This window comes from Acipenser ruthenus, chromosome 15, assembly GCF_902713425.1.
Source record: "Acipenser ruthenus chromosome 15, fAciRut3.2 maternal haplotype, whole genome shotgun sequence".
In the NCBI taxonomy this organism is placed as follows: Eukaryota; Metazoa; Chordata; class Actinopteri; order Acipenseriformes; family Acipenseridae; genus Acipenser; species Acipenser ruthenus.
This window is the reverse complement of record NC_081203.1, coordinates 11074076-11218254: the sequence shown is the minus strand read 5'-3', so window position 1 is coordinate 11218254 and position 144179 is coordinate 11074076. Positions and strand designations below refer to the sequence as shown.

General features: G+C 41.6%; 1 protein-coding gene across 4 annotated transcripts; it reads left to right on the top strand.

Annotated features, from left to right (window-relative positions):
- The first annotated feature begins 85024 nt into the window (after positions 1 to 85024).
- On the top strand, positions 85025 to 141094 carry LOC117421834 (adenylate kinase isoenzyme 1-like). Of its 4 annotated transcripts, XM_058987175.1 has the most exons (15): positions 85025 to 85403; positions 98467 to 98653; positions 99783 to 99947; positions 101016 to 101188; positions 102252 to 102365; positions 106012 to 106203; positions 106738 to 106828; positions 110101 to 110174; positions 129839 to 129878; positions 132813 to 132848; positions 133267 to 133430; positions 136200 to 136316; positions 137343 to 137534; positions 140416 to 140528; positions 140975 to 141094. In XM_058987175.1, the coding sequence occupies exons 1-14, from the start codon at positions 85344 to 85346 to the stop codon at positions 140482 to 140484; spliced, it is 1674 nt and encodes a 557-aa protein (XP_058843158.1). In that variant the 5' UTR covers positions 85025 to 85343; the 3' UTR covers positions 140485 to 140528; positions 140975 to 141094. The 4 variants fall into 4 exon arrangements, with proteins under 4 accessions (XP_058843158.1, XP_058843156.1, XP_058843160.1 ...); XM_058987173.1 differs by having other exon boundaries at positions 85026 to 85403; positions 140416 to 141094; XM_058987177.1 differs by lacking the exons at positions 85025 to 85403; positions 98467 to 98653; positions 99783 to 99947; ... (3 more) ...; positions 106738 to 106828; positions 110101 to 110174 and adding an exon at positions 121877 to 122028 and having other exon boundaries at positions 140416 to 141094.
- The last annotated feature ends 3085 nt before the right edge of the window (positions 141095 to 144179 follow it).

Below are 144179 nucleotides of genomic sequence, written 5' to 3'. Positions count from 1 at the left end.
ACACACACACACATAAGAACATAAGAAAGTTTACAAACAAGAGGCGGCCAGTCAGCCCATCTTGCTCGTTTGGTTGTTAGTAGCTTATTGATCCCAGAATCTCATCAAGCAGCTTCTTGAAGGATCCCAGGGTGTCAGCTTCAACAACATTACTGGGGAGTTGGTTCCAGGCCCTCACAATTCTCTGTGTAAAAAAGTGCCTCCTATTTTCTGTTCTAAATACCCCTTTATCTAATCTCCATTTGTGACCCCTGGTCCTTGTTTCTTTTTTCAGGTCAAAAAAGTCCCCTGGGTCGACATTGTCTATACCTTTTAGGATTTTGAATGTTTGAATCAGATCGCTGCGTAGTCTTCTTTGTTCAAGACTGAATAGATTCAATTCTTTTAGCCTGTCTGCAAACGACATGCCTTTTAAACCCGGGATAATTCTGGTTGCTCTTCTTTGCACTCTTTCTAGAGCAGCAATATCCTTTTTGTAACGAGGTGACCAGAACTGAACACAATATTCTAATTGAGGTCTTACTAATGCATTGTAAAGTTTTAACATTACTTCCCTTGATTTAAATTCAACACTTCTCACAACATATCCGAGCATCTTGTTGGCCAAGCTACAGTAGCCCTTTATGTGTAAAAAAACTAATGAAACTTTCAGTAGGACATTTTTTTTCAAATATGAAATCTTTGATATATGTTATTTTTTTCTGATTTTTTTGTGATGTCTATTGGGGAAAATACAAAAACAAATCAGTTTAAATACAATACAATAATTCCCCAAATTTTACATTTTCACACACACCCCTCCTCCCCACCCAAACCAACCCCCACAAAGGACCTCCCTAACCAATATCAGTCAGATACAACTGAAGAAAGATTAATCAAGGATCTAAAGGAGTCTGCAGCCGATCTCCAGGCCTGCACAGCCCTCTCCCCAGCGCCATGGACCCGAGCAATAGAAAGTTCCATGTAAACTATATCAAGAAAGGCAAGAGTCTATTGACGGTAGGGGAGGGAATGCAGAGCTTGCCAACGAAGAGCTATCATTTATTTAGCTGCTGTGAGACCAGCCAACCAGATCTATTATTATTATTATTATTATTATTATTATTATTATTATTATTATTATTATTATTAATGTACATAGATTGAGTTGGGCCATGGTTGTCCAAAATTACAAGTCGTACACAAGTTGCTCTTATTATTAAACAGTATCCAAGGTAACAGTATCCTTGGCTCACCACGCATCAGCGACCCCTAGTGGGTGCTTTGAGCCCCGTGCACTAGGATGGTAATCCTTGATCGCACACCAATGTGCTGATATCAATCAGGTGCACCAGGCATTCCATTGATTGTATATTGTGTAATTTTTATGTATATAACTTATTCTAGTTTTTTAGCAAACACAAACATTCTCTTTCTATTCTATGGTTTCGTATTTAAATATTTATTTTATCTGTAATTCAGAAAGCTTTACTGTTTTTGCTATATTGTATGGGGTGGTCATTTTGAATCTATGTAATCATATATTGGAAGGTTCAGAAGAACAAACACATAAAAAATCAGCTTTTGGTAAATAATGTTGCTGTGCGATTGTGAATTATTATTTTTGTTATATTCTTAGCCTTCAAGTCTTTCTAATACTACTTTTAAATGTATTTACCTTGTGACCGAAGATGAACTTTTCAAAGGTTTCAAAGGTCAGTTAGGTCTTACCCTTAGGGATGCTCAGATGTCATCTTTGCTCCAGCACACTGTGTTTCTGTACAGGGTTAGAGCACCCCTTCTTAAACAGTGATTGCTATTTTCAAGGGAAATGTGCTGGAGGATCATGTTAATCACCATTATTTGTATCATTCACTCTGCAATGCTGTTTATCAGCTTTAGTATTTTCTAAAGCTTTGGGAAACACAGTGAAAACATTTCCAGCTAATTTGTTATTAAGTTTTTTTTTTAATATAATTTCTGATCTCAAAGGTAATTATTCAAAAATGGATTCCATCTCTTTAAGAATGGTGAATAGTTTGTCTTACATAATTCAGGTTGGCCATTTAAAATGTTACCAGCCTCTTTTATAGTTCAAGACGCAGATTACACATCATGGGCTAAGTGTAAAAAGGTTGATACAATGGGCAGACTGCACGGTGGGTTTTTGGTGCTGTTCAACAAGCGTTCTTTACAAGTCCTCAATGCAAAAGCCCACAGGTGTCAGTTCCTAGGTCCTTCTCCCTGTGGTCCTCTGATCACAGCACGGATAAGTGGTTCCTCCTTGATCTGTGGCAATAAAGCATGCGCATAGAACACAACAATACAGCACACCATTCCTTGGTGGCAGTCTTTCTCCCCAGTCTCCTCTGGTCTAACTGAGTGTTCTAAGACAGCACGTTCCCTTTAGTACTCAAAGCTCCTCCCCTGAAATCAGCTGAACACCAATCCCCACAGAGCAGGTGTTTTTAATGTTGCCTAGATGGAGTGACAGAGCCTGGAGCACTCCTGCTGTCTTCCCTTACCAAGATGGCGTCCGCTAAAGGGTCATAGAATCTGTCCTGCAGATCTTGATAAGGGGAAGCCTTCAACTAGCTTCAGCGCCTCCTAGTGTCGGGTCGAATTTCAGTCAGGATACCTTTCGACCTGTCACAGGGATAACATCATAATGCTGTTATTTGATTTTTAATTTACCTGTGATGTATAAACATGTCTTGTTTCATAAGAAGTGAAGGAATATTAAACAGCAATGTGGAGGTTCAATAAACACCAGTTTGCTTTATTAGCATATATTATGCAAGGTCAAATTGAGGTACGTGATCCACACGTGACCCTTTTCATATTCACGTTAACTTTTAAGTTCCTATTGTATTACTGCGAGTTTTCAAATGCTGTGACGTCCCCACAAGAACTATATTTTATAAGTACAAAAAAGAATATACAATTTGTTGAAGATAAGGAAAAAAAAAACAAGATGTACTGGTTGAAGAAACAGAATAAAAAATGAATATTCATTTTATTTAGTTTCTGCCACAAAAGCATTAAGCATAGCAATGTCTGCTGCCAAAACAACCTCATTATTTGTTGCTAGGAGAGAACAGCAGCTTGCACATACAGTAATATAACCCTGATACATGTATAGACCTATATGTGCACATGTGCAAATAAATAAATCATATTGGCTATTTTTAATTATTTTTAATTGTGTACCACAATGTAAAAAAACAGCCACAAATAATCAGAATAAAAAAAAAAACCTCCGACCCGGAAGTAGCATAGATAACAGTCATGAACAACGGAACTTCCCTGGAGCTCCACCAGCATGGAGCCAGCGTACATCATCACTTACAAAGAAGAGATGAACAGATGAAAGCATATACATCTTCATAACCCAGTGAAACAAATTACCTTTATAAACCATTCATTTTAAATAAAGAGCTGCTGTACACCAAAGTATTATTTTCATTAACTGGGCATGCACAATGGCAGAGACCATACGAAACTGTAAACCTCATTTATACATCTTCATAACGTCCGATAGCAGGACATGGTACAGTTTTGATAAGCAAATTATACAAAGGCTCCCATATACAGCACAGCACAGCCTGCCACTGAATGAGTGTTCTGTTAAAATGAGACTCAGAGCAGAAGCCTAATAAACAATGGCAGGTTTAACACTGCTAAGCTATCAGGATAGTGCATTGCCAGTCAATTACTTACTAGTAAAGGCTGCTAGTGAAAATAAGCTTCATCCCTCTGGTTACGTTCGATGTATTAGTCTGTCATGTAAACTCAACACAGGATGTTGGATTATGAAGGGAAAAAAGCCTTGTTGAGCAGTGTCATCCTGTTGGCCCTAACCCTACTGACACTGTTATGAGAGATATTTCAACCCATGTAGCTGTTACCTTTACCTCTGACAGATGGTCTCTTGCGGTGGTCACACACAGACAGACAAGACAGATAGACAGATGGATCCCTGTACATGTGTTGCAAGTATGCACCAAGACCCAAGTATTACTGATAAATAAGTACAAACATCTGCAACAGTATATAACAAGGCTTTCCACAAGAGCAGCAACATACTAACTTTAACACATGACTAGAGAGTAATATCTTAAAATCATTCTATTTTCAGCATGTTTAGTTCCATTTGACAACTGTCTTGGGTACTGAATCTTAAGCTATATCATGGACCAATTTAGAAATTTCTGGAAGGCAAACGTGGAAATACCATGAAACAGATAAAGTCTCCATTGCCCTCTAGTGGACATCTGAAGAAACAGCATGTTTATTAAAATGTAAAAGAAAAACTGCCAGTCACCTTCTGAACTCAGTTATGAATGATTCTATTAGACTTCAAGATTAATGTCATATAAAGTCAGATGAGTTTATTCCCCAAGTTCCATTCAATTCAAAGCCCATACAATATTTTTTAAAAAAATGTAAATGGACAGGAGCCAGGAGACCAAACACGAACAATAAACAAATAAACAAATAAATAAATAAATAAATAAATAAATAAATAAATAAATAAATCACATGACAGAGCAATATTATGAACTATCCACACAGCACGATTTACCATAGCTCTTTCCAAAAAGTTTTTTTTTTTCTTTTAAATTATTACTATTACTGCATTAGCAACAACGGGGTGTCTGAGCAACATTACTTGAAACGAATACAGTGAGCAGGCCCTCTACAGAGATTGCAATAAACAGATTCCCACAAACACCAAATTACTGTAAAGCAATGAATGTACATATACATATACAATATATGATTTACTTTAACTGAGGAACAATAACACAGGATGCAGTCAAAGTGAAAAATGTGTAGGATGAACCTGAGCTGTTAATTTCGAGTGTTATGGACATACTTGAGGCCGGTGAATTAATTTATAAATAGCAATTATACAAAAACATAATACATATATGCTGTACAGGTGAGCTAGTGCAGTCTTAGCTGTAGGGATGTCTTCAGTAAATACACCTGCTGCTTCCGGGTTAACATTAGCTTGACCCCACAGTAGTTTATGTGGCACCAGCTAGCTGGAGGGAATTCAACTGTGAAGGGTTTTCATATGATTATTTCAGAGTCGCTCTGTAAATTCCAGAACTGTTTCTAGCTGATCCATGGGGGCACAATTAAATGTGCGTGTTTCACAGTGAATATGACGTGTGTGTACTGTATATGTTAAGTGATAAGGAAGAAGAAGAGAGTCTGTACTGCCTGGGATTATATTGTGGGTCGTGCTGCTCCGAATGTATTTGGCCATTGTATAATAATCCGTATGCATCCAACATTTGCATAATGTCGCACCGCCAATGTCCAAAATCATTGTTCTGGAGCATCTCTTCTGAAACTTGACCTCCGTGTGTCAAAACAATCTGATGATGAAATATTGTCAATTAACAGTTTCAATTCTAATTTTCCTCAGCAGCACAGTGTGACTGTACACAGGGAACGTCCGAAATAATACAAGACAATATTTCAACATCAGATTGTTCAGAAAGACCTCATTCTGAAAGGAAATACATCATTTCCGAATCTCATTTGCTAGTTTATTTGATTCGTGTCCATTCTGCAAGTATATTGAAATAACACAGTGCTGCTATAATTGTGGGCAGGTCCCTTCATTAGCTGGAAATGAGAACAACTCTGTCTTGGCTTTTCTTTTCCCTGCAACCACTTACACAGCACAGACGTTTAACAACATGCAAATACAACATGTGAAGTAAACATGTACAGTGTGAAAGATTACTACACAAAACAAAAGCAGGTACAAGTTCCTTCCTTATGGAAAATTAGACAGACCATGTTTGTCACACAACTCTTCATTGGGCATGCGCCGGTACGTTTCACAGCACATGTGAGGGTATGTGTGGAAGTCATGTTTTTTGGCTCAGAAGAGATGCTTGAAAGTGATTTTGGACATAGCAGTGTAGCATTATGCAGATGTTTGGGCGCATATGGATTATTATACAACAGTTTTATGTTTTTTTTTTCATGTAGTGCTGATGGACCCTTTAAGGGTGAGCATTGCATGTGTATTGAGCACTTCCATTGCGCTCTCCAAGCTCATTGAGTGCACTAGTTGTATTATTTTACCTTGTCACATTGGCATAACACAAGTGTGTGCTGCTGACCCTGGATTTGCTGGTTAATGAACAACTATGTACAGTATCTTCATGAACGATGGTTACTGTCTACCCCTATTGTTAACGTGTAATTACTGGAAGTGTTTACACTGAATAATGCATGCACAATTTGTAAAAAGAAAAACAAAACATTAAATACCTTGTAATCAGGTATTAATGATTAACATTAGCATGGTTAATTAGTAGGTTACAGGTATTCTAAGTATTAATTATGCATTAATAAGGTTTAAGATGCAACCCAATGATAAAGTGTGAATCTTTATCCTTAAGGCCTGCATACACTGGGCTACAGCTTGTGTGGGCATTGTAAAAACAGGGGGTAAACAGGGGGTAAAAAGTGCATAGATATGGCAAAAAGGAGCAGAAGTATATTTTCATTTAAAGACATCGGCGCTTGGTAAATAAATCAATTAAAATGTACCCTTGATATATTATCAATTATTGTGTGGTGTCGTAGTTCAGTCAAATGATGTGAATTGTAGATTTGAATCCTGAAACATGCATATGGCACTGTGATACACATTGTTTCCTACTTCCTATGCAATAGGACTCTAAATGAATGAGAAGATATTAAGGGTTATTTTTATTGATGTATTCAATCTCCTTAATAGAAACTGTTGAAGTGTGCACACATGACCCTACTGACACATTCTACTGTCTAGATTTGGATTGTAATATTGCTGTCAGTCGCTGAAAAAGCTCAATTATTAATCTCTTCAATTCCTTTTGGGATTACAGAATCATATTGTGGAGATTTAAACTGTACGTAAATGCAGTTTTATTATTTGATAAATGTTTTCTCTCCAGTCTGTTTTCTACTAAATTAGATTTTGTTAATTTGCTCTACAATAACATTTACACAGAAATTGATATTGTTTGTCTCATGATGCATGTCTATGCGCATTTTAAAATATGCTTTTATTAACTATCTATGCAGGAACTGCTACTGTATAAGAACTGATGAAATTATAAAGCACAAGTATAGGAATTAAGATCAGCCAATCAGGATTTGAAGGTTTCCTATGGTAGATGCAGTATAATTCTAATAATTCTAATGTGGACAATACAATCTTGAAACACACTTTAAAAGATCACATGTATTTAAATAAGCCTAAGTGAACCAAAACCAAAAACGCATTTTAATGTTATTGTGGATAAAGAACATCTGTTTGTTTTTTAATAGCATTTGTATTCTCCTCTGCAGTCATTACCTTTTAAATATTTACATTGTATGTCTCAGCGGTAATGAACACTGAGCCGGATATTAGTGCTTAGATAGTTTTATCATATTTTGTTATGCTTTTATACCATTAGTGGATTTTTATATCTGCTTCCAGGAGCCAAGACTCCACTGTGGGTTTGTGATTCCAAATTTGTGAAAATTGTATTTTAATTTTATATTTTGCTATTTAAACTTTTTTCTGTTTGGGACCAGTTGTGACTAACACACTGTGACAGAGAGCGAATGAATCCTAGTCAACAATCTCCCTCCCGATCTGTGAGGGTGCTGTATAACAGGAACAGTGTGCCCCAGACTGGATGGTTTGACAGTTCATTCCAGGGTCAGTTGGAAGTCGGTCATCCAGGAAGGGGGCGGAGCCACAATACCAGAAGTCTTAATGCTGTAGGCGATGTATCAGTCACGGATTGGAGGATACGTGACTGGACTCGCCACCGAAGGGGGCGTGACTGAGGATATTTCAGGGGATGTGGCCGAGCAATCTGTTCCTTTGTTTTGGGTATGGAAAGACCTGTAAAGGACGAGTGAAACTGAAAGTAACCATGAGCGTGTTGTTTTGTTTTGTTAATCACTGTTTATTTGTATTTAATAGACGGCTAACAACCGGGAGCTGTTGCTGTTCCAGCCAGCATTAAAACCCGGATTCCAAATACTGCACTATTCCAAATACTGCACTGTGTATTCACCACCAGCACTGGAGCACCGCGAGAAAGGACGCAGAGCCGTGCCTGTATTCTTGTATTATTATTTCAGGACTGAAACCCTGTTTTGCTTAGCTGTGCAACTACACATTGCTGTGTAGTTGCTAGCATTATTATTTAACGGTGCCAAACCGTAGAAACAATTAAAGAAACTTTTGGACCGTGAACACTGTTTGTTGTCATTGTTTGAGCACTGCATCACCTCTACACCTGCGCACTGCAGACCACCTTGCCACACATGTCCAGTACGAAAGGGCCCTCAAGATCAGGAGGGTAGAAGGTGTGACATTATTGTCTGTGAAATACATGAAAAATAGACCCCGCTGATAAGAGGGGCACCAGACCTATGGTGAAGCAAATAAAGTGCTAGGTCGCTGATAATTCATTGACATGTGACCAAAATATGCTGCATCTTGTTTCAGACAACTGTAAAAGACAGACAGCTTCGGCTGCTACCTGCCTGTAATATATAATACATAATTTTCTTAGAGGGGTTCCTGTTAATGAAATGATTCCTTAAATCTTACCGCTGTGCACTTCCTTCCATTCGATATATGTAAGGGTTACATGTGCAGTTTTGCAAAAAGCATAGTAAAGTGTAATAAAGCATTGTGAAAGCATGACATGTAGGTAAGCATTGTAAAGCCTAGAGATGTATGGTAAAGCATATAAATAAAATGTAACAAACCATGATGAACTATTGTAAATGCATAGTATAACCATGGGAAAGGCATGGGGAGACTGCAAAAGTACCCTAAAAATTTACTGGTTTTCTAAAGAGTCATAGCATTTTTATTTATTTTTTATGTGGTACTGTACTACACTAGATTGAGACTAGAAGCGCTGGAATTTCAAACTACCTAGAAGCGCCAATCCAGTCATTTTAACAGGTAGCTTTTTAAACAGCTGTAATATGATAATGAAAGACAAATGATCGTATCAAACACAAAAGTGTTATTTATGAACATCAAATCAAACATTTGCATAGCAGAGACACCATATTTAAATGGAAAACATATATTGTTTTTTTCAAAAGGAGCAGTACAAAACAAGAAAAACAAATAAAACATAAATAAAATAAACATTTCACTAGTAACTATTTTGTAAAAGGTCTCAGTGCATACGAAATTGTATAAACAATTTGTTTGTTTTGAAAAAATAACATCAAAGGGTCTTTTTTTTTTAAATAGTATATAATGCACTACTTCAAAACATAAATAACTATAATACAATAAACTATTTACATAGCATATTTATTTAGCCTACATACCTGGCAGCTTTCTAAATGTACAGTCCACACACAATACCCTGAGCATTCCACAACCTGTGTAGACATCCAAAGTTTTGTTGTCATTGCATTTTGCAACCTGGTTTCCTCTTGCGTGTGGGTGCAGCGGCTGCAGCACTGCCAGAAGGGGAATCTGTCTCTGCCCTTTTCTGATCCATATGTGCTTGCCGAAGCTCCATGGCTAACTGCAAGATGAAGTCCCTCCTGTTGCAGTTTTCCCTGGTACATTCCTTGTACAAAACATATGCATTGATGGCTGCCAGGTCCAAAATGTTATAAAATACATTCACAGATTCAAGATCCGTCTTTGACTGAATACTGTCGTGCCATCTGGTCCAGCACATCCACACCGAACTTTGTGGTATTGTAGTATTCCACTGTCTCAGGCTTTTTTAGCCTCCAGTTCCGAGCACCACTCTTCTGTGCATAGAGCTGAGAATAATCCCTGTTTTGTTCTTTTTGCACTTGTAAACACTGATGGTGGCACAGTCGCTGTGCTTGAACAGTGTAGTCAAGTGCAAGGGTGCTCGCAAGCCTGGAGCTGAAGGGGGTAGTTCGTGTCTCGCCTTATTTACAGTTCCTACCAAGGTGTTTTGCAGTGATGTGAAATAAAATTGTCCGTGGTCACATTCCTCCCTTTGTCGAGGTACGGCTCTGTCAGCCTCAGCACCACACTGTCTCCCAGTCTCTGGCCAGCAGGACGAGTGTCATCCCTGCCCAGATAGGGGAAACCATAGACGAGATATTTTGAAACAACTTCCGCTGCCAGCTAGAACTTGATGCCAAACTTGTCAGGTTTGTTAGCCATATACTGGGTGAATGGACAGCGTGATTTTGTAGGAAACAGCTGCTCATCTACTGTGATGTTTTGGCCTGGCTTGTAACAGGCAATACTGTTTGTAATGAAACCGTTCCAAATGTCCGATGCCAGGGCACATTTATCAGTCAGAAGGCATGTGAGTCTTGATGCTCTGACATCAAAACGAATATATCGCATTATTTCTCTGAACCGATTGTGTGCCATTGTCTGAAGAAAAAAAGAAATTCTCCACTGCTTGGACCACAAGCTCTCCATATGAACAGTTTTGCCCTTGTATGCGCCACAAACATACAACATTGCAATAAATGCTTGCAACTCCCCCACAGATAATGTCCATGAATCATTATTTTGTATGCGGTGTGCCTGCATTACTGTACATTGTACTATGTGCAGTAGCATTTGCATGTTGCTCAGCAACATAAAATCACTCAGTACAGTGTCAATGTTGCATCTGGTGTGCGGTGCTGGACCTGGTGTTTCAGTCACTATGTTTTCAGAAGTGTGTCTTCCCACACCCTCCCCCCTGAATTTTATACGTTCCAAGACAGTATCGTCTTTTTCAGTCTCTTGCAAACCACTGCTTGGTGTCGATGCAGCAGGAGATGTTGTCCCTGGTGATGGTGGTGCTGAAGCTGGCACGGCAGCAGGGGTTGCAGCAGACTGAACTTGCCCAGCTGGCAAGGCAGGTGATTCACCTGTTCTGCAGCTCAAATGTTGTCGTTGTCCATCCATCAACAGTCCACAGCACCTTTGACCTTGTTCCATTGTCCAATTTCTGTGTTCTTGTGCCTTTTAGTCTTGTTCCCCTTTCTTAACAAAAGTATTCTTACTGCAACACATCCTTTAAGTCCTGATTTAAAGAGTGACCTTCGTACTGTTGATTTGATGGACATCGACACCTGTGCCTTCTGCCAATTCTGTTGTCAATTTAACGCTTGTCTTCTTTCTATTCCTTAAGGATATTATCTTCAAGTATTGCTCATCCTTGTTAGACAGCTTTTTGGGTCTTCCAGTCCTGGGTTTGTCAGTTACAGATGATGTTTCTCTGTACTTGTTGATTATGCTTCGGATACCACACCTTGAAAATCGAGTGATGCAAGCTTTTTCACTCAATGTTTTTCCTTTTTTACGCAAGACAAGGTTGTTATGATAGTAGAAAACACCAGTGGAGGCTTTGAGTAAATTGTTGATGCTCATAATGCATCAGAGTAGAAAAATGCAACATGTCTAAGACTTTAGCAGTAGTGTATATGAGGAAAAACCCAGCCTTTGTGGGAGGAAACCTCTGGTCCTGGCGAAGAGATAGCCCCCACTCCAGACATGCTAGCTATACTTGTTGAGCAGAAATACTATCAACGAGAAAAGAGTGAATATAAGAATCCACTGCTGAGGTAGGACTGGTTGATTTTAACTTTGGCTGCTGATGTTGCTGCACCTATATGGAATGAATTGGAGAATAGGATTGGGGAAGAAGAACAGCTTTAGAATGAGCTGAGACAGAAGATTGCAAATGTATGAATTTAGTTGTAAACCAGTTCGCTGAATGGAGGAATGAGTGGAGGAAAAGGTTGAGCTGAGGGAGCCAGATATCTGAATTGCACGATCTGTTATGAGAAAGAGCATCAGCAGTGTAATTAGCGATACCTGGAAGGTGTGGGGCTTCAAAATAAAATTATTAATAACTGAAATCCAAACTAGCTGGTGAAGAAGTTGCATAATTATAGGGGAAGAGGAGAGGCCGTTATTAATATGAACAGCAGATTGATTATCACAAAAGATTAAGATAGAGTTTTCTGCCAAAATAAGCCCCAAAGATAGGCTGCGACAACAATAGGAAATACTTCAATACTTGTTTTATTTCTGGGGCCAGACATTTGAGAACCATTGATTAAGAAAATACCACCAAACCGATAGAAGAAGCATCCATATGGAGTGAGAGGTCATGGGGGCAGCATTGAAGTTATCGTAACACAGAGAAAGGCCATTCCAGTGCTGTAGGGGAGAGATCTGAAAGGACTGAATGAAAGAGCGAATGCATTCCAATTTATCGAGAGACAGTCTGGCTTCAAATCGAATAGTATCCAAAGTTGTTCCTAGGAACTCAAGAGTGTGAACTGGACCGATGGTTTTCCCCTGTGAGAGGAGGAGCCGACTGCTGAGAAGAGAGACATGAGTTCTAAGAGTGCTTCAGCTGGAGAGGCTGATGGAGGAGATATAAGGAGAAAGTAAATGTCATTCAGATGAAAGAGGGCAGGTGGAACCTGAATGAGCATCACCACAACTACCCTGTGTCCAGAAATTCTGAGAAATTAACGTCTTTACCTTCAATAATATTGCATCTCAGTTGAGGAGAGAGTGAGTGCAATTAACTACTGAAACAGCAGAGGATCCTGAACTAGAGGCGGTCGCTAAAGTCAAGATTGTCTGCTTGAGAGCAGGTGTGGGCGTGGCTGAAGCAGCGGGAGAGGCGAGCGCTGCAGCAGGTGCTCTACTGATGAGGATGTAATGGCTGCCTATAGTAATAGAGGTGGATAGAGGATGAATGAGTTGATTGATATCGTTAAAAATCTGATAACGCAAATGGGAGGAAGGATCCGATGAAATTGAAAGCTATGGGGTTGTAGATGCTGAATCGGAGGCGAGTGACTCTTGCAATGTAACGGGGGCAGCGCGTGATTAGTTTTGATCTCTGCTGAGTCTTTTGAGGAGGACAGACAGACTCGTCTGATATGGAATTGCAATATGAAACAAATAAAGCAGCCCGATCGCACCCTTCTTCAATGGGCAATCCTTTTTGAAAAGGTTTTCATGAGTTTGTCGATGGGAAAATCCTCGTAAAAAGTCCTCATGTTTAATGTATTTAGCGCGGCGAAGAGAAATGGCAGCGGGCACAGCTGGATAAGATCGAAGCAGCAGCATTGTCAGATGGAAGAGAGTAGGATGGGTGGATTTCTTTTACATTTTTTTTTGCTGGATTATTTGTTGAATGAAGACAGCCAGTAGGTGAGAGAATTTCTTCACTGGGGTAAGATGAAAATGAAAGCTGCCTCGGGTGAGTTTTATATGGATTGAAAACAAAGGTTTTGTTTTAAGATTGGGTCTGCAAGTCTGTGTGGCAACCACAAACTGAAAAGCAAGACGAGAATTTGGAAGCTGGCTACAGTTTAAATAGGGTGACTGACAGGTCATTAAAGGTTGACTGACAGATATTTTAGCGGGATGACTCATGGGAGGAGTCCTGGCTCCGGCCCCTCCTGAAAAACACCAAGGTCCTACTACGACTATGACTACGAATAATAATAATAATAATAATAATAATAATAATAATAATAATAATAATATAGTGTACCTATTTTCATCTGTCAAATGCTGGAGGGTATGATTTTCTTTTTTAAAATACTTTTTTTTATATATATATATATATATATAAATGAACGCTATTATTTGCAAATGGCATTAACAATATTATCTGTATATTTTTTATTTTAGGTTTAAGGTGAATATGTTAGTAAATACATAACATTAATTTAAATGGGAGTATATACTGGTAACTTTATACTGATTTATACAGATAGAAATGAGTACTCCTGCATGGTCCTTGCTTTTTATAGCTCCTCAAGGTGTAGCTAATCAGAAAGAAAACACTTGTGTGTTACATAACATTTAGTATATGTTTGTTAGTGGCCAAATAAGGTCATTGTTAACTATAAAATGAAAAAAAGCATTTCAGTGATTTCAGAGAGCAAATCGCAATGCACGTCTCTATTCACTTTCTGCCCTGTGTATACTGAGGTCACACACGTTAGTTCAGGGGCTATGTGCGCGCATACAGGCTCACAGCAGGCTTAGAGCGCTGCCCAAGTGTAAACGGGGGGCTCAAATGATAAGAATCTTTGATTCCAATCGACTGTAATCCAGTTCAGGTCAGAGCTGTAAGTATAAATATAAGAGGAGTGGGTGTTTATCCGCCAATGGGACATTAAGCTTGCGGAGGAGTGAGTAGCTTGTTAGTTACATAGGCAAGACTGGGAAAAGAAGAAAAATGTGAACATTGGAAAAGTTAATACAAGAGGGAAATAAAATAAAAGGATGAGAAGATAGGGAGAATCATAGATAGTGTGAGGTCTGAAGTGGGGAAATACTCTGACATTAAGAGCAGGATTTGATTAAAATATAGTCTTTACAGATACTTTTGGGAATGGTGCAGTGAATCACATTTTCTATTAAATTCAAACTTTGTAGGTTTTTTTTACTGATTTGAATCTAGACATTAGCAGAACTGAAGATTTATTCAACTAATAATCTCCTCAAATGAAATGCAATTGTTGCTTCTTTCTCCTGAATTATCGTTCCAATGGTCATATTGAGTTCTTCTGCTCTCCTGCGTGCATTTGGAGATTTGTGATTTGAAACTTTATTATCTAATTATGTTTCGCTCATCCCATGGAAAAGGTCACTGTGAAAGCATGCAGTTGAGGCATCCTAATCTAAAATAGTAAAATATATTCATTACAGAAGTGTGTTATCTCAAATCCAGACACTGAGAGGGTAAAGCTGTTGCAGGAGCTGCATTCATAATGTTCAAACTAACATGTAAAAAAGTAACCAAAAAGAACAACCTAAAGCTGTGGCTAAACAATGATAGGTGACAATCAATGTAGGCCTTTGTGGCAAAGTGGTAACGACGTGCAGGTGAATGCAATGCAGAATAATCACACAGACAACGTTGGTACAGGTGCAAGGGTGCTTATTTAATTTAATAAATGTCCAGAGCCTTAAGGCAAACCTGCAAATAATAATAGTGCTGGAAGTGATACAGCGGCGTGTATCACTTCTATTTGTAATCCACGGGTTTGACCCGTAACCCCAAAAGTCCTGTTCAGACACCCACACAAAACACAAACACAAAGACAGTGCGTGATTCAGGTGCTAATGGTGCAAACAAAAGACAGTTCCTGTAGTGGAAAAAGGTGAGTGGTGAAGTCCGGGTTTCTCGCTGGCCTGCGGCTGCAGCTCCGGATCGTGCTCAGTAATCTTTAGTGAAACAACACACAAGACACACAGTGTTAAGACACAGACACGAAACACTCACGGTTTATTTTCACAAGACGGGCTCCTTCTCGGTTATTTAATTTAACCATATGCAAAGGAACAGATCACTCAAGCCATGCCCCCTATTTATCCCCTCGCCCATGACCCAGAGGTTAACGAGCGCATCCGCTCCTCCAGTCCTCGGATGCCACGCCGCTTACCGTCTGGGTCACTGAGCTCGGGTGCCATAGCTCCGCCCCTTTCCGAACTGACCGACTTCCATCTACCCTACAGAATAAATTGTCGTGCCATTTCATTAAGGGTACTCTGTTCCTCGTGCACCGTGCCCTCACAGGTCGAGAGGGAGATCTAACACTAAGACTCATTCGATCTCTGTCACATATCCCACCGCTCAGAGTGGAGCTGAAGGAACACTCGGCTAAACCTACCTTTCCCATTACTCCCCCTTCCCGGGAAAAATAATCCGCATTTTGGTGGTCTTTCCCCGCACGGTGTACCATATGGTACATGAAGGGCTGCAATGCCAGATACCACGAGTTATCCGGGCATTGCTGTCCTTCATTGTGCTTAACCACTTGAGTGGTGCGTGGTCAGTGACAAGATCAAATGAGTGTCCCAGCAGGTAGTATCTTAAAGAGTGAGTAGCCCATTTAATGGCCAAACACTCTTTTTCGACGACGGAGTAGTTGCGCTCCCGAGGGAGCATTTTTTTACTTATGTACAGAACAGGGTGTTCTACTCCGCCTACCATTTGAGACAGGACTGCACCCAAACCGACATCCGAAGCATCGGTATGGAGGATGAATCTCTTAGTGAAGTCTGGAGTGATGAGAGCAGGGGCCTGGCAAAGTCTCTGCTTAACAGTATTAAATGCCCCCTGACATTCTTCTGACCATTTAATTGAATTTGGTGCGCTCTTTTTGGTGAGGTCAACTAAGGGATTAACCACTGTGGCATACTCGGGGATAAAGCGGCGGTAATAACCGGCTAACCCCAGTAGCGACCTCACTTGAGCCTTGGTTTTGGGGATTGCCGCGTCTACCAAGGCCTGGACCTTGGAGACAATGGGTTTCACCCTGCCATTCCCCATTACAAATCCCAAATATTGTGTTTCTTTTTTGGCAAACGCACATTTTCGCAAGTTAGCTGTCAGCCGTGCTGCCCTTAGAGACTGAAGGACGGCTGTGATCCTAGCCAAATGCTCTCGCCAGGTGGAGCTGTAAATGACCATATTGGGGATTCACGATGTGGGTGTAAAACCTGGTCCATCAGTCTCTGAAAGGCAGCAGGCGCACCATGTAACCCAAACGGCATGGTTGTAAAATGAAACAGCCCCTCTGGTGTTGAAAATGCGGTTTTCTCTCTAGAACTACGAGTTAACGGGATCTGCCAATATCCCTTCGTCAGATCCAGAGTGGAGATAAACCTTGCCGTCCCCAGTCTATCTAGAAGTTCGTCGACCCGAGGCATGGGATACGCATCAAACTTGGCAATAGCGTTTACCTTGCGGAAATCAACGCAGAAGCGGTTGGTGCCGTCCTTTTTGGCCACTATCACAATTGGACTGCACCACTCGCTCCTGGAAGGCTCAATCACCCCAAGTTCGAGCATGTCCCATACCTTTTTGCGAACGCCACTCCGTCGACTTTCCGGGATCCGGTAAGGTCTCTCTCGCACTGTGACACCTGGGGGAGAGATAATGTCATATTCAGCAAGGTTAGTTCTACCGGGCGTGTTAGAAAAAACATCGCTAAATTCCTCAATTAACCTGCGTAGTTCACGTTGCTGATCAGGAAGTAACTGTTCCCCCATCGAAATGTTCTTTGTGCCAGAGGGTTCTAGCTCGGGCCCTAAATCATCCTCTATATTGCCTGGGGCTATGAATAAAACCTCTCTTGCCTGCCAGGGCTTTAATAAATTTATGTGATAAATTTCTTTTTTATTACGGCGATCGGGCTGTCTAATTTCGTAATTCACCTTTCCTATAGCCCGAATCACCTCATATGGCCCTTGCCATTTAGCACATAGTTTGGATTCCGATGAGGGAAGTAGCAGCATTACCTTGTCTCCAGGCCGAAAAGTTCGGATTAATGCATTTTGATTGTAATGCTGCTGTTGTCGATGCTGAACCGATCTGAGATTGTCTTGGGCCAAACGACCGACCAAATCTAGGCGATCTCTAAGTAGGAGCACATGCTGCACTACATTTTTGGATGAGCCTTTGTGCTCCTCCCACCCCTCTCTCAACAGATCGAGAATGCCGCGAGGCTGTCGGCCGTACAAGAGCTCGAAGGGGGAGAACCCTGTCGAACTCTGCGGCACCTCTCTCACTGCAAAAAGGAGGTAGGGAAGAAGCGATGCCCAATGTTTTTGCTCTTGATTCACAAATCGTCTCAGCATCGCCTTTAGAGTCTGATTGAAACGTTCCACCAATCCGTCCGTCTGTGGATGATAAACCGACGTTCTGATGGGACGTATTTTTAGTAATTTATATACCTGCTGTAGCGTATTTGACAAGAAATTAGTTCCATGATCAGTCAATATCTCGTTGGGGATCCCTACTCTTGCCATAATCTGCACTAGTTCTTTGGCTATCACAGCAGCACTAGTGGACCTCAATGGAACTGCCTCCGGGTATCGCGTTGCGTAATCTACCACCACTAAGATATGCGTATACCCGGAGTCAGAAGGTAGCAAAGGGCCGACTATGTCCATTGCAATGCGCTCGAAAGGAGTGGAAATAATCGGCAGTGGGACCAAAGGGGCGGGGCGCACTCGACCCGGCGCTACTCGCTGGCAGTCTGGGCATGTGGCTACATATTTCGACACTTCCTTATAAAGACCTGGCCAAAAGAATCGAGCCAATATCCGTTCCCTTGTCTTGTCAACTCCGAGGTGCCCCGCAAAAGGGATATCATGCGCCAGCCTCATGACCTCCAGTCGACAAGACGGGGGAACCAATAATTGTGTTACAGGATGTCCTGTGCCTGCGGCCAGGTTTACCCTATATAGTAATTGCCCCTTGATAATGAAGTGTGGAAATACTAGTGCCCCAGCGCCTTCAACATCCTTACCTTCAATGGACCGGACCTGTCCCCAAATGTGCACCAGTGATGGGTCATTTTTCTGCTCCCACACTAGGTTCACATTTGAGTGCCACATGTCCGGTATATTGAGCGGGGCGGGAGTAACATCTGCCCTTGATGGCCCAGTAACCTCGCCCTCTCGGTCACACTGCGTTCCGACCCCCTTTGACTGACGTTTTTCACCGTTATAACAGGCTCCCACCAGCCCCCAGCCTTGTCTCATTAACGCTCCCTCCCATTTCCGCAGCCTTCTCTCTTTGTTTGTTTTTTTCGGCCGGAACAGAGGAGAGAACATTTCCGCTTGAAAGGGAAAAACATTACCAATCATTTCCCCTTCTACTTTTTCTGCCACATTTGCGTGTATGGCCGGGACTGCCCTTAATTTCAACAAATCTTTATAGTTGGGCCAGTCCCGACCCAGAATAACGGGATGTGGTAGCCTTTCCGCTACCCCAACTACCAGGTAACGTTTAATCGGACCGACCGATAAATATGCCTTTACTGTGGGGTATGTTGCCGTGTCTCCATGGATACAGGAGATCGCCACCTGACCTTGTGGCTGCCACACCATACCGCCTAAGAGAGATGCTCTAATTAAGGTCTGACCACACCCTGTGTCCACTAATGCATGGGTTTTCACATTTCCAAAAATCACCTTAACAATACAAGGCCCCTCCCGACCATTTTTCCCTCGCTTACCCGCTTCAGATGCCAGATTACAGACGACCACGTCACACTCCATCGCAGATGGGCATGACCTAGCCTGATGTCCCGGCTGGCGGCACCTAAAACAGGTAGGGGGAAAGGAGGGCACAGTATTAAATGGTCTGTCCCGCTGCTGGTATGGCAACGGGGCAGGGGCAGCACCTCTACCCCAGCTGGGGGCCAACCTTGGTCTCCATGAAGAGGAGGCAAGGTCGCCCATTGGGGTCGGTGCTCTCGGAGGTCGTTGAACCGGTCCCGGTGGTGGGGCTGGTGGAGCAGAGAGAGGAGGTGGGGCTCGGCTGCTCCGTTGAGGTGGCAGGGTGAGTAGCCCAGTCTGGGCGGATACCAGGGAGTCCTCGAAGTCCTCGGCGAGTTTGACTGCCTGTTCCAGGGTGTCGGGGTTGTGGCGCCGTATCCATCCTTGGGTCTCGGCGCCGACCACATGACAAAACTGCTCAATAACGATGGCCTCCCCCATCTGGGCAGTTGTTTTTAGCGCCGGGGTGAGCCAGTGTATCATGTGGTCACAGAGCTTCTGTGCGACCACCCTGGGGCGTACGTTCGGGGACCTCCTGTACTCCCTGAACCTCACTCGGTGCGTTTCCTCCGTAATGTTAAGACGGCGGAGAATAGCCAGTTTTACCAGGTCATATTGAGCGGCTTCGTCATCCCCCATCGCCTGGTAGGCTGCCTGCGCTTCCCCAATCAGGCAGGGTCCCAGCTGGCTTGCCCAGAACTGTCGGGGCCATGACACGGTGGTAGCCAACCGCTCAAATGCCACCAGGTATGCTTCTGGATCATCTTCCGCCGTCATTTTGTGCGTCCTCGCTTTGGGCGCTACGAAGCTGCGTTCCGCTGATGCTGTGGGAGGTATTGCCAGCCCGACCCTCTCGATCAGCGCGGTGTACCTCTCCTCTCTCCGTCTTTCCTCCACCTCCCGTCTGCTGTCCAGCTGCTCCAGCAGCGCCGACAGTGTTGCGTAATCCATATCCGACTCCTGACAACCACGTGTGGCAAAGTGGTAACGACGTGCAGGTGAATGCAATGCAGAATAATCACACAGACAACGTTGGTACAGGTGCAAGAGTGTTTATTTAATTTAATAAATGTCCAGAGCCTTAAGGCAAACCTGCAAATAATAATATGTGCTGGAAGTGATACAGCGGCGTGTATCACTTCTATTTGTAATCCACGGGTTTGACCCGTAACCCCAAAAGTCCCGTTCAAACACCCACACAAAACACAAACACAAAGACAGTGCGTGATTCAAGTGCTAATGGTGCAAACAAAAGACAGTTCCTGTAGTGGAAAAAGGTGAGTGGTGAAGTCCGGGTTTCTCGCTGGCCTGCGGCTGCAGCTCCGGAACGTGCTCAGTAATCTTTAGTGAAACAACACACAAGACACACAGTGTTAAGACACAGACACGAAACACTCATGGTTTATTTTCACAAGACGGGCTCCTTCTCGGTTATTTAATTTAACCATATGCAAAGGAACAGATCACTCAAGCCATGCCCCCTATTTATACCCTCGCCCATGACCCAGAGGTTAACGAGCGCATCCGCTCCTCCAGTCCTCAGATGCCACGCCGCTTACCGTCTGGGTCACTGAGCTCGGGTGCCATAGCTCCGCCCCTTTCCGAACTGACCGACTTCCATCTACCCTACGGAATAAATTGTCGTGCCATTTCATTAAGGGTACTCTGTTCCTCGTGCACCGTGCCCTCACAGGTCGAGAGGGAGATCTAACACTAAGACTCATTCGATCTCTGTCACTGCCTTAAATCAAAACACAATGATGTAATACTTGTACATCTCCTTACACACAGCATTCCACAGATAATGCATACTACTGACGGAAAATACCCCAGTCTTCTATTCAAAACACTATTAACACATGATGTAATACTTCAACATCTCCGTACACACAGCATTCCACAGATAATGCATACTACTGACGGAAAATATCCCAGTCTTCTATTCAAAACACTATTAACACGTCAGCCCCAGTTACGATTCCAGGCTGGCAAACCTGGTCTTTTCATCTTGCACTGACGCAGAGTTACCTAATGAGCGTAACATGCCAAAAAACACATATGAGGGCAGACAGCTGGGGTGTAAATTAAATATATTATCAGGGAAATATTGGGAGTACAGTGCTGAGTAAATTTATTACACCACCCCATTGCTTCTGTTGTTTTGATTTGTTGTGCATTTGAAATCAAACCATCGTAACTGAAAATCTTGGAAAATTGTCAAAATAGGCATTGTCTAATTTAATTGATAACTTTAATAGTACACACGTGCAATTAATTAAAAATAGTAAAAAAATAAAAATAAAAAAGGAACATATTGCCAGAAATGGTTATTTAAGATGCCTATTCTCACACCTAGAGGTTTTCATGCAGGTCGGCATATAAAGGATAGAAATGACCAATCCTGGGGGGTTCTAATATATGTGCAGCTACTGGTGGTGAATTACTATTTAAATAGGAAAACATGCTACATACCAGCTACCATCTGCTCTGTCATTGATCAGATTGCAGACTGCATATGCAACTGGCTGCAGATTGCAGACTGCATATGGAACTGGCTGCAGATTGCATACAGTGTATATGAATTGGCCCCCAGATTGCAGACTGCATATGCAACTGGCTCCAGGCTGTCCCAGTCAGACATTGGAAAGAGACTGGTTTCCTGATAGTGATGGGAATGTGTGTTTCATACTGCTGCCCCTGAGGGAATGTGAATGAGCTTCACAGTACAAAAGGGAAATAACACTGTTGTTTGAGATTGATTCAGAAATAAAGAGTCTCAAAAGAACAACATATAATGTAATCCTAAAGCTCTTTATCGGGAGGTTTTTGGTCTGCTTTCTTGATTTAATTTGCCACCTGTTTAACATTAGATAACAAAACAACAAAACCCTACTGATCACTCAGTGTCAGTATAAATGAGGCTTGTGATTTTAGGATTTTACCAGATACAGGTTCAAATTTGTTTTTTTTTAATATATCACCAGTAAATGCTGTAACAATATTACTAGACAGGCAGTTGCTTCAGTAATGACAGAAATTAAAAGTAAAGATTATCTTCTAAACCAAAGAACGTGATTTGTTATATTTTAATATGCTTTTGATTTTAATATTTTATTTGAATTTCATACATCATACAATGTAGTTTGGGTGTTCTCAAGGAGAGCAGAAGATCACTGGTGACTGTGTCTGTATAAATCTATGGAAATGAGTTCAATTTACAAACTACAAGGAATCCTGGGGGTCAGCGACAGGACAGGAAGCACACCGAGGCAAACTCTCACTAACAGTGTGATAGTGGATACAAAATCCATTTCAAACCCATCAGCTTCAGAAGAGAAGAAACTACACAGACCTTTAGTTCTAAAAGGGTATCCCGTTCTTTAATTTGTCTTCTTCTTTATCATTCATTACAGCAGAGAAAACCCAAGGGGGGAAATGAAGTGAATTTGACTCTTAAAATGCATCTCCACTGATCACTTGACAGAAGAACAGGGTTTCTCAAAGCTAAGGGTGAAGCTTTGATTCCTACATAACTGTACAGAGATAACCCTGGGTTAACTGGATGAAATAGTTTCATGTCATAAACAAGTCTACTCTCGTTATACAGTCTGGTTAGTACGTTGAATTCTGAAATCATTTTCCACACATTTGTCATGATGTTGCACAATAAGACAGTATGAAGGTATGCTAAGCATAGATAGTGTAATACTGTACCGAATTGGCAAGCATCATACACATTACACCACAGTACATTAGGTACCAGAAAGCAGCAGTTTAATTTAGGTGCTTCTTAATATATTAAAGTAAAAATTATTTTTAAAAAGCATGCAAAGAACGAGCTATCCTTACATCTGTCATTAAAAATGAAAATCTTTAGTTACTAGTGCTAATAAGAGGTAGAGCAATAAACTAACTCTCCTTTAATTACAGACCTGAGCCTGGGGTTTCTATGGCTTGTCTGCAGTTCAACTTTGACAGATTAAACTACGTTTTTAAAACCAGGAATAGGAGTTTGTATTTCCCATCCTTGTAGTAACGAGAAGCAGGATTGTCACTCCTGCCAAGTTAGTGCTTTTCTATACAGGACCTTGAAAACTAGGGTATCAGCACAACGATCCCAACTGTTTAAATGCCATTCTACTTGTGTCTGTACCAATCTAGACAAGCCAACAACACAAAGCATCTGTTGTACTATCTGTTGAGAGAGAAATAAGCAGTCCAGAAGGGGAAGTCCCCTTCTTGTTGTTCCTGTTGTTGTTGAAGAACATCCAGTTATAGAAAATCTATTGATCCTGCAGTGTATAGCAATGTGAAAGAGAAATGGCCATTCCTTTAGAGTTGTGCACTGCACACTTCCGTTTTGAATTGAAACAGATATTTTATTCATGTTCTGTTCTTCAAGCTGAAACACTGAGCAGGGGGCAAGCTCCCTGTTCACGCATGTGTTTTTGCTTGAAGTCAAATCAATTGGATCCTGCTCCAATACCTGAACAAAGACTGTCCATTTCATTGCAACTAAAAAGTAATCAACATCTTTCCACCCAGACTTGGTGGCCTGCCAGCCTTTCTTTTACACAGTGTGTTTGAAAGACTTGCATTAACTGATTTCTGTTTCTTTTAAAACAATACAAGTTCACAATCCCATGCCTTGTCAATCAGTTTTTAGAACTTTATAGAAAATCTATGTGTATAGTTTATTATTTCAGGCACCACTTCATTTGTTCATGTCAAGGTTAATACTTCTCATGCTATGCCAAGACGACTGCTTTTCCATGCAAAGGTTGATATTGATTTTTGTCTGCTTGTTTTTGCTGTAAACCAATGCTGATTTCAATAATAAAACACATCACTGAATCATTACTCAAATATTTTTTTCTCGTTGTCAGATAAAAGTTCCTTTTTGATCTTCACCTTTTCATGATGTTTGCAATCATTCTGATTGGTTCTTTTTACAATTACTTAAATGTGTGTTAATCTGGTTTTACCTGATTTCAGTTGCCTGTCGTATAAGGCTAGATCAGCCAAATATCTTCACTGTATTTTTTTTTAAACCTTCAGTGAAGAATGAGTACTTGTAACAAACAGAAAATGACAATAAAAACAAAATGTTAGATTGACACATTTTGATCCTTTATTGCACTGAGCCCAATGCTCTTTTCTCTCTTATGGGGGTAGATGTACAGTTGACCCTGTCTTCTGTTCATATCAGAATCTTTTTAAATGATTTTGGGTGGGCTGGAAGACAAAGGCTTCCATACACAGACGTCACTCTCAGTCACGAGGGAGATGTTGTAACCGGCAGTGTCGCTGAGGTGAGAGGAGGCTCTTTTAAGTAGTGGTGTAGACTGCCAGTTCATGCCCAGCCTCTGTCCTGTGACATTAGTGCTGTGACTCGGGTCTCACAGATTGGCTGCAGCCCATCACTGTGGTTAAAAGGAGGAAGCGTGTGACGGGCAGTGGTGTGTGATATTCTACCGGTAAGGAGTCTGTATAGATTTCAAATAAAATATAGGTCCAAACCTACAAAAATGACTATTAGTAAATGAACACATTTCAGAAAGCATCTTTCTTGTAATATAATTTGTTATGTACATATTTATAAGTGAAAATGACCACCAGGGGTGTATTTTCATCACACTTCAGAAATTGTATCTTATAAACCAGATCTAAGCTGAAACAGCAAAATATAATTATAAAAACAGGCATAATGGGATATTAAACAGGTAAGAATTAGAATATTCTGGAAATATAGCTGGTATAAATATCCCTTTAATGTTCCACAGTAATGTATGAAAGAGTAAAGCTGTCACCGAAGACTGATGATCCTGTGCTGCAGGATGAATAATCCAAACAGCTCTGACGTATTATCTTTACTCCAGCACAGCTGCATTACTCAAAGTCATGAGGATATTTCCACCGCTATGGATCATGGTCATTATACTGAAGCCGTATCTATTGATCTCTCAAAGGTTAACTCAGTGGACCATAATCATCTTCCCAGGATGCTCGTGGGTCTGGGCATATACAATATTGAACAGCACTGTTTTGTGTTTTTTTGCTAATCTATTTATCATTTCTTGGGTTATTGTATGAAAATACTTGCTCAGTTCCTTTGCTGTTAACTATAGTGGTATCTCAGAGGTTTTCAGCTCTTTTCCAAGTCAATTTACAACTGTCTGGTTAAAGCTAGAATTGTGTATAATTCTAATGTTATTAACACTAATGGGTTCAGTTTCAATTCAGTTTTACACAGAGCACTGCTGCACTTTATCGTGTTCATCGTCTAGCTGTAACGTTCTGTTAATGAAATCGTGAGTAAGTCTTGCATCTGGCTCCTTATCTATTATTATGCATGTCCTTGACATTCTAACTAAATAATGAAATCAGCTTTATTTTTCATCTTCCTTCTTTTCCACTTCCATTAGCTACAAAGGTCACAAACATGCTGTTTTGAAAGAAACTTGTGTTACAGCAATCATGTGCTGCAATGTGTGTTACTACATTAGGTTAAAGAACATTCTCAGTTTCCATGCCTTATTCTCAGAAAATCTGCCTTGCACTTCCTGGTTCATTTCACCTCAGCAAAGTCAATCAATAGGGGAAGCAGCTGATTGGTTAATGAAAGGAAAGAAACCGTTGAAGGGGTGGAGACAAAGGAAGTGTAACACTATCTGAAAGCATGGTTTGCAAACAGAGATGTCTTACTGTAAATGGTACAGCACCATATATTATAATTAAGCACAAAAAAACTATGTTTTACTTGACAGTAAGAGCTGACAATTCTAAAAAAGAAGGGGAATTGTCAGGTAAGGCCGCCACTGCACCCTTACCTGACCCACGTTCTGACAAGGCTTTCCAGCACACACTGCTTCACTGGTACAGTAGGTGGGTTCACTTCACACAACATATGTATTCACCACTGGACAGGTCAGGTCAGGTCAGGTCTAAAACCATAACAACCATGGTTGTTTTCATGTTGTCATAGAATTATATGTGAATTGGAAAAGCTAATTAGAACCAGTTACAGTATGTATTATAGTCATTCAAAGTACGTGTGGCAAAGTGGGTGGTAAGGGGAACAGGTGTAGCAGTGATGCGGTGCAGGAGTGACGGGCAGACAACGGTAATCCAGAAAAACAAGCTTTTATTTTCAGTCCTGGTCTAGTGACCACAAATAATAATAAGCCCCGGCAATACATAACGATGTGTAAAGCTCGGGGCTGAAGAACACAGGTTGCAGTCCTGACAAAGGAAACAAAAACACGGTCACCCGTCTCGGGTGCGTGCAGTCGTGATGGTGGTGCGTGAATATACTTTATTCCGTGACAGTTCGTGAAGTGGTGATCCGGCTTGTGCTGGCACAGACAGTTAGTTTACAGAGATGAACAAACACAAACCCACACACACACAACTCTTTGCAGAGTAATACAGTAATTACGTCCTTCTCGGTCCTTGGCTTAACCCAAACGAAGGAAAAGAACAGCGTTACCCTGGCCCCTATATGTAATCCCGCATGATATCTAGGTAAGCGGTTGCAGCTGCCTTATTACTTGCAGCTGCCCCTCGTTTACCTGTCAAATCAATACGGTCTTACAACAGAGTCTCGCTTCCTTCCAGGCTGACCCGCTTCCCGGCCCCGGAAACGAACTGTCAGGCCAGCCCTTCCAGATACTTCTCCTCCCGTTCTTTAGCGCCCTCACAGGTCGGGAGGAAGATTTATCACCAGAACTCATTGTATTTCTGTCACATATCCCACCGCTCAGAGTGGAGCCGAAGGAACACTCGGCTAAATCTACCTTTCCCATTACTCCCCCCTCCCGGGAAAAATAATCCGCATTTTGGTGGTCTTTCCCCGCACGGTGTACCATGTGGTACATGAAGGGCTGCAATGCCAGATACCACCGAGTTATCCGGGCATTGCTGTCCTTCATTGTGCTTAACCACTTGAGTGGGGCGTGGTCTGTGACCAGATCAAATGAGTGTCCCAGCAGGTAGTATCGTAAAGAGTGAGTAGCCCATTTAATGGCTAAACACTCTTTTTCGACTACGGAGTAGTTACGTTCCCGAGGTAACATTTTTTTGCTTATGTACAATATCGGGTGTTCTACTCCAGCTACTTTTTGGGACAAGACTGCACCCAAACCTACATCCGAGGCGTCGGTGTGGAGGATGAATCTCTTGGTGAAATCTGGGGTAATAAGGGTGGGGGCCTGGCAAAGTTTACGCTTAATCATATCAAACGCCCCCTGACACTCAGCTGACCATTTAATCAAATTTGGAGCACTCTTTTTGGTGAGGTCGACTAACGGGTTAACCACTGTGGCGTACTCGGGGATGAAGCGGCGGTAATAACCGGCTAAGCCCAGTAGTGACCTCACCTGAGTCTTGGTTTTGGGGATCGCTGCATCAACCAAAGCCTGGATTTTGGTGACCACAGGTCTCACCCTTCCATTTCCCATTAAAAATCCCAAATATTGAGTCTCTGTCTTGGCAAACGCACATTTCCTTAAGTTAGCTGTCAGCCGGGCTGCCCTTAGAGACTGAAGAACGGCTGCAACCCTAGCCAAATGCTCTCGCCAGGTGGAGCTGTAAATCACCACGTCATCAATATACGCTGCTGCATATTCATGATGTGGGCGTAAAACCTGGTCCATCAGTCTCTGAAAGGCAGCGGGCGCACCATGTAGCCCAAATGGCATGGTTTTAAAGTGGAACAGCCCCTCTGGTGTTGAAAATGCGGTTTTCTCTCTGGAGCTGCGGGTTAAAGGGATTTGCCAGTATCCCTTCGTCAGGTCCAGAGTGGAAATAAACCTCGCTTTTCCCAGTCTGTCTAAAAGTTCGTCGACCCGAGGCATGGGATACGCACCGAACTTAGCAATAGCATTTACCTTTCTGAAATCTACGCAGAAGCGGTTGGTGCCGTCCTTCTTAGCCACTATTACAATAGGACTGCACCACTCGCTCCTGGAAGGTTCAATCACTCCAAGCTCGAGCATATCCCATACCTCTTTGCGAACGCCACTTCGTCGACTTTCCGGGATCCGGTACGGTCTCTCTCGCACTGTGACACCTGGAGGAGAGATAATGTCATATTCAACTAAGTTTGTCCTGCCGGGCACATCAGAAAAAACATCGCTGAACTCCTCAATAAGCTTACGCAGCTCTCTTTGCTGATCCGGAACTAATTGTTCCCCCATTGAAATCGCTCTTGTGCTCGGGGTCTCTGGACAGGGACCTAAATCATCCTCCATATTGCCTGGGGCTATAAATAAGACCTCCCTTGCCTGCCAGGGCTTCAACAAATTAACATGGTAAATTTCACGTTCATTCCGGCGATCGGGCTGTCTAATTTCATAATTTACTTTCCCTATAGCCCGAATCACCTCATACGGCCCCTGCCATTTAGCACACAGTTTTGACTCTGATGAGGGAAGTAGCAGCATTACCTTGTCCCCTGGTCGAAAGGTTCGAATCCGTGCATTTTTGTTGTAATGCTGCTCTTGTCGGTGCTGAGCCGATCTGAGGTTGTCTCGGGCCAAACGACCGACCAAATCCAGGCGATCTCTGAGTAGGAGCACATACTTCACTACATTTTTAGACGAGCCTTTGTGCTCCTCCCACCCCTCTCTCAGCAGGTCGAGAATGCCGCGAGGCTGCCGGCCGTACAGGAGCTCAAAGGGGGAGAACCCCGTTGAACTCTGCGGCACTTCTCTCACTGCAAAAAGGAGGTAGGGGAGAAGTGATGCCCAATGTTTTTGCTCTTGTGTTACAAATCGCCTCAGCATCGACTTTAAGGTCTGATTAAAACGTTCCACCAGACCGTCCGATTGTGGATGATAAACGGACGTCCTGATGGGACGTATTTTTAATATTTTGTACACCTGCTGTAACGTATTGGACAAAAAATTAGTTGCTGGCAGTCTGGGCATGTGGCTACATATTTCGACACATCAGTATGAAGACCTACCCAATAGAATCGAGCCAATATCCGTTCCCTCGTCTTCTCGGCTCCGAGGTGCCCCGCAAAAGGGATATCATGCGCCAGCCTCATGACCTCCAGCCGACAAGACGGGGGAACCAATAATTGTGTTACAGGCTGTCCTGTGCCCGCGGCTAGGTTTACCCTATACAGTAATTGCCCCTTGATACTGAAGTGTGGATATACTAGCGCCCCAGCGCCTTCAACATCCTTACCTTCAATGGACCGGACCTGTCCCCAAGCGTGCACCAGTGACGGGTCGTTATGTTGGCCCCACACTAGGTCCGCGCTTGAGTACCACGGGTCCGGTACATTGAGAGGGGCTGGAATAACCTCTGCTCTAGTCGGTCCAGTAACCTCGCTCTCTAGGTCACACTGCGTTCCCACTCCCTTCGACTGGCGTTTATTACCATTGCAGCACTCTCCCACCAGACCCCAGCCTTGTCTCAACAACGCTCCCTCCCATTTTGCGGTCCGTCTCTCCTTATTCGTTTTTCTAGGACGGAAAAGAGGGGAAAACATTTCAGTGTGAAAAGGAAACACATCACCAATCCGTTCCTTTTTTTTTTTCTGCCACGTTTACGTGTGTGGCTGAGACTGCCATTTTTTTCATCAATTCTTTGAATTTTGGCCAGTCTCGACCCAGAATAACTGGGTGTGGCAACCTTTCCGCCACCCCGACTACAAGGTGACGTTTTATCGGTCCTACCGATAAATATACTTTTAAGGTGGGGTATGCCGCCGTGTCTCCATGGATACAGGAGATGGCCACCTGACCTTGTGGCCGCCACGACACACCGCCCAGGAGAGCTGTCCTAATCAAGGTCTGCTCACACCCTGTGTCCACTAATGCGTGGGTTTTCACATTCCCTAACACAACATTAATCAGACAAGGCCCCTCCCGACCATTTTCCCCACGCTTACCAGTTTCAGGTGCCCAATTGCACGCGGCCACGTCACACTCCATGGCAGCGGGGCATGACCTGGCCAGATGTCCCGGCTGGTGGCACCTAAAACAGATAGGAGGGACAGAGGGGGCATAGGTTACAAATCTGTCCCGCTGCTGGTATGGCAACGGGGCAGGGGCAGCACCTCTACCCCAGCTGGGGGCCAACCTTGGTCTCCATGGGGGGGAGGCAAGGGGGCCCAATGGGGTCGGTGCTCTGGGAGGTCGGGGTCCCTGGAACGAGGGGGGTGGTGGTGATGGTGTTGGAGGAGAGGGAGAGAGAGCTCGGCTGCTCCGAAGGGCAGGGGCTGACAGGATCCCGATCCGGGCAGAGGTCAGGGAGTCTTCAAAATCTTCAGCCAATTTGACCGCCTCCTCCAGGGTGTCGGGGTTGTGGCGCCGTATCCACGCCTGGGTCTCGGCGCCGACCACATGGCAGAACTGCTCTACCACAATGGCTTCCCCCATCTGCTGGGCGGTCTTCTTCCCGGGGGTCAGCCAATGCACCATGTGGTCGCACAACCTCTCCGCAACCACCCTGGGGCGTGTCTCCGGGGCTCTCCGGTACTCCCTAAACCGCGCCCGGTGGGTCTCGGTAGTGATGTTTAGCCGGCGGAGGATAGCCTGCTTGACCAGGTCGTACTCGGTGGCGTGCTGGTCATTCATTGCTTGGTAGGCTGCCTGAGCCTCCCCAATCAGGCAGGGTCCCAACTGGCTGGCCCAGAACTCCCGCGGCCAAGCCGCCGCGGTAGCCAGCCGCTCGAACGCCACCAAATACGCCTCCGGGTCATCCTCCGCCGACATTTTCATTGCCCGTGCCTTCGGGGGCGACATCCGCGGTGTTGTGGTAGGGGTCGTCGCTGCAGCCACGGCCAGCCCTACCCGTTCAATGAGCGCTGTGTAGCGCTCCTCCCTCCTTCTCTCCTCTGCGTCGCGTCTGCTCTCCAGTGCCTGCAGCAGCTCCGCCAGCGCGTTGCGGTCCATGATCCGTGTTCTGACACCACGTGTGGCAAAGTGGGTGGTAAGGGGAACAGGTGTAGCAGTGATGCAGTGCAGGAGTGACGGGCAGACAACGGTAATCCAGAAAAACAAGCTTTTATTTTCAGTCCTGGTCTAGTGACCACAAATAATAATAAGCCCCGGCAATACACAACGATGTGTAAAGCTCGGGGCTGAAGAACACAGGTTGCAGTCCTGACAAAGGAAACAAAAACACGGTCACTCGTCTCGGGTGCGTGCAGTCGTGATGGTGGTGCGTGAATATACTTTATTCCGTGACAGTTCGTGAAGTGGTGATCCGGCTTGTGCTGGCCCAAGGCGACAGCTCCGGATGTGCGTTTAGCTGTCTAGTGATTTCAAAGACACAGACAGTTAGTTTACAGAGACGAACAAACACAAACCCACACACACACAACTCTTTGCAGAGTAATACAGTAATTACGTCCTTCTCGGTCCTTGGCTTAACCCAAACGAAGGAAAAGAACAGCGTTACCCTGGCCCCTATATGTAATCCCGCATGATATCTAGGTAAGCGGTTGCAGCTGCCTTATTACTTGCAGCTGCCCCTCGTTTACCTGTCAAATCAATACGGTCTTACAACAGAGTCTCGCTTCCTTCCAGGCTGACCCGCTTCCCGGCCCCGGAAACGAACTGTCAGGCCAGCCCTTCCAGATACTTCTCCTCCCGTTCTTTAGCGCCCTCACAGGTCGGGAGGAAGATTTATCACCAGAACTCATTGTATTTCTGTCACAGTACTCCATTCATCAGGCCATTAACACTTTCCTCATCTATAAGGTCGTTTTTCTTTCGCCATTTTAAGTTTGTCTTTGTTTCTTCTCCAGACACATACTGTGTTTTCAGAATTGCGATTAACATGTATTTCGGCAAATTCAACAACGTGTAATTTCAAACCTGTTGAGTAGCATTTTTGTTTTTTATCTGACTGTCCTACTTTATCCAGTCACAAAATCACTTGCATTATTATAGCACTGCAGTTACAATGAACGGATGACTTGAAGTTTACTACTCGTCTTTCTAACCAATAGCTGTCTACAGATTCCAGGGGCGGGTTCAGTCTGAATGTTGACAAATCAGTGGCTCGGGAGGGTGGGAATAAGAAAATTAATAGAGACTGACAGCTGTTGTGTTAACAGTAAGTGAAGCAGTATAGCTGTGATGTTTTCGAGAGGAGGTCAGTCAAGAGTCTGAAAGCTTGCGTTTAACATTCAAAATGACAAAGGGTATTGAGAGTAAGAAATTAAAACTTCATTAGAACAGTGGTTTTGTGTTTCTTCCTAGCAACATGACCTGAATGCCGTAGATCCTGAAAAATTAAATCAGGTTGTTGACAGTAAAGTTTGTGTGCGCCATAACCGTGGCTGTAGTAATCCCATTGTGGCACTGGTACAGTAATTTAATATTAGACACACAGGCTCATATGTCACACTGGTGTAGTAGTCGCTCCCCTCTTTTAATGCCTAGAAAATCGACTTATACAACATTTTTTACGGTACATGAAACTTGGACAAAAAAATTCTCCATCATACAGACACGGAGCATATGAAATGCCGTTAGCGCACATTTAATATAAATAATAATAATAACACAGACAGAGCGGATCATTCAGAACAAGAATGCTTCGCAACCTGCTTTCTGTAATCTTGTGGATAATAAAAGAGTCAATCCATGACAAATCAGAGCACCCCGAACACGACACTGTCTCAGATTTTAATGAGACTTGTTACCTATGGTGTTTTTAATTTCAAACTGCAGCTTGCTTGGACCCCGGGTTCATTGTTTCAGGTTCTGAGCAGATCCACTGACATTCATATTGCTATAGAAATATCTTGTTGAGAAAAATGAACAGTATATCCCGAACATGTGTGAAAATGTACATATTTACTACTCTGGATAGTTCTAAATTCTGTTGTTCCAGTATTGTGATTTGTATCAGTTTCCCTATTGCTCTGTCTAACTGGATGATATCTTGCTTATAGGAGTGACAAAACCACTGCATGTTTAAACCTAAATTAAACAACTGCATTTGGAGAATTACTTTCCTTAGAGTAAGCTTCACATCTGCATTGCGATGCAGCATAACGTCTGTCACTCTGCAGTTGGATTTGAATAAATGCAAGAAAAATGGGATTGAATGCAACATAAAAAAACAAAAGTGGCATTTTTTCCAGGTGTTTCCTCCATTCTTCAACTCCTGTTTTTTTGAAAGGATAAAGAAATCATGTTAATATTACAAAATAAAATATGTAGTGCTGAAGAACTTGAAATATATAACTTGAAAATATGGCCCTAAGTCACCAAATATGAAAAAGTAATTCAATGCTAGATCTCTCAACACTTGTTGTATAACTCATAATAAACTGCTCAAAACAGCCTTACAGATTATCCATATTCCATATTCCAAACCACCAGGTGATTAACACAGGAGGAGTAAAACCACCAGGCCATTAACAAAGGAGGTGTAAAACCACCAGGTGATTAACACAGGAGGAGTTAAACCACCAGGCCATTAACACAGGAGGAGTAAAACCACCAGGTCTAACACAGGAGGAGTAAAACCACCAGGTCTAACACAGGAGGAGTAAAACCACCAGGTGATTAACACAGGAGGAGTTAAACCACCAGGTCATTAACACAGGAGGAGTAAAACCACCAGGTCTAACACAGGAGGAGTAAAACCACCAGGTGATTAACACAGGAGGAGTAAAACCACCCGGCCATTAACACAGGAGGAGTAAAACCACCAGGTCTAACACAGGAGGAGTAAAACCACCAGGTCTAACACAGGAGGAGTTAAACCACCAGGTCATTAACACAGGGGGAGTAAAACCACCAGGTCATTAACACAGGAGGAGTAAAACCACCAGGTCATTAACACAGGAGGAGTAAAACCACCCGGCCATTAACACAGGAGGAGTAAAACCACCAGGTCATTAACACAGGAGGAGTTAAACCACCAGGTCATTAACACAGGAGGAGTAAAACCACCAGGTCTAACACAGGAGGAGTAAAACCACCAGGTGATTAACACAGAAGGAGTAAAACCACCCGGCCATTAACACAGGAGGAGTAAAACCACCAGGCCATTAACACAGGAGGAGTAAAACCACCAGGTCATTAACACAGGAGGAGTAACACCACCAGGTGATTAACACATGAGGAGTAAAACCACCAGGCCATTAACACAGGAGGAGTAAAACCACCAGGTCTAACACAGGAGGAGTAAAACCACCAGGTCTAACACAGGAGGAGTAAAACCACCAGGCCATTAACACAGGAGGAGTAAAACCACCAGGCCATTAACACAGGAGGAGTAAAACCACCAGGTCTAACACAGGAGGAGTAAAACCACCAGGCCATTAACACAGAAGGAGTAAAACCACCAGGTCTAACACAGGAGGAGTAAAACCACCAGGTCTAACAATGGAGATGTAAAACCACCAGGTGATTAACACAGGAGGAGTAACACCACCAGGTGATTAACACATGAGGAGTAAAACCACCAGGCCATTAACACAGGAGGAGTAAAACCACCAGGTCTAACACAGGAGGAGTAAAACCACCAGGTCTAACACAGGAGGAGTAAAACCACCAGGCCATTAACACAGGAGGAGTAAAACCACCAGGTCTAACACAGGAGGAGTAAAACCACCAGGTCTAACACAGGAGGAGTAAAACCACCAGGCCATTAACACAGGAGGAGTAACACCACCAGGTGATTAACACAGGAGGAGTAAAACCACCCGGCCATTAACACAGGAGGAGTAAAACCACCAGGTGATTAACACAGGAGGAGTAAAACCACCAGGTGATTAACACAGGAGGAGTAAAACCACCCGGCCATTAACACAGGAGGAGTAAAACCACCAGGTGATTAACACAGGAGGAGTAAAACCACCCGGCCATTAACACAGGAGGAGTAAAACCACCAGGTCATTAACACAGGAGTCATCCCTGGAACAACATAGAAACACGCCTTGGAAAGAATTGCAGCTCGTTGGTCTGATGTTTGTATTAATGTCTGCATGAGCAGATCTCAAGATCTCCAATTCCAACGGTAACTATTTACTGACAGTAATTGAATTCCCACCCCTTTTCATCCTCTCCAAATTGCTATTGATATCTACTGTTCTTCGGGGAGCTCATTAGATTGTGAAGGAAACATCTCTTAACATATTTGAAGTGGTGATAGCAGCAGAGTACATCTTGTATCTAGTATAACAATGTTGGTCTGTATTAGACCTCAAATCCACTCCCACAGGAGCAGCCTGACCCTTTACTATGTTGTATTTATTTGATATTCTCTGTTCAACATATTTACGTTTCTGTCTCAAATTGATATGTAACAGTTATAAAACAGTTAAAAGTATGATAAACCATTATAAACTAAAGAACATGGACCCGGCAATTATACAATCACACCTGGTGTTAAGATCAGTTCAATTTATTACCAACAATCAATTTAAACATTGTACTGTAGGCATGGTACATAAGATTGCAACTGTTACGCGTCCTGGCGTAGACTGTGGAGTCCCGTGGCAGATGAATTATCTGGATATAAGTTAATAAAGACAGAGTCAGTATTGCTGCTTTTGCTTCAGTGGTCAGTGAAGTTCTGATTTAATTTTACAATTCAAAATAAAATGCACACAATTACAGAAAGGAAGCAGTGTGTTTGGTTTGCATATACTTCAGAAATAACCACGTATGCAACAACATTCAAGTTATTTTCACCCATACATTAAACATGTGGCCATGTAGTCTTCAGAAACGTCCACGTGGTTATGCGGTACTGAATGTTTATTTTTATAAGCTTTTTAAGGAGCAATTAGACAATAACATAACTTTTATGTTTTCAAAGCAACATAATATAGTTATTATTTAATAAAAAGTGTATTAACCCTTCAATATACTAACCTGGATATAAGTTAATAAAGACAGAGTTAGTATTGCTGCTTTTGCTTCAGTGGTCAGTGAAGTTCTGAAGAGCAAGCAACAACGCTGGTCTATATCTGTCTACCTCAGACAGCGCCACCAACAGGCCGCCTCCCAGACTACAGGACTTTAGTATACACAAAAATATATGCATTATTCAGATATTTCACAAGCATTAAATTATTCTTGTAGGTAAGTACTTTATTTGTGTTATCTTGTGGGTGCTACACAGCAACATATAAAATATCAGTCTATAGTTAATAGTCTACTACAGAATAAAGGTTATATCTACCCAGTCTCAGGAGCTCGTTGCCAACTCAGGTGTTGGTCTGTGTTCCTTGATCTCAGGAGCTCCCTGAACCAGCTGCCCTGCCCCCCTGTGACAGGATGGTGACGTCAGGCCAGAATGCCGGAAGAAAAACACACTGCGGTGTAAAATACTGCGGTGCAAAGGATGCTGCGGTGCCGTTTATTTGAAAAACACACAAGTAAAATACTGCGGTGCAAAGGATGCTGCGGCTTCATTTATTTTCAAAAATAACAAAAATAAAAGGTTTAACAAAAACAAAACTCAAACACAAAACACACAGGTCAGGCTGGGCAGATGCTGTCACTGATCCTGTATAATGTATAGTTTTTAACTTTTCTTTTCTCCTTTCGCTCTCCCGTACTCTCCTCTGTACAACCACCCAGAGCACGGAGAACTGCAGGCTTATATACAGGTGACCATCTCCCGATTAGCAACAATTAAACAATTAATTAACTCAGGAGATGGTCACCTTCTGCACATGGTTTTTAATGCATTTTAGGGCAGCAGTGTGGAGTAGTGGTTAGGGCTCTGGACTCTTGACCTTAGGGTTGTGGGTTCAATCCCAGTCGGGGGACACTGCTGCTGTACCCTTGAACAAGGTACTTTACCTAGATTGCTCCAGTAAAAACCCAACTGTATAAATGGGTAATTGTATGCAAAAATAATGTGATATCTTGTAACAATTGTAAGTCGCCCTGGATAAGGGCGCCTGCTAAGAAATAAATAATAATAATAATGTGGATGGGGCTTCCCATCCACGCTGCTAAACAATACAAAATAATAATAAAACACGACTCCACCGTCATATTTATAATAAATAATAAATAATAACAATAATGATAACAATAATAATAATACCACAAAACAAATACAAAATAATAAATTGCACAGGGGCAGGGGTACCCCGTTCTATAAATAAATAAATACATGTACAGGGCTCCTCGCCCTGTTACACCCCCTTATAACACTGTTGGGTTGAGGATGGGCTCAAGAGCTGACCTGTACATTCCTGTTCTTATCTCAGTGCCCAGGACAATTGTCTACATTTATTTCCATTATATGGTTGTGCAGCTGTATTTCTGGTATTCAGCTTATCTGCAAGTTTCCATAGAACAAATGTCCTGTCCCAGATATCACATCTCAGCACATCGTGACCCACCCAAACATAGCTATACAAGCAAAGCAAGTTACAAAACTGCAAACTGTAGAAATGTGCATTCAAACACACACACACATGCACTCACACATGCACGCACGCACGCACGCACGCACACACACACACACACAATGTTATGTAATATAATGTTATTATTACAATATAAAAATGAAGCTTATTCCTACAAGCATTCTAACCACAACAAGGAAACCCATATCTAATTCTACATGTAGCATGCCCTCCCACACAGCCCAGTCCTTTAGCACATTTGAATACATTTTTTGTAAACTTGGAGAAATCTCAGTTGGAATAAGAATATACTGTTACTTTAAAGTAATTGTACAGTAGGATACAAAATAATTTCATAATGCATTTATTCCCAGCTATATCAATGGGGAAAAAGCATGAATGGAGAAAATGTTTGTAACTGTTTTGTTAGCTACAACTACCTTAACATTTTTAAGGTTTGATTGAAGGTGATTCTCGATGATAGGCAAGACTTTGTAAAGTAAAATAAAGTCTGTATACTACTTGTTATCCACCTGTTCTCACAGAATATTCACACACCACTTACCACAGTGAAATGAAACAAAACAAGCTGCCAATGTTACAGAACTAGCAGCAAACAACTAAGGTGCACTGCAGAGATCTTCAATTACTGTAAGCTTTTTAACATGTTGTTTTAGAAAGAAGCAGTGTTAACATAGCACCATGGTAATACATGCTTTGGGAAGATGACCCACAGTGCTGTTTCTTACAGCGAGACTCCCGGTCCTCACATCCCCTTATTTAAACATTCTGCACCTGCATTCTGATTCTACTCAGTGGTCCCCAGAAAGACAGCTTCTTACTGCTTTGTTTCTGTAAACAGCCTCTTTTACACGCTAAGGAGGACAGCAGCAGCACACTCGCACTCCAGAGAGTAAGAAAAACACGAGCGATTCCAGCAGAATGAAAACGCCTCACACGTTCATGGAGAAGGGAAAGCTGTGGGACTACAAAGCTATGATTTTTACCACTGTCAACAAAAGCCTAGGTCAGAGGGCATACCATTGTCAGTTTCTAAACAGAATAATAAGTCCACTACATGGGTTCAATGTACATAACACAAAAGGGTGCCATGAATACTCTCGTTGGTTGTTAAGCTCAATGACATAAAAACTTCAGCAGTGTTCCGAATTGACTGGAAATATACCTGTAGTTTTTTTTTTTTTTTTTTTCTGCAGCGAGGGAGTTATTTTCCATGCTCAGTAATTGTTTTCTGAGTTACTTCCTGTGTCAGAGTGTGTTTTCTCCCAAATCTTTTAGTCTCTGGGCCTGTTGCATTGAAACTCTTTGCTTATTTTATATAAAAGTTCAGGGTCCCTGTTAGGACACGTTATATTTGGTGTACGGTGCAGCTAACAGCTTGGAAATGCTACAGTTTCTTTCCCCTGTTCCATCCAGAAGCAGGCTTGAGAGCTGCTAGGCCTCTGTTTGAGGTGTGGTGCTGCTGGAGCTGGGAATGCTGGGTAGTGCTGGCTACAGAATTAGTGTTAGGGAAGGAGATCGAGGCATACCGTAATACCTGTTCTGATATATAAAAAGGGCTGTGTGTCTTGTTTTTGATATCCTCTTCTTGGTGCACGGTGTATGATATAGTAGACTGCAGGTAAATGTTTTAGCTAGGGTCTGTCTTAATATACAGTATATGTTACCAGAAAATGTGGCTGTAAACTGGTTTTCCTTTTGTTGGTTTGGCCAAATAAATCATCTTTGTTTTCATTCAAATAACGCCGTGGTAAATCAATACAATTTCTGAAGCGACGATGCTGTCTGTTTATATTTTCACAAATAATGTTTCCAGACAGTCAGCATAGAGCCCGTTTTTGACGGTCAGAATTATTTTACAGCCGTTTGTTAATAAATATAAACGAACTTTATTAATACATGTTACAAACTAAAACAAACAACGACACTGTCGCTTGTATGTCGGTAAAAAGACAAAGTGAGTCCAAATGTACGCAAATTTGGCTTGGGTTTTTCAATGTTACAAATGGCTACAGCTAAATATTTAAACATACATACACAGGCATATATGTGGTTTAATTATCATTATATATTGTAAATAAACCATATTTTATTGTAAAGGTTATGTATGTAATCACACGCAGATCAATTTAATGTAAAGCATTATTCAAATGCCTGGGGCACAGTAGAATATACAGATCAGTAACTTTTGGCTTGGCTGGTATTAAATTTGGCGCATTTGCTACCTTGGTAGATTTTGACGGTTTTTGAATTGACATTCATCACTACCACGTTCACAAAGAAAATTTATTTGTGTATTTCTACTTTTAAATAAAAAAAGCATTCAAATACATGTTTACTTACTGAAATCCGTCTGCTAAAACAGTATCTTATTTACAGTAACTGGTTATAGCATCTATGTCACTGCAGCAACTTGGGAGAACAAAGCCTTCTAATGTAGCTGCAGTATACTGTTTATCGTTTTTATATGGCCCTTAATTTTAAGATACCAGTAATTGGAAAGGATTAGTAACTGCAGTACGATAGTAATTTGCCAACTGTCAGTTTTAAAACTTAGCTATGGTTCACTAACATGGCGCAGTGGAATGATCACAGTATCATGTAGTAATTGTAGGACAGTATTGTCACGTGTGAAAACTTTAACCATTAATCAGAAACGAAAATGCTTTAAATTTAAAACTGGTCTATAGACCAGCAAGCACTGGCAAAATCAGATCAGTTTTATAAGGTGCAAAACATATTGTTTAAAGACTTTGCGATACCAGCACGGTGGGTGTCTTAATAGTAGTACATGCATCTACAATGTATCGACAGTAACAATCCTATGCAAATTTGCAACATTCTTTTTACAGACTTTCTAACAAGTCTGGCATAAACAATTTTGGCTGCTACTTAATTAATCCCATGTAACACACACACAAAAAAAAAAAAAAAAACTTATCACACTGCCTCTGTTTCTGATTGCATCATCAATTCCAGATTTTCTAAATCCACTGATGGAAATGTCTGATCTGCTTTTAGTTTTTTTCCAAGCAAATTGGCCTCATCACTCACTACCATTCTCATATTCACTTTGACAGCCGACACATTCTTTCCCTTGTCCAGCATTTCATATCAGTCTGTCAGAGGGCGGGTTCTCGCACTGTATGACACGGTCTGATTGGTGGAAGCATTATTACCAGAATAAATTCCACGCCAAACTTTCCTGTTATACGCTATGTCAAAGAAAATATGAAAGGAATGTTGGTGTTTTTTATGCGTTTCACGTAAAACCGGACATTATGGCGTCTGGGCTTGTTAATTCCTGCCACCCGGACACATGCCAATTCCCGGACTGTCCGGGTCAAACCCGGACAGGTGGCAACCCTAGTTGAAGTACAGGTGCACAGGGGTGATGTTTTAGTTCCAGAACTTCATTAGCAGAGGTTTACTCAACATAAGCTGTGCAAATAACCACTGTGTGTATAAGAGTTACTTTGTGCATTACACAACATGTTATTCTAGTGCAAAGAGGATTACACACAGCCTGGCTTAGAACATAAGAACATAAGAATGTTTACAAATGAGAGGAGGCCATTCAGCCCATCTTGCTCGTTTGGTTGTTAGTAGCTTATTGATCCCAGAATCTCATCAAGCAGCTTCTTGAAGGATCCCAGGGTGTCAGCTTCAACAACATTACTGGGGAGTTGGTTCCATACCCTCACTGGCTTGCAGGAGTATTTCCTATGTCATGCTTTCTCTATAAATGATATGCATTGTATCCATTGGCATGTTATTCACATTGTTGGGTTTCATAAATGAACCAAGTCAAATTATTGATGAATAAATATAATGTTTTTTTGGTTGTAATAATGTTTTTTTTTTCCACTACATGTACACAATTAATTATTCAATTCAATTATATTTTTTTATATAGCTTATGCTGCATAAAAATACAGTAGAATAACAAAGTCTAAATTAAGACGTTAAAATGAACAGAGGGCCCTAAAGGCAAAGGCAACCTAGTAAGAACAATGATTCAAAACTACTCATTCCCTCTGATTAACCTCTATAATGCATGATCAATGCACGTTGAAACCCTGTTTGCCAATCACTTCATTCACAGCCATGCTTTCAAAGCATGGTGTGCATTATGTAGGAAGTGGGGATAAGGTATTAGTTGTTTGTTGATCATTTCAAATTGTTTGCCTTCAATATAGAGCCTCGGCAGTGTTTTTACTGACCTTTGGCATGCCGTGTGAATGGACCGTTTGTGTCCCTGCTATTCTATTAAAATATTTACGAGATTTGCAGGCACACATCAAATTGTTGATATAGTCTAAGACTGGAACTTTCCAGTGCAGTGATAGTATATAGATCCGGATGGGAAATCAGAAATCTGTAGCAACTGGGGTGTTTAGGACTGTGAGTCGTCAGTCTATAGATGTAAGTTCCTTTTCAGCGTTTATTTTTAAGGGCTCAGAAAGTAACATATTTTGTTGAGCTGACTTGAGCTCTTAATGCGATAATTTTCAATGTATTCTTTGCTTCTGAACAGCCAGTGACCAAATGCAGCTTGGCGGAGATATCCAAATTAAGGGAAATCACAGCAAATTAAATATGTGTCAATCATACATATGTAACAAATTGTAAGAAATATGGGTTCTAATTTATGTTTTATACATTAATATGGTGTAACGATGGACCTAATTATTGTTATTACTGGTAAAGGTATAACTCCCTCCTAGTACCTCGTACATGCAGGGGTATGCTGTCTGACATTCGTAGCCACAGCTGTTAGGTGTGACTGGCATGTAAGAGATTGCAGAAGAAAGCAATGGGTTGTGACAGGAAGCATGTAAAGAGTGGTAAACTGGTCTCAGCTGAGTGCAAGCCCTGCTGAGGCTGTCACTTTTTGGATATCTCAGGCGTGCAAGCTTTTGATTGTAGACTGATTGCATTAAACATGTATATTACAATTTACAAAAAACGGGATGGCTTGTTATAAATCAAGTGGCCTTATTTTCTAGTGCTTTAAGTTCAGCTTGTCAAAGTATTCATTAAAGTGGATTTGTAAGATCAATTATAAATGTACAATAGATCCGTTTGGAATTGCAAATAAAATATGTGAGGTGTGTGTTTGCCTTATTCTAGCCCTCTGCATGTTCTGACTGCTGTGCTGCTGGTACCTGGCATGCTGTACTGCTGAGCTCTCACGCCGAACACACAATAACATTCAGTGTGATAGAAACAAAGTTTATATTTCTAAAACTGGTATGGACACATGGACTTTGACCAAACCACATAGTTTCTTTTAATTGAGTTCCCTTTTCATTAATTCAGAGAGTGTCAAGCCCCAAGTCTGATTTTTCAAATGTTTTCACTTTTGGAGATCCAATGCGTCACTATACCCTAAGGGGCTAGCTGCTGTTGTGACATCTCATTATACCCTAAGGGGCTAACTGCTGTTGTGACATCTCATTATACCCTAAGGGGCTAGCTGCTGTTGTCACATCTCATTATACCCTAAGGGGCTAGCTGCTGCTGTGACATCTCATTATACCCTAAGGGGCTAACTGCTGTTGTGACATCTCATTATACCCTAAGGGGCTAGCTGCTTTTGTCACATCTCATTATACCCTAAGGGGCTACCTGCTGTTGTGACATCTCATTATACCCTAAGGGGCTAGCTGCTGTTGTCATATCTCATTATACCCTAAGGGGCTAGCTGCTGTTGTCACATCTCATTATACCCTATGGGGCTAGCTGCTGTTGTCACATCTCATTATACCCTAAGGGGCTAGCTGCTGTTGTCACATCTCATTATACCCTAAGGGGCTAGTTGCTGTTGTCACATCTCATTATACCCTAAGGGGCTAGCTGCTGTTGTCACATCTCATTATACCCTAAGGGGCTAGCTGCTGTTGTCACATCTCATTATACCCTAAGGGGCTAGCTGCTATTGTCACATCTCACAACTTCCTCTAGTTTAATACCCCTCTCTGGAATTCAAGCTGACTAGTTTCCTCTAGTTTAATACCCCTCTCTGGAATTCAAGCTGACTTGTTTCCTCTAGTTTAATATCCCTCTCTGGAATTCAAGCTGACTAGTTTCCTCTAGTTTAATACCCCTCTCTGGAATTCAAGCTGACTTGTTTCCTCTAGTTTAATACCCCTCTCTGGAATTCAAGCTGACTTGTTTCCTCTAGTTCCTCACATTCGGATGGTGGTCAGTCCCAGTTTGGGGAAGAGATTATTTTATGCACATATTTAGAGGTGAACTGTCGGCCACACTACAACATCATTTTCCAGTAGGATTCATGGAGGGAGAAGCAGTGACTCTTACTCATGGTAAGCAAGTCTGTACAGTACATAGCTTCACACACATTGGTACAGATCTGTAATCCTTTCACAATGAAATGTGTCTTCCTTTCAGAAATAAAGAATTTGGAGTAACTAGCTTTGAGAACTTAGCCCTTTGTAAAATAAAAAAATATGTCAGTATTTAAGTATTTATGAAAACATTTGGAAAGACATTGTGCAATGGATGTATATTATAAAAAATGAAAAGGTCCTTTACGTATATATTTATTATGTTATAATAATATAATAACCATACCTACATTCATTATTATGCATTAAACGCCTCAGGCTTGTAATGTTCAGCTTATAAATGTGTTTCTGTGGAAGGGTGTGGGAAAGCACCAGGCAGACACAAAGCTTGAATATGAAACGCATGCACAGGCGCCCAGATTTATTGTTCACAGCTCTATTGGCAGGTGCTTCGTTGACAGTTCGTGGCACTCCATCAGTAATGGTATTGTGCTCCGTCCTTCATAAACCACACACGCAGGTGTGGAAACCAAAAGAATAAGCAAAAGGCAAAAGGAAAAAGGAAAACAAAAACACTTTAAGGAAAACTACAAAATAAAAAAAAAATGCGCTTTAAGCCAGATATTCTAGACACAGGTACTGTTTTCTATCCTCTCCTAGATACAGAGGGATGGCTCAGTCCAACTAAACTACCTAGTGTGACTAGTAAAATTAAACAGCCGGTGCGTGGCTGGCTTGCACCACCGGGTTTGACTCACGCTTCTCCAGAATTTCCAGGTTTCGTTTCCAAATGTCAGGATTCCGCTGTGAAGTCACACTCCACTATACTTCCTGCATGAGCCAGAGAGGATACAAAAACAATGCCTTTTTATTTAGCCATTCACCCCGTATAGCCCTACCCTCCAGCCAATGACAGAGCACCAGCCAATTCATTCACAGCCAAAAGACATTGCCTGACAGCTTGGGAATACACAGGGTTTCCCAACCCCCCTGCAAGCTGACGGCCGCTCCAGATCCCTCACAGTTACTCATTGACATGATGAGCTGTAACCACTAGGGTTTTTCAATGGAATATATCAAATGCAAGCAAAGTGTAGGACTATGCTTTTAGCGCATGTATTATGTTTCATGACAGAACTGCTCATTCACTGAATGGCCAGTGGATGTTAAAAATACCACACATGTTTACAAACAACCTTTGCATTATCTTTTTGAAAATTTTGATTGGTGTCTCTCAGCTGGTACTGAGATAGGCAGGGAGGCAGAGAGGCTGCTGGCCCCCCTGGCGAGGCTGAAAATGAGGTGGAGGTTGGAGAGGAGGAGGTCAACTCGAAGCATGGCACACACTGCAAGGAGAGGTTTACATTTACCTGGCTTGAATAGTATTGGTAGCTGCTACTGATTGAGGGATGACATGAGGGGGTTACCTCTGAAGTCAAATGTCTGCTTGATGTGGTGATGGTTGATTTTTCCTGTCAAATCGGAGAGGAAATGATCATTTGAACTACCGATATCCATCCACCTTAAAACAAATAGATCTTGATAGGATATACGAGAGATGCATTAGTCATTGCAGGCTGCAGGCTACTTTGAGGATCTAAAACTGCCCATTTTTCACATTAATAGGGACTGTTAACACACCTTCATACCAAATTGAGTGAACACACAGGTTACAGAACATGGAGCAGCAGGAAAGCAGTAAAGGAGTAAGCCTCCAGAGGCTCGTTCTTCAAGCCAGGCCGCTACAGCTCCCATGCAGGGCTAATTAATAACTCTTCAGAAATAATGGAGTCCCGGAGCTAATGTGTGTCTGCCCCTCCTGGCTCATCCTCTGTGGGGAGGAGCGAGGCAGAGACGGAGGTGAGGTTATTATTATGGAAAACCTGTCTAAAGGGAGAAAACTGTGCCATTAATAAGAAAGAAGCAACAGCATGAATACATTCATTCTAAACAGGGCAGTCGGAGGTGCTGAGGGACCGGAGCTGCTGATCCTCACTTGTTGCTTGTCTTTCACACAGATTCCCTGGGATTGCTTTCTTTTCTCTGTAATAAGGTCTCTGATTTCCCTCAAGAACACCATGTAACCTTTATAAAGGTTTCCCATAGTAATAGCATTGCAATGTGTAACAAAGCATAGTGAAAGCATGGTAAAGCATAGGAAAGAATGGTAAAACCCAGAGAGGTATGGTAAAGCATATTAAACACATTGCAAACCATGTGTAACAGGGGACTCCTGCACAATTGAAGGATGACCGATTAGATGATGACGTGGACGCGTGATCGCTGCGTGATTGACAGGAGACTGAGACTGGAAGGTTGGGATTGACATGCCCCGCAGGTGCTCAGGTTTATTTACATACAGACTACATACAGGAACTCCATGTGACACTACCAGCCATGGTAGCTCACGTGGGACATACGGCCCGGCGTACAAAAGGCAAAATAAACACTGTACAAAGACTATCAAACAAAAATGTGTTGTGAAGACAGCTCGTGCTACTCCCCTAATAAATGGAGGTCCCGCTTCCACATCTGTCTGCTATACTGGGTGGGACCTACTATCCCGAAACTAACTCCCTGTCCCTCGGGCAGTTCATTCAACTCCAACCTCGGATATACACTCGGTCGTTGGTGCGTTGCAGCTTCCTTCTCCCAGGACAAGCTCCCGACCTCGGAGCATACACACGATCACTGTTAGAGGTGGTCGCTTCGTTTCCTGAGCCCAGTCGTTCAGCAGCACAGACGGACCGATGCTTCTGCAGCAGCAGCGCTCTGACCCCTATGGCTTTACAGCAGCCTTGGTCTGTGTAATCGGACCCTTTTATTCCTGGTGCTCTGCTGCACCGCGCACACCTGCTGATTAGGAGCTCATAGCTGGTAATCACACACACGCTGCTCATTCCTGTAACTAAGAACAGCAGACAGGCTGCTACACACAGAGCATCAGGTTCCCCATTAAAACCAATCCCGTTCTTATTTATACAATCACAACACTTGTATTTATAGTATTCTTTCACAGAAGCCCCCTCCTTATGTGCAGCCCTGCTCCACCATGGTAAACCCCCTCCTTATGTGCAGCCCTGCTCCACCATGTTAAACTCCCTCCTTATGTGCAGCCCTGCTCCACCATGTTAAACTCCCTCCTTATGTGCAGCCCTGCTCCACCATGTTAAACTCCCTCCTTATGTGCAGCCCTGCTCCACCATGTTAAACTCCCTCCTTATGTGCAGCCCTGCTCCACCATGGTAAACTATAGGAAATGCATTGTATAATCATGGGAAAACCTTTGGAAATCTGCATGATTACCATGCAAATGCAACAGGTTAATACTGTACAGTGGTTCTGACACCCTTGTTTCTTTATACAAAATGCTTTAATTCACATTGTGCAGAGCTGAGCGCCTACGGAAACACTACAAAAAGAAGGAGCGTGTGAGAGCTAACTTTTATAAAGACCCATTCAAATTTGTAAAGAAGTTATTCACCAGTGAGAAGAATGGCACACTAAAAGCATCTAAGGTTGAGCTGGAGAGATATTTGGAGGAAACACATACAGATTCAAAAAGGCAGGAGCCTATGTCAATTCCGTCAGACATCCCACCTATCAATCCACCAGAATACCAAATGGAGGACTGTGCACCTAAGTGGAAAGAAATAGAGCAAGCTGTGAAAAAAGCAAGGGTTTCATCATCTCCAGGGCCTAATGGAGTTCCGTACAGAGTGTACAAGAGTGCTTCAGGAGTTCTACGAATTCTGTGGAAATTGATGAAAGTGGCATGGGAAAAACAGGTTGTACCAAGAGCATGGCGCCGAGCAGGTGGAGTCTTTATACCTAAAGAAAAAGATTCTACAAGCATCAGTCAGTTTCGTCCCATTTCCCTATTAAACGTAGAAGGCAAGATTTTCTTCAGCATTATTGCTCAGAGATTGTCAGCTTACCTATTGAAGAACTGCTTCATTGACACTTCAATACAAAAAGCGGGCATTCCAGGTTTCCCAGGTTGCTTAGAACACATCAATGTGATCTGGCAACAAATTCAATCAGCTAAAAAGGAGAGGAAGGAGCTCCATGTGACATTCCTGGATTTGGCTAATGCATATGGTTCAGTGCCACATGAACTACTTTGGGCAGCATTTGATTTTTTCAGTGTACCGATGACAATAACAAATTTAGTGAAAGCCTATTTTGGAGATTTGCAATTCAGTTTTTCAACTTCAGAATTCAGCATACATGGCAATGCCTAGAGGTTGAAATAATGGCAGGATGCACCATTTCTCCACTGGCTTTTACCATGGCAATGGAAGTAATCATTAGGGCATCAAAATGGGTAGTAGGAGGAGAGCGTTTGGCTTCTGGAATTCGACTACCACCAATTCGAGCATACATGGATGACATGACAATCATGACTACAACAGTAGCCTGCACTAATCGATTATTGGGCAAATTAACCAATAACATTGAATAGGCACGAATGCAATTCAAGCCCACTAAATCAAGGAGCATCTCTATAATTAAAGGCAAAGTAGTAGATAAAACATTCTTCATTAATGGTGAGGCAATACCAACAGTGTCTGAGAAGCCAGTGAAGAGTCTTGGGAGATGGTACGACGGGGATCTAAAGGACACAGTTCGTGTGGGAGAAGTTAGACAACAAGCAGTGGAAGGGTTGAAGAGCATAGACAGCTGCGCTCTACCAGGTAAACTAAAACTCTGGTGCTTTCAGTTTGGTCTACTGCCGAGGTTGCTGTGGCCACTGACTGTGTACGAGGTTTCTTTGACAACAGTAGAGAAGCTGGAAGCTTTAATCAGTTCATACATCAGGAAATGGTTGGGAGTTCCACGCTGCCTCAGCAGAGTGGGACTTTATGGTAAAGGAATACTGCAGCTACCAGTCTCTGCTCTAACCGAGGAGTTTAAGTGCGCCAAGGTCAGACTGGAAATGACATTAGTAGAGTCACACGATAAATGCGTAAGGGAGACAGCACCTGTGTTGAAAACTGGAAGAAAGTGGGCGGCAAAGAAAGCTGTGGAAGATGCAAAGGCTGCCCTTCGAATTGGTGATATCATGGGGCAAGTTCAGCATGGAAGAGGGGGTCTTGGTTTCAGTTCAGCTCCTCCTACATGGCACAAGGCAGCCCCAGCTCAAAGGAGGAAGCTGGTAGTCAACGAGGTGCAAAAGCAGGAGGAGAGGATGAGGTGTATAAAGGCCATTTCCCAGGCCAAGCAGGGAGAATGGATGAGATGGGAGAGTGTGGAACAACGCAAGATTGGCTGGCAAGACCTATGGTCAATGGAACAGAGCAGGATCAGTTTCCTCATCAGGTCAACATATGATGTTCTCCCATCACCACAGAACCTAAACCTCTGGGTAGGAGAGGATCCCTCATGTCCTTTGTGTTCATCACCTGCAACATTAAGGCACATTTTGACAGGATGTAAGGTGGCTCTTAGCCAAGGACGGTTTACTTGGCGCCATGACCAGGTGCTGCGATGTTTGGCCTTAGCATTGGAAGACAAGCGTAACATGACCAATAAGTTGTCACCTGTTCCATCAAAACATTACACACAAAAGACAACATTCCTCCGCCCAGGAGAGCAACCACCAAGAAAAGGTGTTAAAACCAATCCTCGCCCAGGACAACTGGAAGCTGCTAGAGACTGGAAAATGCTGGCAGATGTTGGTCAACGGCTTATTTTTCCACCTGAGATTGCCACCACTAACCTTCGACCAGATATTGTCTTGTGGTCTGGATCAGCACGCCTTGTTCACCTGGTAGAGTTAACAGTGCCATGGGAGGATGCTGTAGATGAGGCGTATGAGAGGAAGAGACTGCGGTATGCTCAACTAGCCACTGAAGCGGAACAGCGAGGATGGAGAGTTCGGGTTTACCCAGTGGAAGTGGGTTGTCGAGGATTTGTGGCACACTCTACAACCCGGTTTCTCAGAAACGTCGGATTCAGTGGCCAAGAGTTGCGATGCACAGTGAAGAACTTATCTGAAGCAGCAGAGAGGAGCAGCAACTGGCTGTGGTTGAGACGGAAAGATTCTGGCTGGGGATCTCAAGCACAATAGAAAGAAAGAAACGCTGATGTACAGGTAAGTAAGCTGGGCTGAGTTGAGTGGGGGACGGAGGGGGGTGATGCTGGGACGCCAGAATCACCGTCGAGCCCTCTTGAGGTGTAGTGGGCTAGTCGACGAAACACTGAGGATGGAAGGTGCCCACTTGAAAACCCCAGAGATGTACCCTACTTAGTTCAATCCAGACGGTTGTCATGCTGATGCGCTGGGGAGGCCGCACTTTGGTTGATCCCCGGAGCCAGCATCGCAGCCGTTGTGTGTGCTGATGCGCCAGGGAGGCAAAATAAGCTGATCCCTGGAGCCAGCATTACACTTCAGCCATTAACACCAGACAGAAGGATATCTACATCATCATATGGAAGGAAACGTAAATGGATGGAGACACATATAGATCACATTAGTTTACTGTAAAGCTATGTCTTAGTTGGTGCTTATCTTGGCGAGAGCCGAGTTCAAATGAGCATGAAGTTTTAACATCTACTCTCGTGTAATGGAAATCATGATATTATTACCAGTTAGGAAATGTGGATATGTAGGTACTAGAAATGAACATTTCTCTCAACACAAAAGTTTTAAATTACCGGTATGCTTAGAACTACAGCTATGGACAAAATTTTTGCATCACCAAGAATTTTAGGATTGAGACATAATTAAAAAAATACATCTATGAACATAATGTACATATTTTATTTAACATTAATCATGTAATTAAAGAAGCTACAAAATGATATCGCAAAAGTCTACCAGAAGCCATCATAGTACAATATTTCATGTTTGATTTTGAAATGTCACATTTCAAATTTTTCAGTTTTTCGTTAAGTATATGGAAAACTACAAAGCGGTATGTAATTTAATATGTTAACGTAACATTATTCAGGATGGTTTCATTCTACTTTATGAAGCAAACTTAGTTAATCGGGTGATAAAAAACATTTGGCCAAGCTGTATTGTGTAAATAGCCATTAATACCAGTGATGGTAGAGGAGTGAAGAGGTTTCTTCTCCCCACTGCAGTGGTAGTCTTGGAATGATGTTGTTTAAATTATTGGATCCTCTGAGAACCAAAAGCAAAAGGAGAGCAGTACGATGAACTAGAAGCAGAAATATTTTAGCATTCTGTTCCAATCACAGGTCTTCCACACCACAGGTGCAGGGAATTCAATCATCATTCAGTGCAGAGCATACTTCTTGTATTGTATTGATATGCTGGGCAGGACCTTTTATTTAAGTACATTTTGTCATACCCGACTTGGACATCACAGCTGATTCTGTGCTGTAATGCATTCCAATGGGCTGTCCCGCACTGATTAAGTATGAATGGTACTGTATCTGTGCCACACATTCTGTCATATATAAAAGCTGCATCTCCCTGTTGTAAATCTGTTTTACTATGATGCACTTTGATAGAGCGCTCGTAGAAGCCACTCCCTTGGTTTGTTTGCCTTGCCAAATCAAATTTCAGAGTGATAACCCTTGAGGTCAGTCTGGAGAATAGATTTCATTGCAGATTTCCACATCTAACTTCCCCCCAGGACCAGATTGACAGTGTTTTACATGGCTGTGCTCAAGCATGCATTTGACTTAGCTGTGTGACAATAGTCTTGTATCTTTGTAGCGTATGAAGCACGGTCAATATACAACAGAGAAGCGTCTGTAATTTTACAAGACAATGAGGAGAACTTGATTTGTCAATGAAACCCATTACTTTCAGGAAAGGATATCTTTTCTAGGAGCTGGGCAGAGGTCAAAAAAGCCTTTACTTCTAGGTGCTCCTGTGTTTTGTGTCTTCTTTTTAAAATGCGCTTCTGGAGAAGCAATTGTTCTGTATTGTCTGTTTTATTTGAGTAGTGAGAAGAGAGGCTTTATCTAGCTATTGATTGAATAACACAGCGTGGTTTTATTGTGTGAAGGGACAGAAAAAATGCATATAAACAACAACTAACACGTTTTCCAGTCATTTTACATTATTGTATTTTGCCTATATACCCTATGACAGCAAATCATCTTACATACTATGAATACATACACTTCAAGTTTCCCCACAGCCTACGCCTCCTTTAAGAAAACTATAGTTGCTTTTCTGACAGTTTTATTAAAAATACTTAAATCTCCCAAAAGAAACCCTAATTTGATTGCAGTAGACTGTTTTCTGCAGAGAACACTGATCACAAAACAAAGAATATGCACTAGGGAAGGCATGAGAACTACCACCTTGTGTTAGAAAAAAATAAGATTCAAATGGTAAAAACAGTAACAGGATTTTAATGGCACATGGGAACTTTCTCCTGGATCACTGCATGAAACATAGACAGTTTTCAATCTTTTATAAGCAATAGTTAGTCAATCAGACATCTCCTTTCTGTAAACATTCCTTCTGAAAGACAGTAAGGAGGCATCACAACCACGCTTCGTTATTTATGATCTGACAGTTTGTGTGTAGAACAGCCAGCAGAAAATTGCCCGACTGCACTTGAAATTGCTTGCAATCAACAGGAGGTAATTATTACATTGGGCACTGCCAGGACTGTTCTATTTCCTGGCTTCGATATTAATCTTGCTGAGTATGCTGTCATGGTAAATAAAATAAGAGGGCCTGTGGAAGGGTGGGGGAAAATCACTGACACAGGAGACAGAAAACTGGGTTTCTAGACACCACTCGGGTGCACGATTTATTCACAGCCACAAGGTGGCACTGTGATACCGTTGCTACCAACGATGGTAAAGGTATTTAGCGCACACGCAGGTGCATTAAATAATAGACAAAAACAGAAGGCACAAAGAAAAACAAAAATAAACACTGTTAACCAAAATCTACAAAATAAAGGTGCTGCACTTTGCAGCTGATTCCCCAACCGTCGCTACCCGCATGGCCCGGGACTCCGTCCTACACTCACCAGTGTTCCCTCACTTTCACAAACCCTGGGGTCTGCCCATTCATTTCCCCACTACACAATATTCTTTTCTTTGTATTTTATTTGTAATTATTTGGCGGCTCTCTTCCAGCCCCGCTCCGTCCGTAGCGCCTCCCCTGGCTCATTCATCTAAAAAGGGCAGACCTGAGGGAACAACAAAGTATTCGTTTATAGGCTGAGCAATCCCCATGAGCCCGCCCCCCAGCCACTCAGAGAGAGGGAAAGCCCACACACCCTCTTTCCCACCTCTCTGTGTCACTGCCATGACTGACAGGTGGATTCCAGGGGACTGCCGCCCTCTTCCTGCAGCATCGTGCATACGTCCGACGGCCAGTCCAGGTCTCCCCTGTTACAGGGCCACATTCTCAAAGCTTTTTACTCCAAATGGTTCAAATTAATTTTGTTTTACTAAAATTAATAAGAAACAACTTAAGAATGCTTACAAGCTCAGAAATTAAGTTCTTTATTTCTTGTTTATTAACTTTATTTTGTGTGTTTTTGTAGGTGATTAATGCGCTCAATACTCTTGATGTTCTTGAAACATCTCCACCCATATTTATAAACATTACCATGATGGTAAATGTATAACACTGTCCTTGTTATTATATTTACACAGTACTTTAAATAGTAAACAATATTCATGAGGACAGCAGTCCAGCGACTCTTTCCTTTCCCAGAGCTACATCACTCTTTCAGGGTATAACCCCTCTCTCAAACAGTTGAGAAAAGGGTTAATGAACTGCAAACTTGATTTTTTAATCAAAATTATCTTTAAAAGAACATTCCTGAATATTCCTTAAAACTGTGATTAGGGCCCAGGACTACTTAAATGTATTATAAGGCCATAGCAAATAAAAAACAATAAGACTTCAGGAAGAGATGCGATCAAGGTTATTTTGCATATGTAACCATCACACAAATGAAAGATTCCTGTGAGGTCATTGTTTTATAAACTCTTAACCCTTTAAGGACCGGGATCGTGTTAACACGATCATACTGAAGTGGGCTTCTAGGATTGTGTAAACATGATAAGAAAGCACTTCTTTTTGATGACTTACAGGGCCACCATACTTTGCAGTACAGGCTTAAAACACGTCATTGGATAGGGGAGGGACTGATGTTCATGTGCTGATAGGTTTTTTTTTTTGTGTGATGTCACTGAAAAGGGCATTAGTGTCTAAAGCAGGGGTGCCCAATCCTGGTCCTGGAGCGCCGATGTCCCTCCTGGCTTTTTTTGCTAATGTGCCCTAAATTACTTAATTGGACCAATCAAGCCCTTATTAGAAGCTTAATTGGTCCAATTAATCAATTTAGTGTACAGTTTGAACAAAAACCAGGAGGGCATCGGCCCTCCAGGACCAGGATTGGGCACCCCTGATCTAAAGGGTGGAAAATGTTTTGGCAGCGAGGAGAGAAAAGACATCAAAGCCTGCTTTAGAGAAACTTGTAAGAAAGACATGGAAAAACACTGTAAATCTGATGTATTTGACACAGTTATATAGAACATTTATTCTGTTTTATGTGTTTTAATATGTATATGTTTTTAGAATATTTATAAATTATCAAGAAACAAGTGGATATAAGCAGATAATATTTCATGAACTAAATGTATCAGGTACTTTTTTGTTTCCTTTTTACTGTTAATAATGGAATGAATAACTCATATTTTATTTGTAAATATTTATTTTGAGCAAATAATCAATAGTAGTGTCCATTATTGCTTATAAAGACCCTGAGAATAAACGTGTATTATGTCATTGCAATCACTCAGGTGAAACAACGTCTTGTAATTTGCCCAAACATCAATATTTTTCAACAAAACTTTCAGGAAGTATTGTAAGGTCCCTTAGGTCATAGAATAACATTTTGTATACATGTATCTCTAAGCAGAATACATAATAACAAATACTTAACTTAAAAAAAAGAAATATTGTCTTGAAAAAAAAGCGAAAAGTTTGTATGGTTTCTGTTCTCCTTCTCTCACCAATCTACTTCCAACACGACACGTAACTTCTCAGTACTCAAGACCAAAAACGAACCAACCCCGGTCAGCAAAAGCTGCTTGTATATATAGTGGTCAGGGATTAACTGGTTATCAATTACCTCGTGCATCCCTCGACCTCACGGGTGTTCTAATAAGCGTGATCAACAGCCAATTTATCGATAAATTATTAGCTGCCGACCACACATTCTCACGGGATATATTTTGGCAGACACGAGAATATAACCCTGTCCCTGCCATAGACATTTAACAATAATAATAAAGATTGTTTTTCCCACACCATACATTTAAATAAGAAGAAGAAGAAGAAGAAGAAGAAGAAGAAGAAGAAGAAGAAGAAGAAGAAGAAGAAGAAGAAGAAGAAGAAGAAGAAGCAGCGTAGGGGAGTGGTGTACTCTGTTACAATTCCCCTGAGGAAATTGCCTTTCTTTAGATACTCAGCGTGTAAGGGTACGTTCTTGGTTGGATTTTTTTAAGTTTTTAAAGTTGCCTAGGGGGTCTGTTGACAGTGGTATCCTGAGTCTGTCATTGTCGTAGTCATTTTACATCGAGATGATGTAAAAAATATTCCTCATGTTTTTTTTTTCTCTTTGTCTCTTAATCCCCTGAATTAAAACAATGAAAATGTAAATTCTGTCGTAAAAGTTCCTTTTGCCAGTAAGAGGTTTATTGCCAAATGAGTGTCCCTGGTCTGCTCAGTGGGACATTGGAAACACAGACCTGCAATAAAACTATTTTTTGTCAAACAATATTTTCCTTTATAAATGTATTATTTGTTAAGGAAGAATTTTTTACGCAGTGCCATTATGTAGCGAGAATTTAAAAAAATAGATAAATTAAAATCCTTCCTTTTCAAACTAAATGCTTCCTAAAGAGTCGTATAATATAAATAACCCCAAAACCTAATTTAATCAAGTGAACTAGGTTCATTAAACCACCTCTTTGTTATAGTGCACCACTTTAGTTTGATTTCTCAAAGTTTCCTTTGCAGTATATTCCCTGCTATGCAAGCTGTAATAATTCACTTAATGGTGAGATGAGTGTACATTATTAAAATAAAACCACTCTCCTACATGATATAAATTACACTGTATTAAAATGTGCTCTTGCAAAGAAATCTAGGACAAAGGTTGGTTTCTTCAGTATTTTCAAAGACCTTGGACTCTATTCATAAAGGGACATTATTTTTGCAAGCATTGCAAATGCCATTAATTAACTTGACTGTATTGATTTTACTGTTACAGCCTGATTAACGCTGGGCTTATCAACCCTCGTCGTTTTTTAAGGCAGTCATCTTTTTATAGTATTTATTTACTGTTATTACCAATTTAGACCTAATTCATAAATCATTAACCATTTTTTGCAAGCTATTTAAAACCCTTTAAATTACCAAGCATACATGTTCATATTATATTACAGCACAGGTTCCCAAACTTCTTTACCTGAGTCCCACCTGTTCAGCTGCATTAGGCACTGCGGCCCACTAGCACTCCTGGGGAAAATGTCAAATTAAAAACATTTTATATGTTTAAACCTGTAACATTATAAATAAATCTAATCTAAACTATCCTGTATTCATTTGAATAAATATTGTTAAAGATGGAAAGCACATAGACTATGCATTGAGTGAAAATACAAAAAATTGAAACACTTTAATTTTGGTAAATAAAATAAATTGCAAAAACTAAACAGATGTTTTTTTGGGAAATTCTTTATTACGTTCCAATAGTACATCAAAAACATAAAATCAACCATATCATCTGTGCCTCAACAAACAAAACAGTACAATAAGATCCATACAATATATATATATTGTGAAAAGGTTTCACCCAACACGGGTTCGTGCCCCTTTAAAATTACGACCCAGGACAGAGAAATGGAGGTTTAAAGCGCGGTTGCGCTATTTTTATTAAACAGAAACAAAATAAACACAAAACAAAAACCTAACTCCGTTTTTGGAGCGCTTACTATACACACACCTGACTCACTCGCAGGACGGCTAAGCCGTTTACCTGCCCCAAACCTTCACAGGTTTAAACTGTACCTCTTTCTCCTGACTGCTCAGAAGCAGCGCACCTCTACTGCTTCCTTCTACTCATCAGCCCGGAGCATTCTGGCTTCACTCCATAAATACCCTGCACATGGTCCTAATTTAATAACAACCACCAGGTGCAGGGGATAATTAAACAATAAAACAATTAACCAATTTAAATTAACAATAAACAAATACAATTAAACTAAAACCAGTGTGCATTTTCACCTGTTTTCTGCGCAGGGAGGTTTTAACCCCCTCCCTGCTGTCTCACAATATATATAACTTTAAAAAAGGACTGAATATTATGCTCAATGTTTACATTTGTGGTGTTAAAACTATTTCTTCTTGGGAATACACATACTGTAGCCAGGGGGTCCAAATTTCATCAAACAGTGGGTGGGTCCTCATGGTTCTATTTAAATGTTATACACCGTTTGGCAGCAGTCATAGCCAAATTAAAAAATTTAACAATCCTAGAATTAGAGAAATTTAGTTCTGTGCTATCTCCTAGGATAGCAGATAATGGGTTAAGGTTTAAGTCTTTTTGTAAGACATTACTCAAAATTCTTTCCAATTCTAGCCACCAAGATCATAGTTTGGGACATGTCCATATCATATGTAAAAATGTACCCTCCTGGCTTATACATCTTTGACATAAAGAAGAAAAGTCCTTTTCAAACACACACAGTCTTGTAGGTGTTAGGTAAGTTCTATGTATACATTTATAATGAGAGAGTTTATATCTTGCATTAATATAAGAACTATGTGATTGTTCACATACATCCTGCCATTGCTCCTCAGTAAGGGTAATTCCCATTTAAGCTTCAGATGGTTAGTATTAAGTACAGAGTGCTTCAGAAGGAGCTGGTACAGTTGAGAGATAAGCTTGGTTGAAGTGGGTTTAAGTAATAGAGATTCCAATAATGAGTAACTAGGTTTATCCAGCGAGCCACTCTGCACTGACTGGACATAATGTCGAAGCTGTAAATATCTAAGAAAAGTGTGTAGATTGTATTTGAAAGCTATTTCTTAGTTCTTCAAAAGACATTAAAGTTTTACCCTTAAACAAATCACCAATTTTCTGAATGCCTCTTAGAGCCCATGATTTAAAAGCAGGGGCTCTTAGAGCTAGCGGTAGGTTGGGATTTTGTGAGATTGGTGTTTGGGAAGAAATATTTAAAGTAGCTTTTATGAAGCAATGTGTTTCCTCCCACATTTTAAGAGATTGGAATAAAATTGGATTGTCTGTATATTTTTTAATAGTTGTAGAATTAAAACAATAAGGAATATAAGAAAGGTCTGGTATTTTAAGAATATGGATTTCAATCTGTGTCCATGCGGGAGGGTTATCACTACAAAACCAATGAAACAAAAATCAAAGTTGGGCAGCCCAAAAATATAACCGTGGGTCTGGAAGACCAAGACCCCCCCTTTTATAAGATAAAGCAAGAGTCGACCTTTTTACTCTGGGGATCTTATAGCTCCACAAAAAATTACCGACACAACTGTTATACTCTCTAAAAAAGGACCCAGAAATTGACATAGGAATGGATTGAAATAAATACATAATTTGAGGTAGTACATTCATTTTTATCACATTAATTATACCTACAAGTGAAAGTGGGAGAGAAGACCACTTAGTTAAGTCTTTCCGAATTCTATCCATCAGCGGAATGTAATTTAACTTATATAAATTAGTAAGATGGTTATCTACGTAAATTCCTAAATATTTGATTCCATTAGGTTTAATTTTAAATGGGACTCATCGTTCCAGTTGGGAATGGTCTTCACTCGAAAGGGGAAGGATCTCACTCTTTGACCAATTAATCTTGTGTCCTGAAAATTCACTAAATTCTTCAATAAGTTTTAAAAGAGCTTCTAATGATGTACACGGCTCTGTCAGGTATAATAAAATATCATCAGCATATAATGAGACTTTGTGAATTGTGTTCCCTATTTCAAAGCTTTTAATATTTAAGTTAGTTCTAATTTTTTCAGCTAGAGGTTCGATTACAAGAGCAAACAGCAGTGGGGATAGAGGGCATCCCTGCCTGGTGCCACGGGAGATGGGGAATGAGCTAGAGATCATTCCATTCGTGCTAACCCTGGCTTGTGGGTTATTATACAGAATACATATCCAATTCACAAAATAGGGGCCAAATGAAAATTTCCCAATACCATAAACAGATATTCCCACTCCACGTGGTCAAATGCTTTTTCTGCGTCAAGTGACACAGCTATTGAGGGCTATCTAACTGCCCTGCTTCATGTATAATATGAAATAAATGTCGAAAGTTGTTGCTAGACATTCTGTTTCTAATAAATCCTGTTTGATCTGTATTAATTAAGGTTGGTAGAACCTTTTCAAGTCTAAGGGCCAGTATTTTAGCCAAGATCTTTAAATCAATATTAATTAAGGATATAGGGCGATATGATCCGCATACAGTAGGGTCTTTATCTGGTTTACATATGAGTGAAATTAAGGCTTCTTGGAGTGTTGGAGATAATTCACCATTTTCCAAAATATGTTGATACATTTTAAATAATGGATCAATTAGTTCTTTTTGAAGTTTTTTTAAAAATGCGCTTGTGTACCCATCTTAACCAGGTGCCTTGCCAGACTGAAGTGTCATCAGGGCAGATATTACCTCCCCCTTAGTTAAAGGTTGCTCCAGTGCCTCTCTGTCTACTTCTGAAAGTTTAGATAATTTTATTGTACCAAGAAAATGTTCCATTTTTTTATGTATATCTCCCCCTTCTATGGAATATAGATTCTTATAGAAGTCTCGGAAACAGTTATTGATCTCCTGTGGGTCACAAGTCAAGGAGGAGTCTAGTTTTTTAACATGTTGTATGCTTGCATTTGTTAATTATTATTATTATTTATTTCTTAGCAGACACCCTTATCCAGGGCAACTTACAATTGTTACAAGACATCATATTGTTTTTACATACAATTACCCATTTATACAGTTGGGTTTTTACTGGAGCAATCTAGGTAAAGTACCTTGCTCAAGGGTACAGCAGCAGTGTCTCCCACCTGGGATTGAACCCACGACCCTCCGGTCAAGAGTCCAGAGCCCTAAACACTACTCCACACTAGTTCTAAACAGATGTTTTTATAAGACCTTTAAATTAGGTACCTTTGTATAATTGAACTTTTTAGAAATGCAGTTATTTTTGTTGGTTATCAAACAATAGTGCATGTCTCTTATTATTATCATTCATAAATGTCTGAACAAGAATCACTTTTGAGTAAAACCAGTACAACGTGCACAAAAACATAACTTAAATCCTAATTTCTGAACACTGTGTAACGCCCAGCCATTACATCTCACGCTGACCTGTCATGCACAAAAAAGACGAATGCGCACAATACAGAGGGAATCGAGAGCCTTGCCTTGTTTTTTTCGACACTGCTCTGTACAACCAAATACAACTTACAAAATCACATTCAGGTGGCTTGCAACATCCCCCCCCCCAAAGAAAAATTGCATGATTGCACCTGGTCAGCGATGATGTTGAGGTATGCCACAGAGTAAACCCAGAATGATCAGAGGAGCTCTCCCAGACCAGCAGAACATACCCAAGACCATGACAGCCCCACCAGTAGCCTGAACAGTGAACACTACGCTTAGGGAGTCGTGCTTCTTGGGCTTGCCTCCATACCCATCAGTGTTGCATAGTGTAAAACGTGATTGGTCTGACCACATCACATGCTTCCAGTGTTCAACAGTCCAATATTTTCTTTACTGGCACCACTGTAGGCAGACATTGCAGTTTTTCTCAGATACAAGTGGTTTTCAGATTGCCATGGTGACAGGTACAGTATGTCCCTGCCAGTGCTGAATTCTGAGGTGAGTTTTTCTTGATTTGACTGCCCATTTCTTTTCACAAGGCATGAAATCTGTCACCTGTCCCTTTTGTGCAGTGGCTTCGTTCGACCTGAATTGCACTTCTTGTTGATGTTTTTTTTCCCCCCGTCAACCACTGAATTGTAACATTAGCCAATTCTGCTGTTGCCTTGAGCGATGCACCAGAGGCACGTGCACCAACCATCATGCCTTCTGTGTGGTCACATCAGCCTTCCATCCCATAGCACATCACACTGAGGGCCAGGCCTGATCTGCTACTACTTTATAGTCAAGGAACCATGGGAGATACCACGTGTTTACTCATTCCCTCTACATTGGACTGGAGGGGTCGCACAGCTTTGAGCACCTTCTCCTCTCATTGGCGTCCTGCAGTGAGTGGCCAACTGATGCCAGGAACATTCATTGCCTGAGCTACAGTCTATACACATTTACTACTGTACCTCCCTTCAAAAAGCCAACAGGTCCAGAGATCTATTCTTGTGCTCTGCAGAGTTTCTATACAGGAGCCATGCACATCGGTAATCAACAATATAAGGGTCTTGAACTAGACACAACAAAAACTGAACCAAAAAACAATGCTCAGTTTAGATAATATGCAAATAATTGTTATAAAATTGTTATGTATAGCTAAAGCACACACTAACCAACATACATTCATGAATAAATAAGAATGAAAGATAATGGCTAAATAAATTGTCATCAATATATGTAGTGTCTACCAGTCAACTTGAAAGATTGCATTTGATGCTGAGGGAAGACATGATCTGTCAACCAAATAGTAAAAGCAGGGAAAATACAGCTGTAAGGATTAATTATTTCATTTCAGTGAACACATAACCAGGGAGATGCACATATTCACCCCGTCCCATATATGGGACGCTAGGCATTAATATAATAAAGTAGCTTGCTTACTCAAATAAATAAATGGCAAGATCTGCTTCTGTGGCGCCCCTTGTGTAGTGCGTTGCTAGAAGAGACCTCAGGATCTTATTATTCAAAAGGGTCAATACAGTTTTATAACATTTTATATACTCGCATGTGTATCAATTCTCATTGGCAGAGTGGAGTGATTTATTTGTGAAAATGCAATTACGGGTATAATTTATTCAGTTAAATATATACATATGTCTGCAAGGGTTTATATCTTGGCCACTGGGAGATTTGTGTGTACACCACTGACATATGAAGGTTAATTATTTTGTTGTTACCGAGATAAGTTCTTACCGGAACATGTTTATATAGCTGATCTAACGTTAATAATTCTAATAAAAATTATGAATGGATTAATACATAATTAGGCCATCTCAGTGCAAGATTATGTGCTAATGTCACCTGTATTTAAAAAGCACTGCATTAACATGCCCCCTGTAACTACTATCTCCCTTAATAAAGTGACAGAAAGATTAAAAAAGACTAGATGGTAACTTTACAAGTAAAGTTGTGGGGCTTGCTTTATTGGGAAAGTGGTCAAAGTAGCTGATTTGTGTCAAAAGTCACATTGTTTACTAATTGTCTCATGCTTAGAATGTGCTAGAATTTGAAATTGATTTGAAGTTGATGCGGTTACTAAAACAGCTGTACCTCTTGATTGGTTAAAGTTATTTCTGTTTTGATTTCATATTTGAATAGCAGAGAAGTAGAGGAAGATGTCATAACTTTTTGTCTAGCTTGTTGGGAAAGTGGTCAAAATTTCAGTTGTTTACAAAAAGTTAGAGAAAATGTAGTTGGTGCGGTTACTAAAACAGCTGTATCTCTTGATTGGTAAAAGTTATTTATGTTTTGATTTCAGATTTGAATAGCAGAGAAGTAGAACTAACTAACTTTTTGTCTTACTTGTTGGGAAAGTGGTCAAAATAGCTGATTTGTGTCAAAAGTTACATCGTTTACAGTAAATAGAATGTTGGAAGTCTGGGAGTTTTTAAACAATGGGGAGCTTTAGAATGTTGAAAAAAGTCCCATTAAAGTGAATGAAGATGGACAAAAAAAGGACAAAAAGCTTAACAGTTTGAAAAGTATAAAAGATATCAAAAAGTTGTATACAAGCACACTATTCCAGACCGGTCTACACGTTTTAAAGTTTGAACGGCATTTCTAGCTTAAACAGTGTAAGAGGAGTAGCGTGCCAAACAAGAAGAAGAAGAAGAAGAAGAAGAAGAAGAAGAAGAATGTCGAAGATTTAAAGTGGGGATTCTTGCTTCTCAAGCCACACTAAATATAAATTACAGATCATTTACTCAGACAACTAGCTAAACGTACAAAAACCAAAAGTTTGTTGCTGTTCTGTAGGACAGGTGCTAAAATATAAAAAAATATTACAGTATTTAGCTTTGGAGTTGCGTTGAAGATGACGAAATTATTTAGTCTGCTTTTTATTTACTTCTATGTTTATGGTCACATGGTCGGGGTGTTGAGGGTGACTGAAGCACACACTCTTGCACAGTGCAGCTGTAGGTGGATGATGTCTTTACGAGTTCTGCACGCAGCACTACCCTGTGTGAGCTACCCTGCGGGAACCTTTGTTCTGCACAGATATACCTTTGAATCTGTTAGCTCTGATTTGTGAATGTCTGCTTTGGTTGACAGTCCGCCGATACTCCCTCGCTACACTTGAGGCCCACGGTTTGGTAATCCCTGTATTACAATGCCTCTCTTTAGCAATGGTTTTCTAAATAATTTTTGCGGCGGGTTCAGGGCTTTGAGCACCTGTTGTGGACAGTGCCGAATTTCCAAATTGTAAACATCTTTCTAACGCCCCCCTTTGCCGCTTGCATTCTTCTTCCTCCCAATTCTTGTTTGACACATCGTTTGCTGTATTCAAGCAAAATCTACCTGGACTTTTCTTGTGCTGTTGCGCAAAAGTGCGCAAATCCGTATCTGTTTAAAAAAAAAACATTTGCCTATGCGTTAATCTGGCCTTGCCTATTTCTTACATCCACTGGGGGCATAGTGTTGCCAGGGGACAACCCAGAGTAGCAGATGAACTTAGAGAGAAGACATGTTTGAGACTGTAGATAATTGTGGCAGGGTGAAAGCCCTACCTCTGCAATGTGTGGCGTGTGTGGAGAATATTGGGTTGGCAGGGAGCTTGAGGCAATGGTGCTGTTGTCATTGTAGTTTTTTTTTTCTCCAGTAAAAAATAATAACCTGGAAGCTATAAGTAGAAATCAAGCCGATTTCACTAATAATAACTTTTTAATTATATTCCTTTGAGCCACTCACTCCAGTCTCTCCCCTAGCTTAGTGGACTATTGCTGAGTTCTAATAGGGTTACTACAGTGACAGTTCAACATAACCAAAAGGCTCCATAATAATAATAATAATAATAATAATAATAATAATAATAATAATAATAATAATAATAATAATAACAACATCCCAGAATGTTCTAATATTGATCAATTAAACAATTGTTTCTTGACAGTTTCATTGCAGTACTTTCACTTCTTTCAAAATATGGAGTATTGTGTTGTGACAGGAATATCAATATCTTTCCTTGAGTAAAAGTAAAAAAAAAGAAAACTTCTAGAAATAGAATAGAAAAATGGGGACTTGTTAGAAAGCTGCAATGCTATTGAGAAATAGGGAAATGTTTTTTAGTAGACTTTATTTAAGTTCTTCAGAAAAATATTGGATTCTACTATCATCAGATCTCAGGAACTTTCAACACTGGATACAACATTTATTTAAGAACTTTAAACACTGGATACAACATTTATTTAAGAACTTTAAACACTGGATACAACATTTATTTAAGAACTTTAAACACTGGATACAACATTTATTTAAGAACTTTCAACACTGGATACAACATTTATTTAAGAACTTTCAACACTGGATACATCATTTATTTAAGAACTTTCAACACTGGATACATCATGTATTTAAGAACTTTAAACACTGGATGCAGCATTTATTTAAGAACATTTGAGTAGCACCCCCGCAGTAGCAAATACACACAAAATAGCTTTTGGTAAAAAGAATGACAAGTGAAATATGTGCAGGTCTGTGATAACAGCTCTTTGCATTTATTGTAGCTTTTTTATACGATTGGGATAATGTTACTTTCTACTGCCATCTAAAGTGCACCACAGAAATGCCATCTTCTCCCTCTTTCCATACTTACTGAATAAAGGTCTCCTTATAATTAGAGAAAAATAGAGGCCAATTTCTCTTTCGAAATGTATACAGTGTATGTACTGACCAGCACAGGCAATGACTCATGTCTAGGGTACAATCATGTTATTTTGATAGATCAGATTTTCATCCAATCTTGATCACAACACTCTGATTCTCTGGAATACAGAATTACTCTGTATATTTTGCCACTTCACAGTCTCATAGTTCAAATGAAAAAGAACACATACCTAAAGCAAAGAACATGCTGAAATACTAACAAGTAAAAGAGTAAACAGCAGAGGAGGAGAAGGGGAACTAATCAGTAGATATTGACTATTGTTAAGACAACTGAACTTCCCAGTTTCTCCCAGGGAGGTCTCAAAAAACCAAGATCAATAGAGCCGTTCCTGCATATTTCTTGATTTCTTGGAGAAATGTAAAGCAGCATTGGCTACAGCTCTGGAACCCGCAGTGTACTGAGAAGACAAACGCAACCAGAAGATAAAAGCAAAATAATGATGTAGAAATAATCAGATTAGTCTCACTGTCTTCCTGTTAGTCTCACATTGACAATGTGAAAAACCCTTGTGAGGAACTAACTACTGTAGAAACATGTTGTAATGGTCTTTAGTAGAAAACACATTGCTAAGATCCATGGTAGGTCAGAACATTTTGAATTTCATTTGCTATACTTTCAGTATGTATGCTTTTGAATTATACATGCTACATGCATACAGTTGTGGACTGGATTGCAGACTGCTGATGGGCCCAGTTTGATATTAGACTAAGATGCGATTGAGTTTTATGCTGCAGTTGCATCTCACCATATCTATCACAACTTTTAAAATCGATTGTTATTGCAGTACTGTCCCAGGATGGCTCACCTGGTAAAGGTACGACAGTGTGGTGTGCAGTGTGAGTCATACAGTCAGGGGAGCGCAGGTTCGCATCCTGGTTGTGCCAAGTCCCCTATTTTAGCTGGAGTTTCCAAATGGAGTGTTACATTGGCTATGGTACTAAAGTAGAAGGCCTTTCTCTCCCATATTCTACACAATGTCGCATTAGCGCACAATTCTTTGGAGGTTTATAAAATTGCTAGGTTGACTATTTTGACCACAGATATTATTCAACAATCGCTAGTTATCCTTGTGCATGCAATCCATTAGTTTCACTGTTGATGATTATGACAAAATGTGCATGCAGCTCTACTTTTATCATTAGAATTGTTTATTGAGGTGACAGATACTCCAGTCTACAAGCTGCAAGCTGTGGAAGAGGAATGTGTTTCTACGCTGTGGTAATGTAAATGCAGATAGTTCACAGCCCTCCGTGTGCGCTCCTTCCTCGGAGCTCTGTCTTTCTGGCACTAATTATGCATTACGTTTCAGTTCCAAAGTCTTAGTTTAATTATTTTGGAAAATGAATGCAGTTCAATTTCTCCTGCTTCACAAGTTTTAATTTGCCACTTGAAAAAGCCTTGCTCTTTTTTATTGCCTGTGTTGACCTACAGCATAATTACTGTAATTAATTGTTGTTTTCTTATCCATTAAGTCACTCATAGTATTATATGGGTATTTATAATGCTGGATTGAACTTGAAACTGGGACAGTTTTTCAGCAAGCAACTTCCTTCACATTCATATCACCAACCTGTGTGAATGGAGCAGCAATCTGTGTGAGTATATTCATTCCACAAGAGCAATCAGCACACATTTAACTATATGTGAAAAAATATTTAGCCCTCGAAACATGACAGCTGCATTTTTGATTAGAGTCTCTTTAATTAGAGATTGGGGGAGGGATTATGAATGTTTGCTCCCTCCTTTGATCACTGCCCTGTTATTTCATTAGAGATTGGGGGAGGGATTATGAATGTTTGCTCTCTCCTTTGATCACTGCCCTGTTATTTAATTAGAGATTGGGGGAGGGGTTATGAATGTTTGCTCTCTCCTTTGATCACTGCCTTGTTATTTAATTAGAGATTAGTGGGGAGGGATTATGAATGTTTGCTCTCTCCTTTGATCACTGCCCTGTTATTTCATTAGAGATTGGGGGAGGGATTATGAATGTTTGCTCCCTCCTTTGATCACTGCCCTGTTATTTCATTAGAGATTGGGGGAGGGATTATGAATGTTTGCTCCCTCCTTTGATCACTGCCCTGTTATTTCATTAGAGATTGGGGGAGGGGTTATGAATGTTTGCTCCCTCCTTTGATCACTGCCCTGTTATTTAATTAGAGATTGGGGGAGGGATTATGAATGTTTGCTCTTACTTTGATCACTGCCCTGTTATTTAATTAGAGATTGGGGGAGGGATTATGAATGTTTGCTCCCTCCTTTGATCACTGCCCTGTTATTTAATTAGAGATTGGGGGAGGGATTATGAATGTTTGCTCCCTCCTTTGATCACTGCCTTGTTATTTAATTAGAGATTGGGGGAGGGATTATGAATGTTTGCTCCCTCCTTTGATCACTGCCCTGTTATTTAAAGTTCAGGTAAACTCACCTGGCTGTTGCAGATGCAATTCCATTTTGTCACATGATTTCAATGGAAAGAGGAAGTCAGTCAAGCCTACAGTAGGCCAGTTATGACATGTAAGAAAAAGAAAAGTAATAATAAACTATGTAACACAATTTTTGTTCCTGGGTATTAAGTGTTATTTCCTAATTGCTTATGCCTCAAAAGTATAGAAAATGGCTATTATTCCCCACAAACTTTGCTTTTGTGACCAGGACAGTGATATTTTGAAATTTACCTCCTTCCAATGAGAAAACGGGCTAATTTGTGTCTTTTCGTTCACATAAAGTCAGAAAAAAACAACATATGAATCCAAATTAACATGTATTTATACTAAAGTAATACAAAAATGACTACAAAAGATTTAGAAGTGAGTAGTTTTTCGAGATTTACGATTATACTGTAAATCACTTTCATGAATCAGCCTGCAAATGTAGTCTCCCATCATGTTCTGATTTATGGGTTAAAATGTGACTTTTACTGACTGTCTGTACATTTGCGGCCCTTGGGATGATAACATCTTTATCTTAGAGTTTTACTTGATCATCAGATATGGTGCAAAGAAAAAGAAATAATGAGAAGAGTGTACTTTTATTTTATATCCTCAAGGAGAATATCTTCCAGGTGGAAAAAATAGAGGAAAACAGATGGCAACTACAATAACCTTTACAGAGATTTAATGAGTTCTAGATTACAGACATAATTGCATAAATAATAGCTGTGCATTTCTACCCGATTAAACAGATGTAGGTGGAAATGCCATTAAAATGAAAATGTGATTAACAATGGTGTATGTGAACTAACACAAGAATCTAGAGGCGAAAAGAACGTCTGGAGAAAGCTTTGCTAATTTCACTAATTCAGTTATTAAAGGTATTTTTAGATAGGCTCAAAGGAGATGTAAGCACGATTTAGAGAGTATTAAAAACATGTGCACCCCAGGCTCAGAGTGCCCAAGACAAACTTACTTACTTAAATTCAATTACAGGTCTATCATTACTAAAGGCTAATCTGGGGCAGATTACACTTTTAATTTAAATCTCTAAGACAAACAACGTTTCCAATTAGATTCTTTAAAAATGCTTGAGATTCATCTAAACTGAATTGAACTTTATTGACTGTTTGATAGCTTTCAGTGAACCTTGGAAACCCATATAAAGCTAAAGAGTAATAGTATAGTCCAGTAGCCATACCTGCACAATGAAGATGTTCATGCCTATGTTGACTAAAATGTTAGGATACTTTTTATCTGCAGCAATACGAGGTGTAGCTACCTCAATTAACCATATCATCAGTCCTTCCTTTTGACCTCACAAACTGGACATGGAGGTCACCGTCACAGGTAGATAAGCTCATATACAAGGATTGTGGGAAACCTACAGTAACAATGGATTAAATACTATAGCATCTGTTTTCAATTCTCCCATGATTAAAGCAATGATCCCATATAACAATTTTGCTGACTTTTTAAATGAATCCATAAAAAGGCGAGTGGCCATCACAATTGGCCCATCCAATGCAGCAGTAGAACTGATGACCCGATTTGAGCAGAGTTCTGTACTTTTACACAGTCAGGTAAAAGCATGTGTAAGGGCCCATGTAAAAGCATAGCTCCTGTCTGTGTAAGGGCTCTTGTTAAAGCATGGCTCCTGGCTGTGTAAGGGCTCTTGTAAAAGCATGGCTCCTGTCTGTGTAAGGGCTCTTGTTAAAGCATGGCTCCTGGCTGTGTAAGGGCTCTTGTAAAAGCATGGCTCCCTGCTCTGTAAGGGCTCTTGTTAAAGCATGGCTCCTGGCTGTGTAAGGGCTCTTGTAAAAGCATGGCTCCTGGCTGTGTAAGGGCTCTTGTTAAAGCATGGCTCCTGGCTGTGTAAGGGCTCTTGTAAAAGCATAGCTCCTGTCTGTGTAAGGGCTCTTGTTAAAGCATGGCTCCTGGCTGTGTAAGGGCTCTTGTAAAAGCATGGCTCCTGGCTGTGTAAGGGCTCTTGTTAAAGCATGGCTCCTGGCTATGTAAGGGCTCTTGTAAAAACATGGCTTCTGGCTGTGTAAGGGCCCTTTCATAACTAGCTCCACTCTGGAGTGCTAACTAACTTACAGGAACACCCTGTCTAACCCGGGACAGCTAAGCTGTTTCCCCGTCCTTACAAGAACACAGCAAAAAATCGTACACACAGTACCTTTTCCCTTTTAACGACACACAGTCGGGCTCTTCACACAGCAGCAGCCCTGAGCAGACTGACTGCTCTCCTTAAGTACCCTGCACCTGGCTCTAATTTACAATGATAGCCAGGTGCAGGGGATAATTAACAAAAATTAACAATTAAATTAGGGTTTTTCAGCCCATGTCCTTCTGGGAGGTGTAGTCCTGTTTTCACCCCAGACTACACTATCTTACACTTCCTCCCCCATGTGTGAAACACACCGGCCATTCTACGGCCACCTCCCCCCCTAAAACACAACCACCCACCCTCAAGTCCAAAGATTGCCATCTTCTCCCGATCCTTCGGGTGGGCTTGAGGATGGGTTAATTCCTCCGGCGCTTCAGGGTAGGGACGACGACCTGGCGATGAGGGACCCAGACAGGGTGACTGGGGCAAAAGCTGTGCAGGCCGGTGAGCTGTCGGGAGCAGCAGCAGGCAGAGGCTTGAGGCTTGGCCACAGTGCAGCGATGTCTGAGCCGCCAGGGGGAGTACAGCAACAGGCAGGGGGAGCCTAAGTGACGTCTGCCGATTGCGCCACGACGTCTGGGGCTTCAGGGTGAGTGGAGCAGGGGACCAGGTGAGAGACTGTGCCTGGTGGTGCTCTGGACTGATCTTCAGGCCCAACAGCTGGAGGTCCGGGCACTCTGACCAGGTGTCCAGGAGCACAGGTTGCTGGACCGCACTGTTTTGTGGCGGACAAGCTCTCAGGGGTGGAGGTTGAGGCTGTGGTGGCAGTACAGACCTCACCTCCTCCCCCTTGTCTGAAGCCAGTGGTTCTGGAGATGGTAATGGCTCCACTTCCTCTGGCTCCGGGAAGGACTCCTCCTCCTGCTCTGGACATAGCACCAGCTCCTCTGGTGCAGGAGACCGCAGGGCTTCTCTCTCCAACTTCCATCTCTGAAGCAGCAGCTCCAGCTCGTTCGGCTCTCGTTCCGGCAGCCCCCTCTCCAGTCTCCATTTCTTGTTCTGCTCCATTTGAGCAGCAGTGTTTTTATTTATTTGTTCGATTAACTCTTTTAAATCCATTTTACTGTGTTTTGAGCCAGAAGGGCACTTCTGACACCATATGTAACGGAGACGCTCGCTACACAGGCTGTCTCAGGCTCTTTTCCCTTTAAATTGACCCAAACACAGGAACTTGAAATTCTTTTTTCCAGCGCGGTTGCGCTAATTTTCTTTATTTTTAGACACATACACAAAAAGAAACAAATACAAACAAAAACCTAGCTCCACTCTGGAGTGCTAACTAACTTACAGGAACACCCTGTCTAACCCGGGACAGCTAAGCTGTTTCCCCGTCCTTACAAGAACACAGCAAAAAATCGTACACACAGTACCTTTTCCCTTTTAACGACACACAGTCGGGCTCTTCACACAGCAGCAGCCCTGAGCAGACTGACTGCTCTCCTTAAGTACCCTGCACCTGGCTCTAATTTACAATGATAGCCAGGTGCAGGGGATAATTAACAAAAATTAACAATTAAATTAGGGTTTTTCAGCCCATGTCCTTCTGGGAGGTGTAGTCCTGTTTTCACCCCAGACTACACTATCTTACAATACGTAACAGCTACACATAGTATTACATTATTTTCCCCACTAGTTTAACAGAGATGTCCTGATAGAATAGCCAGTACAGAGTGTACACTAATAGCCCATCATTTAAATCTTCTTTATTTGTAGCAAAACAAAGAAAAAAATATCTTAATCTTAAACCCATTTCACAATGAATCATTTTCTCTTTATTAGGATGCAGAGACATCTTATTAACATTTAAAAGGAAGGCAGAGACATCAGTTCAGTACATATATATATACACTGTATATATATATATATATATATATATATATATATATATATGTATACTGTATATATATTATATATATATAAAGTTACGGATGCACATTTCTCCGGGGGAGCACATATAAATAAATGTTAGGGGTGCTGTAGCACCCACAGAGCTGGTGTCTTTCTACATATTTTAGATATTTTTTTAGCATTACTTTTACATGTCACTGTACATATATAAATGGCTTGGTCTCTCGTTGTGCAGCCAGGGCCAGATTAACCTATACGCAAATTACGCTATAGTGTAGGGCCCCCAGCAGAACTGGGGCCCCCGCAAGGCAGCCGTTTGTTTGGGACGGGCCTACACACACAGAAAGAGAGGCGCACAGAAGCTTGCTTTTGGTTAATTTTCTTATTTTATGAAGGCTAGGCATTTCTTTCTCAATTTCAGCATACCTTGTCTCTGAGTCTCTCACGCAAGCAGTTTCCTGCTAATGTACAATACCAAATGCCCCACACCCTCTACCTCCTGGAAGAGATCCGTGCCTAGTCCTACTACTACATCAGAGGCATCAGTCTGCAGGATGAAATGTATGAATCAGGCTCAATTTACATATTCATTTATTTATTTCAGTTTTAGGGCTAATTTAAAAACCTGTCGTGTCTCAAATGTGCACAGTATGGCTCTTTACATTTTAGAAACTTTCCTTTTTCATTTGGGGGTTAGAATTTTAGAAAAAAAGGCAGGAGGCTGAAGTAAATTCAAATGCGGATGTGTGCAGCTGAAAAGAACGGTTTAAGTCCATAGTGTTTGTTTCTCTCGCTACAAAAGAAAACCCCAAAAGAAGTAAAGGAATCTACAAACAGGTTTGGACATTTTTATGTCTGTGATCCATATTGCATCATTTTGTGTACTATGTTCCCACGGATGTTTGAATGTTAATTAAAATGATCATTAACAACAGTGAGATTATTATCACTCGCATGTGATTTCTGTTGTATGGTACAAGGCAATAAAGGCATACACAGTTTAACAAGCCTCATGCACAGCTATGATCAGAAAAGAAAAAAGCCTACATAAAGTGATGTTATCTAATTCAATTCCTCCTCATTAAATTGAAATAAAGTAAAAGTTATGAAATATCATATTGCAATTAACAGGTTCCTATGGTGTTGTGTGCGGTGCACTCACATATTTCAAACTTTGCATATGATTCATATCAAATTAGCTTTATGCTGTGCTTGTTTGTAACTGAATATCTCATAGGGAGCTCAAAGCGACACACAAACACATATGAGTGATTCCCAATGGGCCTGACGAACCACCCTGTAATGTATGAGCTATCCTTAAGAGTGCAGGAAATATAAACCGTGTTGACAGCGCTGTATTGGTACATAACCGTAGAACTGTATAAGAACAATATAGGCTATGTAATAACCGTAGACAGATGGACACACTGATGACGTTTCTCACATTTTTATATGGCAGCTCCACAATCGGGAGAATATATATGTTCCCCTCCATAATGAATTATAAAGTGCAACGCCAATCACATAGAATATGAAAACTTTAAAAAAAAATGCAATTCTCAAGTCTGCAAAACATAACATTTCCTAATTCTGGTTTTAAACTGGAAAATGAATGGTTACCATGCACAGGCATGATGGAACATATTGTAAAGTGACTGCATCTGTATTTGTCACGTTTTTAAAAAACATTTTTTGCAAACTCCATGGCCGAACATGTATTTAAGAAAAATAAACCTGTGCTCAGTTCTTCTCAGTGCTGTGAAAGAGCAGGCTGGAAAATGTCTGCTCCGCTCCAGCAACTACCCCGCTCCGCTCCATATACAATTGGCTCGCTCTGCTCTGCTCACACTCCCTCCTCAACGCCAATAACACCATTTGCCATAATATGCATAGGGCCCCCAAAACATGGGTTAGCGTAGGGCCCCCACATCCTTTAATCCATCCTTTAATGTCACCTTTGAAAACGTCTCCTCGCGGCGCATAATCTGGCACGAAAGCGCTGGTGTTCCACTTCAATATATATATATTTTTTTTTTTTTATTTTATTTTATTTTTTTTTATAAATGTAGTCGTTGCCAATTATTTTTATTATTTTCTCCCAATTTGGAATGGCCAATTATTTTATTATGCTCAGCTCACCGCTACCACCCCTGCGCTGACTCGGGAGGGCGAAGACGAACACACGCTGTCCTCCGAAGCGTGTGCCGTCAGCCGACTGCTTTTTTTCACACTGCGGACTCACCATGCAGCCACCCAAGAGCTACAGCGTCGGAGGACAATGCAGCTCTTGGGCAGCTCTCAGCAAGCCCGCAGGCGCCCGGCCAGACTACAGGGGTCGCTGGTGTGTGGTGAGCCGAGGACCCCCTGGCCGACCTAGCCCTCCCTCCCCCCGGGTGGCGCTCGGCCAATTGAGCGCTGCCCCCTGGAAGCTCCTGCTGCTCTGTTCCTGCCGGTGGAGGTAGAGGCAGCTCCTGTTGCTCTCCTCCTGATGGCGAAGGTGGTGGAGGCAGAGGTAGCTCCTGCTGCTCTGCTCCTGGTGGTGGTGGAGGCAGAGGCAGCTCCTGCTGCTCTGCTCCTAGTGGAGGTGGGGACTGGTGCGGCTCTCCCTCTCTTGCAGGGGATGGGTGCGGCTCTGCCTCACTTGCAGGGGACTGGTGCGGCTCACCCTCTCTTGCAGGGGACTGGTGCGGGTCTCTCTCTTGCAGAGGACTGGTGCGGGTCCCCCTCTCTTGCAGGGGACTGGTGCGGGTCTGAAGGTACAACCAGCAGGCACTTTTCCTCTGCTGGTGGAGATGGGGACAGCAGGCATTCTTCCTCTGCTGGTGGAGATGGGGACAGCAGGCATTTTCCCTCTGCTGGTGGAGATGGGGACAGCAGAAATTTTCCCTCTGCTGGTGGAGATGGGGACAGCAGGCATTTTCCCTCTGCTGGTGGAGATGGGGACAGCAGGCATTTTCCCTCTGCTGGTGGAGATGGGGACAGCAGGCATTTTCCCTCTGCTGGTGGAGATGGGGACAGCAGGTATTTTTCCTCTGCTGATGGAGATGGGAACAGCTGCCTCTCGGGCTTTGGATTCCCGCGGTCCTCCCGCCTGGGCGCTGGACGCTCGCAGTCCCCCCATCTGGGCGCTAGTTCCTCCTCTTCACATTGTGTGGGGCATATGGCTAAAGTGTGCCCATAAGCCCCACAGCCAGGGCATAACTCCACCGCGAGGTTCTTTAAAAAAACCTCCCAGCCATCATCCCCGACCTTCTCCTGCTGTTGCTGCAGTTGCTGTTGCAGCTTTCATTTCCCCCTTCTCTTCCTACTCCTTCTCCCTACCTTCCTCTCCTGGGCCGGTTCCTCCTCCTCACTTTGGAAGGGGCAGATCGCCACCATGTGTCCATAGACCCCACAGGCAAGGCACCAGCCTTGGTCCTCGAGGCCTCCGAGGATGTCCTCCAGGTCCCGGCAGCCGTCTCTCCAGCCTTCCATTTCCTTTTTTATTTTTCCCCTAAAAACAATATTTGTAAACCTTTTTTATTTTCTTTTTCTTTTTTTTCATTTTTTTTATTTCCCAAAAGGACACTTCAGCAAAAATAACACACTTTCCCTGGTCTGACGCTTGGGGCTGCGGTCATCCCACTGCTGACACCATATGTGACAAGGCTGGCTGAGTGATGACGTCAGACCCAGGAAAGGAAACACGCACAGGACGGTGAAATGATGAAGGCGCTTGCTTGCGCCGGTTTATTTCAAATAAAAAGGTTGTACAAAACAGAAAAACACAGACTGAACAAACAAAACGGTGCGTTGGCCAAAGTAAATAGACAGACAAACAAAGTGGACGAACAGACAAACAAGTACCGCGCTGGTGCTTCCAGCATGCAATAGCAATTGTTATTTTGTTTCTTTTTTATTTTTTACCTCCTCTCCACACCCGTTCTCCACTCACGAACACACAACCCCGAGTAAATGAAACGTGCATCTATATATACAATTGTGCTGGGATTCAATTACCAATTAATTATTCACTTGAATCCCAGTACGTGAACTAAATCTGTGCAACCCCATGCTCACATATTATTAAATACTTTAAATGCACCTGAAGTGACCCTGTGCCTAAATACAATTATACATTTTAAACATTCGTGCTCATTACCCGCATTATATCCCGTGTACCAACTACAATACACCAACATTAACACACCACACGCAACATATAACATAAAACACAAAAATACACACAGGGGCAGGGGACATTGCCACACATCTCCACTAAAGTTAATACATCCTCATTGTGGAAACACAGTCGTTCAAACACAGCAACGTTGTTTAAATTCTCTAAGGGATTGTGCCTGTCCTTAAATACTCTTTACCTACAAAATACCCTTTCATTTAAAAATTCAGCAAAAGCTATCAGGTGTGCTGCCATGCTGGCTTCTATAGCAACAGATACTTGTTTCCCATCTAACCCTGATGAGGGGGAGGCTTAAAAAATGATTTAAATTTAAGACCAGGCTCAAATTAAGACTTTTTGTGCAATATGTCTTATTTATTTGGGGCTTAAATTTTAAGTCTAAGTCCAATAAGCGGTCTTAAAAGCATTTAAGACATTTTCTGCAACTGGACCCAGAACTTGAGCTGTAATGAGACTGACTCCCATGGGAATTAGAGATCAGAACTTGAGCTGTAATGAGACTGACTCCCATGGGAATTAGAGATCAGAACTTGAGCTGTAATGAGACTGACTCCCATGGGAATTAGAGATCAGAACTTGAGTTGTAATGAGGCTGACTCCCCACAACTAGAATTCCCAGATGGTAAGGTGCCCCAGTCTTGCTATTGAAGCAATGAGCTATGTACTGCATGTAGGTTTGGTAAAAACAGTGAGATTGACTTGGACAAAGAAGAATAGAGGAGGAGACAAGAACTGAAAAATGCCAGATCTCAATTAAATCCAGCTAAAAAAAACCCTAAATATTGTTTAAATGACTTAAAAAGAACTGTTTTTACCTAGATCACCATTGAAGAAAGGAAACGTTAATAATTGATTAATTCATTATGGACTGAGTGTCCTGCTGTGTTAGACATCTCAATGCAAAGAGGATGTTCTCATTGAACAAAGAACTGATGTGGACAGCACCCAACACCATCACCCTACAGACCCGGATCTGAGGTGGACAGCACCCAACACCATCGCCCTACAGACCCGGATCTGAGGTGGACAGCACCCAACACCATCGCCCTACAGACCCGGATCTGAGGTGAACAGCACCCAACACCATCGTCCTACAGACCCGGATCTGAGGTGGACAGCACCCAACACCATCGCCCTACAGACCCGGATCTGAGGTGGACAGCACCCAACACCATCGCCCTACAGACCCAGATCTGAGGTGAACAGCACCCAACACCATCGTCCTACAGACCCGGATCTGCAGTGGACAGCACCCAACACCTTCGCCCTACAGACCTAGCTCCAGCTCCTTTAGGATGGGGGGGGGGGGGGCAGTAGACCTCTTAGAGGGGCCACCATTTAGACACATACTTTTAAACATAGTAATTTTTCGTTGCAGTTAAAATATAGGCTTATAGGCAATTCCATGACAAACAAATGTAAATGCAGAGTGACTCACCAAATACTTAGTATTCTTTTAGATGTATTCAGTGCATCTCTGCCACCCATGTTCTACAGGTGTACATCATTTGGGATGACGTTTTTATCTCTACCTCTTTTTTTCTGAGCTGTATTTTTTATTCCTTTAAACTTAAACTGCCTTTCCATTCATTTTATTTAAACTATTATACAGATATATACAATCTTCCTTTCCACTTTCCAAAAGTAATGAAAAAAAATGAAAGCAATATAATTAAAGCATACGTTTTCTATGTTCAGACTCATAGTGATAGCTTTTCCATGAGCCAAAATAACTAATTTCTCTTTCTGTCATGAAGCATGGATCGACGAAAAGGAGTAAGTATCTGTGACAGAGTGGAGGAGGAATTTCCACATGAAGCTGGAGATACACCAATTATTAAAGCTGACACATACATCTTATGCAGCAAAGGAAATGCATCTGCATATGCATGCAGAAGTTTACAGACAGCAGCACAGCCTGCATCTTTGTTGAGTTTTTTAAGCAACATAGGTTTAGTTACAACAGTTTCACTGGCCGTGTCATTTTGGTCAATAACAGTTATCATCTGAAGAGGCTGTAGCATGGTAGCATCATGTACAAGTCAAGACAAAGACTTCATTAAATCCAGATTCTTCTCAGACAATCTGTGTTCCATCTCTGACACTGCTCTATCTAGAATGTTTAACATGGGTCTCTTTAATGTCAGACTGCAGTCAGATTTAGCAGTACTTGAAGAGTCTGAATGTCCTAGTGTTGAAAACACAACAGAATCAGCTAGCTGCTTACTCGTGGTTCTCTGTCTCTTTGTAGGATGCACATCTACAGCTACACCACAGTGCTCATTCCAGAAATCTTCATTTTGACAGAGATGGTTTAATGCATCTACTGATGCATGTATCACCTCACCAGCACAGATCAACAGATTGTGACTGAAGAACAGCACTGGCTGGCTTTAAAATACCAAGAATATGGACTAGGAACTTTCCATGAACAAACAAGCTCTGTCTCTTCAGCTGAGAAAAAAGACAGGATGCTTCTGTACATACAGTAAGTCTATGGAAGCAATATTATCCTCTGAGACTTCTGACAGTATATCAAGAATTATATCCTGATTATTCTGGATATTCAGGAGTAGTATGGGCAGCAGTGTGGAGTAGAGGTTAGGACTCTGGACTCTTGACCAGAGGGTCGTGGGTTCAATCCCAGGTGGAGGACACTGCTGCTGTACCCTTGAGCAAGGTACTTTACCTAGATTGCTCCAGTAAAAACCCAATTGTATAAATGGGTAATTGTATGGAAAAATAATGTGATATCTTGGAACAATTGTAAGTCACCCTAGATAAGGGTGTCTGCTAAGAAATAAATAATAATAATAACTAGATGGTAACTTTACAAGTAAAGTTGTGGGGCTTGCTTTAGCTCTTTAAAAGTATTTTTGTGGTAGTGGAAGAATTTTAAAAAGTTTTACTTTTTAAAGCAAAGCAGTTACATAAAGTCAAAGTTAAATTTAGTAAAATAATTGGTCTGATTACTTTGATAGACTTCTATATCAACCTTATTACTTTGGACTGTGGGGCAGTTAGATCACACATTTCATCAGACATGTACCGTTTGATTGGTAGAAGATATTTTTGAGATTTCACTAACTTTTTGTCTAACTTGTTGGGAAAGTGGTCAAAGTAGCTGATTTGTGTCAAAAGTCACATTGTTTATTAATTGTCTCATGCTTAGAATGTGCTATAATTTGAAATTTCTCAAAGTTCTATGACAGTTAATTCAACAGTGGGATGTAGCCTACTGAAAGAAGTTGATGCGGTTACTGAAACAGCTGTACCTCTTGATTGGTAGACGCCATTCCTGTTTTGATTTCATATTTGAATAGCTGAGAAGTAGAGGAAGATTTAGACTTTTGCTCTAAGTATTTGTCTAGCTTGTTGGGAAAGTGGTCAAAATGGCAGTTATTTCTAAAGGTTCACAGAAAATGTAGTTGGTGCGGTTACTAAAACAGGTGTACCTCTTGATTGGTTAAAGTTATTTCTGTTTTGATTTCAGATTTGAATAGCAGAGAGGAAGATTCCATATGCTCTAACTTTTTGTCTTACTTGTTGGGAAAGTGGTCAAAATAGCTGATTTGTGTCAAAAGTGACATCGTTTACAGTAAATAGAATGTTGGAAGTCTGGGAATTTTTAAACAATGGGGAGCTTTATAATGTTGAAAAAAAGTCCCATTAAAGTGAATGAAGATGGACAAAAAAGGATAAAAAGCTAATAGTTTAAAAAGTATAAAAGATATCAAAAAGTTGTATACAAGCACACTATTCCAGACCGGTCTACACGTTTTAAAGTTTGAATGGCGTTTCTATCTTAAACGGAGTAGCGTGCCAAAGAAGAAGAAGAAGAAGTATGTTGAAGATTTAAAGTGGGGACTCTTGCTTCGCAAGCCCCACTAATAATAATTATCAGCAACACATATGATCACTTCAAAGTGGCTTGTCCAGTGAATTTCTAGCAGTCTCTTTAGTGAAGAGCCATTGTACTTTTGAGTAATGTAGTGCCGATGAAAGAATGCATACAGAGAACTGCAAAGATCAAACAATCTCTTTGCACATGGTTCACTTTGAATTGCATGCACTGCTACTAAGTGCAGCTGATGGTTGTAACAATGTATGTACGGTGTGTGCCTTCCTAGTCTTTGCAGCAAAGCCTGCACACCTCCGTTAACCCCACCCATCACTGATGCACCATCGTAGCACTGACTGATGATGTTGTCAGCATTAAAACCTACTTCACAGAGGTGTTGAAGTATTTCAGTTGTCATGTATTCTGCACCCAACTGATGCAATTCCACCAAGCCAATCAGATGCTCCTCAGGTACTGAATCAGTAACAAATCTTACCATGATGGACAGATTTTCTACATTGCACTTATCTCGTGTCCCAATCACTTTAGATACAGTACCCACTAGAATCAGAATGCAGATATTTCTCTTTAATTTGATTAAGAATAATTTTACTTAATGTTTCTATCACTTCATTTTGTATATCTTTTGATGTATACGTTGCATTTTTGTGGTATAGTCTTTACTATCTCTGCTAATTTGAGTGTATTCAAATAGCTTTATGAAAAGCCCAGTTGTAAAATGGTCCACATCGATTGCAGTGCTTGTGGGCGCCCTTTCATGATCCGTCTTCGCTCTGTTACATTAAAAGTTAAAGAAGAGTGAAGGTACTGTAATGATAGATGGATAGCCATGCCTATTTGTAATGTTAATAGTTTGTTGCTGTTTGGTTGCAGAGCAGTGGCAGGTGTCTGATATATATTCAATGCATTCCAGTTGTAAGTAATATGGTTTGCTAGATAGCCTGCAAAAATGTGCTGAGTTCCGGAACAGTGCTTTCACTTGAATTCCAGCAAATCACTTTTTTTTCACAGACAGTTAAGTTTAAGGAAGAAAAGGTTCTTTTTTCAGTTACAGCTGTCTTTTAAATTTAAACCATTTTTTGTGTAAGCTCAAAGCAAATAGTGTGCTGCATTTCAATATTATAGTGTGCTGCATTTCAATATTCTCCCGTATGTTCCCAAATAAACTCATTAAGTGCACTGAATGAATGTTATGCTCATTAATAACTAGCACTAGAACATTGTAAGCTAGGTCCTATTCAGATGCATGTAGCACTCTGGTACATATAATGCAATGCATGTGAATCATTACCAATTCTGAAACTTTATTTCACAATAAAAACAATACTTTAACAAAACTACTTATTAATATTTTTCACAAAAATACCCCTTTCAAATGAAAACCATTATGTGTAACCCGATTTTAATCATTGATGCTATTTACACATGTTGCAAATAGAGCTTGGCCTCCTAAGAATCAGACGGTTTTAAAACATAAAAAATATAGTTTCTCAAATTGTGAAAATGAATCTTAAATCCCTTAACTAACATTTCCAGGGGTTTTGAGCTAGACAAGTTTCTAACCTGTTTAGAAAAATAAAGAGCACACACACACAGAGTTGTTATTTTCATGCCTTCAGCTAGTTTATCTGTGCAAGAGCACAGGCCACTCGTCTTATTGAGTATATTAAAAACACACCCTCCACTGGGCACTTTGAGAACTGCAGCTGAATCCAACTTTCAATACATGCAATATTAATTATCTCTCCTGTAATTACTTGGGTGCCATAGTGTTAACAATACTGTATTTATTATCTGGCTATATGGGAAATAATATATATAGTAACACTAAATGTGCTGTGGGTTCTAGCGGGAGATGACACAGTGTTGACTGTGGTAATAACTGGAGACCAGGCCAGTGGTGTGGTTCAATTGGTCCTTAAAAGTATGGTTTTTTAAACTGCTCTTTAATAAAACCCAAACAAGTTCAAGAACCTAAACAGACTTAACCCGAGGCAACGACACTCCCCCTCTTTCACACAACCCTTCATTTGCATGTTTTCCTTAACCAACCCCATATGGCACACAGGCAGCACGCTCACGTAACCACTCACTCACTGACAGCCGGGTATGGGGGGGGGGGGGACACACACACCCAAGCACGCTCCCATTAACTATTTACTGTGTATAATTTACATTCTCTGACCCCTTTTTCCCTTGCTCATCCACAGTCCGCAGAGGGGCGGTTGTACGTTGAGGCGGGGACTCTGTCTCGGGGTTGGTCCTGTAGGTGACAACAAGGGGACACAGGTCCCGGGGGAGTCCCGGATAGAAGAGGGGAGTGCGGGGGGGGGGGTGGGGGTGGAGCCGTTTCCGTCGCTGTCAGGGACGAAGGGCGGGACTGGGAAGAGGAGATAGCTCTGGAGCTGAGGTAGAAGGAGAGACAACAGGGCTCGAAATGGTGGTTGCTGGGCGTCGAGGCCTCCTCCGGCGTGGTTGGTGCGGGAAAGAGGCCGGCTCGGGCATGGGGCATTGGTTGTGTCTGTTCACCTGGAATGCTTCCTCACACAGGTCATTCCAGACAAAAGGTTGGTTTTTCTTGAAGGTGAAGGGGAGATGCAACGTGGCCAAAGTGGGGGATGTACCGCCAATAATAGGAGGTCAATCCGATCGATTGGCCGAGGCCACTGATCTACTGCCTTTGCATGGTCTCTTTATGCCCTCACGCCCCACAATGTGCCCCAGGAACTGCATCTCCTGCTGCATCAAGCAGCACTTTTCGGGGTGAAGTTTGTGTCCTGCTGCTTCCAGACGCTGGAACACAGCTCGCAGATGGACCAGGGCTCGGTCGAACGTGGGAGCATAGACCAGGCAATCGTGGGGGGAATGCCAGTCAGTACCCTCTCCATCAACCTCTCGAATGTGGCGGAAGCATTGCACAACCTGAGAGGCATCACCTGGAACTGCCACAAACCTGTGCCAGTGGTGAATGCGCGTGTTTCGGGGCCAGTTCGACCTGCCAATAGCCACTGTGCAGGTCAAGTGAGCTGGACCATGCTGACCCGGCAATCAGGTCCAGTGATTCATCAATCCAGAGGAGTGGGTACGAATCCTTCCTGGTAGCATCGTTGAGCCGGTGGTAGTCCACGTAAAACTTCGTCTCCCCGCTCTTCTTTGGAACCAGGACCACCGGTCGGGCCCAGGGGCTATCGGAAGGCTTGATCACATTGACCTCGCTCATTTTCATGGCCAGCTCCTGTTTGGTGAGGGGCAGACAGTGGGGATGTTGGCGAATAAGGGCCTCATATCTGGTGTCAATGGTGTGCTGAATGGCATGTGTATGGCTGTTCCCTTCAGGCTTGGTGGTGAAGCTAGCTGAGAACTGCACCAACAATGTCCGCAGTTGCCTCCGCTGCTCTGGGTTAAGCCCTTATCAGCTTTGGCATGAAACTGCTTCCACTGCCGGCTTCACTCAGTGCTGCTGGCAGTGGTCCATGACAGGGTGGCAGGGCGAGACGGGGTAACCGGAATGGAGTGATGAATGGAAGCAAGGGAGGGTCGATGGTCACGTGCTGGTCAGGTGGAAGTGGCCTATTGGGCTGGGGCCGATGGGGACTGTAGTGTAGACCAGGTGCAGGGTGCTTCTCTTTGGCTAGCCATCGTGGTCTCTGGACCATAGAGCTGAATGGGGTTCGGCAGCTGAAATAATGTGCCGATGTTGCAAGTCAAGTCTTGCCACCGTAGGTTACCTTCCAACAGCCCCGCCCTTCCATCGGGGCCTGCTCTCCGGTCACAGTTTTCAGTTTGACATGAGTGGGCTGTACTCTCTCTCTCTCCAGTCTCCCTCAGCTTGCAGCAGAACATCAGGACAAACTATTGTGATGGTTGAGCCAGTGTCAATTAGTGCTATGCATGGAACCCCCTCTATATACACTGGAACACGCAGGAAGTCTCCCTCTCCGGTTCTCCCCACTACCCTTGGTTGGCTGGACAGCGGAAAAGCAACACTGGAGTTCAGCTGGTGGGCCCACATCTTCCCCTCTTTGCGATCCCGGCTCACTTGTTTACAACTCTCACTCTGAGGGTAGATAGCTCTCTCTCTTTCTCTCTCTCTCTCTCTCTCTCTCTCTCTTCTTCTCCCTCTTCTCTGTTCATACTGGCCTGGGGTCGGTGCGGCACGGTGAGGGCTCTTCATCCAGTTGGATCTATATTTGGTCATGTGACAAGGTTTTAACCAATCACATGCCAGAATTTCTAAGGACTGAGATACTAATATATATATATATATATATATATATATATATATATATATATATATATATATAACACAGACAAAATAAGACATCACCCAATCAAGTAACATTAATGTCATTCCCTCCATTAACGCCATTACAATATGTTCCAATACAAGTTTCCAATACCTGCCCAATTTTTGGGATTTTCAACACAAATATATAGTGTCACTTACCCTTAAGTTCATTAGTGTAACAGGCGGATATAATTGGATAGGACTGGGACAAAGTTGTGTAATGATATAATTGCAGCAATGAAGTTAACCAGCAGATGGCATCAAAGAGGCATTTTAAGACTGGGTTACATGTGTATGAGGGTCAATTTATTTGCTAATTCTTATTGGAAACTCAAATTACTCCAAATTGTCATTAGCACATTTTTTGGTTTGTTTGTTTTTTGTAAACAATGACAACAGACATTTATTAGGAGCAAATGACTCTAAGATAGTAAACAATGGTGGATGCATAGCACTGTATCATGGACAAAGGTAAACATGCCAAATGGTAAACCTGATTACAGTCATTTTAATTAATTAGATTACATTTTATTTTCAATATACAGCCTGCTATGTAGTGCACATAATAATGGAAAACACAAGAAAAGTATAAGCATATATATTGTAGTGTGTTCTGGATGCTACGCTTGTGCTGCCATAGTTTATCTATCAGAATTATGTAAAGCAACCAAATGCTAGCCTTCTTAGAATACGATTGATTGCCCCTGTGATATCAGGTGGGGTATAAATCAGTTGCGTGAAAGATGAATGTGACTGATATTATCAGGAGCACGTCCCCGAGTCCCATTATATACTGTCAGTATATACAGTAGCACAGGAAGTCTGACTGATGCAAAATATTTGGTGGACCAGTGCACTGGCTCAGTAAAACCTTTTTATTTATTTATTTGTTTGTTTCTCTCCCGGCACTACAACATAATTCCTTTGGTCTTTAAGAACTATTTCTATAAACAGTCTGGTTTGATTGAATTCCCCACAGTAGTATCAGCTGTCAGGACACAAGTCGTTTTTGTCTCGCTCTGCTGGCCAAATGGTAAAACTTCCCTACAACCTGCAGAAGTAGGGCGTTATAACTGAATTATTTCACTATATAGTCTAGAAGATACGCTTAAATAAAAAGGGGAACACCCACCTTTATGTTATGCTGATAACGCTTCACAGAAAACTGGATGGCGAATCTGTTCAACATGAACTTATGGGTTCCAACAATTTTTCAAACCGGCCATATCTTACCCGTAACACAGCGGAGGCAAATATAAATAACTTAGAAAAAGAACAAAAAAAATGTTTGGATTGTTCTTGAAATATACAGTAGGTGGCAGCAATAAGCCACAGCTGCCATTAAATCAGAAGGAAGCAACAAAAAAAGGAACCAGCCTGCAAATCAAGATCATCTTTATCGACAGAACGTCACGGAAATATTTGCATTTTGCAGTGACCTTGTTCTGGGTCTGTTTTTACACAATTGTTTACTCTCTTGTCAACAATTTAAAACACACTCACTCGCTCTGCGCTGGACCATACGGGAGGTGTAGTGTGACAGTGATTTGGCAACGGCATACAGTGTGAGACAGCGAAGAGGATGAATGACATGCTTTACAAGTGAGGGCACGACGAGACCATTTTTAAAAGTTACCTTTCAGGGTGGGAATTTACAAATTCACTGAATCTCGGTGTTTTGCAACTATCGGGACCGACTGTTAAAGCAACAAAATGAACACAAGCGACGCCAAAGAGTACCTGTCGAAACGAGAAATCCCTCAACTCTTTGAGGTAAAACGTGGATTTTCAAATCTCTGTTCGTCTGGTTTCAGTAGATAGACCAGAGTGTAGTTCTTTGCCCATATTGACCACGTTGAGAAGTATTTTATTTTAAATGTTTAATCATTTTAATATTATAATATTTCATATTTTAAACCAAGAACCTGCATTAAACATGTTAAAGGGTACTGTGTAAACACAATAAGAAATACTTGACCTTTAATTAAGGTGTCAATGGGGACGTTGTCAAATGCGATAAACAATAGCTTTTATACTTACTGCAGAGTTTTCCATCCAGTAATAAGTCTCACCTGTGTGCTGGAGGTCTGGGCAGACATGGAGGAAAGCAGTTTACCTTAGAGCAGATTGGTGTGATGGTCCAAGGGTGAGACTTGGTTTGGACTTTGTGTAGCACACACATTCAGAGTATGAGAATATGAGGATTAAGCAGTTTGGACTTTGTGTAGCACACACATTCAGAGTATGAGAATATGAGGATTAAGCAGTTTGGACTTTGTGTAGCACACACATTCAGAGTATGAGAATATGAGGATTAAGCAGTTTGGACTCTGTGTAGCACACACATTCAGAGTATGAGAATATGAGGATTAAGCAGTTTGGAGTGTCATACTGAGGAAGAACACAAGTGACAAGTGTATCCATTAGAAACATTCAATTCAGAGTATGATGCCCTCAGTAACCAGATGCAATCAAAAGGTAAGTTTGCCTTATAGGAAGACAGTCAGACTGACTTATACCCTGAGATTATAATACATGAAATACAACATCACAGCAGGACATGTGGTTCTCCAGCTATATGTAGAAACAGTGTGACAATGGACAGATGGACAGCCGTCCATCTCCAGTACAGTACAGCATATCCTCCAGCAGTATGCACCCCCAGGGAATATAATTAGAATTTTCATTGACGCATGTGTTGTATTTTGTGTTACATGTCTACGTGGTGCTTTATAGTTCTGGATAAGTAGTGGTCACTAACTAGTTCCCAAGGGCCACATACTGGCCTAGACAGTTCAGCAGAGGATAGGTCTCTAAATGGTCCCTGAGCCAAGGGCCACGCTGACAGAGCACAGCAATACCACACACCTGAGCCGAGGGCTACACTGACAGAACACAGCAATACCACACACCTGAGCCAAGGACTACACTGACAGAACACAGCAATACCACACACCTGAGCCTAGGACTACACTGACAGAACACAGCAATACCACTCACCTGAGCCGAGGACTACACTGACAGAACACAGCAATACCACACACCTGAGCCTAGGACTACACTGACAGAACACAGCAATACCACACACCTGAGCCGAGGACTACACTGACAGAACACAGCAATACCACTCACCTGAGCCGAGGACTACACTGACAGAACACAGCAATACCACACACCTGAGCCGAGGACTTCGCTGACAGAACACAGCAATACCACACACCTGAGCCGAGGACTACACTGACAGAACACAGCAATACCACACACCTGAGCCGAGGACTACACTGACAGAACACAGCAATACCACACACCTGAGCCGAGGACTACACTGACAGAACACAGCAATACCACATACCTGAGCCGAGGACTTCGCTGACAGAACACAGCAATACCACACACCTGAGCCGAGGACTACACTGACAGAACACAGCAATACCACACACCTGAGCCGAGGACTACACTGACAGAACACAGCAATACCACACACCTGAGCCGAGGACTACACTGACAGAACACAGCAATACCACATACCTGAGCCGAGGACTTCGCTGACAGAACACAGCAATACCACACACCTGAGCCGAGGACTACACTGACAGAACACAGCAATACCACACACCTGAGCCGAGGGGCTACACTGACAGAACACAGCAATACCACACACCTGAGCCCAGGACTACACTGACAGAACACAGCAATACCACACACTTGAGCCGAGGGCTACACTGACAGAACACAGCAATACCACACACCTGAGCCGAGGACTACACTGACAGAACACAGCAATACCACACACCTGAGCCGAGGACTACACTGACAGAACACAGCAATACCACACACCTGAGCCGAGGACTACGCTGACAGAACACAGCAATACCACACACCTGAGCCTAGGACTACGCTGACAGAACACAGCAATACCACACACCTGAGTCGAGGACTACACTGACAGAACACAGCAATACCACACACCTGAGCCTAGGACTACGCTGACAGAACACAGCAATACCACACACCTGAGCCTAGGACTACACTGACAGAACACAGCAATACCACACACCTGAGTCGAGGACTACGCTGACAGAACACAGCAATACCACACACCTGAGCCTAGGACTACGCTGACAGAACACAGCAATACCACACACCTGAGCCTAGGACTACACTGACAGAACACAGCAATACCACACACCTGAGTCGAGGACTACGCTGACAGAACACAGCAATACCACACACCTGAGCCTAGGACTACGCTGACAGAACACAGCAATACCACACACCTGAGCCTAGGACTACACTGACAGAACACAGCAATACCACACACCTGAGTCGAGGACTACGCTGACAGAACACAGCAATACCACACACCTGAGCCTAGGACTACGCTGACAGAACACAGCAATACCACACACCTGAGCCGAGGACTACGCTGACAGAACACAGCAATACCACACACCTGAGCCGAGGACTACGCTGACAGAACACAGCAATATCACACACCTGAGCCTAGGACTTACTGGCAATGTTTAACTTGCACCTGTTCAAGTGAGCTGGTCTGGTAACCACAGACCAAGGTTAAATTATGCAGATCATTTCAGTTGTAAGTACCTGTATGGATTAAGAAACCTCAAAGCCATTCAATTTGAATTTGAAGTCTATCACTTGATAAACCTATCCTTATGAAGTATGTGTTTTAAATCTGCTTTATCAAAAGCTTTTATCACATGAATATTGTTTGGGATACAGACTTCATAGCTTCCCTATGTCCAGTTTTGTTTTATGCTGTATTTTATTTCTATTTTTTCATCCATAACTTCAAAACGCTCAATCAAAACATAAGGTAAAACCGAAACTAAGTCAAGTAGACACACATTTTGGCTACCGTCTTCCTCATAACAGAGCTTCTTCATAGTTGCAGGATTTTAAAACACTGCAGGCTAAAGATGATTGGCTGATTGTACATTGCAGACAGGGATAAGAGCTTGCTTTGCCCTGCTGAGACCTCCCTCCTGGTAATGTAGTATTTCTCAATTGTATGCACTCTATCAGTGATGAGGCCCAGACTCTTCACACAGACAGAGTACAGGTACAGTAAACACAACCGGCAAGAGGCCAAGAAGTAATTGCACTTTGACTCTGTTCAATTTTGACAGAAGCACATGTTTCAGCGAACATTTCTTAATTTGTAAAAACGTATATACCCCCCCCCCCCCCACCCCCCACTTGCTCACAATCAGTTGTCTACAGAAAGAGAGAGGAACAAAACATCTCGGTAGCAGGGCCGCTGATCTGTTTTAGCTTTAGATGACTGTAAGAAACATGTTTATTGACAGTAATATGATAATTCATAATCATTTTCCAGTATAATAAATAATCAAGACTATACAATTAAATAAAATATATATATATATATATATATATATATATATATATATATATATATATATATATATATATATATCATGGTAATCAATTTTTTTTCCAAGCAGTACAGTAAATAGTCATCTCTAGTTTAGCCTTCCTTTACTGTGAATTGTCTTTAATCAGAAAGCTGACTTTGTTGAGCAGTTTGTTTGTTGGTTCACATTGTTAAAATGTAGTCTCTCTCTCTTTCTCGCTCTCTTGGACAACTTGCAATAAGAAAGGACACATTGAATCTCTGCTGTAGCTTAGGGAGAAGTTACTGGACATCAAAAAAAAGGATATCCTTTTTTTCCCTTTGTTTTTGTTATATTTACAGAATTTTACAGAAAGTACCTAATTTTTTTTTTTTTTTTTTAAAACAGTAGTGGACACACCTTTAAACAAACAGAACATGTTCAATTTTGTCCTGTGGAATTCTGCTTTGAATGAAACTGATACTGTTCACTAACTTGTTAGAAGTTGTTCCTAGTTAAAGGCTGTAAATCTTAACAGGAGGAAAAACCTTCAGGCTCACTCAGTATCTCGATTTTATAATGATACCCTTTGTGCTACATTTTCTGCTTGTCTTATAACCAACCAGCCAGATGCAGTAACTGGCTGTGACAGTAACAGAATGCAGAGTGGAGAGACAGGGCCATCCCTCAACACTACTGCGCAGTCACATAAAACTGCAGTGTGTTATCAGAGAAACAAGGGTGTCCACATTCTTTGGCTGTTCAGGCATGAAACATGCTGCTGACGGTGCATGAAGTAAACTATATAGAACTCTGGCTCTCAATGACTATTCCAGTCTAGGACTGTTCCAACCACGTCCTAAATTAGTGAATTGACCCTGAGCCAATTAACTAATTTAGTACCTGGATGGTATGAATGTATAGACTGGAATGGATCTCGAGGTGCCAGGGAAATACTGATATAAAGATTGACTGAATTGTTGCAAAATAAATTATAATCACAATATAAAAATAAGACACTTTAAATACCTTGCACCACTCAGATCCTGGGCTAAAATTACTCGGAACAAATTGAGACTGATTGCTTTAAAAAGTATTCGGAACAAATTGAGACTGATTGCTTTAAATTTGTACTTACAAGATCCTGTCTGTAAGTTACTGATATAGTTGTTTTTAACTTGTCTGGATTCCCACTGCTTTACATTGTGGAAGCTTCATTTTGATCTCCTGTAACAGCCTTTATCTATCGGGTTGACAGTTCTACCTGCGTGATACAGACCTGCGTGATGCATAACCTGCTGCCAGGCCGGTTATGAGACACGTGTGGCTACTCGCTTAAGTTTCGATTTCCATACAGTACATTGTAGATTTTTTAAATTCATACGCCATTTTTCTCACTTTCAATTGAGGAAAAAATAAGAATAAAAAATAACAATAAAGGTCGTCCAAAGCCTAAATTGGACCTTCTTCAACAGGGAGGACCAAAACAAAATTGCCTTTTTAATTGCTCATGGTACGAAAAAATGAAATGGTTGACTGCAAGTATTTGCAGTATTTCAAACCGTCTCTTCATCTTCCCTGTGGATTTCGGTGGGATACAGTGATTAAAAATTTTTTCACAAGCTGTAAAAATATTTTTTTCCACTGTGTTTTTGTTATATTCAGTTGCTTGCCTTATGTGCTGCATATACTATCTTACTGTATTACATTTCTTATTAAATTACGATGTACCTTATGAAACTGTGTTTAATTCAGTTATTGTTTGAGGGTTTGTAATTATTTTTATGTGCACGTGTATATAAGGTTGTTATTTTGTCGGTGTTGGGGTGGGTGTTCGAGTAAGAGGAACTTGAACGAGAGACGGGAGAAAGAGAAATAATAGAAAGCAATTGCTACACGTGCTGGAAGCAACAGCATGGTACCTGTGTCTAGGATCAGTGAAGGCGACTGCCCAGCCTGACCGAGGTATTGTTTTGTTTTATGTGTTTGAGACGGTTTTGCTTAACCTTTTATTTTGCTCTGTGAGCGTTGCTTTTGTTTCACCTTTTTGTTTAAATAAGTACGCGCAGCAGCGCTTTCACCCAGCAGTACCTCTGTGTGTGTGTCAGCTTCCTGGTGTGGGGACGTCACCACAAGCCTATCCTTGTGACAAACTGCATGAAGTAAAGGACCACCAATATACATTTTTTAACAAATAATAGAGAAACCTTGGTTAATTATGGTAGTCCTAGAAACATCTCAATCATGTTACTGAGTCCACCAAACTAATTTCACTTCAGTAGCTGGATTCGAACCCTAGATGTGAAAGGCCTAAACTGTTAGTGATTAAGCCGACCAGGTCACCTAAGCCCCCGAAATATTACAAACAGGAGTTTAATAAGCAAATGAAATTATACACAATATAATTACAAACATACTAATACATTTGAAATGAGCTCTTTATAATTCTCCATTCCAAATTGGCTGCTTTTCTGTGTCATTGTATTCATTCATCTGCAAGCTATATCACTGTTCTCAAGCAAGTCCTTTAATTGAAAAATGGGATTTATTTGCTTCTCATGTAAAATTAATTTAATCTGAGAAGGGAAAGAAAACCTCAAACAGAGCCCAAGTGAAGTGATCTCCTTGTATCAGTGCAGTAACCATGGAGACATAATACTAATTTACCTCACACAATTCATTGAGTACCCTTGGAAAGCTATCCAGAAATCTACATTGAGGAAGTGGGGGATATAAATATCTACACTGAGCAGGAATTGGAAGCTGGAAAAACACAGCACAGCTAAGCCAGGTTTAAGTGTATCTCTGTGCATGGTAAACACAGCACAGCTAAGCCAGGTTTAAGTGTATCTCTGTGCATGGTAAACACAGCACAGCTAAGCCAGGTTTAAGTGTATCTCTGTGCAGGGTAAACACAGCATAGCTAAGCCAGGTTTAAGTGTACCTCTGTGCATGGTAAACACAGCACAGCTGAGCCAGGTTTAAGTGTGTCTCTGCATGGTAAACACAGCACAGCTGAGCCAGGTTTAAGTGTATCTCTGCATGGTATACACAGCACAGCTGAGCCAGGTTTAAGTGTGTCTGCATGGTAAACACAGCACAGCTGAGCCAGGTTTAAGTGTGTCTCTGCATGGTAAACACAGCACAGCTGAGCCAGGTTTAAGTGTATCTCTGCATGGTATACACAGCACAGCTGAGCCAGGTTTAAGTGTGTCTGCATGGTAAACACAGCACAGCTAAGCCAGGTTTAAGTGTGTCTCTGCATGGTAAACACAGCACAGCTAAGCCAGGTTTAAGTGTATCTCTGCATGTAAACACAGCACAGCTGAGCCAGGTTTAAGTGTGTCTCTGCATGGTAAACACAGCACAGCTGAGCCAGGTTTAAGTGTGTCTGCATGGTAAACACAGCACAGCTAAGCCAGGTTTAAGTGTGTCTCTGCATGGTAAACACAGCACAGCTAAGCCAGGTTTAAGTTTATCTCTGCATGTAAACACAGCACAGCTGAGCCAGGTTTAAGTGTGTCTCTGCATGGTAAACACAGCACAGCTGAGCCAGGTTTAAGTGTATCTCTGCATGGTAAACACAGCGAGCGCAGCTAAGTCAGGTTTAAGTGTACCTCTGTGCATGGTAATTTAGCAATTTTCTCATGGTTATACTATGCATGGTTTGCTATGCTTTACCATGCTTTCACTAACTTCGCAATGCTTTCACTATGGGACACTTCTATAAAGGTGAAGCTGTCGTGCTGTTTTCTGGGTTGCACATCTGCAACGCCATCTACTGTTGCATGTTGGATTAAACATGGAATATGGAACATGGTTGTCTTCACCATATCCTTTAAATTAATTTACAAAACTTGAGTTCTCATTAATCAAAGTGATTGCAGTGAGGAGACGCAGTAAGATCTCATGCGGTAATCTTAATAGCAGTTTATTGTAATGCATTGTTGCTGTTGTTTTTCTGACTGGGAGGTCTGTTTAAGACGTTCGGTTGCCGAAGTGATGACGTTTGTTGTGCTTTACCATGTAACAGGGAAGACCGTGTGAAGCTTGTCATCTTCCCCACAATCTGATCACCGCAATGCGGAGCAACCAAACTTTCAGTGTGCACCTTGGTGACCGAAAGAGCCACAGGCGGAGGTTGAATAACAGGCTCCATCAAGGGTACTTCCTGGCTCCAGCCTTATTCAACATCTACACCAGCAACATCCCATCAACAATATCTCCCAAATTCATCTATGCGGGCGACATAGCACTGACAACCCAAGCCTCCACATTCGAGGAAGCGGAGTGAACCCTGGAGGTGGACCTGACAGTACTCGAAGTACTGCAAAGCATAACGCTTGAAGCCCAATGTGGGGAAGACGTCCATGCTCAAGGTCAAATTCTGTGGCATCCCACTTAACCATGACCACGAACCCCTATACCTCGGAGTCACCCTCGACCGGACTCTCGACTATCGCCATCACCTCAAAGCCACCATCAAGAAGACGAAATCCAGGGGTCAACATCATCCAAAAGCTGGCAGGGACTTCCTGGGGATGCGATGCTGGGACCTTTCGGACATCAACGCAGGCCCTGGTCCATTCTCCGGCAGAGTAGTCTGCACATGTTTGGTGCAACAGCTCTCACACCGGGCTCTATTGATACCCAAATCAGTGTTGCGCTGCATGTGAGAAGCGGCTCCCTAAAATCTACACTGCTGCCATGGCTGCCAGTGCTCGCAAACATCCCGCCATCAAACATCCGACGGGATTCTGCAACACTTAGGGAGTTAAGAATATCTTGGATCCAGATCACCCTTTGCACAGCGACATCAAATCACCACCACCACCCTCCTGTCTGAAGTCAAGACGGCCATTCTGTCGGCCGGAAAGGACCCTGCCACCCAATGGCGTGAGATGTGGGAAAACAGTGTTGTCCCAAACAAGGACCTCCTGGAAGAGCCTAGGAAGGAACAGCCTTGTTTCTCCTTGCCCCAACGACAGTGGAGCGCTCTCATCAGCACAGTATTTCTCATCTGCGTCCTAACAACGCATGTGAGGTGTGGATATCTCTTCCACAAATGGAAGATCAATAACTCAGCAAGCTGCGAATGCGGTGAGGTGCAGACCTTCAGGCACATCACTGAGGATTGCCCAGTACACTCGGATTCTGGTGGAACAAGCGGACTCCACACAGCTACCCCGGATGCCGTGGAATGGCTTACAGAACTTAAATTACAGTTGCAGACCGTTGCTTTTCAAATGCCATACGAAAGCAGAAGAGTGTAAGGCATGTTGGCTGCACTGTTTACTGACCTTCAGCAATAATAAAACAATAAATACATGTCATTTATCCTTGGGTCTGCAAATCAAATATAACATTCTGGCCTTTGGTAGAATAGTGTTTTGTCTCGGTCCTGCATTTCTGCAGCAGGTTTGCTAGGCTGTGCCTCCACAGATGATGTGCTTGAAGGTACATAGAGTGCTCATGCTCTAATTGTTGCGTTAATTATGTAACTTGGTAATTGTGTACATTTGAGTTATAATTGAGAAGTATTTATTGAAGAAATGTATACACAGTGGAAGCTCTGAAACCCGTCTACAGCAGAGTTCTTATCATTCCCTGGTTGATAGCTTATGTTTATGAGAAATGTGGAATTAAGCTGCTTAGGGGTGTAGCGATTCATTGTGTAGCTTTACATAATATATCATATCATAATAAGAGTAGAGGAATGTATTGGTTGTAACGTTATACAAGATCATTGTAGTTCACCAAATGGTTGTTAAATGAAGAATAAGTGTGTTTTATAGTTGCTATGAATACATGCTCTGCCTCGTTTACTTTGTGTCTTTTTTTAACAAAAAGGTCCATCATCAAATTGTCATTTGTTATTCTCATGCATCACATAAATAGCCAACAGTTCCATCACAAATATCGTGATACATAGTGTATCGTTACCTGCATATCGCGATACATATCGTATTACACCACTACATATTAATGTGATCATTAAAAATATATGAACAAAATCAATGCTGAATTACGGGACTCAAATGCAAATGCATAAGACACACCCACCCTAGTTTTACCCAGTGCTTTGGTAGTTTGTTTTAAATATACTGCACTAGGCCCTTCAGTCCCTGTGCATTTCAGTGCCTGTGTATAAAGTGTGACTGTGTGTCTCCCCTCAGCCTGTTTCACTGGCCAGGTTTGCGTCACTGTCGGCCTGCTTGTGGATGCAGTGCAGAGTTTCCTATCAGTCAGCCAGGGCTTTGCTTCCTGCTCTGAGAGAGGCTTCCTGTCCTCATGGGGTTTACTGGAAAAAACAAACAGCGCCCCCCAGCACAGTCAGTGTAGGAGAGAAGGAGGGGGAGGAGCCAGGACCTTAGTATCAGGAGAAAGGCTGTAGTTCACAGAGAGGCCAGAATTATTCAAGGAGCGAGGAATCCTATGTGCCTGCAGCTCTAACTATCTTAGATAGTGTAAACAAACTGGTCAGCCAAGTCTACAGCTATGGCCAAAAGATTTGAATTTACTAATTTTGCTTCATAAAGTCGAATGAAACCTGCTGAATAATGTTACGGTAACATATTCTATTACATACCACTTTGTAGTTTTCCATATACTTAATGACAAACTCGCAACAATTGAAAAATGTGACATTTTCGAAATCTAACATGAAATACTGTACTGCTGTTATGGCTTCCGGTAGACTTTTGCAATATCATGTTGTAGTTTCTTTGATTACATGATGTTAAATAAAATATCTAAATTGTGTTTATATAGTTTCCGTTCCTTCGGATGAGACGTAAAACCGAGGTCCTATGTAAGTCACTCTGTAACAGCAGTTGTGATGCATATTTCACACCCTAGTCTCTGTAAGTCGCTTTGGATAAAAGCATCTGCTAAATGATGAATTAATAATAATAATGTATTTTTTTTTTTTAATTATGTCTCAACCCTAAAATTTTAGGTGATGGAAACTTTTGATCTATCTGAGTGCACAGAAGGCTAAACTGGGTAAACTTGTCAAATCAGTGCCACACTGACTCCTATTGATAGTATTCTCTCTAAAAAGTTTACTATAGGAAAAGTATAGCAAATTGTAATAAAGCATAGTGAAAGCATGGTAAAGCATAGGCAAGCATATTGAAAAACTTGGCAACCCATGGTAAACTATGGAACATGCATACTATAACCATGGGAAAATCATGAATGTTATAGTATTTGAGAACACCTTCTTCCTTTTCAATTTCAATGTTTTACATATCAAGCAGGTGCTGCTAACTCATGATAGCAGAGGACAGATCTGGTAATAAAGTAACTCATAATTTATTACAAACTCATCAAGAACATCAAACAGATTCAATATAAATGCATGAATTACATCTGTGTACGACCTTTAAATAATTGAGTTTGATGAATTCTATAGTCTTGCACATTGAGATGATTCCTGCTGCCATTAGAGGTAATAAAGCATAAATCAATGCAATAATGTTATTAGTATTTACCAGTAGTGATATTTGACAAGATTTATCAAGATCAATTTTGAGCATTTGATATCTAACACTAGAAACACTTGCCATAACAGTGTCAATACAGTGTAGTGCCACAGCCAGTAAGACAATAATATGATACGACTAGTCTGCAAGGTGTTCAAAATGTTCTTCCCATGTTTAAGTCCTCGAAATGTTGGAGGTAGAAATCTGCACTCCATTTTTTGATGAAGCATCTCTAATTTGGACAGTACTGGCTAGCCAACCAAGCACCTTTCACCTGCCCTCTGTCAAAGTCTGTCGGATGGACCGTCTTTACCATCTTGCAACAGGGGAATGCAACAAGTAGAGTATTGTGCTTCCCTGAAACTCAGATGAGGAAGAACCCTGAATTAAAAAAACAATGTAGGGCTTCAGCTGAAGAATCCCAAGACCGCAGTGTGGTTTGCTATTTCTGCACGGGCTCTTGGGAGTTCATTTTCCTTCCTGTCTGGTAATTGACATGTAAATGCCCTCCTCCGAGGTTTGCTGGGGATTAGCATTACAAAGAGAGAAGTGAGAGAGAAGCAGGTCCTTGCTGAGAGAGTCTTCCTCTGCACCTGCCTTCCCTCCCCTTCCCTCATGAGAGGCATCAGAGCTGAGAGCTACAGACCCTTCAATAACACCGCACTGAGCTGAGGGGACCCGACCCCACTCTGCTTCTTGTTTAGAGAAGCAGAGTTCCCAGAATCCTATCTAAGCTCTAACTATATCAGGTACACCAGAATGTAACCATTAACCAGCCCCCTGCAACACTAGTGGATGTGAAATTCCACATATCATATATATATAAAGTACACGTGCTATTTCTTACTCTTACTGCAGATGAGGTGTATGTCATATCTAACAGCAGCAGGGTTCTATTGAGAGATTCAGAGGTGCTTTAAAAAATACATGCCAGGATTACGAATCTAGAAAGCTACATTTTTGTAAATGAAATCCCTCATTTGTTGCAACTTCAGACACACAAGCCAGAAAAGAAACCACCAGTTTCAAATGTAAACTCTTCCATTTACAGCCCCTGAGTGGCAGTGTTTTCAAAGAGTCAAAATTAAGTTACCATGGATACAAAAGCATGGCACAAGCAGACATGAAGTATTTGCTGGTAGCAGTGGGATGATGACCTGGCCCTTGAATTGTTTAACTGACACCTGTCATGTTGAGTCATCCAACCCAGCCCTTTAGTTAAGAGCAGTGAGTCCTTCTCAGTGCTGCAGGTCTAATACTGCCTGTATAAAAGAACTGCAAACCAAGACTTTAGAATCTATTTCCTTACCTAGTATTGGCATTAGCAACATTATCACTACCCCCTTCTTCAGGAGTGCTATGCATTATTATGAAGGATCTTGTCTCATATTGAAGAAATTAGCTTTATATGTGCTTCTTTTCAAATGCTATTAGTGTACAACAAACACCAAAAATGTAAGTATGTGCTTTGCTTCCCTGAGAAGCTACCTAAAGTGAAGTAAGCTTCTTGGTAATGTGACCTGGTTTCTGACGAAGCCCAGTGTACAGAAGGCTGAGTGGAGAATGTAGTAAACATGGACCCAGGAGTCACACTGCAGCTTTATAATCAAATAGACAAACTTTCAACTGATGCCTTAATTGCTATGTAGGTCTCGCAAGTGCAGTTCTGAAAGAAATACATGGTATAGCAAACATGCATTTTCACTTTTATAATGATGTCTGGTACCATAGTAAAAGAAAACTGAGGTCAATACGGTACACGACAGGTAGGATTTCAGAATGATTTAATTATCTTAAGCCATTATTTGCCTTCTACTAGAGTGACCACCCTTCTCTCACACAGCACTGCAGCAGAGCAGCTGTCTAACCCCAGACTCTCACACAGCACTGCAGCAGAGCAGCTGTCTAACCCCAGACTCTGATCACACAGCACTGCAGCAGAACAGCTGTCTAACCCCAGACTCTATCACACAGAGCATGCTGACAGGGCTGATGTATCACCGGCCCGAGGACCCACTGGGCTACCTGGAGAGCTGCCTGCAGAAAGCACGTGAGCTGGGCGGCCCTGAGAGGGTGCGCTGGGACACCTTCATCACACAGGACCGTCGGCCCCTGCCACCCATCAACGGGGGCCAGAGCAAGAAGACCGTCTTCAGAGCAGGTAAACTCCCTGGAGGACACTGACGGCATAATCCCAGGAAATCAAGCATAAAATCAACTGCCGTCCCTCTTAACATTTGTCGTAGCAAGACCCTTATAAAAATGCACCGCAGTAAATCTACACAGTGATTTTTCAGTTTTTCCCATCCCAGTTTACTATGATATGCCATGCTTAATAAGGGAGAGTCAATATAAACCCCAAGCCTGAAATATATGCAATGTGTCCCTGCTCCCCTAGAGCCAAGGAGAGTCAATGTAAACCCCAAGCCTGTAATATATGCAATGTGTCCCTGCTCCCCTAGAGCCAGGGAGAGTCAATATAAACCCCAAGCTTGAAATATACGCAATGTGTCCCTGCTCCCCTAGAGCCAGGGAGAGTCAATATAAACCCCAAGCCTGTAATATATACAATGTGTCCCTGCTCCCCTAGAGCCAGGGAGAGTCAATATAAACCCCAAGCCTGTAATATATGCAATGTGTCCCTGCTCCCCTAGAGCCAGGGAGAGTCAATATAAACCCCAAGCCTGTAATATATGCAATGTGTCCCTGCTCCCCCAGAGCCAGGGAGAGTCAGTATAAACCCCAAGCCTGTAATATATGCAATGTGTCCCTGCTCCCCAGAGCCAGGGAGAGTCAATATAAACCCCAAGCCTGTAATATATGCAATGTGTCCCTGCTCCCCCAGAGCCAGGGAGAGTCAATATAAACCCCAAGCCTGTAATATATGCAATGTGTCCCTGCTCCCCAGAGCCAGGGAGAGTCAATATAAACCCCAAGCCTGTAATATATGCAATGTGTCCCTGCCCCCCAGAGCCAAGGAGAGTCAATATAAACCCCAAGCCTGTAATATATGCAATGTGTCCCTGCTCCCCAGAGCCAGGGAGAGTCAATATAAACCCCAAGCCTGTAATATATGCAATGTGTCCCTGCTCCCCCAGAGCCAGGGAGAGTCAATATAAACCCCAAGCCTATAATATATGCAATGTGTCCCTGCTCCCCCAGAGCCAGGGAGAGTCAATATAAACCCCAAGCCTGTAATATATGCAATGTGTCCCTGCTGCCCCAGAGCCAGGGAGAGTCAATATAAACCCCAAGCCTGTAATATATGCAATGTGTCCCTGCTGCCCTAGAGCCAGCCCCTCTAAGCCCCTATAGGCGGTACGAACGCCTGCCTCCCATCCAGGCTCAGTTCTCCATCGAGAGTGACTCGGATATGACAGAATCCACCGGACTCATCCAGGAGTACGACGTCTTCGACCCCTCCAAACCACGGCCGGCCATCATCTTCGTCGTCGGTAAGGGACTCGCAGTGCACAATATCACCACAGATTTCAATCCAGAGAAGCAGATTCATTGCTATACAGTGCTCCCACTTTATTTCTCTACCTGACTAAAGGCTGGTTTATACTTCCGACTGCGACCCAATGTTTTATAACAATAATAATGAGTACAATGAATACAATGTATTATTGTTATTCTTTTTATATATTTGAGTCACTATTTATTTTCTGTATGAAATGACTTTCCCCATCATATCAGTAACGTTGCTCAGCTGTTCAATACGTGTGATCGGAGGCAGTATGGAGAACAGCTGATCAGTTTTACTTGTTTGCTGCTCATAAAAATGCATCTGAGCCAATTTACACTTTCACTTCATTCATGAGACGGGCAATTTTAAAATCCTGTCTCAAAGTGTGGCGGGATTGTGGACCCTGTTGGCAACCCTAGTCACAAGTCGACTCAGTAACGCAGACTGGCTGAAAGTATGACCGACAGCAACAACCACTTTGCTGTGTCAAAAAGTCTGCGAACTCGGGGGTGCTTCAGTCCTTCTGGCGCACCCGTAGAAGTGTCTGCAGCTGACGTACAGCTTTTGTCTGCGAGAGAAGTATAAACCAACCTTTACACATCGAATTCGAACCCAGGCCTCCAGAGGTCAAATGAGACGCTAGTGACTTCCACTGCACCACCCAGCCCTTACTATGTCATTTTTGGTAGATTTTTTTGCTGTACTCAAAGTATTGTTTTTTAAGTGTTAAGGTGCTCTGACTGTGTTCAGGAGCTGCTCTTCAGCTCTGGTTGCCTGTCATAAGTGATGTAGGCTAGATCATCCAAAGTGTCTTTATAGCAGTGTGTGCAAAGCACTTTGACACAAACTTATGAAAACAATGAAAAATGTAATATTTGAGTAATTACAAACAGAGCCAATCACAATGATTGAAAACACAATAAGCAGGGAAGGAGACAGTGCTGCGTTTGAAGCTCCTCACTCAGAAGTAGAAGTGCTGATTTGGATACTTGTCTGTGTTCCCCCTCGCTGGGTCCCTCCCTTAATAGATTCTTTCTCTCTCCTCATTGGCCAGGCGGGCCGGGCAGCGGAAAAGGCACACAGACTGCCAAGATGGCACAGCGCTACGGTTACGTGTGTGTCTCTGTGGGAGAGATCCTGCGCAACCAGCTGCTGCATCACGCCCCCAGCGACAGGAAGTGGGAGCTGATCGCAAAAATCATCGCCAACGGAGAGCTCGCTCCCCAGGTACTGTCTGTCTGCTGAACAGAATGTATTAACATCCTCAATTCATTTCAATAACATTCTCCTCTACAATAAGTGTTGGATATGATTCACTGGGGTCAGTTAAAACTGATCTGTCGAGAAGAGCAGCAACAGATATCCCCAAACTTGTGCAAAAAAGCTTGTACATGCTATATGGTTGGATTAGAAATACATTTTTAATTATAGCCTATTGTCATTAATTTTGACTTTCTCCCTAGTTAGTAGATCTCACACACTCTTGCTCTTTTTTTTCGGCCTGATTTTCGCTTTTTAAAATACCTCTGTTCTCTTCCACAGTAGAGGGGGGACTGAATACTTTTCAGACGTTCGTTTTAATTACGTGGCACCTAACACCCCTGCATTTCTTTATGGACAAATCAGTTGTCTACAGGAAGAGAGGGGAGCAAAACATCTTGGTAGCAGTGGCGTTGGTTAGACACGAGATTATGGCTGATAATATAATTATCAAAATAATTTTTCAGTGCAATAAATAGTGCTGGAATGAACATTTTCCTGTTGGGATATCCCTTCAGAATTCAGACAAGTATCTGAGTATTCTTTCATTTGCAAAACTTAATCAAAGCCACTATATTTAACACTGTGTTAAAGAAAAAAAATATCACAGAATATCAGATATTTGTCCCAGCACTAACAATAAATAACCAAGACTAAACAAATGATTGATAATATCATCATATCTGTTATTGTTCAACCCTAACATGCATTAACAAATCAAGGAAGTGAAAAACGTGCGTCAGTACTTCAACACATTTTATTGTTATTGAAAGATAATGAACTATGTAATGAATGAACTAGTAACAGTACTTTTTAGGAGACATGGGTTGATTGAGTATCTGGAAGCACAGTGTCGGTGTATGCAGTTCTACTGCAGCGTTACAGCACTAGTAGTTCAGTAGTAGTGCCTCACCTACATGTCTTTCTGTATCGTGTGTAAGCCTGGTCCAGCCTCGTGGCATGTTCTCAGCAGCACAGCTCTCTCTCTCTCTCTCTCTCTCTCTCTCTCTCTCTCTCTGCCACCTCTCAGGAGACGACGATTGAGGAGCTGAAGCAGCAGTTCATCAAGCATCAGGATGCGAAGGGCTTCATCGTGGACGGCTTCCCACGAGAGATCGCACAGGCCTTCACCTTCGAGGAGCAGGTAGAGAGGCTCACTCAACCCCTCAAGTGTGACGCGCAGTGTTGTGTGATACACTGCGTTACAGATTCTCAAGTGTGACGGGCAGTGTTGTGTGATACACTGCGTTACAGATTCTCAAGTGTGACGGGCAGTGTTGTGTGATACACTGCGTTACAGATTCTCAAGTGTGACGGGCAGTGTTGTGTGATACACTGCGATACAGATTCTCTCCCCTGTCGGTGAGATGGGATGAGGTTAAAGCCATGAATGCAGAAGAGCCCGGGTTTTGTGCATATTGGTTCAAATGCTTGCTTGTAGTGTGCAGGGTCACTGGTTCGTGCCCAGCCTGTGCCCTGTTACAGAAGCACAGCCAAGAGGCAGAACCTTCTTACAGTCACTTCGTTGGGAAGCTTTCAAATGAAGCTGTGTTTGGTGAATATTAGAATTGAAGAAGTCTCTAGTCAAATCGTTTGTCTGCTTGACTTTCTAACAGTTGTACCTGATGGAGGTATTAGGCGAAACAGTGGTCTATATAATTTACCGGTTGATTTGAGCACCATATATCTCACCAGGATAAGTTACATGTGATTTGTTTTTCATTTAACAGTACCGAGGAATCCACAAGGATTACATCAACCACTTCTTTTAGAGCAACCCAAGATAACCACAGATAGGTGGTGGATGCAATCCAGGGCGATTCTCTAGTGCTGTAAAATGATCCAATAAAACCCAGCTGTGGCTTGTCCCGACTGAGTATAGTTTCTTATAACATAACCTCAGAGTTTATAACTGAGTGTGAAGCTGTGGCTGGGAATACTGGAATACTGTAGATAAAGTGTTTTTTTCAGCACAAAGGGTGATTTCTGTTGTTAGGAGCAGGGGTGAAATTCTCAACACAGAAGTGCAGGTACTCCTATGCGCAGCCAGGTGTAAACATTACAAAAATGTAGCCAGTTTGAGTGCCAATCTATAAATAATGTCGGTAGACAATACTTTTTTAATAAAAAATAGGCCTTAATAAAGAAGATGAAAACACTGAAAGCTTTGTGCCCTCTGTAACTGTCAGTCGTGTGCTGTAATATAACACTTAAGCTAAACCTGAAATGATACATATTAATACATATTACACTGTGCAGTAGCTGCTGTAGAGAGTTTTCTTTCAAGATATCCAAAAAAAGAGATGATATTCTAGAAAAAAAACAACTTCTATAAAAAAGGTATTTGTCAAACAATGCATACTAGGGGCTGACATTTGTAATGTAAGAGGCACTATTAAAAAGATGATGTACTTGACTTGGCCAGTTTAATCTCCATAGTATTCTCTGAAATCACCCCATACTTTCCAGACCCTGGGTGCTCCCCTACAACAGGACCTGGCCGTGATACATTGATAGCCTTGGATTAGAACAGATATCCCTCTTGTTATAGTTTTATTTTTATACTTATTACTTATCCTACAATGATATGTTACGTTATGTGTGCTTCTTTGCTGTGTTTCTGTCTATGTTAATTACCATGAACTACTCCAGAACAAAATAGCTTTTGAAAAGGCTTCTCAAAGCTGAACAAGAGGAAATGTGATGGCATTATTTCAGTGTTATACCTACTGTAGACTTTCTTCAGTTGAAATGTGATGGGATCATGTCAGTGTTATAGATGCTTTACACTTCAATTGATCATCGTCGCTGCACACTTTCAGAAGAATTTTTTAAAAACAGATTTGCTAGCCAGCAGGGCAAATACTTAAATGAACACTCTACCACCCTGCCTTATGAATCAGCATAAAATTGTTTAAAAATGCAATTTTTATTAAGAAGAGAAAGGGAGAGCAGTGGGTGTGTTTAGCTGCTACAGCCTTCATCAGCATTGGAGAAGTGAAACCAAGATTCATCGTAATCGAATGCTTCAGATATACAGACTAAAGTGTTTGTAAAAAATGTAACATTAAGAGCAACAATAGTGATTACTGTTGTTGTTTAACAGCTGCTCGTAATTAAAAAAAAATATTTCACACTTGTAAAGAACAACTTCCAGCTAGACTTTCATCGTATAATTATTTACTGTAAGTGGCATTTCTTCTCACGCAGAATGGTCAATCAACTTCCGAATCCAACTGGACTTAAGAGATTAATTTAACACGACAAAAATTTAGTTGATAAAACTAAAGCATGACTTTAATTTTTATCTTCATGGGAACTCAGTAACTTACTAGTTTCATTGTATACATTAGGGAAATAATTATATATTATTTCTCTGTAGAGCAGTTCCCAGAATTCATATTTTATTTTTCACATGCCTCAGAAAATGCCTATATTTTACAAATTCTGCCATATTCATTGTTTTGAAGGTTTAAAAGAAGAAAAAATACAATGTCAATCAGGAGACTCAATTAAACATTTCCTAACAGTAAACTAACTTCAGATGTCATTCATTCAATGAACAACCGTCTTACTTTCCATTTCTTAAAGAATTAGTAATCGATCAGGGGAGAGTACCGACAATGTTATTGACCAATCGGATGGATGAAAAGCAGATTGAATAAGTCCCGGTACCCAGTACCAGCATCAAAATAAGTCCCGGTACTGAGTACCGGTGAGTATCGGCAGAATTTCACCCTGGGTGGGAGTGTCTCTCTATGAAAAATAAGTGTATCTGATAATGAGTACAGCAAATTCATTTGAATTGATTTCAGAGAAATAACTGAGTTTAGTATAAAAATACCCATCCATTCATTGAAAAGACCACGCTGCATCAGAGGCAGTATTGCAGAACGGGGACGTAGACGTTTTATTTCATGTCTTTTATCTGTGGTGTGCATTAGTGTGTAGAGCTTGTGAGACAGAACAATCCCGGAATTACACCAAAGCAACTAAACATGTTGATATTAGAACTGACACAGAGCAGTAGTGGCCACTATGGCCTTTGAGATCTCACCCTGTCAGTCTGTGTGTCTCATCCTGTCAGTCTGTGTGTCTCACCCTGTCAGTCTGTGTGTTTCACCCTGTCAGTCTGTGTGTCTGTGTGTCTCACCTTTTCAGTCTGTGTGTCCGTGTGTCTGACCCTGTCAATCTGTGTGTCTCACCCTGTCAGTCTGTGTGTCTCACCCTGTCTGTCCGTGTATCTCACCATGTCAGTCTGTGTGTTTCACCCTGTCAGTGTGTCTCACCCTGTCAGTCTGTGTGTCTCACCCCGTCAGTGTGTCTGTGTGTCTCACCCTGCCAGTCTGTGTGTCAGTGTGTCTGTGTGTCTCACCCTGTCAGTCTGTGTATCTCACCCTGTCAGTCTGTGTGTCCGTGTGTCTCACCCTGCCAGTCTGTGTGTCAGTGTGTCTGTGTATCTCACCCTGTCAGTCTGTGTGTCCATGTGTCTGTGTGTCTCACCCTGTCAGTCTGTGTGTCTCACCCTGCCAGTCTGTGTGTCAGTGTGTCTGTGTGCCTCACCCTGTCAGTCTGTGTGTCCGTGTGCCTCACCCTGTCAGTCTGTGTGTCTGTGTGTCACACCCTGTCAGTCTGTGTGTTTTACCCTGTCAGTCTGTGTGTCCATGTGTCTCACCCTGTCAGTCTGTGTGTCTGTGTGTCTCACCCTGTCAGTCTGTGTGTCCATGTGTCTCACCCTGTCAGTCTATGTGTCCGTGTGTCTCACTCTGTCAGTCTGGGTCTCCTCACAGATCGGCTCTCCTGACCTGGTGGTGCTCCTGGCCTGTTCGAACCCTCAGCTGCGGCAGCGCCTGGAGAAGCGAGCATCTCAGCAGGGTCGCCCTGACGACAACACCCACGCCATCGAGAGGAGGCTGGAGACCTTCAAACAGAACATCGGCCTCATCGCCAAGTACTACCAGGAGAGGGCGCTCATCGTGCGGGTACGAACTGCCTGTCTGTCACCTTGCAGCAGAGACATAGAAGAGGGACCCATGTGCATGTTATAGTTCTGGGTTAGAATCCAGCTCTGAAACTGGTTTCTGGTCTCAACCTAGTCCATATGGACACTGTCACACATACTTCTGCTCTCGCTCGTAAAAACAGTGACTTATCATTTAAAAAACTAGGCTCTTATCCACTCAACTTACCTTATGATGTTCTTGAAGTAGCGACGCTGCTGCTTCCTGGTAATTATGGTAACCGTGTGATCTGTAGCACAACAAAGGTACTGGGATCAGACCATGTGATCTGCAGCACAACAAAGGTGCTGGGATCAGACCATGTGATCTGCAGCACAACAAAGGCTGCAGGAAGCAGCAGTTCAAATTTGATATAATTTAATATACTGAATTAACATAAAGACAAATGATGAAACCAAAGATTTCTAACACAATAAAAGGTTAGCATTCCTAGCCTTCAGGAAACCAGTTGCTAACTGCACTCCCCTTCTCACTCCATTCCCCTTCTCTCTGCAGATCGATGCTGATCGGGAGGAGGGCGATATTTTCGCCGATATCAGTGCCACAGTCGAAGAGAGGCTGTTCCCCAAGGGAATCGAAGCAGAAGGTAAGGGAGGGACCGCCTGTTGCAAGAGAAAGTACACTCTCAACTTGATTGTCATTAAATCTAAAAAAACATGAAAACCTGATACAGTGGTCTCAGAAGTATTCACCCCCCTTGGACTTTCCACATTTTATTGTGTTACAACATGGAATCAAAATGGATTTAATTAGGAGTTTTTGCCAGTGATCAACACAAAAAAAGTCCATAATGTCAAAGTGAAAAATAAAATCTACAAATTGTTCTAAATTAATTACAAATACTAAACAGAAAATAATTGATTGCATAAGTATTCACCCCCTTGAGTCAATATTTGGTAGAGGCACCTCAGCCATGAGTCTATTTGGTTAAGTCTCTACCAGCTTTGCACATCTGGACACTGCAATTTTGCCCATTCTTCTTTGCAAAATTGCTCAAACTCCATCAAGTTAGATGGGGACCTTTGGTGAACAGCAATTTTCAACTCTTTCCACATATTCTCAATCGGATTGAGGTCCGGGCTTTGACTGGGCCACTCCAGGACATTGACCTTTTTGTTTTTAAGCCACTCCAGTGTGGCTTTGGCTGTATGTTTGGGGTCATTGTCCTGCTGGAAGATGAATCTTCTCCCAAGTCCCAGGTCTCTTTCAGACTTCAGCAGGTTTTCCTTCAGGATTTCTCTGTACTTTGCTGCATCCGTTTTGCCCTCTATCTTCATGAGCTTTCCAGGCCCTGACGCAGAGAAGCATCCCCATAGCATGATGCTGCCACCACCATGCTTCACGGTAGGGATGGTGTTCTCAGGCTGATGTGCGGTGTTAGGCTTAGCGTTGAGGCCAAAAAGCTCTATTTTGGTCTCATCAGACCATAGAATCTTCTTCCACTTGGACTCAGAGTCTCCCACATCCCACATGCCACTGGCAAACTCTAGCCGAGATTTGATGTGAGTTTTTTTCAACAATGGCTTTCTTTTTGCCACTCTCCCATAAAGGCCAGTTTTGTGAAGCACCCGGGCTATTGTTGCCATATGCACAGTGTCTCCCAGCTCAGCCGTGGAAGACTGTAACTTCTTTAGAGTTGCCATAGGCCTCTTGGTGGCCTCCCTGACTAGTGCCCTTCTCGCCCAGATACTCCGTTTTTGAGGACGGCCTGTTCTAGGCAGATTCACAGTTGTGCCATATTCTCTCCATTTCTTAATAATGGACTTTACTGTGCTCCAGGGGATATTCAATGCCTTGGAAATGTTCTTATAGCCTACCCCTGATTGGTGCTTTTGAAGAACCTTATTCCGGATTTGCTTTGAATAGTCCTTCATCTTTATGATGTAGTTTTTGTTAGGAAATGTACTAACCAACTGTGGGACCTCCCAGAGACAGGTGTATTTAACCTGAAATCATGTGAAACACCTTAATTGCACACAGGTGGACTCCATTCAACTAATTATGTAACTTCTAAAGACAATTGGTTGCACCAGAGCTTATTTAGGTGTGTCATAGCAAAGGGGGTGATACTTATGTAATCAATTATTTTATATTTGTAATTAATTAGTTAATTTAGAACAATTTGTAGATTTTATTTTTCACTTTGACATTATGGACTTTTTTGTGTTGATCAGTGGCAAAAACTCTAATTAAATCCATTTTGATTCCATGTTGTAACACAATAAAATGTGGAAAAGTCCAAGGGGGGTGAATACTTTTGAGAGCCACTGTATTAACATATTGGGGTAATAATTTGTTATTACATCATTTTTCTTTCACATTAAAAGTAGAATTTTTGTTTTGTAAATGTTTCAAAGCTGAGCTACTTGGTTGTGCCAAGTGAGGTGTAGAAAATGTAATAGGTTCCAAAACACCACAGGGCAACCTGATGACGATCAATTGATTCGATTTGATTACTGTATAATCATGCAGCACTGCACAAACTGGTCCCCAGTACATAGAAGCAAGCTTAAAGTGGAGATGTGGTTCAGTTAAAGCAATGCTATATGTTGGGATATTTATTCAGATGGGTGTAAGAAAAGCCAGTGCTTGAAATGGGCCACTACTCGCCGGTACACAGTACCGCCACTTCAAAATTTCAAACATTCGAGTACCGGCAATTCTCAATTCAAAAGACTTATCTACCATCACTTTCCGAATGTAGTGCTATAAATGGACCGGTTTTAGCTTTCATCACTGAAACTTATCACAAGCAAAGGCTTGAGTTCCACCCCCTTTTCTATCCAAACAAGCGAGCAGTTGTCAGCGGTTGACTTCAGACAAAGTACAGACTACAACTCCCAGAGTGCATTGCAAAACAGCACAAGAACTTGCTCAATAGCACAGCTTGTAGACTTGCTTCAGTTAAAAACATAGAACGATTGTGTTGAGTCGCACATTAGATATGAGTCTGTTAACATGGATAAAGGGTGGTGGTACGAAAGAAAGATTCAGGAAGAGGACTCAGAAGTAAGACAGAGTGCCGATTCTCCAGCCCCGCCCCACCCTTTTTATAACTATAACATCTCAAAAAAGCTCTGCAAATGTCTGTGATATTCTCTGTGCGCTGATTCAGTAACAGCCAGCTTGTTTCCTTATGGCCGCCCCTATCCGATGCCAGGGGCAAGTATGACTATTCATGAGATACGCCCCTTTTTTTTTTTTTTGGCTTGTCTCGGCTCCTGTCGCTCCCACTCGGCCATTGAATGGTTTTCTCAGCTTTTTCTGGAGAAAAAACGACTAGAAACCTGTTTTTTGCGTTTTTTTGATGATGTCGGACAGGGTCCGACATTGGACCGGATAGGAATAATTGCAATGTCGGACCAGGTCCGACATAGGACCGCAAAGGGTTAAATGATAAATCTGTTCTTGTATTGCAGCGGTCAACAATAGCGGGCGAAGTAAATGCTCAGACTTTTTTCTTTGACTTGCTTGAGCTTGTGGGAACTACCGGCAGTTATATTGTTGATGCATTGCTACTGTGTCTACACAGACATGGTTTCAATGACTTTCTGTGTGAATGTCTGATTTCCGTTGCCTGTGATGGTGCTTCAGTAATGCTGGGAAATATTATTATTATTATTATCATTATTATTAACTTAGGTGAAATTAAATTAACCTTCTTCAATGTATAGTTTTCTAGTTTTTCCAAATGAACATATTGTTATTGTATGCTTTGTACTTGGATAAAATTATTTTAAAGAACCAGGCCTATAAGGGTTACATTGCAGTGGTCCTTGCTTTTAGGAAGATGCTGAGTCGATTGAGAAGCACAGGTCTAATCTCTGTCTCTCTCCCGCCTCCCTGCCTGTACTCCAGGTTTTACAGACCCTGATCCTATGCAGGAGCAGTACGAAGAGGAAGAGGGCGAGTTTGACAATGCCGAGGGGCAGGTAAGGGGCAGTTACAGCACTATTCTTCTAAGGGCAGAGTAACCTAGGTAGCCTGAAACATTCCCAAAGCTCATTATACTGCATTCCTACATTCCCAAACCGTTAGTCTGCTGCACTGCCTACACCCAGCACTAAACACATAAGATCTCTGTGCACTGCCTGCACCCAACACTAAACACACAAGATCTCTGTGCACTGCCTGTATCCAGCACTAAACACACAAGATCTCTGTGCACTGCCTACACCCAACACTAAACACACAAGATCTCTGTGCACTGCCTGCATCCAGCACTAAACACATAAGATCTCTGTGCACTGCCTACACCCAGCACTAAACACATAAGATCTCTGTGCACTGCCTGCATCCAGCACCAAACACACAAGATCTCTGTGCACTGCCTGCACCCAGCACTAAACACACAAGATCTCTGTGCACTGCCTGTACCCAGCACTAAACACACAAGATCTCTGTGCACTGCCTGCATCCAGCACTAAACACACAAGATCTCTGTGCACTGCCTGCACCCAGCAATAAACACATAAGATCTCTGTGCACTGCCTGCATCCAGCACCAAACACACAAGATCTCTGTGCACTGCCTACACCCAGCACTAAACACACAAGATCTCTGTGCACTGCCTACACCCAGCACTAAACACACAAGATCTCTGTGCACTGCCTACACCCAGCACTAAACACATAAGATCTCTGTGCACTGCCTGCATCCAGCACCAAACACACAAGATCTCTGTGCACTGCCTGCATCCAGCACCAAACACACAAGATCTCTGTGCACTGCCTACACCCAGCACTAAACACACAAGATCTCTGTGCACTGCCTGCATCCAGCACTAAACACACAAGATCTCTGTGCACTGCCTGCACCCAACACTAAACACACAAGATATCTGTGCACTGCCTCCATCCAGCACTAAACACACAAGATCTCTGTGCACTGCCTGCACCCAACACTAAACACACAAGATCTCTGCGCACTGCCTGCATCCAGCACTAAACACACAAGATCTCTGTGCACTGCCTGCACCCAACACTAAACACACAAGATCTCTGCGCACTGCCTGCATCCAGCACTAAACACACAAGATCTCTGTGCACTGCCTGCACCCAACACTAAACACACAAGATCTCTGCGCACTGCCTGCATCCAGCACTAAACACACAAGATCTCTGTGCACTGCCTGCACCCAACACTAAACACTCACGATCCCAGCCTCCTAACAGCATCCTATGGGTTATTAATCCATGTATTCTGAAGTTTAGTACATGTTTTCTCTTGCTAGAATTAACAAGACACTGGTAAAATAGAAAAATGGTTGATTAACCTCAATTAAGCCACATAATTCTTACACAAATGGTGTAACAACACAAATCTATAAAGAAAATATTGCGAGATTCAGTGGAAATTAAGTACAGCTGCCATTTGGTCATTTGATCTCATCCTGCACATGATTTATTCAAAGGTCTGTCTTACAATTCACAGAGGTCAAAGGGCAACCCTGGCCCAAAGAGCACTTGAACAGTTTTGCAGAATGAACTGTAATGTTAAGTTTAGAAATGTAGAGCAAATTTGTTTCACAGGCTACACACACTATCTGTAAATCATAGTTTCTAGGCTGGAGTGACAGTCATGTCTGTTTTATAACAGTTCTAAAAACTTTTCTCTCTAAATGTCATTTTGGTTTCAATTTACATTGTAAATCTTTAACAGGATCACAATTTTATGAGGGGAAGAAATTACTGGTGCCCACCCCTACTAACCCCCTAGTGGCCATTTTTACACAGCTTTGCTCAGGCTTGCTCCCTGAATCCCCAGATTCAATCACTTCTGCTGAAGAATGTCCTTGGCACGTTTCATCACAATTGCACAAGCGCTTTTCTAGAGACACAGTACATCAAAATGTAATTTAAAGACAATTTAAAATTAATATTACTGAGCTCTCAAACCCTATAGAAAAGCCATGCTTCACAGAATTATAAAAAGCCTTTCTACTGTTTTGAGGACTGCCTTAGTCAAGTGTATTTCTGTCTCCACTGTCTCTTTCCATCCTGGTTTCTTATTGTCATGTTCTAGTGATGTGGTCACAGCGCAGCTATCAGGCCGTTTATATGTAATTAGGATACTTTCATAATGAAAACGATGCCTTTAATTATAGACACAGCAGTGGTATCTTTTTAATTTTCTCCCATGTGACATGTCCCTGGGTTGAAGCAGGAAAGTCTTATCATCCTGCAGCAGCCTGAATCAGCACTTTCCAGCAACCAGCCAGGCACTCACAGTGACTCGCTGACACACACACACAACCAGCCAGGCACTCACAGTGACTCGCTGACACGCACACACACACACAACCAGCCAGGCACTCACAGTGACTCGCTGACACACACACACACACACAACCAGCCAGGCACTCATAGTGACTCGCTGACACACACACACACACAACCAGCCAGGCACTCACAGTGACTCGCTGACACGCACACACACACACAACCAGCCAGGCACTCACAGTGACTTGCTGACACGCACACACACACACAACCAGCCAGGCACTCACAGTGACTCGCTGACACGCACACACACACACAACCAGCCAGGCACTCACAGTGACTCGCTGACACGCACACACACACACAACCAGCCAGGCACTCACAGTGACTCGCTGACACGCACACACACACACAACCAGCCAGGCACTCACAGTGACTCGCTGACACGCACACACACACAACCAGCCAGGCACTCAAAGTGACTCGCTGACACGCACACACACACAACCAGCCAGGCACTCAAAGTGACTCGCTGACACACACACACACACAACCAGCCAGGCATTCACACTGACTCGCTGACACACACACACACACACACACACAACCAGCCAGGCACTCACAGTGACTCGCTGACACGCACACACACACACAACCAGCCAGGCACTCACAGTGACTCGCTGACACGCACACACACACACAACCAGCCAGGCACTCACAGTGACTCGCTGACACGCACACACACACACAACCAGCCAGGCACTCACAGTGACTCGCTGACACGCACACACACACAACCAGCCAGGCACTCAAAGTGACTCGCTGACACGCACACACACACAACCAGCCAGGCACTCAAAGTGACTCGCTGACACACACACACACACAACCAGCCAGGCATTCACACTGACTCGCTGACACACACACACACACACACACACAACCAGCCAGGCACTCACAGTGACTCGCTGACACGCACACACACACAACCAGCCAGGCACTCAAAGTGACTCGCTGACACACACACACACACACACAACCAGCCAGGCATTCACACTGACTCGCTGACACACACACACACACACACACAACCAGCCAGGCACTCACAGTGACTCGCTGACACGCACACACACACAACCAGCCAGGCACTCAAAGTGACTCGCTGACACACACACACACACACACAACCAGCCAGGCATTCACACTGACTCGCTGACACACACACACACACACACACAACCAGCCAGGCACTCACAGTGACTCGCTGACACGCACACACACACACAACCAGCCAGGCACTCACAGTGACTCGCTGACACGCACACACACACACAACCAGCCAGGCACTCACAGTGACCCTGACATAGTAGATGTACTGGTCTGAACTTCACAGGGGCATAGATGGACATAATAATTAAAGTTGGGGCTAAAGTAAATGCTCTTGCAGTAAACATTTTCCTTTAAAACAATTTCTTATGTTCTGAATATATGTTTAAACACTATGGGGACTATGTCAGGGTTTCTACCTTGTTTACTCTGTAAGCACTATAAATGAGCACACACAGATACTCCCAACAAGTTGCTTCCAGTGATGTGGATTTTGACCTTTTTGTGATGCTCACATGTTTTTTTATGCAATGACTGATGTTGAGTTCAGGAGCTCCTCTTCAGTTCCAGTGTGCTTCTGTAGACAATATATATATATATATATATATATATATATATATATATATATATATACAGTGCCTTATTCCTTAAGTATTCACCCCCCTTGGACTTCTCCACAGTTTGTAGTGTTACAACCTGGAATTAAAATGGATTTAATTAGGATTTTTTGTCACCGATCTACACAAAATAGTCCATAACGTCGAAGTGGGGAAATAAAATCTACATATTTTTCAAAATTATTTACAAATAAAAAACTGAAAAGTCTTGATTGCATAAGTATTCACCCCCTTTGCTGTGACACCCCTAAATAAGCTCTGGTGCAACCAATTGCCTTCAGAAGTCACATAATTAGTTGAATGGAGTCCACCTGTGTGCAATTAAAGCGTCACATGATCTCAGATTAAATACACCTGTTTCTGGAAGGCCCCAGAGTTTGTTAGAGAGCATATCTAAACAAACAGCATCATGAAGACCAAGGAGCTATCAAAACAAGTCCGGGATAAAGTTCTGGAGAAGCACCAATCAGGGTTGGGTTATGAAAAAATATCCCAAACTTTGAACATCCCCCGGAGCACCGTTAAATCCATTATTAAAAAATGGAAAGAATATGGCACAACCGCGACTCTGCCTAGAGAAGGCCGTACACCAAAACTCAGTGACCAGGTAAGGAGGGCATTAGTCAGAGAAGCAACCAAGAGGCCAATGGTAACTCTGAAGGAGCTGGAGAGATCCACAGCTGAGATGGGAGAAACCGTCCATAGGATAAGTATAACCCAGACGCTCTACAAAGCTGGGCTTTATGGAAGAGTGGCGCGAAGTAAGCCATTGCTGAAAAAAAACCATATCAAATCCTGTTTGGATTTTGCCAAAAGGCATGTGGGAGACACAGCAAATATGTGGAAAAAGGTTATCTGGTCTGATGAGACCAAAATTGAACTTTTTGACTTTAGCGCAAAACGCTATGTGTTGCGCAAAGCTAACACTGCTCATCACCCTGAGAACATCACCCCCACGGTGAAGCATGGTGGTGGCAGCATCATGTTATGGGGATGCTTTTCATCGGCAGGGACTGGGAAACTGGTCAGGATTGAGGGCAAGATGGATGGAGCCAAATACAGGGAAATTCTAGAGGAAAAACTGTTTCAGTCTGCAAGAGACCTGGGACTGGGGCGGAGGTTCATCTTCCAGCAGGACAATGACCCTAAACACACAGACAAAGCTACACTGGAGTGGTTTAAAAACAAGAACCTGAATGTCTTAGAATGGCCCAGTCAAAGCCCAGACCTCAATCCGATTGAGAATCTGTGGCAAGACTTGAAAATTGCTGTTCACCAACAGTCCCCATCCAACTTGACAGAGCTTGAGCAATTTTGCCAAGAAGAATGGGCAAAAATTGCAGGATCCAGATGTGCAAAGCTGGTAGAGACTTACCCAAGTATTGACTCAGGGGGGTGAATATTTATGCAACCAACAAATGTCTTTTTTTTGTTTAATTAACTTTTGTGTCACAATAAAAAATATTTTGCATCTTCAGAGTGTTAAGTATGTTGTGTAAATCAAATGGTAAAAATCCCAATTAAATCCATTTTAATTCCAGGTTGTAACACTACAAAATGTGGAAAAGTCCAAGGGGGTGAATACTTATGCAAGGCACTGTATATATATACAGTATATATATATATATATATATATATATATATATATATATATATATATATATATATATATATATATATATATACAGTGCCTTGCATAAGTATTCGGCCCCCTTGAACTTTGCGACCTTTTGCCACATTTCAGGCTTCAAACATAAAGATATGAAACTGTAATTTTTTGTGAAGAATCAACAACAAGTGGGACACAATCATGAAGTGGAACGAAATTTATTGGATATTTCAAACTTTTTTAACAAATAAAAAACTGAAAAATTGGGCGTGCAAAATTATTCAGCCCCCTTAAGTTAAAACTTTGTAGCGCCACCTTTTGCTGCGATTACAGCTGTAAGTCGCTTGGGGTATGTCTCTATCAGTTTTGCACATCGAGAGACTGAAATTTTTGCCCATTCCTCCTTGCAAAACAGCTTGAGCTCAGTGAGGTTGGATGGAGAGCATTTGTGAACAGCAGTTTTCAGTTCTTTCCACAGATTCTCGATTGGATTCAGGTCTGGACTTTGACTTGGCCATTCTAACACCTGGATATGTTTATTTGTGAACCATTCCATTGTAGATTTTGCTTTATGTTTTGGATCATTGTCTTGTTGGAAGACAAATCTCCGTCCCAGTCTCAGGTCTTTTGCAGACTCCATCAGGTTTTCTTCCAGAATGGTCCTGTACTTGGCTCCATCCATCTTCCCATCAATTTTAACCATCTTCCCTGTCCCTGCTGAAGAAAAGCAGGCCCAAACCATGATGCTGCCACCACCATGTTTGACAGTGGGGATGGTGTGTTCAGGGTGATGAGCTGTGTTGCTTTTACGCCAAACATAACGTTTTGCATTGTTGCCAAAAAGTTCGATTTTGGTTTCATCTGACCAGAGCACCTTCTTCCACATGTTTGGTGTGTCTCCCAGGTGGCTTGTGGCAAACTGTAAACAACACTTTTTATGGATATCTTTAAGAAATGGCTTTCTTCTTGCCACTCTTCCATAAAGGCCAGATTTGTGCAGTATACGACTGATTGTTGTCCTATGGACAGAGTCTCCCACCTCAGCTGTAGATCTCTGCAGTTCATCCAGAGTGATCATGGGCCTCTTGGCTGCATCTCTGATCAGTCTTCTCCTTGTATGAGCTGAAAGTTTAGAGGGACGGCCAGGTCTTGGTAGATTTGCAGTGGTCTGATACTCCTTCCATTTCAATATTATCGCTTGCACAGTGCTCCTTGGGATGTTTAAAGCTTGGGAAATCTTTTTGTATCCAAATCCGGCTTTAAACTTCTCCACAACAGTATCTCGGACCTGCCTGGTGTGTTCCTTGTTCTTCATGATGCTCTCTGCGCTTTAAACGGACCTCTGAGACTATCACAGTGCAGGTGCATTTATACGGAGACTTGATTACACACAGGTGGATTCTATTTATCATCATTAGTCATTTAGGTCAACATTGGATCATTCAGAGATCCTCACTGAACTTCTGGAGAGAGTTTGCTGCACTGAAAGTAAAGGGGCTGAATAATTTTGCACGCCCAATTTTTCATTTTTTTATTTGTTAAAAAAGTTTGAAATATCAATAAATTTCGTTCCACTTCATGATTGTGTCCCACTTGTTGTTGATTCTTCACAAAAAATTACAGTTTCATATCTTTATGTTTGAAGCCTGAAATGTGGCAAAAGGTCGCAAAGTTCAAGGGGGCCGAATACTTTCGCAAGGCACTGTATATATATATATATATATATATATATATATATATATATATATATATATATATATATATATATATTGAGGCTACTTGCTTTTTATTAAGAGCTGTGTTTATTAAGTGTTAATCCCCAAATCCTGTATTGAAATTAGTCATTTATGCAAAACAGGCATCAGTCTTTGCTGGGGTAGTTGTCCCCCCCCCCCCCCCCCCCCATTCATCAGTGTCACCCCCACAGACATTAATACAGGTCTGGCACTCTGCGCACACACACCATGTGTCTCAGGATACACCTCTCGGAATAGCCCCTCATTGTCTCGAGCAGCATACTTCGTAAAGCACTAATGTGATTCTGTAGATGATCTAAATATAAACCCATCCTAATTCATTTAAGGTTTGTCTTTTAACAAAATAGTAATCATGTTATCTTTTTATACGCTATGCAGTGTTAGACTGGGGGGTGGACGCGATCCACTTACTTTTTTGGAAGGGTGGACTCAGTCCACCCACTGTTTTTGGTGAAACGGCATTATTCACACTCTCGTCATTGTTATATATCTTGAATAGTAGCCTATTTTATTTGTCCCCAATACTTCATCCTTTAGTGTTCCCGACACAGCTTTTCCTTGTTTTGCGTGTGCGTCTGCTCTTTGGAGCACACGCAGTCAGTCACTGGAGCCTTTGTACTTTTGTTTTGGGCGAAAGAATTTCTTTATTTTTTTTGTAAAGAATGTTTTCACATGATAATAACGTGCTGAGTCAGTTAAGACATCTCTGAAGTAACCTAAGTGAAAATTAGCATAAGACACTGCACACCTGTTTGTACTAGGCTATAATATAAAGCCTTCTGTTCTTTATTATATTGCATACATTGTGTCATGTTATTTTTTATTTGTGACGTGCTATTTTGTCAGATTTGTAATGTTTTTTTTTAAATTATGCATTGTATTTGCTTGTTTCTTATTTCAGTGATCTGTGATGTCTGTATGTGATCTGTAATACTATAATGCATGTAAAAAGGGCACAAGTGTTTGGCTATTAGTTTTTATTTGCGATCTGCAGTTGCATGATCTTTTTTTACAGCTTTTTCTTTGTAAGAGCTTTAAGATCCTTATAATGAAAAACACTATCTAACATAAAGTTTATGATGACAGTTATTATTATTATTATTATTATTATTATTATTATTATTATTATTATTATTACACCGTGTAACAATTTTTTTTTTTTTTTTTGGTTCCTGGGTAGTAAGTGTTATTTCCTAATTGCTTATGCCTCAAAAGTATAGAAAATGGCTATTATTCCCCACAAACTTTGCTTTTGTGACCAGGACAGTGATATTTTGAAATTTACCTATTTTCCAGAACATTCCAGATAGATTCAGTGCTGAGTAAACTTGGAGTAACTTCTAGAACTTTCTAGAACTTTCTAGTAATATAAATAGTAGTATAAATACAGGGGCCTTAAGCCCACCAGTTCAGTTTAGTTCCAGCTGCCTAAGTGGATACCTATCTGCATTTTTCTGAGATGGCATCAAGAGGCTGCAAGCATCCGGCAGCCGCATTTTGCTATGTCTGCGGCCAATTTATCAAGACAAGAGCGAAAAAGTACTCCGTGGAAGCATCTGCTAAGATGTGTGAGGCCTACAAGGCATATTTCGGCATGCCTGTCGGGGATCAAGACAAACCCTGGGCACCTCATTTCACCTGCCAGCACTGAAAAAAAACTCTGGAAGGTAAGATGGACAATTGTTGCTCGGAATTTTATGTTATAAAATTTGTTAATTTTTAAAATTGTAAAAGTTTTTAATTTTAAAATGTTTTACAATTTTCAATGTTATTGAAAAAATATATCATATATGAAAAAATGTTGCGAGAATCTCTTACACATTAGTCATGGGTGAAATAAATGTATTTTTGTAGGATGGTACAGAGGGGAAAAGAGAGCCATGAAGTTCGCTATCCCAAGAATTTGGCGGGAACCCACTGACCACTCAAGCAACTGCTACTTCTGCATGGTGGACCCTTCCAAACGTCGGACTGGCAAGAATGCACCTGCTATCACGTATCCGGACCTTCCTTCATCCATCGCCCCGGTGCCACACTGCCATGAGCTCCCCGTACCCACTCCTCCGGAGAGAGAGCAGCCGTCTTTAGAAGAGAGCAGCAAGTCAGAGAGCGAGGAAGACGACGTAGATCCAGATGACAATTTCAGAGGTGGAGCTGAGGAGAGAATCCCATACTACCCCAACCAAAAAGACTACTCACTTCTAAATCTTTTGTAGTCATTTTTGTATTACTTAGTATAAATACATGTTAATTTGGATTCATATGTTGTTTTTTTCTGACTTTATGTGAACGAAAAGACACAAATTCGCCCGTTTTCTCATTGGAAATAAGTAAATTTCAAAATATCATTGTCCTGGTCACAAAAGCAAAGTTTGTGGGGAATAATAGCCATTTTCTTTACTTCTGAGGCATAAGCAATTAGGAAATAACACTTACTACCCAGGAACAAAAATTGTGTTACATAGTGTTATTATTATTATTATCAGGAAGGATGTTCTTCCTTACAGTGAATTTGTGACGTCAAGGCCTTGTTATTTGCCTCTCTCTTTTTGTGGATGACATATCTTTGTTCTCCAGTTTTAAATAATCATTGTGTAATCCTAACATTTTTTTTAAACATTATGTCATACATTTTATTGTAAATGTTTAAACACTTTTCTTTGGTTACCAATTAGGAGATGTGAATAGTCAGATTGTTTTCCAAATGATTTCATGATGTGGGCACAACAGGCATTAACATTTTTGAAAGTCCAGTATTGGACCGAATATAGCCTTGCAGCTGAAAAATATTTCTCAAGAAGAGGCCTCCTAGTTTAGAGAGTGAGAATCTCCTTTTCTTTATTCTGGGCTGGGAACTTTCCATAGACAATCTACCCAACAGTGAGATTGCTGCATTTTCCAGTTTAGCATGTGCTACCATTAGTTCTAATTATTATACAGATTATTGGTAGCCTAAAACAGTTCCAATCTTCACATAATATAATTCTTTACAGGCGCATTTACATTTTCCTATCCAACTAACAGTGTGATTTTTCATGAACCCGGCTCCCCAATTATTAATATTGTCATCTTTTTAGGTGTAAAATTGACTGCACTGACACTGGAAATGCCCCTGGACCCCGCTGGGGGCCTATAGGTCCCAGACCCCTTGCACAAAGGAAAACGAGCACCATTGGTCCACATTGCGTAACCCTACAGAGTCCACTCACTATTTTCTGTAGGAGTCTAACCCTGACACTATGCAAAGGAAGGAGCCCACCTGGACCATGTATCAATGTGTTCTTGTTTTCAAACGCGAATCACGAGTCATGTACAGCATTACTCTGTGTCATTGTGCAGTGTGAGTGAGTGAAGTGCTGGATCTCTCGTGACAGATTTGTCATGCATGGTGATTCTGTAGTTGCTCATTCATTAATGTGCATTGCCTTGGTTTTACAAGATTAAGTGTTCAAGGACACTGCAGTTTACCCTGCTAACAATGACGTCTACAAAATGTATCAGATTAATCATATCAAATAGCTTACAGCAGATAGCTTGCAAGATGCCTTATTAACATTAGCAATTTAACACTGCATTATACAAACTATAGTATAGGTTGCTGTAAGATGCAAGCTACTATTCTTACAGCACTCAAGGTCATAGTGGCCAGAAAGTGGAGTTATTATCTGTATAAAGATACAGAAAATCAGCTTAAATAAAAGGCACGCCATTCAAAGGGTTATTGTACACTGTAATATTGTGTGTAATATTGATTTAAAAAAAAAGCATAACTGTACAATCCTGTTCTGCCTTTCTCTGGGGCTATGAAAATCAATAACTCTCCAGACTAGCACAACAGTGAATTAGGAGTAACTGTGGGACCGAAAGCAAAAGACTTCGCAGAGAAGGGGGCAGTTCAAGCGATCAAAACGGCTGCAGTTCTCATGCTTTTATACTGGAAATACAATCTGAACAAAAATGCCCTTGTCAGTACGTGAGGACCATGTTGTAATTATGTAATCAATCGCAGTATTTAGATTTAGAAGGCTTTGGATTTTATAGACCTGTGTGTGTATGTAGACAAGCAGAAAATAATAAGGGAGAGGGAAGGCGAGATACAGTATCAAGCTTCATGCACTAGCGATCTTCAAGCTGCATTCACCCTGCACCTTGCATGAAGCAGCTTTCTGCAGCACAATTCAATGGCTCTCTCTCTCTCTCTCTCTCTCTCTCTCTCTCTCTCTCTCTCTCTCTCTCTCTGTATATAATTGATATGCGGAACAACCAGACAAGGACAGATTCATTCATGCACACACACACACACACACACACACACACTCACACACCTCTTCCCACAATGCAACAGGCCTGAGCCTCCTTAGTTCTATATAAAGCCAGGAGAGGGAAGCAGGGGGGTGCGTGCAGCAACTACGACAGCTTAGAGACAGACGGGAGCAGCCTAGCTCACTGGACAAGAGCCCACAACTCACTGAGAGGTCAGTGCTGAGGAGGAAAGGCTGGGGGGAGTGCAGTATTTTCTTGTCTCTGGGAGGCTGGAGGTCAGGACAGGAAGGGGGTTAGAAAAGAGGGGATGCTTGATCTGCTGTTTCCAAGCTAGTAATTTCTGTTTGGGTGTTGTTGATGTGCAGTTATATAGCGGGCGTGTGTGTGTGTGTTTGTATTGGTGTGCTAGTAATTGCTGTTTGGGTGTTGTTGATGTGCAGGTATAGCAGATGTGTGTTGGCAGGAGGCTCTGGAGTTCTCCTGTGAAGAGATTCCTGATGACAGCTGTAGAGCAGTATTGGCAGGGAATTTGAAAAACAGGTGAGGCAGGCTCAAGAGTCTAAATCTCTCTGCCTGTCTATCAGTCTATCAATGTATACAGTGTATATTTTCCAAATATATATTCTTGTTTAGGAAATGGTACTTGTTCTCACATATCATTACTAACTAAAGGTTTTACTAAATGCCCGAATCATTTGTTAAATGATGGGTTTGATAACTGGCAGCTGTTAAATCACCCTTACCCTATTTGCACCGTGCTAGATTTAGTGGGAGACACACACCATGTATCTTTTGCACAGGCCACTTACAATTAAGAGCGCCAAAAAGCCCTGGAATATTGCTATGCAATAGGTAGTATATAGAGATAAATATATGTATAATGTGGAAAAGCTTAAGGGCCCTTGCATAAGCATTCAGCGTGTCAGCTAATGCATTTGGACTGCATGCATTTATTGGCATGGTTTATTAATATGCAGCTGCCTCTGGGCCACAGATCTGTTTATAGCTCAGTGCTGTTAGAGAAGCTGCAATACTGAGCAGCTTGTGTGTGTTGTTTCCACACACTTCCTTCCCCTTAGTGTGTGGACTGTGTGACTGTTCTGAATCCTAGAAGTGTGTGTGGACTGTGTGACTGTTCCGAATCCTAGCCGTGTGTGTGGACTGTGTGACTGTTCTGAATCCTAGCCGTGTGTGTGTGGACTGTGTGACTGTTCTGAATTCTAGCCGTGTGTGAGTGTGTGTGGACTGTGTGACTGTTCTGAATCCTAGCCGTGTGTGTGTGGACTGTGTGACTGTTCCGAATCCTAGCCGTGTGTGAGTGTGTGTGGACTGTGTGACTGTTCTGAATCCTAGCCGTGTGTGTGTGTGTGGACTGTGTGACTGTTCTGAATCCTAGCCGTGTGTGTGGACTGTGTGACTGTTCTGAATCCTAGCCGTGTGTGTGTGGACTGTGACTGTTCTGAATCCTAGCTGTGTGTGTGTGTGTGGACTGTGTGACTGTTCTGAATCCTAGACGCGTGTGTGTGGACTGTGTGACTGTTCTGAATCCTAGCCGTGTGTGTGTGGACTGTGTGACTGTTCTGAATCCTAGCCGTGTGTGTGTGGACTGTGTGACTGTTCTGAATCCTAGCCGTGTGTGTGTGTGGACTGTGTGACTGTTCTGAATCCTAGACGTGTGTGTGGACTGTGTGACTGTTCTGAAGTGTTGCTTGTTGTCTGTAACTGCTCTATACTGTACACTTCTATTACTGGATGCTCCTTGTCAATGGATTTCAGACAGAAGTGTGAGATAGTGGCTTGAGATCATGGGAACCTCACACACAATGATAGGGGTTTCAGTGAGCTGCTGAAAAGAAATACATAATCTTATTTTTTTATTCTGTTTTTCACATTGTAGAGAGTATATGGGCATTTTTTTTTAGATTTGTACCACAATAGTTTTTATTTTTATTATTACTCAATGAAAACTCTTTGACAGACTTCAAATTTAAAGCTTTAAGTCAAACTATGACAAATGGATGTGGTGGATTTAGGATTACATTTAAATTGTGAGAAAACTAATAACTAGAAAGTTGCTTCTGTAGTGTTATCCTTTAATAATTGCAGTTGTTTTTGGTACTTTTTAAAAGCTGTTAAAATGATAGCAGCGTCATAATTAACGCCAATCCCAAGGTAAAGGTTTTAGGTATGACAGACTTTCAACACCCACATTAGGCTAGGGGGAGAGATTAGGTTGAAAAAAAGTCTGTGCACTGAATGCATTCTCTAGATCCTAGTTCAAAGCGATGATGAAGTTGTGATGGGGAATATCTGTACTTGACGACACAGTTTGAGGGAGTTTGAGATAGTTTATCTAATCCCATGTTGGTTCCTGATCACAGATTAAACATTCCAAAGACATTGTTCCGCAGGTACAGTATAAAAATATTCTGCTTTTTAAAAAGTAGCTAAACTGACAGATTCCTGTTAATCAAACAAGTCTGAGCCTCTCCTGGGAGTTTTAGTTCTATTGGCCTTCCCCATGATTTCATTTTGTATGTAATAAAGTTATATGTGTGTGTAGGGTGCATAATATTGTATAATTTTGCATAGTTTGAACAGCCACAACTGTAACCAAATCTAAAGGAAATAATACAAAACAGTGTGAGTCTGCATATAATAACAGTAATATGTACCCCACCCTTAACAGTTGCATTTGGATCGAACATACTGTACCTGCATCAATCAAGATGCACATTAACACAACTTCAGGAGAGGCGAAAATCTCTTTGGAGTGACTGGACTTAATGGCTGTAATGGAGGAAACCACTTAGCATTCATATAAGCGCTGAGCTACTCAAATCCACTGCCTTTCACACTGTAGCAGAGCACTCTAACCACTGAGCTACTCAAAGCCACTGCCTTCCACACTGCAGCCCAGCACTCTAACCACTGAGCTACTCAAATCCACTGCCTCTCACACTGTAGCAGAGCACTCTAACCACTGAGATACTCAAACCCACTAAGTTCCACTTCCACACTGCTGCCCGGCTGTAACATTTCCTGTTGCCCCTCATTTGGAATATGTAGTGCCACTTGTAAAATATTTTCAACTGTCCATTTCTCATGCACACACATAAAGATAACTTGTAGTGGAATGTTTTTAAAATCCTTAACTGGCAGAGAGGGACTTAATGCGTTTTAATTGAATGTTAAATAAATTGCTTAGTTAGCCAAATGGTGTTTAATTCCTTACATAAAGCATGCTTTAAGAACTGCTAAGCATTTTGAGAAATGGGAAGGATGGTTTCATGTGCCTCACTGTCTTTGAAATATTTTAGGTGAAGGAGGGCTTGCTCTCACTAGCTGTTGTTTGACTCTTCTTTACACACACTACAGTGCAGGTAAAACCCGTATCACCAGACAAGCTCAACCCCATAGAAACAGAGTTTGGGGCGAGGCTTCATATGAAAACATTACATTCATACTGTCTCTTTGTTTCTGTGCGCAAAATCTACTTCAGTTTAAATTCTGTGTCCAATCTCAATTACCAAACAAGAAACTCAAATCAAGAAATATTATCTTCCAGTCGTGCTCAATCCTCTCAGTAAGACTGACTTTTTATTTGATATTTGGAGATGTTATTTTATTACTAAGGTAATATTTAATGGAATGGAATGCATTGTTACTAAATATTGTAAGGGTTAAAATGACTGGGTCAGAATTGAAAAATGATCTGGTAAAACCTTCACTTAACTGGAATTCAAAGGCAAGCAATGCTTTTTACTACAAAGCAGATATTTACATAATAATAATAATAATAATAATAATAATAATAATAATAATAATAATAAAAAAACAGAAATAGATTCACCACTATAGTCGATTTATCTTTCATCTAATTTCACACTTCCAAAAACAGCACCTCAATGAATACAACTTGCTTTTAATAACATAAATTCCTATGAGAAATGAAAAATAGTATTTCTTGATTTAGATTTTAATTATTATTATTTTTAATTTATTTAGCTAAGGGCACAATGTACAGTATGGGTCTTGGTGAGGGAGCAGGTGTCTGAAACAATTTATTAGAGGGACATATTTAGAATCCCAAGGAGCCATGGGTGTCTCCAGCCAGGAGTCCAAAATAGGCAAGCCAGCCAGGAGTCCAAAATAGGCAAGCCAGTCAGTGAGACCTACAGCTGACTCAGGGCTGGCATTTAAAAGACAAGGGTCATCTTGATAAGCTGGACTCAATGTTTGATCCACAAGATCTTTTAAAGGAGAGGGACAGTGGCACTAGCTGCAGTCAGGTGTGGGGTCTCTATGAGATCTTTAAAGGAGAGGGACAGTGGCAGTAGCTGCAGTCAGGTGTGGGGTCTCTATGAGATCTTTAAAGGAGAAGGACAGTGGCAGTAACTGCAGTCAGGTGTGAGGTCTTTATCTATGAGATCTTTAAAGGAGATGGACAGTGACACTAGCTGCAGTCAGATGTGGGGTCTCTATGAGATCTTTAAAGGAGAGGGACAGTGGCAGTAGCTGCAGTCAGGTGTGGGGTCTTTATCTATGAGATCTTTAAAGGAGATGGACAGTGACACTAGCTGCAGTCAGATGTGGGGTCTCTGTGAGATCTTTAAAGGAGAGGGACAGTGGCAGTAGCTGCAGTCAGGTGTGAGGTCTTTATCTACGAGATCTTTAAAGGAGAGGGACAGTGACACTAGCTGCAGTCAGATGTGGGGTCCCTATGAGATCTTTAAAGGAGATGGACAGTGACACTAGCTGCAGTCAGATGTGGGGTCTCAATGAGATCTTTAAAGGAGAGGGACAGTGACACTAGCTGCAGTCAGGTGTGGGGTCTTTATCTCTGAAATAGTTCAGAAAACACAAGTAAAATGTGTCTTATCAGATCTGGACTCTCAGTTTCTAAAACAGCTCTTCTATATTCAGTTCTTGGGGTCTGTGCAATTGATCGAAATAAATACTGCCACTGAGATAATGAGTTAAAATTGTAACAGGTTTATGGAGGTCAAGCATGTTACAGTGCAGGTGGGTTTCAGTAGTGCCTTTCTGTCTCTAATGTAGAGTGCTAAGGAGTCCTGTTTCTGAAGTGTTGGTGCAGAACCCTCCATACTGTACTGGCTACATATGTTTGAACTGTTGCTTCCTCCTCAACACTGTTGTCATTCAACTTTGTCATGAAGCAAATACAAAATCCATCATTTAATGAAATCTGTTCTATAGATCAGAATGGCGCTCACCTGATGTGTATTTTGTTGAAGTGCACCCTGGGTTCACAATTGCATCCTATTGTTCAAGTACTACAGTAAAGTCCCATATTTTTTAAACAGAAAGGTTTAATTAATGTTTTCTGTGACTTATTAAAACTTTATTCACCAGGATAACTCAATGTAGTGCAACAGCTATTACACATTCCCACAAGATAAATTCAAAATAAAAAGATACAAAATGTAACAACGCTAATACTTAACACACAAAATAAATTGGCTTGACACATAGAACTTCAAACATTTAAAGGAGAGTTAAACCAAGCTTTTAAAATCCATAAATAAATAAATAATGGATTATTTATTGATCTGAAACACTGCTCTTCAGCTTCAACAACTATGAGCACTGCTGCTGGCCACTGTTGTATTTCAGAGTACCTGACTGGACATCGTTTATACCGTCTTAAGCACGGCGTATGTTTCGGGCAAACTCTGTTTGGATCTCGTAATGTGCCATTCACATAGATTTAAATAATAAATGCACTGCTTGTTACTGTAGGAATCGCTCTTATTAATCCACCAATCAGCTGTGTTCACCTAGTTACCTTGCCATTCACATAGATTTCAATACAAAAGGCAGCACTTTACTGTAGTAAAAGCTTGACAGATCGATCAATCAGCTGTTTGCACCTCGTTACTGAGCGATTACCCCTGTACTGTACCTTGGCAATTTAATCCCTGTACGCAGTGTCAGGTTTACAGTTTGAAAAAACATCACTGACTGCAACAGCAAGCATGGCTGGAAAGAGAAAAACATGCGCATCACGAAAATTCAGTGTGTAAATAAAATGTCTCTGTTAGATACTGTGCGCTTGCTAAAGCATGCTTGGAACTCCATCAGTCAGCAAACAATTCCATGTTGCTTCAAAAAAGCTTGGAATGTTGTAGTTGAGGAGGAGAGTGCTGACAAAAATACAACCGAAACTGAAACTCTGACAACACCAGAGGAAGAATTCTCAGCTGTGTCACCTTGGCAACCAGGACGCTCTGCCTGAAACAGACATGGATGACGTAAGCGTGCGTGCTGCGCTTGTAACACTGCTAATATAGAGCAGCATCCGGATATAGAGCTGAATTGGGATTTTTTAGAAAACGCTGACAAGGTTTGCTGTTCATACTTGCAAAAAAAGATTGTCCAGATGCGTCTCACAGAGTTCTTAGCTGGAAACAATTTGCAGTAATGTAGCCTACTTGTACTGTACATTTCTGCACTTGCATTACTTTTTTGCACTTACTTTTTATTACATTCATAGATTTTAATACATCTTTTTTATTAGTGTAATGAGTGTCTTTTTAACCGCATACACACTTGTTTGTTTTGATTACTGTATTAGTGATTGGGGGATATGTGGAAGAGAAAAATAATGCAAATATTCTTAGAAAAACAATAAGCGACATAAATTTAGTGAGAAATGACCTCAGCCACATGCCCTCCGTGCTATGTTATGCAGTATAGACTGATTCAGAAAGCAAAGGGAATCATCCAACTCCACCGATTCTCTGATACTCCGATTCTTAGTAGTAATTATTATTTGTTTATTTAGCAGACGCCTTTATCCAAGGCGACTTACAGAGACTAGGGTGTGTGAACTATGCATCAGCTGCAGAGTCACTTACAACAACGTCTCACCCGAAAGACGGAGCACAAGGAGGTTAAGTGACTTCCTCAGGGTCACACAATGAGTCAGTGGCTGAGGTGGGATTTGAACCGGGGACCTTCTGGTTACAAGCCCTTTTCTTTAAGCACTGGACCACACAGCCTCCCATGTAACATATTAATAACATAACAGATACTGAGTGTTAAAATAAACTTATTTTACATTTTTTTTATTCTTCAGTTGTTAATAATAAACACTGCTAGTTATACAACTTCTGTCTGTTATGTCACCGTGTATTATAATAAATAATATACACCAAAATGGTACATGTAAGGCTGTCATTCTATCTGGGCTAGCGCCCTCGTGATTTATATGTAAGTAGAAACCCTTGATAGAATTACAGCCTCATTTCGCACAGGTGGGTGTACAGTATACATTATATAAAGTATTTATGAAGTTTAGATATGAATACAGGAGAGTGGGGTGGCTGTGGAGCTTTACAGTACAAAATCCTCAATCTGTAAGCGTCTCGGATTCGGACACAGTCAGGTCGGTTTACACTTGTACAGAGCTATTAATATTGAGAGAGGAGCTGAGGAGCTCCGCTAGACTATTCAGATCCCTGCATGGGCTACAACTTGGAAACACATTGCATCTCCCAGCGTTCAGATCCTAACCCTTACAGAAAGACCCTGAGTGTTCCAGAACAGCGGTGGTTCCACATGCAGGATATCTGTGTGGCACACAGAGCCATGACGTATTCCTCAGCATGGTCCTGCCGACCGTATGCGTTGCGGCTTCCAGCTCCTCCACAATGGCCTTCCAGTCCTTATGGGTCATCTCTTTAATGAATGCCCCAGACTCTGTCACCTCAGGTGGGGTGATCAGGACTGCGTGGTGCTTCTGGTCCTTGGAACTTGGACCCCATCCACTACCAGTCCTGTGTTCTGGGACTTATGAAACACCCTGTCTCACCCCAGCTTGTAGGGATGTAATACTGAAGAAGGTATAACCCTATACAGTGACCTGACCTTTTGGTAGCCGCTCATTCCGTGTTATTCGATAGGCTGAGCCAACAAGTGCTGGTATACAGGAAGCAGGGTTGTGGTGCTGGGTAGCTTCACTTCTGTTTTTTTTTACTTTATGCTTTCTGTTTTCAGGTTGAAGAATTTCTACTCACAGATCAGCTCATCATGGCAGGTAAACATGTGCTTTCATCAGTGTTGTCTGTAACAATGTAAGTGAGATTCAGGAATTGTGAATTATTCATCAGAAAGTAACAGTGTTTCCTTTCACTCACTGTGTTTAAAATGAGAACAGTAGACCCTATAGACCTTTCATATTAGCTCAGGCTCGTGCACTAGATTGTTGCACGACAGTTTTCTCAAACTAATTTTTCGAGAAATTGACTGCTGCTTTTTAATGCCAAGTGCCCAGGCATTGTTGTCGATTAACATATTCCATAAAAAGACTCCACAGGGAGTGTTGCATTGTCCCTGGATCTCCCGCAAGTTAGGGCAGCAGAATCGGCAGGGAATCACCTTCCTACAGGGACCTCTACTGGCTCGCCACTCAGTGAGCTTAGGCAGACACCTGCAGGGATGGCCTTTGTCCTCCAGGGGGCGATACCTCACCGACATCCGCTGTCAGGCTCCAGAGTGTAAAGAGATGATCGTTGCTGAAATCACGGAGTAATCAGCCTAGAACCGTCACTCCTCATTACTGCCAGCTTGCCTGATTTACGAGCTCCACAAAACAAGAATATACTGTGGAGCCGTAGCTATGGTACAGTACTGTGTACGCAGTGGAGTGGAAAGTTTGTTTATTTATTTTGAAAATCTTACAAGACACTGCTGGGCTGTTAATAAAATAACAACTTAGGCCCAAAAGTATTTGGTATAGCAAAGCAATGCAATGTCCGTCTGAGATATTTCATAGTGAAGGGTCTGCACCTTTAGTGAAAAAAGATTTTCTTAAGGGTCTGCACCTTCAGCCCCCACCAGGAGGTGTAGTTGAGGTGGCTGGGGTTCTCTGTTGACTGGATGTTTGTCTGAGGTATGTTAGATAAGTGACCAGGAACAACTTGTCCCTCTGTCTCTCTCAGTATTAAATTATTAATTATCACTCAGCAGGTAAACGCGCGACCCTGAGATGGACAGACTGGGCTTTCAGTGCTGGAGGGCAGGTCATGTGAGGCCTGTGTGTGTGTGTGTGTGTGTGTGTGTGTGTGTGTGTGTGTGTGTGTGTTCATTCACAATGCAGGGAAAATAAAGTATGCTAAAACCTAAAAGAACTATATTCCACAGATCAACTGGAATGCTTTAGATACACTAACTTCACATCTACCAAACTATAGTTTTACTAGCAAGATATATTTCAAAGAGGATGGAATTCAGGACATATAATAAAATATACTAGATCTGACTGTTTTTTATTACGGAGTATTGAAACTACAAAAAGTTTCAGGTGTATCAAAATCCACATCACTGTGTAAGCAGTCAGGGTGCTGCTAATAATCTAGGAAAAGACACCCCCGCCCCAGCTCTGCTATAATTAGCCCCCCAGTCGAGGGTGTGGAGCAGGCAGGGTGGGAAGGAGGGGTGGTTTTATAAGTTCAGACAGACTGACTGACTATATCGCCTGTGGAATTCAGGGAGAGTATGATTACCCAGGCCACACCACAGGATCGGGTTCCCAGAGAGGAGCTGCTGCTGTCCGGCTTGTGATCCAGACTGTCCCACCCACACTGGGTAGCCTCAGTTTACACCATTGGTACTCCTGCAATGAAATGGCTGAAATGCTGTGACCAGTTCATTAATAATAGATGTGTTCTATACTTTTCATTTGACATTGCTTTTGTCCTTTTGAGCGTGGCTAGTGTGTTTTATTTCAGTCAATTAAAAAAAAATGAATATTCAAAATAAATGTGAGTAGCTATATGTGACACATTTCCTGCACCTTCCGACCCTCCAGCAAGTATTGGGACACCCTGTATTGTCTGACTTATTATTTTTTTAAAATAAAAAATTCACGATTTGGGGTGGCAGGAGTATAAAAGTAAAACAAACTTTTAACTCCCCAAGTACTATTTCAAAACCTGAAGAAATCTGTTGATTGGTTTTATAAAAAAAAAAGAAAAAAAAAGTATAAATCTGTATAGTGTCTCAATACAAAATATAGTGCCGTATTAATGCAATAAATTGTTGTGTAAATTATTTTGGACACTTTTGTATATAGTACAGTGCATAATATAGTGTAGTTGTTCTGGTTACATTCTAATACAAAGTTACTAAATAAACTTTAGTATTACTTTTTTGTAAGAAATAGACTATATAGGAATGCAGAGTTAAAATATGTTTCAGACTGCAGACTATGTGAACACACAGAATAAGGAATTTAGTGACATGTCACATTTCTGTAATGGTTAACCAAGCTGAGCTTCTTAAGTCAATCCAGAGCCAGATTTATTCTTATCTTAACCAGGGTAGAGCTTTTGAGGGAAGCACAGTCAATAATTAATAAAGTTTTTTGTGAAAGCACAGTACTTTTTTTCTTATAAAAAAATAAAACATACACTTCTGTGTTTTATTTAAAAAAAAAAGAGAGAGAAAGAAATAAAAAAAAACTTAACCTTGTCCAACCCTCCACAACTCAGCTGCCAAGTTGTGTTCCTTTGAAGTGGGCTAGGCCTGTCAGGCTAGCAACCGTAACCATGGCAACATCTGTTTGACTGTAGCCAGAGTGAGGAGGAAAAAGTTAAGTAGCAGTTCTGTTTGTTTCTGAGAACATTTGCTCTGGAGAAAAGAAAGGCAAGGAGAAAGAAAAGAGGAAATCGTCCGTCAAAATGGGAACCAGTTGTTCTTCTGAAATAGCGACAAAAGTTCAGTCTGTCTCCGAACCAGGTACTGTTGTGAGCCTATGGCATCAGGCAGTCACAGGCTCTGCTAGGAGTCGCAGGACACTGAGGAAGGTGGAAATTGTTTCTGTTTGTGAGCAGTGAAGTTTTTCCCTCGCTGTAAGGGGAGGGCTTCAACAGCAGGGCCTTATCCTGTTTTTAACTTTTTAAACACAGTGTTCCTGTTTTGCTTTATGGGGGAAATTACATTAAATGGTCTCTCTCTGTGTCTCCCTCAGATAAACTGAAGAACAGCAAGATCATCTTTGTAGTTGGTAAGTCGCAGTGATTTATATTCCATTCCATCTTGTTTTAACTCTCAGAATGCCATCACTAATGTCTTTGTAATGCTTCACTGAGAAGCTCCCTTTGGAATCATATACAGTGCTCCCTTGATATTCTAAAATGTGGTTAATTCACTGTTTTCAATTAAATAAAACCAAGAGGGATGTGACAGTGGCTACTCCAGGCCGGTATAGGCACTATGAATGATTCATCTCCCCTGCAAGCACAATCCTGGCACAAATATGTCCATTCAGCCCTGGGTCTCTCTTCAGGGATATAGCCAATTGTGGACTAAAATAGATGATCAAGTCAAATGAATTCACTGGTTTTAAACTGTTCTTAAAGGTTTAGTATTTTGAAAACTATTACAGGTCAGTGTGCTGAGTGTGTGTGCATCTCTGTTTGCAGGCGGTCCTGGCTCTGGCAAAGGCACCCAGTGTGAAAGGATCGTCCAGAAGTATGGCTACACCCACCTGTCCACCGGTGACCTGCTCAGGGCAGAGGTCAGCTCAGGCTCAGAGAGAGGCAAGAAGCTGTCCGCCATCATGGAGAAGGGCGAGCTTGTCCCCCTGGTAAGAGACCCAGACCACGCCCCCTCCCCCTTTCCCCGTCCCCCTGGTAAGAGACCCAGACCACACCCCCTCCCCCTTTCCCCATCCCCCTGGTAAGAGACCCAGACCACGCCCCATCCCCCTTTCCCCATCCCCCTGGTAAGAGACCCAGACCACACCCCCTCCCCCTTTCCCCGTCTCCGTGGTAAGAGACCCAGACCACGCCCCCTCCCCCTCTCCCCGTCCCCGTGGGGAATATCAAAAATATACAAGAAATCAAAGATACATTTTAGGGCATTTTTTCCATTCTTACTATCTGTAGACTCAACTCGGAAATGCATCTAGGTGTGTTAAGGAGAGTGAATATTGCTGTCCAGCCTAGCACTGTCTATCGAAATGCCATAAATAAGCACAATGAAGAAGTGCCTATAACTGACACATACTGACACGCATCATTGAATGCATGAAGTTCAGTGGAGCTTTTGAATTGGCCTGACAGAGTCAGCTTTCCTGGATGATGTGCTAGAGGAAACAGTTCCAGCATATCCAATACTTAGTAAGACTTCCTTACGTACTGACTTACAACAGGGCATGAAACAGAAGCTTTTAAAAAGGCAAACAATGAATTACATATGTTTGAACTGATGATATATAACAACTTAGACAGAACATTTCCAGAGATTACAAAACTACTGAAGATAGTTATTACCACTCCGATTACTACAGCAGAGGCAGAAAGGGGTTTCTCAACACTGAAGCGGATAAAAACCTTCCTGAGAAACAGAATGAAAACCCAATGATTAAACACTGTAGCCATGTTATCAATTGAAAGAGACATGATCCTGTAAATCAGTACGCTTCACAGCATATACTATAAACACAAATGTTTGTTTTATATAACATTCGATGGGGTTTCTACAGGACAGCAAACAAAAACTGTAGGTTTTACACACCTTTAAAAAATAGCATTTGAAGTTCCAGAAGACTGTCTCTTTGTGTGCATCTGTTGCTTCTGCTGTGGTACAGTTTGCAGTTATTTAACATTTTGGTTTGTTTACGTATTATTCTGATACAACATGTTGTACATTGAGAGGTTTGATGCTTTTATGGAACGACTTGCCTGAACAATGTTCAGTAAGAAAGCAGGGAAGCGGCCATTTAAATCTGGTACGTTATGCTGTTTTCTGTCTTTAATTTACCATATTTTCCAGTTGTTTACATCGTTTTTAATATAATTTATCATATTTTTCCACCATTAAGATAAATAGTATTTATCATATGCAATACATTGGGTCTTGTACATTTTTTTACTACATTGCGGTGGACTTCTCATTTTGCCTTGTTCGTCGTGAATTGTTTTTTCATTTTTTTGTTTCAATAGTTTTTTCATTTTTTCAAATTGATTGTCTGTTTCCAGTTTAAGTTTGCAAAAAAATAATGTATAATTAATGGTAAATGTACTTCTTTTTCACAATAGGAAAACAACCATCAGATCGCACCTGTACCAAAACTTAACAGCGTACTACTTTCAATATGACAGCATACCACTTTCTGACATTACACTGGTCAAGTTTTGGTACATGTACCACTTTCTGATGATGTACCACTTTCTAACACAACACCGGTCATCCCATAGTACATTTTTGTATGCAGAAAGTTATCTTTCTGCGTCATTACTTTGCTGTTTTGCTCATTTTTAAAATGTAAAGTTTTGAGTAGTGTGAACGGCTACATTACAAAGTAAGGCAACCAAGCTATTTAAACATTAGCAGAAACGTGAAAAAGGCGGGTTTTTTTTGGTTGAGATGGAGTCAAATCACGGACACAAACACAAATCAACAGAAATCACGGAATCCGTGACAACCGTGACATAATCCCAGCCTTAATCATAAACATAAATCAAATTAAAACAAACACAAACAGTTACCATAGCAACAAAAAACTACAAATAGCTTAAACATAACAGTCCCTTTATAAAGAGGCCGCAGTGTGGAGTAGTGGTTAGGTCTCTGGACTCTTGACCGGAGGGTCGTGGGTTCAATCCCAGGTGGGGGACACTAGGTACTTTACCTAGATTGCTCCATTAAAACCCAACTGTATAAATGGGTAATTGTATGTAAAAATAATGTGTAAAAAATAATGTGATATCTTGTAACAATTGTAAGTCGCCCTGGATAAGGGCGTCTACTAAGAAATAAATAATAATAATAATAATAATAATAATAGTAATAATAAAGACATGTGAGCCACACTAGAGGATGCCTTGATAAAGACTTGTGAGCCACACAATAGAGGATGCCTTGATAAAGACATATGAGCCACACAATAGAGGATGCCTTGATAAAGACATATGAGCCACACAATAGAGGATGCCTTGATAAAGACATATGAGCCACACAATAGAGGATGCCTTGATAAAGACATGTGAGCCACACAAGAGGATGCCTTGATAAAGACATGTGAGCCACACCAGAGGATACAAAGTTGCTTGTGCTTGTTCTAGAAAATATCACCACTGTAAAATGATCCCCAATCTAAATGGCCATGGAAGAAGTTATCCATAGCACACTCGCTATTATTATTATTCATGACATTGTCCCCGCTGTTGGCAGTGCCACTTGACAAGTTCTAGTGGACCTATGTAAGCTTGTGCTGGGGTAGAATTTCCATCAGGGTACACTGAATAATAAGAGACATAACCTGGATAAAGACACAGAGGCGTGGTATTGTAAATATTTATTTCAACAGTGAATGCAGCTCACCCCTGACCCGGCTGTGCTTGGTCTGCAGGACACTGTTCTGGACATGCTGAAGGACGCCATGATCGCCAAGGTTGACATCTCCAAGGGCTTCCTGATCGACGGGTATCCCCGTGAGGTCAAGCAGGGAGAGGAGTTTGAGAAGAAGGTATGAGTGGCATTGGGCAGGGCTATCCAGAACTAGATGTGGTCACATCGAAATTGCTACTCTATAAGATTAAAAGGTTTTCTGTAAACATTATATTGCAAGTTTGCTCCTATGTTTTCTGAAATGTTTTTATAAAGGAGTAAGAAACCACTCACAATGGTAATTAAACTGCTCTTACCTACACTAAAGTGTTCTGATTAAACTGCCCTTACCTGCACTAAAGTGTTCTGGTTAAACTGCCCTTACCTGCACTAGTGTTCTGATTAAACTGCCCTTACCTACACTAAAGTGTTCTGATTATACTGCCCTTACCTACACTAAAGTGTTCTGATTAAACTGCCCTTACCTGCACTAAAGTGTTCTGGTTAAACTGCCCTTACCTGCACTAGTGTTCTGATTAAACTGCCCTTACCTACACTAAAGTGTTCTGATTATACTGCCCTTACCTGCACTAAAGTGTTCTGATTAAACTGCCCTTACCTGCACTAAAGTGTTCTGATTAAACTGCCCTTACCTGCACTAAAGTGTTCTGATTAAACTGCCTTAACCTCCACTAAAGGGTTCTGATTTGATAAGAAACAAAATATGAAATATTAATTGATAATGCTACAATACCATAGCAACATGAACCCTAGGATTACATTTACATTGCAGGACTAAGAAGCTTTGAGAAAATACAGTACCAAATAACAAAAGTACAGTTACAGTGCAGGAGTATTTAATGCAAGCGGTATCAGTTAGATCTTGATGTGAATTGTATTTAATGCCAGCTTCTTCAGTTAGGTCTTGATGTGAATTGTATTTAATGCCAGCGGTATCAGTTAGATTTTGATGTGAATTGTATTTAATGCCAGCAGTATCAGTTAGATCTTGATGTGAATTGTATTTGTCACATTTTGAAAAGCCGCTATAAGGATAGCAGTGGCAACATTCTGATGTAATCCTGTTAGTGAGAATGCTATAGAAATCCCGGGGTGATTGTAGAATTGTGTGTTGAGTAACGCTACCCCTTCCCCCGCTCTCCAGATTGGCGCCCCCACTCTGCTGCTGTACATTGATGCCGGTGCTGAAACCATGGTGAAGAGGCTTATGAAGCGCGGAGAGACCAGCGGCCGCGTTGATGACAACGAGGAGACCATCAAGAAGCGCCTGGACACCTACTACAAGGCCACCGAGCCTGTCATCGCCTTCTACGAGGGCCGTGGCATCGTCAGGAAGGTACGTCTGCAACTGGGGCTCCTATCCAAGATACAGGGGGCCTTCAGTCACTGAGCTGCTCTGAGCGAGAAGATCACTGATGAAATGTGCTCCATAGCGCTCGCCGCTGCTCAGGAGGAGTGGAACTGAGCATGCCGTTATGTGGGTTCTTTCACTGAGTGGCTCAGCAAGGAGATTTCTGCTCACTCAGATCTCTGATGAAATCTGCTCTTTAGCGCTCGGCGCTGCTCAGGGGGAGTGGAACTGAGCATGCCGTTATGTGGGTTCTTTCACTGAGTGGCTCATCGAGGAGATTTCTGCTCACTCAGATCTCTGATGAAATCTGCTCTTTAGCGCTCGGCGCTGCTCAGGGGGAGTGGAACTGAGCATGCCGTTATGTGGGTTCTTTCACTGAGTGGCTCAGCGAGGAGATTTCTGCTCACTCAGATCTCTGATGAAATCTGCTCTTTAGCGCTCGGCGCTGCTCAGGGGGAGTGGAACTGAGCATGCCGTTATGTGGGTTCTTTCACTGAGTGGCTCACTTACTTAACACACCCACTGTATACACTGGAACTTGCTTGGCCAGTCAAGGAACCATCAAAGGGTGCCCTTAGTTTTCTATATGCAAACTTTTCTAAGCGTTTTAGTTTGGAAAAGTTTTTCACTTATATCAAATGCACAAAAGAGGTGCATCATGTTGCATCCAAAGTTTTAAGAGAGTCTGTTAGTTGACACTGTGTTGCTCTTTCTAAAGCAAGGTTTTTTCAGAGAGTTTGGTAGTTGACACTGTGTTGCTCTTTCTAAAACAAGGTTTTTTCTGTGTTCTAGTTCCCAATTCTTTTGACTCCAGTTTTCTAGTACTATAATCAGTTAATACGCAAATGTAAATCAACAGAATTTGATTAAGTACTTAAATGAGTTAATAATAAATTAATTCAAATGTTTTTAAAGTTGTTAGTAAAATTATATATATATATATATATATATATATATATATATATATATATATATATATATATATATATATATGTATACAGACGTGCTCAAATTTGTTGGTACCCTTACAGCTCATTGAAATAATGCTTCATTCCTCCTGAAAAGTGATGAAATTAAAAGCTATTTTATCATGTATACTTGCATGCCTTTGGTATGTCATAGAATAAAGCAAAGAAGCTGTGAAAAGAGATGAATTATTGCTTATTCTACAAAGATATTCTAAAATGGCCTGGACACATTTGTTGGTACCCCTTAGAAAAGATAATAAATAATTGGATTATAGTGATATTTCAAACTAATTAGTATCACACATGTCTCCAATCTTGTAATCAGTCATTCAGCCTATTTAAATGGAGAAAAGTAGTCACTGTGCTGTAAATGGTATCATTTGGTATCATTGTGTGCACCACACTGAACATGGACCAGAGAAAGCAAAGGAGAGTGTTGTCTGAGGAGATCAGAAAGAAAATAATAGACAAGCATGGTAAAGGTAAAGGCTACAAGACCATCTCCAAGCAGCTTGATGTTCCTGTGACAACAGTTGCAAATATTATTAAGAAGTTTAAGGTCCATGGAACTGTAGCCAACCTCCCTGGGCGCGGCTGCAAGAGGAAAATTGACCCCAGATTGAACAGAAGGATAGTGCGAATGGTAGAAAAAGAACCAAGGATAACTGCCAAAGAGATACAAGCTGAACTCCAAGGTGAAGGTACGTCAGTTTCTGATCGCACCATCCGTCGCTTTTTGAGCGAAAGTGGGCTCCATGGAAGAAGAACCAGGAGGACTCCACTTTTGAAAGAAAAACATAAAAAAGCCAGACTGGAATTTGCTAAAATGCATATTGACAAGCCACAATCCTTCTGGGAGAATGTCCTTTGGACAGATGAGTCAAAACTGGAGCTTTTTGGCAAGTCACATCAGCTCTATGTTCACAGACGAAAAAATGAAGCTTTCAAAGAAAAGAATGCCATACCTACAGTGAGACATGGAGGAGGCTCAGTTATGTTTTGGGGCTGCTTTGCTGCGCCTGGCACAGGGTGCCTTGAATCTGTGCAGGGCACAATGAAATCTCAAGACTATCAAGGCATTCTGGAGCGAAACGTACTGCCCAGTGTCAGAAAGCTCTGTCTCAGTCGCAGGTCATGGGTCCTCCAACAGGATAATGACCCAAAACACACAGCTAAAAGCACCCAAGAATGGATAAGAACAAAACATTGGACTATTCTGAAGTGGCCTTCTATGAGTCCTGATCTGAATCCTATCGAACATCTATGGAAAGAGCTGAAACTTGCAGTCTGGAGAAGGCACCCATCAAACCTGAGACAGCTGGAGCAGTTTGCTCAGGAAGAGTGGGCCAAACTACCTGTTAACAGGTGCAGAAGTCTCATTGAGAGCTACAGAAAACATTTGATTGCAGTGATTGCCTCTAAAGGTTGTGCAACAAAATATTAGGTTAGCGGTCCCATCATTTTTGTCCATGCCATTTTCATTTCTTTTATTATTTACAATATTATGTTGAATAAAAAATCAAAAGCAAAGTCTGATTTCTATTAAATATGGAATAAACAATGGTGGATGCCAATTACTTTTGTCAGTTTCAAGTTATTTCAGAGAAAATTGTGCATTCTTCGTTTTTTGTGGAGGGGTACCAACAAATTTGACCACGTCTGTATATATATATATTTGTAAACATCACTAATTTCACGAACTTTTCCCTAAATATAATTGATTTGTCTATCATTTTTTGGGTCTATGTGATCCAACAGAAATGTTTCCATCATGACATTTTAGGACATAACATAAACTGTTATATTTAGTATTTCCTTCTACAGTGTATGTACACAGCCCTCTTGTTTCAGTTATATGACAGATTGCCCAGCTAACCTTTGCCTCTCTCCTCGCTCAGATGAATGCAGAAGGCAGTGTGGATGATGTCTTTGGCCAGGTCTCCAAAGCCCTTGATGCCTTGCAGTAAACCAGACGAGGAGGACGGGAGGAACCGCCTTTTCCAGGAACACAGTAATGAGTCGGACTCAATTCAGTGAAAGACCTTAAGAGACAATCTTTGCCTTATCGCAGCGACCCTAACCATTGCACAAACCCTAATCAAGAACTGCAAAACCGCAGCCACAATAAAAAATAAGCATGCACACATACACGCAGGGGGTTGATTTTGGACTTTGGGCGTTTATCTGCACATCTGTAATTATTTAAGTGAAAAACGCAACCATGAACAAAGATAGACCATAAGAAGTGAAGGATTCCACCCCCCAACCCCCAACAAGACACATTTTAACGTGATGGTCGTGGATTATATAGGTGGTGTGAATAGGCTATTAAATGCCTGCAGATGAGACATGTTCAGTGTATTGATTACAAGCAAAAGGTACTCAGATTGCTGCCACAGTCCTGAGCATTTTAGTACTGCTGCTAATTCAAAATACTCTCTATCTTTTCTTGTGTAGGTTCTCTCATCATGTCCTGTTTCTGTGGTCCCTGTTGTTGCTATCTCATTTGCTGTTCATCTCATCTCCTTCAGTCCTGTTCTGTTTTCATTAAACATTACCACTACCTAACTGACCCAACACTGGGATCTGCTGCTGCGTGTGTGTGATCATAATAAAACACAACGAGACATAGAAGGGTACCTCTGAAAATGCAATCTCAGCTACACAGAGTGAACTGTTCTGTGAAACACAAGTCTTTTTTTAGTGGTGATTTGGAATTGGACAGTACACCTGCTATTCATTTCACAGAAATGAATTATTTTAAAGAATTATAAACTAAAGTATTGTATTTGATAAACAAACCAAATTATGTGTCTCAGAACAGTTCCTTTTTGCCTTGTGAAAGGCAGAATGTCTCATAGAGGCTAGGGGTTGGTTTGCTCAGCCTATACCATGATAAGCCACAGCTGGATTTTTCAAGCATTCTACATCACCGGCCATTATCCACCTAACAGGTGTTAGATGAATATCTCTGTTGAATGAATATCTCTGTCTCTGTTCGGATCATTACAATAGAGCTCTGAGTGTGTAGGAGCCATGATTTCAAGTGCATTATTGGTGACATCATGGAACATATGGTGTGGCTGTCTCAAACAAAGACATTTTCAGGGATAAAACACTGTGGTGGGTCAAAATCCATTCTTTAAACATCATCTTAAGAGTTCTAACTATTGGTGTTATATAAGAACTGTATAAATATATATGAATTGTAATTATATATATATATATATATATATATATATATATATATATATATATATATATATATATATATATATGAATAATAAAAATATTAATTGGAAAAAAATAAACACTGATTTAAAGTTGTCTAACAAAAAGAATGAATTTTTACTTTGCAAGCTGAGTGCTTAATGAAAAGCAACAAATATTGCAGCATGCAGTCTGCACTGACAATGAAATAGTGTCATTACTATATAAAATATAAACATGTTTCCAGAGTGGTACCATTCTACCAGGCAGCTGCCCCTTAGTATTACTGCATTTCCATAGCAGATCATTTATTTGGTAAGGGGTCTGGATCTCAGGGACTTCATTTTAAAACGATATCTAGAATTTAACCAGTTAAACAGTTAATATAACATTTAGACAATTAACACCTTCTACAATCTCATGCACGGTTTAGATAATTATAAAAAATCAATACCTGCAGTACAGTAGGACTTTCCCTGCAGGATTGTTGAACAGCGAAAAGATTACCCATTTCAACCCCTTGTGTTCTCCTCTCACCTGTTAATCGTGCAAATACGTATCTGAACCAGGCTCTCCTGTCAGGTTAGTTCTTGAAAGGAAAAATGGCGCTGAGATCTGTGAGCGCAGTATTTGTATGCCCTAGGGGGCCGACCCATACGGTAATACAGTAGTTACATTTCGTACTTGAAAGGGAACAAGCAGATGTATTTATTCAAACATTCAGTGACAACTGTAGCTAGCCGTCCTGGACCGTGTGCCACAAGTCACACCAGTGGAGCGTAAACCCCAAGACGGCTGCAGCACTGGTGGAAACTGAGGGTCTACAGGAACATTGTAGCCAATCGGAAGACCTTGCCTTCATTTCGGTTACCATGGCAGACCTCGACAGTGGATGTCATCAAGCTACCGCCCCCTGGAGGACAAGGGCCAGACCTGCAGGTGTCCTCTGCGCTCCCAGGACGCCTGGCCAGCAGGTCCGCCGTGGCTCAGTGAGGAGAAGTCTCTCTAAATAGTGGAAGCACCAGAGCTGATGCGACACTCCCAGTACAATCCCCAGCAACTTCTCACAGCCAGGTCGCAAGCCTGTGCACCTTTATTATTATAATTAATAAGCAGCCTGGGATAACATGCACATGCATATGGTAGTACTCCGGTTTAAAACATCAATATTGTGCACATGCATATGGGAGTAGTCCAGTTTAAAACATCAAAATTGGCACAAGAGAAAGTTGTCAGAATTAGAACACGCCAGCAGGTGGTGTGAAGACAATTACTGTCGATTCCTGTTTACAAATTTGAAAGGTCAGAATGCCAATGTGTAGATAGCATCTAGATCAACAAGGATGTCAGCATGGCTGTGCAGTCATGGAGCAGGGGAGCTGCTGTTTTTTTCCTGAAGACTGCATGGTGTCTCTAACCCAGGAAGCTGTTTCTATGGTAACAAGATGATTCATTAATAACTAGGTATGAATTCAGATTCTTTTAGAAGAGGGGAAGTTGCTTTGGCGGCCAATTCAATTACCGGGCAGTCATTTCACTGTCTGGTGGAGTCGAGTGAAGTCCTCAGGAAATTAAGGTTTAAAGAGCCAGAAAGTTTCATGGACTTTTTTTGTTCAAAACAACGCCAGCAACAACTTCACAGAGACATTGTACATAAACTTTGTGAGACTGCAGTTGAATTCCTTCTAAGAAGCTGTTCTTTGATGTCTCTAAATCTACAAGCAAACAGCTCACAGGTTTTTAGCTTGTGAGAACTATTTTTAATTTATGAGGACAACTACTAGAAATTTCTATGAGGATACATCATAAATATCCATAGAGTACTATAGTTGTAGTAATATATATATATGAAACTACATGAAACACCTGAATTTAGAGAATTACTTTCATTAGATCAAGTGCTGCGTCTACTTAGTAACAGTTTGGATTAGTAATTCTGTTGCTGGACTTGAATGAAGGCAATATAAGAACTATAAGATGGGCCTTCTTTATTAAATGTTGTATCACCTCCGAATGGGAATAAACTGAAGAAGAATACAATACACAATCTCACATTGTTCTGCCCTCACTTGTTTGTTGTTTATGGCATTCCAAAATGTATAATTAACTGAACCATCTCATAGGCCATTTCCCCTGAAGAAGATGGTAACCAAAACATTTGTCTATTGACTTAGTTTCTTACTGTTTTACCTTAGATTCCAAAATGAGATCCAGTGAGAAAAAAAACACTTGGCAGCAATGAATATAAACTGTATTGAACGCTGTTACCACCCATACAGTAGTTAATGAAAGGTCGTGTATCCTCCTCTATATATCAGTGAGCATGTGTTCAGAGTTCCTGAAAGAGCTCTTTGATGGAAAATGATGAATAATAAATCTACAATGAGCCTGGTTCACATTGAAGATTGACAGATTGTTTTTGAGACCAGTGTGTTTTCTGATTATTAACACT

What these genes read in the sequence shown, in the direction of transcription:
- LOC117421834 (XM_058987175.1), top strand. Translation starts at nt 85,344, where the DNA reads ATGAACACAAGCGACGCCAAAGAGTACCTGTCGAAACGAGAAATCCCT. An exon ending in GGCCATCATCTTCGTCGTCG is followed by an intron (nt 99,948 to 101,015) that starts GTAAGGGACTCG and finishes CTCATTGGCCAG; the next exon opens with GCGGGCCGGGCAGCGGAAAA. An exon ending in ACGGAGAGCTCGCTCCCCAG is followed by an intron (nt 101,189 to 102,251) that starts GTACTGTCTGTC and finishes GCCACCTCTCAG; the next exon opens with GAGACGACGATTGAGGAGCT.